This window comes from Telmatherina bonti (assembly GCF_933228915.1).
Source record: "Telmatherina bonti genome assembly, chromosome: 15".
NCBI lineage: Eukaryota > Metazoa > Chordata > Actinopteri > Atheriniformes > Telmatherinidae > Telmatherina > Telmatherina bonti.
Window position 1 is genome coordinate 39081105 of NC_136613.1, and position 122847 is coordinate 39203951.

General features: G+C 46.7%; 1 protein-coding gene across 1 annotated transcript; it reads right to left on the reverse strand.

Moving 5' to 3' along the window:
- Window positions 1–7016: 7016 nt before the first annotated feature.
- LOC306766931 (high affinity cGMP-specific 3',5'-cyclic phosphodiesterase 9A-like) lies at window positions 7017–121517 on the reverse strand (the record flags this gene model as incomplete). The annotated part of the gene is made up of 18 exons (XM_079254789.1): window positions 7017–7205; window positions 7694–7822; window positions 8007–8111; window positions 14339–14452; window positions 20136–20292; window positions 20582–20664; window positions 20965–21069; window positions 21170–21256; window positions 23907–23981; window positions 28152–28212; window positions 28541–28622; window positions 40116–40186; window positions 46893–46947; window positions 48070–48113; window positions 111612–111689; window positions 112830–112900; window positions 121226–121349; window positions 121423–121517. 18 exons carry the CDS (start codon window positions 121515–121517, stop codon window positions 7017–7019), a joined length of 1725 nt encoding a protein of 574 aa, XP_079110915.1.
- Window positions 121518–122847: the final 1330 nt, after the last annotated feature.

Consider the following 122847-nt stretch of genomic DNA (forward strand, 5'->3'; position numbering starts at 1 on the left):
AGACGGATCCTGGAGAGACGGACCCTGGAGAGAGGGATCCTGGAAAGACGGATCCTGGAGACGGACCCCGGAGACGGACCGTGGAGACGGACCTTGGAGAGACGGATCCTGGAGAGACGGATCCTGGAGAGACGGATCCTGGAGAGACGGATCCTGGAGACGGACCCCGGAGACGGACCCCGGAGACGGACCCCGGAGAGATGGACCCCGGAGAGACGGATCCTGGAGAGATGGATCCCGGAGAGACGGATCCTGGAGACGGACCCCGGAGACGGATCCTGGAGACGGACCCTGGAGAGACGGATCCTGGAGACGGACCCCGGAGACGGACCCCGGAGAGACGGACGCCGGAGAGACGGATCCCGGAGAGATGGATCCCGGAGAGACGGATCCTGGAGACGGACCCCGGAGACGGACCCCGGAGAGACGGACGCCGGAGAGACGGATCCCGGAGAGATGGATCCCGGAGAGACGGACCCTGGAGAGACGGACCCCGGAGAGACGGACCCCGGAAAGACGGACCCCGGAGAGACGGACCCTGGAGACGGACCCCGGAGACGGACCCTGGAGAGACGGACCCCGGAGACGGATCCTGGAGACGGACCCTGGAGAGACGGACCCCGGAGACGGACCCTGGAGACGGACCCTGGAGAGACGGATCCTGGAGACGGACAACGGAGACGGATCCTGGAGAGACGGACCCTGGAGAGACGGATCCTGGAGCGACGGATCCTGGAGACGGACCCTGGAGAGACGGATCCTGGAGAGACGGATCCTGGAGACGGACCCTGGAGAGACGGACCCTGGAGAGACGGATCCTGGAGACGGACCTTGGAGAGACGGATCCCGGAGACGGACCCTGGAGAGACGGATCCTGGAGAGACGGATCCTGGAGAGACGGATCCTGGAGACGGATCCTGGAGACGGACCTTGGAGAGACGGATCCCGGAGACGGACCCTGGAGAGACGGATCCTGGAGAGACGGACCCTGGAGAGACGGATCCTGGAGAGACCGATCCTGGAGACGGACCCTGGAGAGACGGACCCTGGAGAGACGGATCCTGGAGACGGACCTTGGAGAGACGGATCCCGGAGACGGACCCTGGAGAGACGGATCCTGGAGAGACGGATCCTGGAGACGGACCTTGGAGAGACAGATCCTGGAGACGGACCTTGGAGAGACGGATCCTGGAGAGACGGACCCTGGAGAGAGGGATCCTGGAAAGACGGATCCTGGAGACGGACCCCGGAGACGGACCGTGGAGACGGACCTTGGAGAGACGGATCCTGGAGAGACGGATCCTGGAGAGACGGATCCTGGAGACGGACCCCGGAGACGGACCCCGGAGAGATGGACCCCGGAGAGACGGACCCCGGAGAGACGGACGCCGGAGAGACGGATCCCGGAGAGATGGATCCCGGAGAGACGGACCCTGGAGAGACGGACCCCGGAGAGACGGACCCCGGAAAGACGGACCCCGGAGAGACGGACCCTGGAGACGGACCCCGGAGACGGACCCCGGAGACGGATCCTGGAGACGGACCCTGGAGAGACGGACCCCGGAGACGGACCCCGGAGACGGATCCTGGAGAGACGGACCCTGGAGAGACGGACCCTGGAGACGGATCCTGGAGACGGACCCTGGAGAGACGGATCCTGGAAACGGACAACGGAGACGGATCCTGGAGAGACGGACCCTGGAGAGACGGATCCTGGAGACGGACCCTGGAGAGACGGATCCTGGAGACGGACCCCGGAGACGGATCCTGGAGACGGACCCTGGAGAGACGGATCCTGGAGACGGACCCCGGAGACGGACCCCGGAGAGATGGACCCCGGAGAGACGGACCCCGGAGAGACGGACGCCGGAGAGACGGATCCCGGAGAGATGGATCCCGGAGAGACGGACCCCGGAGAGACGGACCCTGGAGAGACGGACCCCGGAGAGACGGACCCCGGAGAGACGGATCCCGGAGAGACGGACCCCGGAGAGACGGACCCTGGAGAGACGGACCCCGGAGAGACGGACCCCGGAAAGACGGACCCCGGAGAGACGGACCCCGGAGAGATGGACCCCGGAGAGACGGACCCCGGAGAGACGGACCCCGGAGAGACGGACCCTGGAGACGGACCCCGGAGACGGACCCTGGAGAGACGGACCCTGGAGACGGATCCTGGAGACGGACCTTGGAGAGACGGATCCCGGAGACGGACCCTGGAGAGACGGACCCCGGAGACGGACCCCGGAGACGGATCCTGGAGAGACGGACCCTGGAGAGACGGATCCTGGAGACGGACCCCGGAGACGGATCCTGGAGAGACGGACCCTGGAGAGACGGACCCTGGAGAGACGGATCCTGGAGACGGACCTTGGAGAGACGGATCCCGGAGACGGACCCTGGAGAGACGGATCCTGGAGAGACGGATCCTGGAGAGACAGATCCTGGAGACGGACCTTGGAGAGACGGATCCTGGAGAGACGGATCCTGGAGAGACCGATCCTGGAGAGACGGATCCTGGAGAGACGGATCCTGGAGAGACAGATCCTGGAGACGGACCTTGGAGAGACGGATCCTGGAGACGGACCCTGGAGAGACGGATCCTGGAGAGACGGATCCTGGAGAGACGGATCCTGGAGACGGACCCTGGAGAGACGGATCCTGGAGACGGACCTTGGAGAGACGGACCCTGGAGAGACGGATCCTGGAGAGACGGATCCTGGAGAGACGGATCCTGGAGAGACGGATCCCGGAGACGGACCTTGGAGAGACGGACCCTGGAGAGACGGATCCTGGAGAGACGGATCCTGGAGAGACGGATCCTGGAGACGGACCCTGGAGAGACGGATCCTGGAGAGACGGATCCTGGAGACGGACCCTGGAGAGACGGATCCTGGAGAGACGGATCCTGGAGACGGACCCTGGAGAGACGGATCCTGGAGACGGATCCTGGAGAGACGGATCCTGGAGACGGACCCTGGAGAGACGGACCCTGGAGAGACGGATCCTGGAGAGACGGATCCTGGAGAGACGGATCCCGGAGACGGACCCTGGAGAGACGGATCCTGGAGAGACGGATCCTGGAGAGACGGATCCTGGAGACGGACCTTGGAGAGACGGACCCTGGAGAGACGGATCCTGGAGAGACGGATCCTGGAGAGACGGATCCCGGAGACGGACCTTGGAGAGACGGATCCCGGAGACGGACCCTGGAGAGACGGATCCTGGAGAGACGGACCCTGGAGAGACGGACCCTGGAGAGACGGATCCTGGAGACGGACCCTGGAGAGACGGATCCTGGAGAGACGGATCCTGGAGACGGACCCTGGAGAGACGGATCCTGGAGAGACGGATCCTGGAGACGGACCCTGGAGAGACGGATCCTGGAGACGGATCCTGGAGAGACGGATCCTGGAGACGGACCCTGGAGAGACGGATCCTGGAGACGGATCCTGGAGAGACGGATCCTGGAGACGGACCCTGGAGAGACGGACCCTGGAGAGACGGATCCTGGAGAGACGGATCCTGGAGAGACGGACCCTGGAGAGACGGATCCCGGAGACGGACCCTGGAGAGACGGATCCTGGAGAGACGGATCCTGGAGAGACGGATCCCGGAGACGGACCCTGGAGAGACGGATCCTGGAGAGATGGATCCTGGAGAGACGGACCCTGGAGAGACGGACCCTGGAGAGACGGATCCTGGAGAGACGGATCCCGGAGAGACGGATCCTGGAGACGGACCCTGGAGAGACGGATCCCGGAGAGACGGATCCTGGAGACGGACCCTGGAGAGACGGATCCTGGAGAGACGGACCCTGGAGAGACGGATCCTGGAGAGACGGATCCTGGAGAGACGGATCCTGGAGACGGACCCTGGAGAGACGGATCCTGGAGAGACGGACCCTGGAGAGACGGATCCTGGAGAGACGGATCCTGGAGAGACGGATCCTGGAGACGGACCCCGGAGACGGACCGTGGAGACGGATCCTGGAGAGACGGACCCTGGAGAGACGGACCCTGGAGAGACGGATCCTGGAGACGGACCCCGGAGACGGATCCTGGAGAGACGGATCCTGGAGACGGACCCTGGAGAGACGGACCCCGGAGACGGATCCTGGAGAGACGGACCCTGGAGAGACGGATCCTGGAGACGGACCCTGGAGAGACGGATCCTGGAGACGGACCCCGGAGACGGATCCTGGAGAGACGGACCCTGGAGAGACGGACCCTGGAGAGACGGATCCTGGAGACGGACCTTGGAGAGACGGATCCCGGAGACGGACCCTGGAGAGACGGATCCTGGAGAGACGGATCCTGGAGAGACAGATCCTGGAGAGACCGATCCTGGAGAGACGGATCCTGGAGACGGACCCCGGAGACGGACCGTGGAGACGGACCTTGGAGAGACGGATCCTGGAGAGACGGATCCTGGAGACGGACCCCGGAGACGGACCCTGGAGACGGATCCTGGAGAGACGGACCCTGGAGAGACGGATCCTGGAGACGGACCCTGGAGACGGATCCTGGAGACGGACCCTGGAGAGACGGATCCTGGAGAGACGGATCCTGGAGAGACGGATCCTGGAGAGACGGACCCTGGAGAGACGGATCCTGGAGAGACGGACCCTGGAGAGACGGATCCTGGAGACGGACCCTGGAGAGACGGATCCTGGAGAGACGGATCCTGGAGACGGATCCTGGAGACGGATCCTGGAGAGACGGATCCTGGAGAGACGGATCCTGGAGACGGACCCTGGAGAGACGGATCCTGGAGACGGACCCTGGAGAGACGGACCCTGGAGAGACGGATCCTGGAGACGGATCCTGGAGACGGACCCTGGAGAGACGGACCCTGGAGAGACGGATCCTGGAGACGGATGAGACTCTGATGGAGGGTCTGAGCTGCAGAGGAACCTCCACCAGAGGAGGTGGATCTGTCGGGGTCTGGGTGAGAGGAGGAGGCGGGTCTGGCAGAACCAGATGTTCCATTAGAAGCTGCGTGTGTGTCGACACACACACTCCAGGTTTATCAGGCTGGAGGGATTCAGAGACTCTACGGTAACCATAGAGATTCCAGGTTTGGTCGAGGCCTACCTGAGACGTCCATCCAGCGGGGGGGTGGGAGGAGAAACTGCGTGGAGGAAGAAGGTCTGAGAAAACTTCGGATTCTTTTCTTTATTTTCCTCCGTAAATAAACTTTAGAAATTCTGTACAAACGTGAAAATAAAACTGTCCATGAGCGGAAAAAGCATTTTAGATCGTCCAGGCGGTCCCCCAGACGTCCTGGCGGTCCCCCAGACGTCCAGGCGGTCCTCCAGACGTCCTGGCGGTCCTCCAGACGTCCAGGCGGTCCTCCAGACGTCCAGGCGGTCCCCCAGACGTCCAGGCGGTCCCCCAGACGTCCAGGCGGTCCTCCAGACGTCCAGGCGGTCCCCCAGACGTCCAGGCGGTCCTCCAGACGTCCTGGCGGTCCCCCAGACGTCCTGGCGGTCCTCCAGACGTCCTGGCGGTCCTCCAGACGTCCAGGCGGTACTCCAGACGTCCAGGCGGTCCCCCAGACGTCCTGGCGGTCCCCCAGACGTCCTGGCGGTCCCCCAGACGTCCAGGCGGTCCTCCAGACGTCCTGGCGGTCCTCCAGACGTCCAGGCGGTCCTCCAGACGTCCAGGCGGTCCCCCAGACGTCCAGGCGGTCCTCCAGACGTCCAGGCGGTCCCCCAGACGTCCAGGCGGTCCTCCAGACGTCCAGGCGGTCCTCCAGACGTCCTGGCGGTCCCCCAGACGTCCTGGCGGTCCCCCAGACGTCCAGGCGGTCCTCCAGACGTCCAGGCGGTCCTCCAGACGTCCTGGCGGTCCCCCAGACGTCCTGGCGGTCCTCCAGACGTCCTGGCGGTCCCCCAGACGTCCTGGCGGTCCCCCAGACGTCCTGGCGGTCCTCCAGACGTCCTGGCGGTCCTCCAGACGTCCTGGCGGTCCCCCAGACGTCCAGGCGGTCCCCCAGACGTCCAGGCGGTCCTCCAGACGTCCTGGCGGTCCCCCAGACGTCCTGGCGGTCCCCCAGACGTCCAGGCGGTCCCCCAGACGTCCTGGCGGTCCTCCAGACGTCCTGGCGGTCCCCCAGACGTCCAGGCGGTCCTCCAGACGTCCAGGCGGTCCTCCAGACGTCCTGGCGGTCCTCCAGACGTCCAGGCGGTCCCCCAGACGTCCAGGCGGTCCCCCAGACGTCCAGGCGGTCCTCCAGACGTCCAGGCGGTCCCCCAGACGTCCTGGCGGTCCTCCAGACGTCCAGGCGGTCCCCCAGACGTCCTGGCGGTCCTCCAGACGTCCAGGCGGTCCTCCAGACGTCCTGGCGGTCCTCCAGACGTCCAGGCGGTCCTCCAGACGTCCAGGCGGTCCCCCAGACGTCCAGGCGGTCCCCCAGACGTCCTGGCGGTCCCCCAGACGTCCTGGCGGTCCCCCAGACGTCCAGGCGGTCCCCCAGACGTCCTGGCGGTCCCCCAGACGTCCAGGCGGTCCTCCAGACGTCCAGGCGGTCCCCCAGACGTCCAGGCGGTCCCCCAGACGTCCAGGCGGTCCTCCAGACGTCCAGGCGGTCCCCCAGACGTCCAGGCGGTCCCCCAGACGTCCAGGCGGTCCCCCAGACGTCCAGGCGGTCCCCCAGACGTCCAGGCGGTCCCCCAGACGTCCAGGCGGTCCCCCAGACGTCCTGGCGGTCCTCCAGACGTCCAGGCGGTCCCCCAGACGTCCAGGCGGTCCTCCAGACGTCCAGGCGGTCCCCCAGACGTCCAGGCGGTCCTCCAGACGTCCTGGCGGTCCTCCAGACGTCCTGGCGGTCCCCCAGACGTCCAGGCGGTCCTCCAGACGTCCTGGCGGTCCTCCAGACGTCCAGGCGGTCCTCCAGACGTCCAGGCGGTCCTCCAGACGTCCAGGCGGTCCCCCAGACGTCCAGGCGGTCCTCCAGACGTCCTGGCGGTCCCTCAGCAGCTCCAACACACAGATTCCAGCCATGAAGGACGGTTACTCCTCTACTTCTCCGCTGGGTTCTTCTTCTGCGCCTGCAGGGAGACGGTGAGTCCCGAAGAGATGCGACGCCTCCAGAGAAACGTGCAGAAATCTTTCTACCTGATCGTTCTGATCCACGTGTTCATACCGGTCTCTAGACTGTCTGAGTGGCTGCAGCATGGCCTCCTCCATCTCAGGGAACAGCTGCGCGCACACACACACACAAACACACACACACACACACACACACACACACACACACACACACACACAGAGCTAGCAAACAATTCAGCTAACCAGGATGGTCTACATCTGGTCCAGGTGGGATTTTTCTTTCCTGCATCATTTTTTATTCAACTGTTTATAAGAAAAAAAAAAACGGAATAAAAAATTAAAGTTGTTTGTTTTGTTCATTTGTTCTAAATAAACCAAATAAAATGATTTCACATAAAACTCCCCCCCCCCCCCCCCCCCCCCCCCCCAGCATTGGCAGTGTGAGCTGTCTGCCTGCAGGTGGCGCTGTTAACCAAGAACCCTGAACGTCCTCTTAAAGCCTCATTTTCATCTCATAGTTCATGTTTTTCACCCGTTTAAAACTTTTATTATTTTATGTTATTTTACTATCATAATAATAATAATATTGATCATGATAATAATAGTAATAATAGTGATATGCAGATTTGCATGCTCACCTTCATCACGGTCTGAAACATGGGGATGAGGATGACTGTGATGAAGCCGACCTGGGCTGTCTGCTTGGTGACCTTGTCTCTGTCCATGAATGGAGCCACAGGAAGTCCTTCTGCCTTCTCTCTGTCACTCTGAGGCACAAACACCATCAGGTCCAGGTTCAGACTCCAACAACAGGAACTAAAATTCTCCTGCTGGTTCTTCACTACAACACATCCAGCCTGAGAGCTTCATTCTTTGTTCTCAAACATTAGTTTCAGAGTAATGGAGACTAAAAACGGGACTGGCTGCTGAGTGAAAGCGCCGCTGACCCACCTGGGTGAAGTACTCCTCCAGCAGGCAGTCCACCCAGGGCTCGGCCACCTCCATGGGACGCACCTCATTGGAGATGTCACAGCATTTGATGAGCATCATCTTCAGCTGCACATAGACAGAGAACCTCCATGATCCCACTGAATCTGCACCACACCGAGACCTGCTGTAAGGGGACTGACCCACGGGATCAGGACCAAACCGTCTCCTGACTGCTCATCATGTTCCTGCTGTCTTTCATGGATCTGATGTGTTTACTGGAGATGTTCTGACAGAAAATGTTCAGACAGATGAGCTGCCGTGGCTCACAAGGAAACATCTGAAATTTATGTCAATATTTGGATCATTTCTGGTCATATATGCCAGAACCATGCCTAGCAGAGACATAAGTACCAAACGCAGGCCAGATTTGGCCCAAACATGTCTGCTGCACGATTCAGACTGCTGCAGCCCCCCTCCCCCTACCTGGAACCACTCATTTAACAGACTTTAGTGAGGACAGCAGGTAGATCGTAGCAGGAAGACGTGTGGAAACATGGAAATAGTGTGTGTGTGTGTGTGTGTGTGTGTGTGTGTGTGTGTGTGTTACAGACGTGAGAGAATGATGTGCAGATGAGAAAAGGCTTGGTCACTGCAGATCTATGTGTGTTATTTCTACAAACTTCTGGTTGCTCTTTATGCTGCTTTATCTGTTCATACATTTATTTTACATCATTTTAGCTTCAGAATCTGACAACTGAGGCTGAAAACGTCACGTCCGCACGGAAACGTCACGTCCGCACGGAGACGTCACGTCCGCACGGAAACGTCACGTCCGCACGGAGACGTCACGTCCGCACGGAGACGTCACGTCCGCACGGAAACGTCACGTCCGCACGGAGACGTCACATCTGCACGGAAACGTCACGTCCGCACGGAGACGTCACATCTGCACGGAAACGTCACGTCCGCACGGAGACGTCACGTCCGCACGGAGACGTCACGTCCGCACGGAGACGTCACGTCAGCACGGAAACGTCACGTCCGCACGGAGACGTCACGTCCGCACGGAGACGTCACGTCCGCACGGAAACGTCATGTCCGCATGCTTACTGGGAGGAAAAGAGTTCAGATTCTACAGGCTAGGTTAGGTAAAAGAAAAAAGCAGGAAAAAGTGGCCTGTGGACTTTTAGGGGTTAATGCAGTTAAAAAGTAAAACCAGTAATTCATTGAATCCCACAAAGTTAATCTGTAACTGAAACTTCACAAGAAATGTCCCTGCTTTAATTCTGATTTCATTCTGGTTATGTGATGCATGGTTGCTACTGGAATGAAATCTGAGCTGTCCAGATTGATGCTTCCTCACAGTTTTCTTTTTGAAAGTATTTATGCTCATTTGTTTATAAAGTTTTAATTCAGCTATTTAGATTTTCTTGAAAATTCACGTGAAGCATGACGTGAAGCATGACATGAAGCATGAAGCACGACGTGAAGCACGACGTGAAGCATGACATGAAGCATGAAGCATGACGTGAAGCATGACATGAAGCATGAAGCACGACGTGAAGCACGACGTGAAGCATGACATGAAGCATGACATGAAGCATGAAGCATGACGTGAAGCATGACATGAAGCATGAAGCATGACGTGAAGCATGACATGAAGCATGAAGCACGACGTGAAGCACGACGTGAAGCATGACATGAAGCATGACATGAAGCATGAAGCATGACGTGAAGCATGACATGAAGCATGAAGCACGACGTGAAGCACGACATGAAGCATGACATGAAGCATGACATGAAGCATGAAGCATGACGTGAAGCATGACATGAAGCATGACGTGAAGCATGAAGCACGACGTGAAGCACGACGTGAAGCATGACATGAAGCATGAAGCATGACGTGAAGCATGACATGAAGCATGACGTGAAGCATGAAGCACGACGTGAAGCACGACGTGAAGCATGACATGAAGCATGACATGAAGCATGAAGCATGACGTGAAGCATGACATGAAGCATGACGTGAAGCACGACGTGAAGCATGACATGAAGCATGAAGCATGACGTGAAGCATGACATGAAGCATGAAGCACGACGTGAAGCACGACGTGAAGCATGACATGAAGCATGACATGAAGCATGAAGCATGACGTGAAGCATGACATGAAGCATGACATGAAGCATGAAGCATGACGTGAAGCATGACATGAAGCATGACATGAAGCATGACATGAAGCATGAAGCATGACGTGAAGCATGACGTGAAGCATGACATGAAGCATGACGTGAAGCACGACGTGAAGCATGACATGAAGCATGAAGCATGACGTGAAGCATGACATGAAGCATGAAGCACGACGTGAAGCACGACGTGAAGCATGACATGAAGCATGACATGAAGCATGAAGCATGACGTGAAGCATGACATGAAGCATGACATGAAGCATGAAGCATGACGTGAAGCATGACATGAAGCACGACGTGAAGCATGACATGAAGCATGACATGAAGCATGAAGCATGACGTGAAGCATGACATGAAGCATGACATGAAGCATGAAGCATGACGTGAAGCATGACATGAAGCATGACGTGAAGCACGACGTGAAGCATGACATGAAGCATGAAGCATGACGTGAAGCATGACGTGAAGCATGACGTGAAGCACGACGTGAAGCATGACGTGAAGCATGAAGCACGACGTGAAGCATGACGTGAAGCATGACATGAAGCATGAAGCACGACGTGAAGCATGACGTGAAGCATGACATGAAGCATGAAGCATGACGTGAAGCATGAAGCATGACGTGAAGCATGACGTGAAGCATGATGTGAAGCATGACGTGAAGCATGACATGAAGCATGAAGCACGACGTGAAGCATGAAGCATGACATGAAGCATGAAGTGAAGCATGAAGCACGACGTGAAGCATGACGTGAAGCATGAAGCATGACGTGAAGCATGACGTGAAGCACGACGTGAAGCATGACGTGAAGCATGACATGAAGCATGACGTGAAGCATGAAGCACGACGTGAAGCATGACATGAAGCATGACGTGAAGCATGACATGAAGCATGACGTGAAGCATGAAGCACGACGTGAAGCATGACATGAAGCATGAAGCACGACGTGAAGCATGACATGAAGCATGACGTGAAGCATGAAGCACGACGTGAAGCATGACATGAAGCATGAAGCACGACGTGAAGCATGACATGAAGCATGACGTGAAGCATGAAGCACGACGTGAAGCATGACATGAAGCATGAAGCACGACGTGAAGCATGACATGAAGCATGACGTGAAGCATGACGTGAAGCATGAAGCACGACGTGAAGCATGACATGAAGCATGACGTGAAGCATGAAGCACGACGTGAAGCATGACGTGAAGCATGAAGCATGACGTGAAGCATGACATGAAGCATGACGTGAAGCACGACGTGAAGCATGAAGCATGACGTGAAGCATGACGTGAAGCACGACGTGAAGCACGACGTGAAGCGTGAAGCATGAAGCATGACATGAAGCATGACGTGAAGCATGACGTGAAGCATGAAGCATGACGTGAAGCATGAAGCACGACGTGAAGCATGACGTGAAGCATGACATGAAGCATGAAGCACGACGTGAAGCACGACGTGAAGCATGACATGAAGCATGACATGAAGCATGAAGCATGACGTGAAGCATGACATGAAGCATGAAGCACGACGTGAAGCACGACGTGAAGCATGACATGAAGCATGACATGAAGCATGAAGCATGACGTGAAGCATGACATGAAGCATGAAGCATGACGTGAAGCATGACATGAAGCATGAAGCACGACGTGAAGCACGACGTGAAGCATGACGTGAAGCATGACGTGAAGCATGACATGAAGCATGAAGCATGACGTGAAGCATGACATGAAGCATGAAGCACGACGTGAAGCACGACATGAAGCATGACATGAAGCATGACATGAAGCATGAAGCATGACGTGAAGCATGACATGAAGCATGACGTGAAGCATGAAGCACGACGTGAAGCACGACGTGAAGCATGACATGAAGCATGAAGCATGACGTGAAGCATGACATGAAGCATGACGTGAAGCATGAAGCACGACGTGAAGCACGACGTGAAGCATGACATGAAGCATGACATGAAGCATGAAGCATGACGTGAAGCATGACATGAAGCATGACGTGAAGCACGACGTGAAGCATGACATGAAGCATGAAGCATGACGTGAAGCATGACATGAAGCATGAAGCACGACGTGAAGCACGACGTGAAGCATGACATGAAGCATGACATGAAGCATGAAGCATGACGTGAAGCATGACATGAAGCATGACGTGAAGCACGACGTGAAGCATGACATGAAGCATGAAGCATGACGTGAAGCATGACGTGAAGCATGACGTGAAGCACGACGTGAAGCATGAAGCACGACGTGAAGCATGACGTGAAGCATGACATGAAGCATGAAGCACGACGTGAAGCATGACGTGAAGCATGACATGAAGCATGAAGCATGACGTGAAGCATGAAGCATGACGTGAAGCATGACGTGAAGCATGATGTGAAGCATGACGTGAAGCATGACATGAAGCATGAAGCACGACGTGAAGCATGAAACATGACATGAAGCATGAAGTGAAGCATGAAGCACGACGTGAAGCATGAAGCACGACGTGAAGCATGACGTGAAGCATGAAGCATGACGTGAAGCATGACGTGAAGCACGACGTGAAGCATGACGTGAAGCATGACATGAAGCATGACGTGAAGCATGAAGCACGACGTGAAGCATGACATGAAGCATGACGTGAAGCATGACATGAAGCATGACGTGAAGCATGAAGCACGACGTGAAGCATGACATGAAGCATGAAGCACGACGTGAAGCATGACATGAAGCATGACGTGAAGCATGAAGCACGACGTGAAGCATGACATGAAGCATGAAGCACGACGTGAAGCATGACATGAAGCATGACGTGAAGCATGAAGCACGACGTGAAGCATGACATGAAGCATGAAGCACGACGTGAAGCATGACATGAAGCATGACGTGAAGCATGACGTGAAGCATGAAGCACGACGTGAAGCATGACATGAAGCATGACGTGAAGCATGAAGCACGACGTGAAGCATGACGTGAAGCATGAAGCATGACGTGAAGCATGACATGAAGCATGACGTGAAGCACGACGTGAAGCATGAAGCATGACGTGAAGCATGACGTGAAGCACGACGTGAAGCACGACGTGAAGCGTGAAGCATGAAGCATGACATGAAGCATGACGTGAAGCATGACGTGAAGCATGAAGCATGACGTGAAGCATGAAGCACGACGTGAAGCATGACGTGAAGCATGACATGAAGCATGACATGAAGCATGACGTGAAGCATGAAGCACGACGTGAAGCATGACATGAAGCATGACGTGAAGCATGAAGCACGACGTGAAGCATGACGTGAAGCATGACATGAAGCATGAAGCACGACGTGAAGCATGACATGAAGCATGACGTGAAGCATGAAGCACGACGTGAAGCATGACGTGAAGCATGAAGCACGACGTGAAGCATGACATGAAGCATGACGTGAAGCATGAAGCACGACGTGAAGCATGACATGAAGCATGACGTGAAGCATGAAGCATGACTTGAAGCATGACGTGAAGCACGACGTGAAGCGTGAAGCATGAAGCATGACATGAAGCATGACGTGAAGCATGACGTGAAGCATGAAGCATGACGTGAAGCATGACGTGAAGCATGACGTGAAGCATGAAGCATGACGTGAAGCATGACGTGAAGCACGACGTGAAGCGTGAAGCATGAAGCATGACATGAAGCATGACGTGAAGCATGACGTGAAGCATGAAGCATGACGTGAAGCATGACGTGAAGCACGACGTGAAGCGTGAAGCATGAAGCATGACATGAAGCATGACGTGAAGCACGACGTGAAGCATGAAGCATGACGTGAAGCATGACGTGAAGCACGACGTGAAGCGTGAAGCATGAAGCATGACATGAAGCACGACGTGAAGCATGACGTGAAGCACGACGTGAAGCATGAAGCATGACGTGAAGCATGACGTGAAGCACGACGTGAAGCATGAAGCATGACGTGAAGCATGACGTGAAACACTAATGTGATGCATGATGTAAAGCATGAAGTGAAGCCATGGCTTTGTGAAGCATGATCTGTTTAGGGCTGATGATGAAGGACATCAGTTAATCGATCCAGTCAGCTGAGCATCCTTTTATTTAATGTTGTCTCTCTTCAAAGCTCAGACCATCTGAACCACTCTGAGTAATCAGCACATGAACCAGTTTCAGCTTACACAGGTCACATGTTCCTGGTCATTGAAGTCAAAGTCGTTTAGTTTTTCTGTGAAGGACTGGAGGATTTCTCCGTGTCGAGCCATGTCTGTTGCAAGGATCAGCGTGATGGTTCCCTGATGAGAAGCACAAAGACAAACACATCATCATGACAAACAACATGTGAGCAGATTCTGGGTTTTTAGGTTGGGTAGTTTGAGTCCAACTTGGTAAAGTTATTTTTTAGTGTTCTGAGAAAGGTTTCCCTTTAAAAACACTCCTATACTGGATAGGAGACAGACAGGTTCAGGAAATACTCTTTTCATGGCATCAGGACTTCTTTCTGTACTGGTCCTGTTGGACTGGAGTGGTACGTCTGACACTATGCAACAGATCTGAGGGTTAGACACCATGACAGGCTTTAGTGGTAGACGCAATGGTACACACAGTGGTACACACAGTGGTACACACAGTGGTAGACGCAGTGGTACACACAGTGGTACACACAATGGTACACACAGTGGTACACACAGTGGTACACACAATGGTACACACAATGGTACACACAGTGGTACACACAGTGGTACACACAGTGGTACACACAATGGTACACACAGTGGTACACACAGTGGTACACACAGTGGTACACACAATGGTACACACAGTGGTACACACAGTGGTAGACGCAGTGGTACACACAGTGGTACACACAGTGGTACACACAATGGTACACACAGTGGTACACACAGTGGTACACACAGTGGTACACACAGTGGTAGACACAGTGGTACACACAATGGTACACACAGGGGTAGACACAATGGTACACACAGTGGTACACACAGTGGTACACACAGTGGTACACGCAGTGGTACACGCAGTGGTACACACAGTGGTACACACAGTGGTACACACAGTGGTAGACGCAGTGGTACACACAGTGGTACACGCAATGGTAGACACAATGGTACACACAGTGGTACACACAGTGGTAGACACAGTGGTACACACAGTGGTACACACAGTGGTACACACAATGGTACACACAGTGGTACACACAGTGGTACACACAATGGTACACACAGTGGTACACACAGTGGTACACACAGTGGTACACACAATGGTACACACAGTGGTACACACAGTGGTACACACAGTGGTACACACAATGGTACACACAGTGGTACACACAGTGGTAGACGCAGTGGTACACACAGTGGTACACACAGTGGTACACACAATGGTACACACAGTGGTACACACAGTGGTACACACAGTGGTACACACAGTGGTAGACACAGTGGTACACACAATGGTACACACAGTGGTAGACACAATGGTACACACAGTGGTACACACAGTGGTAGACGCAGTGGTACACACAGTGGTACACGCAGTGGTACACGCAGTGGTACACACAGTGGTACACACAGTGGTACACACAGTGGTAGACGCAGTGGTACACACAGTGGTACACACAGTGGTACACACAATGGTAGACACAATGGTACACACAGTGGTACACACAGTGGTAGACACAGTGGTACACACAGTGGTACACACAGTGGTACACACAATGGTACACACAGTGGTACACACAGTGGTACACACAGTGGTAGACGCAGTGGTACACACAGTGGTACACACAGTGGTACACACAATGGTACACACAGTGGTACACACAATGGTACACACAGTGGTACACACAGTGGTAGACACAGTGGTACACACAATGGTACACACAGTGGTAGACACAATGGTACACACAGTGGTACACACAGTGGTACACGCAGTGGTACACGCAGTGGTACACACAGTGGTACACGCAGTGGTACACGCAGTGGTACACACAGTGGTACACACAGTGGTACACACAGTGGTACACACAATGGTACACACAGTGGTACACACAGTGGTACACACAGTGGTACACACAATGGTACACACAGTGGTAGACGCAGTGGTACACACAGTGGTACACACAGTGGTACACACAGTGGTACACACAGTGGTACACACAATGGTACACACAGTGGTACACACAGTGGTACACACAGTGGTAGACACAGTGGTACACACAGTGGTACACACAGTGGTACACACAATGGTACACACAGTGGTAGACGCAGGGGTAGACACAGTGGTACACACAGGGGTAGACACAGTGGTACACACAGGGGTAGACACAGTGGTACACACAGTGGTAGACACAGTGGTACACACAGGGGTACACACAGTGGTACACACAGGGGTAGACACAGTGGTACACACAGGGGTACACACAGTGGTACACACAGTGGTACACACAGGGGTAGACACAGTGGTACACACAGTGGTAGACACAGTGGTACACACAGTGGTACACACAATGGTACACACAGTGGTACACACAGGGGTAGACACAGTGGTACACACAGGGGTAGACACAGTGGTACACACAGGGGTAGACACAGTGGTACACACAGTGGTAGACACAGTGGTACACACAGGGGTACACACAGTGGTACACACAGGGGTAGACACAGTGGTACACACAGGGGTACACACAGTGGTAGACACAGTGGTACACACAGTGGTACACACAGGGGTAGACACAGTGGTACACACAGTGGTACACACAGGGGTAGACACAGTGGTACACACAGTGGTACACACAGGGGTAGACACAGGGGTAGACACAGGGGTAGACACAGTGGTAGACACAATGGTACACACAATGGTACACACAGTGGTACACACAGGGGTACACACAGGGGTACACACAGGGGTACACACAGGGGTACACACAATGGTACACACAATGGTACACACAGGGGTACACACAGTGGTACACACAGGGGTAGACACAGTGGTAGACACAATGGTACACACAATGGTACACACAGTGGTACACACAGTGGTACACACAGGGGTAGACACAGTGGTAGACACAATGGTACACACAATGGTACACACAGTGGTACACACAATGGTACACACAGTGGTACACACAGGGGTACACACAGGGGTACACACAATGGTACACACAATGGTACACACAGGGGTAGACACAGTGGTACACACAGGGGTACACACAATGGTACACACAGGGGTAGACACAATGGTACACACAGTGGTACACACAATGGTACACACAGGGGTACACACAATGGTACACACAGGGGTACACACAGGGGTACACACAATGGTACACACAGTGGTACACACAGGGGTACACACAGGGGTACACACAATGGTACACACAATGGTACACACAGGGGTACACACAGTGGTACACACAGGGGTAGACACAGTGGTAGACACAATGGTACACACAATGGTACACACAGTGGTACACACAGTGGTACACACAGGGGTAGACACAGTGGTAGACACAATGGTACACACAATGGTACACACAGTGGTACACACAATGGTACACACAGTGGTACACACAGGGGTACACACAGGGGTACACACAATGGTACACACAATGGTACACACAGGGGTAGACACAGTGGTACACACAGGGGTACACACAATGGTACACACAGGGGTAGACACAATGGTACACACAGTGGTACACACAATGGTACACACAGGGGTACACACAATGGTACACACAGGGGTACACACAGGGGTACACACAATGGTACACACAGGGGTACACACAATGGTACACACAGGGGTACACACAATGGTACACACAGGGGTACACACAGGGGTACACACAATGGTACACACAGGGGTACACACAATGGTACACACAGGGGTACACACAATGGTACACACAGGGGTACACACAGGGAAAAACTCCAAAATAAAACAGGGAATAGGAACTCAAGACTACACAAAAAGCCCACATCATGACCGTGCAGTTGTGGCAGGTTAGTCCAGTTTAACTGGAGACCTGTGGATTCAGCATCTCTTCCTCCAGTTTCCAGCCATCAACCCATCTTCATCATCATCGTCCTCTAGTCGTGCTGCCCGACAGACGGCGAGGGAAACCCAGGTGGTTGTTGCTTTAGAAGGAATCGCCGCTCTGCAGTGACCTGGTGACCCGTCCAGGTGTAGCGACCTCCCACAGCAGATGTGGGCTCCAGCCTCCACCACCAATCCAAGCTCAGATATTTACAGACAAGGAAAGAAGCGTTTCTGTCCTCTCTAGTTTTACTCCATTCAGCTCCCGTAGTTTTTCTCTTTTTAACCCTTTAACTTTCACACAAACAAGAGGGCCTGAGAAAAACATTTCTGTGTTTTTCTGTTTGTTTTGGACAAGAATAAACAGATTAAATGTTATTAGCAAACGGTTGATATGTTAAAAAGAGGACGTTCATATAACAACAGTGAAACAGTACTGCTATAACAAACACACCAAACCAGCTGGTAGAGATTCATCAAAGTCACTGCAAGTGTACCTCTTCCAAATAATAGACCAGAACCTTAAAGGGTTAACACAACGAAGTGCAGGCGAGGTTCTGCAAGGTTTTGGACTGACTGGCTTGAATGACTGAGGGAGGAAGCTGTTCGGGGGTTTTGGATCAGTGTGTAATAAAGCTGGAAAATTCAGAAACTCAAATATAAATTCACAGACAAACTCTAGAAAAAACGTCCAATTCTCATCTGGCATGAGAAGTGTAGTGCATGGCAGGCAAAGCCTTGTGCTTCAGCCTAAAGACTTTAGCTTTATGTGTGTTTCTAACCCAACGTTACCGCTTTAATAGGGACCAAACAGAAACTACACTGAAAGGGGCCTGAAAGCCACAGTATGTTTTCATGCAGTTAGACCAACTATGTATTTATAGCTGTATTTTAAAAATCTTTTATTAAAGTTCTTTATCATAATGTAGTGGCCTTGAACGCAGCATCCTGCACGGAGCCACTGGAGCTGACAAAAGCAGGCTGAAAAAGTGATGCCCTCCTGTTGGTCTGCTTCTGGAGCCGTGTCTGGAACATGAGGGAGGATCTGATGTGGTCTGCATCAAGCAGCTGCTTGCATCTCAGCCACAAGTCTAGAATAGCCTGGGAAGATCACCACACAACGCTGGTACCATAACGCCTCCCTCATCTTGCCTCCAGAGTACATTCTCTGTCCAGGAGCCCTGATTGGCACCTCATGATGGATCCGTACTTATGGACAACTTCCATTCTGCTGGGAAAGTCGAGTTCTAAGAGCTGTGTGACATATTTGTTAGGAAAGGACAGCAAGCCTCGGCCCTTGCTGCCCTCAGGGAGAAAACCCAGGTGGGATTCAGTGTTGCCAATGTGTGCAGAAGCTAGTTTATCCTCCATAGAAGCAGTTCTTCTTGTTTCTCAGAGGAAAGTTTGAGTAATGTTTCTGTTTTGGAATATCTTCCACTAATGAATGGACATCCATCGCTGGTTTGGTGGCGCGGAAGGCGTGGAGGCGTGGTGCACTGTTTGTTTGTCCTCATTGCTCTTGTAAAAGTTGCACCAGTTTACGACATATTTGCTGGTTGGATTCAAATATTAATCCAAGAGAAATGATATAAATGTCAGACTATTTGTCCAAAGAGCATCACCAGCTGGAGCTCTGGCTCAAGCCGCCATGCTGCTGCTTGTCCTCACATGACTCCAGAATAACAGTAACTTAAAATACAAACTGGAAAAGCAGTCGGAGAGCGCAAACCTCCGACATGCACAATGGTAAAGAATGCTTCAAAAAGTTCCCGGATCCAAACGGGGATCCGGATCACCACCAGAGTTCAACCAGTTCTTACTTTTCACCAACAAACAGACAAACAATCAGATAAACGCTGGTAAAAACAACCTTCTTGGCGGAGGTACTGACAGTACAACCCACACTCAGCCAGCTCTGACCTGTCGGATCTGTTTGAAGGTTTCGGGGGAGAAGCCGGAGAAGATGTTGCATTCAGGCTGAGAGAAGATCCTGAAGGCCACAGCACAATGGTGGTTCTCCAGAGGAGAGATGTCGTTGTATCGCACTGCCAGGTCCGTCCTGGCGTTGATCTGGTACCTGGTGGAAGAGGAAATACACAAAGCAGGAACAGATAGGTGAGGTATGAAGGGATGGAGGGATCAGGAAGAATAGGAAGAACAAAGCGAAAAGACGAAAAAAGAAGGCGCCCGGAGTGGATGAAGGAGAACCTTTAAGATCCTGCAGGAACACTGAACATGTCCCGCCTGCAACCCATCGGGTGCCAAAGAGCTAAAATCAAAGACAGGAATGGATGGAAAAATATGAAATGTTAGAGGAAGACAAAGTGTGGAGATGACGAGTTTCTGGGTTTTTCTGTTTGTCTCACGTGTTGTTGAAGCCGGGGTGATCGAGGTCGTGGCAAACCGCCGCCGTCATCAGAACCAAGATGTCCAGCTGAGTCAGTTTTTCCTGGAAACAAACGGAAATATTTTCATCTTGGTCTTTGTTCAGACCCCAACAAACTTTATTATCTGGACTTCACCAGGATTTTAACAGAAGTATGGCAGTATTTATACTGTTTCCCAGTTTCACCAGCAAACCTGTTGCTGTTTGCAATCACTTCCCTTTCTAATGGATCTCCCAGCCTGTTTTAGGTAAATTACCCAGCACCTTCCCACTTTCCCGTCCAAATCAACCTGGGATTCGGATTGGGTCCAGCAAACAATGTTTGGGCGTTTCAAGGTATGTCAGTCCAAACAGAGAGACTACCTGGAGGTTGCAGAGGTAGATCATACTGTACATCATCTGGGTCACACAGAAACAGTGGCGGAAGTTGTGGAAGGGATTATTCCTGTAGTTGTCACGAACACACAGCTTCACACAGAGAGAAAGCCATGTCACAACAAAAGACAAGCAATATTTGCTTATTCTAGTCTAAACAGCACATTGCATTGGCTTTAAAGAAATATCTCACCAGCCATCTCCTCAGGGTGATGGGGTTGATACTGAAGTCTTTCACCAAGCCCAGATCATGGTACATGTGCTCCAGGCAGCTCAGCATCTGGAAAACAACCAAACATGAACAGAACTTGTGGCTCATCCATTTTGTGGAATTGGAACTTTCTGGCGTCAACGAAAAGTCAGGCAAAGTGAACGTAATCAGCAGAGTTTTGGTCCAGAGCATCTGGAACATGCTTTGACTGTCTGATGGTCACTGCAGAAGACACAGGAAACACAAAGAGATCCCGTATCAGCAAAATGAAACTATATGTTCTGTCAGGATGGCCAAAGTGAGACGCTGTTCGTCGGCTGTGAGTTGGGAGAACTGTTATATAGCATCGGCGGTCTGGATAATGGCTCGGCATTTCCATGCTGCTCAGAGGATTTGCACTGTATTTCATACGAGTCGTCGGCCAAATTCAGAGACCATCCGTGCATCCGGGCTTCCGCCAGGACTGGTACTCCTGATTTTGGTCCCAGTATCTTCAGTAATGGCTTGTGGTCAGTTATCAATGGAAACTTACAACCAAACAAACACTCATGGAATTCCATTACACTAAAAACCAACCCCAAAGCTTTTTTTTTCCTATCTAAGAGTAATTTCACTCAGCCTTAGTTCACATCCAAGAAGCAAAAGCTATGGGCTTTCCAGTGGCATCTGGTGAAAGTACCGGCTCAAACTGGTCAAGCATCACATGCTAAAGCAGTGGTAGGTCTGGGTCATCATATGTCAGCACCCTGTTTGAGAGGAGTAACTTCTTAGCATCCTTTCTGACATAACAGTCCTGATGCCAGATAACAGGCCTCCTAACTCCACCACTCCCACTTGGCATCTTAGTGAAGTGAAACCCTCATCGGTGCCATCAGAGAGGACAGGCTGGGAAGGAACTTGCCATAGTAACTTAATAATGATAGTTGTATTCGGAACTGCTGCTCTCGCAGTGTCGTATCAGATGGCCGAAAAACGACACACTGGTCTCTGTTAACCTTTAGCTTTTGGCCTTGTAGTCTCTGTAATTGATTTTCCAGGTTTTTCATGTGCGTATCAGTATCTGGCCTGTAACAGGATGTCATCTAAGTCTGGGATCCCCAATCCTGGTCCCCGAGGACCGGTGTCCTGCAGGTTTTCCAAGTGTCCCTGCTGCACCACACCTGATTCAATGTCTATTTAGCAGACATGTGCAGAGCATGTCTGAGCATGAATCCGGTGTGTTCCAGCAGGAACACTTGGAAAACCTGCAGGACACCGGTCCTCGGTCTGATCAACCTTGGGAATGTTTACTGTGGCGATGTCTGCTCACTGTAGTCAACCAGCTTCCATTTGGTGAACGGAGAATTTCTGTCTAAACACCAGCCGACATCAGGAAACCACAACTTTTTCCTGCCTAAGCACACCACGCACAGACACATGAAGTCCGTGTGGCAGTTGTTTTGTCGGTAGGCAGCTACACGTGAGTGGCTGTTGTACTATTTAGCATTTAGCATTAGCTCTATGCTAGCAATCCAACATAATTCCTTGTTAAAAAATCCCACCAGCAGCATGTCTCATATGCAGCGCTGAAGTTTGTGAAAGTGACCAGAGTTTGCATTTGGACGACCGGGACGGTAAAGGACAACGAAGGAGGAGTTTCCTGCCTTAAAGGAAAAGCGCAACAAATCGCACAAACATTTGACAGTAACGGCATCATTCACGTTTCTCCTCTTTCTGCAGGTCTTCCTGGATAAAAGCTGCAGTGCATACGGGTCTGTCTTTCCTGTCCTCTCCACCACAGCCAGTCCAGGAGATGGCTGCCCTCCCTGAGCCGGGGTCTGCCGGAGGTTTTGTCTTCCTGATAAAAGGGAGGTTTTTCCTTCCCACTGTCGCCTCAGGATCCTCTCAATATGAGGGAATGGATCCAAGTCAAGATTCAAAGCAGTTGGTTTTTCTTAACTTGGCTATTGGCTTGAATTGATGTAAAGTATCCTGAGATGACTCCGTTGTGCAGCACAATACAAATAAAGCTGAATTGAATTGAATACTGGGGGCAGTGTTGGAAAAGGTGATGCTAGCCAGATGTTCTCTGGATGGACAGACCAGGACCAGGATGAGACTGAAAGCTGCTGCAGGAAGAAAACTTTACATTCTGACATTTTAAACCTGCTCAATGTGTTCAGACCAAAGGAAAACCAGTTCTCTAAAAGTTAACCAGGCTTCTTGTTATTTTACTTTCTTGTTATGGATCAGCAGAGGTCGCCATCTTAAGGATATCAATTGCTTACATCCTTTATTTTTTTTAATTATAAGCAATTTTAAACTTATTGAAGACAATTAATTTTTATTTTTGTATTATTTTAAGTTTCTGCCTTCATGTTTATATTGTCCGCATAAAATGAAATGTGGGAATGAAGATGAGGATGAAGATTATTCTTTGGTGTGCGTGTTAAATAAAAGTTCTCATAAATGAACATTTTACAGGTTTTTGTCATGTTTCAGGAACATCCACGTTTTCAGTCCTCACAGCCTGTCAATCAGAAGCCACTGAGGAATAAATGTGTCAGGTGTGTCAGTCCCAAAACCTGAATCCCCTCAAATGAAGCAGTTACATATTATTGATCACATAAACTAATAACAGTGTCTGTGTTGGAATATTTCTGCTCCTGAATGGAGTTTTAGTTTCCACATTGACCTGCATGAAGAGAAAAAGTCTGAATAATTTCAGAACAAAACTCACCTCGTTGGGTTCCCACTGCCAAGCATCAAACGTGGTCCTTCTGAGGGCGTCCATTGTGTCCTGAGACAGATGGTACTGCAACCAGATGAGGATGAGAAGAGATTTTGTCATCAAGGTTCTTTGCTTTTAATGTTTACTGTAAAACACTTTGTCTCGAACATGAAAGGTGCTGTACAAACAAAACTTCCATACTTTATATGTGCGCGGGGGGGTGTTAGAGTATGATCAGGTGTATGTTCTTTAACTTTAATGTCTTATACAGCACTGCTGATGTGTTTGAAGAGTTAAAAGAGTTTTCAAGAGTTAAAAAAGATAACCCCCCCCCCCCCCCCCCCCCCCCACCCCCACTCCCTCCCATCACCCAGCGTAGGCCGACTGTTCATCTCTCCAGCTCAGGTTTTCTACCAGAGTCCTGGGAGGCTCCACTTCAGTATCTTAGCTGTTCCTAGGACTGATGTCTTCTGGACGGAGATGTCTGATGTTCCACCAGGTATCTGTTGGAGCCACTTCTCCAGTGGGGGGGACACGGCCCCCCAGTGCTCCCATCACTATGGGTACTACTGTTGCTTTCACCCTCCAGACCTTCTCCAGGTCTTCCTTGAGGCCTTGGTACTTCTCCAGTTTCTCCTTTTTCCTGATATTTCCATCATTGGGGATGGATACATCGATCACTACGGCTTTCCTCTGCTGCTTCTCCATGATCACTATGTCCGCTTGGTAGGCCACCACCATTTTATCTGTCTGGATCTGGAAGTCCCAGAGGATCTTAGACCTCTCATTCTCCACCACCTTGGGGGGAGTTTCCCACTGGGACTAAGGGGTCTCCAGTCCATATTCTGCACAGATGTTCCTGTACACTATGCAGCTACTTGGTTATGGTGCTCCATGTATTCTTTGCCTGCCAGTATCTTGTACCCTGCTGGGAGGAGCTGGATTGTTTCAGGGGCTCCTTTGCATCGTCTGCACCTGGGATCCTGCCTGGTATGGTAGACCTGGGATCCTGCCTGGTCTGGTAGATCTGGGATCCTGCCTGGTCTGGTAGATCTGGGATCCTGCCTGGTCTGGTAGATCTGGGATCCTGCCTGGTATGATAGATCTGGGATCCTGCCTGGTCTGGTAGATCTGGGATCCTGCCTGGTCTGGTAGATCTGGGATCCTGCCTGGTCTGGTAGATCTGGGATCCTGCCTGGTATGGTAGATCTGGGATCCTGCCTGGTATGGTAGATCTGGGATCCTGCCTGGTCTGGTAGATCTGGGATCCTGCCTGGTCTGGTAGATCTGGGATCCTGCCTGGTATGGTAGATCTGGGATCCTGCCTGGTATGGTAGATCTGGGATCCTGCCTGGTCTGGTAGATCTGGGATCCTGCCTGGTATGGTAGATCTGGGATCCTGCCTGGTATGGTAGATCTGGGATCCTGCCTGGTCTGGTAGATCTGGGATCCTGCCTGGTCTGGTAGATCTGGGATCCTGCCTGGTATGGTAGATCTGGGATCCTGCCTGGTCTGGTAGATCTGGGATCCTGCCTGGTCTGGTAGATCTGGGATCCTGCCTGGTCTGGTAGACCTGGGATCCTGCCTGGTCTGGTAGATCTGGGATCCTGCCTGGTATGGTAGATCTGGGATCCTGCCTGGTCTGGTAGACCTGGGATCCTGCCTGGTTTGGTAGATCTGGGATCCTGCCTGGTCTGGTAGATCTGGGATCCTGCCTGGTCTGGTGGATCTGGGATCCTGCCTGGTCTGGTGGATCTGGGATCCTTCCTGGTGGGGTAGATCTGGGATCCTGCCTGGTCTGGTAGATCTGGGATCCTGCCTGGTCTGGTAGATCTGGGATCCTGCCTGGTCTGGTAGATCTGGGATCCTGCCTGGTTTGGTAGATCTGGGATCCTGCCTGGTCTGGTAGATCTGGGATCCTGCCTGGTCTGGTAGATCTGGGATCCTGCCTGGTCTGGTGGATCTGGGATCCTGCCTGGTCTGGTAGATCTGGGATCCTGCCTGGTCTGGTAGATCTGGGATCCTGCCTGGTCTGGTGGATCTGGGATCCTGCCTGGTATGGTGGATCTGGGATCCTGCCTGGTCTGGTGGATCTGGGATCCTGCCTGGTCTGGTGGATCTGGGATCCTTCCTGGTATGGTGGATCTGGGATCCTGCCTGGTCTGGTAGATCTGGGATCCTGCCTGGTCTGGTAGATCTGGGATCCTGCCTGGTGTGGTAGATCTGGGATCCTGCCTGGTCTGGTAGATCTGGGATCCTGCCTGGTTTGGTAGATCTGGGATCCTGCCTGGTCTGGTAGATCTGGGATCCTGCCTGGTATGGTAGACCTGGGATCCTGCCTGGCCTGGTAGATCTGGGATCCTGCCTGGCCTGGTAGATCTGGGATCCTGCCTGGTCTGGTAGACCCTCTCCAGCCATTGACAGGACTTGTTTATATCGGCCACTTCGGTGATCTGCCGGTGGTACATCCCATGCAGGGGCTTTTCCTCCCATGATGGTTCTTCCATCTCGTGTTCCTCCAGACTCCATTGTCTGAGACATTCATTAAGTGCTTCATCCTTCGGTGCCCTCTTCCTGATGTATCATGGAGCTTGGATGTTTCATCTTGGATAGTGGCCTTGATGCTCACCAGTCCCCAGCCCCCTTCTTTATGCTTAGTGTCTAGTCGCTGGACACTGGACTTGGGGTGGAACCCTCCATGCATGGTGAGCAGCTTCTGTGTTCTGACATCCGTGGTCTGAGCTTCCTCCTTTGGCCATCTTATTATCCCAGCAGGGTATTGGATCACTGGCAGGGCAGAGCTGTTAATTCCCCGGCTCTTGTTCTTGCCATTGAGTGGACTTCTCAGTACTTGCCTCAGTCGCTGCAGGTATGTAGCTGTGGCAGCTTTCCTTGTGGCTTCTTCATGGTTACCATTCGCCTATGGTATGCCCAGGTACTTGTAGCTTTCCTCCACATCTGTTTTCCTGCCCTCTGGGAGTGCAATGCCCTCCGTATGGATTACCTTCCCTCTCTTTGTTATCATCCGCCCACATTTCTCCAGTCCGAATGACATTCCGATGTCCCTGCTGTAGATCCTGGTGGTGTGGATCAGTGAGTCGATGTCCCGCTCACTCTTAGCGTACAGCTTGATGTCATCCATGTACAGGAGGCGGCTGATGGTGGCCCCATTCCTGGGTCGGTATCCATAGCCAGTCTTGTTGATTAGTTGGCTGAGGGGGTCCAGGCCTCTACAGAACAGCAGCGGGGACAGGACATCTCCTTGATACATGCCACATTTGATGGAGACATGTGCAACTGACTTGAAGTTGGCCTCCAGGGTGGTCTGCCACAGCCTCATTGAGTTTGCAACAAAGGTCGTCATGTTGCCGTCGATCTTGTACAGCTTCAGACATTCCAGGATATATATATATATATATATATATATATATATGGTCAGCGGTTTGAGTCCCGCTCCCCTACAATTCAGCGATGATCGATGATTCGCTGTGGTGACCCCATCAAAGGGACAAGCCGAAAGGGAAACATCTTCTTTGTATTTTAGAACAACATTAACTTCTGAAATAAAACACATATATTTTGTCACTTTGAGCATCCAGAGACAGCAGATTTGGGAGATTTGAAGTGATGTCCCCTTTTATTTATCATGCTATCCTGTTGACACAATAATTTACTGTTCTGCATTTACAAGATGCTCAATAAGATTGTTAAAATCAGTAGTAAAATCAAAGGTCAGGAGCAGCAGTCACTCAGTACCATCTATAACACCAGAGTCTTGAGAAAAGGCACCCAGATCTCCACTGACCCCTCGCACACCCTGCACTCTCACTACACCCTGTTACCTTCAGGGCGCAGGTACAGGTCTCTCCCTCTGAGAACAAAGAGGGCCACTTCCACCTTCCTTCCCACCTCTATCCATCTGTTAAATGCTTGATGGCTATTGCAGACTGTTATATTTATGACTGTGTATGGCATATTGGTGTCAATTGTTGTTTTTAACTTATTTATTAACTGACAGGTTGAGTTGTGTGTGTGGACATGTCTTTTTATTTTATTTGTCATGGTCGTGCTCTACCCGCAAATGAAGTTCCTAACGGATAAATAAAGTGAATTTGATTTGATTTGATTTGATTTACACCACCCCTCGCACCAGACGGAAGCAGACCATTGAATCCATGCAGGGAGCCTTCATTGCGAACCAGAAGTCTTTACCTAAAACTTTCATTCTCCACTAAACTTAGTAAGAAGGCTCACCTTGGGGTAGGAGGGCACATCTCTCCGAGGACTCAGGTTCTTATGGTCTTCCAGGAAAATCCTGAAAGTGAATAAAAATGGGTTTAAAACCAGTTTGAGCATCAGTGCTGTCACTGACGAGCCACTCTCCTGCAGCCAAACGTCTCTTTTAGTGAAGCTTCACCCTCTTTTCTTTCACTGTCATCATCTTACCATTTAATCTGTTTTGTGTTGTTGCATCAATCAAATTTCTCAGTTTCATCATCTGATATGTCGTTTATCTTCTACTGGGAAGAAAATATAACCTGTTGAAGTTTGTAAATCATTGAATTCTGGTTTAATCTACGTCTTACAAAGAGCTCCAACCTTCTTGGAGATGGGTTTATAAAACACCAGCAGGTTTTTCTCACCTGTTCTGGGATCCGATCTCCTCACGAAGCTTCTTGATGTCACTGCGACATTTCTCAATCTCCACCACTTTCATGCCCTCCACTACAGACAAACAGAGATCTTTACCAGTAACTGTTACATGTCTACCTCAGCTTTCTGTCTGGTTTGCCATTTCATCTGTTTCATCTTATCTCTGCAAACCTTTCAACAGGAAAGCATCAGTAACCTAAAGTTATCATTCAGCTGTCTTATGAGCTTTAAACATGGCTTCCAGCTGCTGGAACATGGTCAGTCTGATGACCGACTGCTGAACGGTGCCGAGTGTTTGTGAAGGTAGAGTTCTGTAAAGAGTTGCAGATTCAACTGATGAAGGTTCTACAGTTTAATTCTGACAAAACCTCCTCATGATAGTTCTCAATGTTCTCCTCATGCAGGCATGGAACACAACATCACGAGATCAGAACACAAGTCAAAGATACAAATTACACTGATTAAAGTTTCCCCCTGGACATTCAGTTGGCCTTCTGTCCTCGTCACAGCGTACACAGCAGAGGAATCCAGGTTTGGGAGAGACTTTAGGTACGTAGGAAGTAAATTTTATATGAAGCACTTTTAACAAATGAAAATAACACAAAGTGCTTTACAGCAGTCAAAAAATAAAAACACATCTTAAATTCAGTGACACACACACACACACACACACACACACACACACACACACACACACACGTATGTTTTTGGAGTTTATGTTTGCAACAGTACTGCTTGTATAATCCTCTGTAAGGTGAAGGAATTGTTTGATGATTTTGAGGAGATGGAAACTCTGATGGAAAATTCGGTGGTTTTGTAAACTAATCTGAACTTTAACCTCTGCTGAGGAGCTTGCTTTTATTGTCATCTGTCTGTCTGTTTGTCAGAAACTTTACATAAAAATCCTGAAGGGATGTTCATGATGTGTCTCTGAGAAGAGAAGAGAGGTCTTGATTTAACCTAAACTGATCCAGATCTGGATGCAGGAATGTTGAAAAGGATTCTTCCTCATTGGAAGATAGAACCATTTTCAGTATATCTGCTTAGAACTCCACAATAAATGGTGACAAAATCCAGGGGAAGTTCCCAACTGGTTTTTGAAGATATCAAAGATAGATGTGGATCCCGGAAACAGTCTGCATACTACCATCCAGAACAGGAACAACATTCTAGATACCACCATCCAGAAAAGGACCAACATGCTGGATACTACCATCCAGAACAGGAACACCATTCTAGATACCACCATCCAGAACAGGACCAACATGCTGGATACTACCATCCAGAACAGGAACAACATTCTAGATACCACCATCCAGAAAAGGACCAACATGCTGGATACTACCATCCAGAACAGGAACACCATTCTAGATACCACCATCCAGAACAGGACCAACATGCTGGATACTACCATCCAGAACAGGAACAACATTCTAGATACCACCATCCAGAAAAGGACCAACATGCTGGATACTACCATCCAGAACAGGAACACCATTCTAGATACCACCATCCAGAACAGGACCAACATGCTGGATACTACCATCCAGAACAGGAACAACATTCTAGATACCACCATCCAGAACAGGACCAACATGCTGGATACTACCATCCAGAACAGGAACACCATTCTAGATACCACCATCCAGAACAGGAACAACATTCTAGATACCACCATCCAGAACAGGACCAACATTCTGGATACTACCATCCAGAACAGGACCAACATGCTGGATACTACCATCCAGAACAGGAACACCATTCTAGATACCACCATCCAGAACAGGACCAACATGCTGGATACTACCATCCAGAACAGGAACAACATTCTAGATACCACCATCCAGAAAAGGACCAACATGCTGGATACTACCATCCAGAACAGGAACACCATTCTAGATACCACCATCCAGAACAGGACCAACATGCTGGATACTACCATCCAGAACAGGAACAACATTCTAGATACCACCATCCAGAACAGGACCAACATGCTGGATACTACCATCCAGAACAGGAACACCATTCTAGATACCACCATCCAGAACAGGAACAACATTCTAGATACCACCATCCAGAAAAGGACCAACATTCTGGATACTACCATCCAGAACAGGAACACCATTCTAGATACCACCATCCAGAACAGGACCAACATGCTGGATACTACCATCCAGAACAGGAACAACATTCTAGATACCACCATCCAGAACAGGACCAACATGCTGGATACTACCATCCAGAACAGGAACACCATTCTAGATACCACCATCCAGAACAGGACCAACATGCTGGATACTACCATCCAGAACAGGACCAACATGCTGGATACTACCATCCAGAACAGGAACAACATTCTGGATACTACCATCCAGAACAGAAACAACATTCTGGATACTACCATCAAGAACAGGACCAACATGCTGGATACTACCATCCAGAACAGGAACAACATTCTGGATACTACCATCCAGAAAGGGAACAACATTCTGGATACTACCATCCAGAACAGGAACAACATGCTGGATACTACCATCCAGAACAGGAACAACATTCTAGATACCACCATTAAGAACAGGAACAACATTCTAGATACCACCATCCAGAACAGGAACAACATGCTGGATACTACCATCCAGAACAGGAACAACATTCTAGATACCACCATTAAGAACAGGAACAACATTCTAGATACCACCATCCAGAACAGGAACAACATGCTGGATACTACCATCCAGAACAGGAACAACATTCTAGATACCACCATCCAGAACAGAAACAACATTCTGGATACTACCATCCAGAACAGGAAAAACATGCTGGATATTACCATCCAGAACAGGAACAACATTCTAGATACCACCATCCAGAACAGGAACAACATGCTGGATACTACCATCCAGAACAGGAACAACATTCTAGATACCACCATCCAGAACAGGAACAAAGTTCTGGATACTACCATCCAGAACAGAAACAACATGCTGGATACTACCATCCAGAACAGGAACAACGTTCTGGATACTACCATCCAGAACAGGAACAACATGCTGGATACTACCATCCAGAACAGGAACAACATGCTGGATACTACCATTAAGAACAGGAACAACATGCTGGATACTACCATCCAGAACAGGAACAACATGCTGGATACTACCATCCAGGACAGGAACAACATGCTGGATACTACCATCCAGAACAGGAACAACATGCTGGATACTACCATCCAGAACAGGAACAACATGCTGGATACTACCATCCAGAACAGGAACAACATGCTAGATACCACCATCCAGAACAGAAACAACATTCTGGATACTACCATCCAGAACAGGAAAAACATGCTGGATATTACCATCCAGAACAGGAACAACATTCTAGATACCACCATCCAGAACAGGAACAACATGCTGGATACTACCATCCAGAACAGGAACAACATTCTAGATACCACCATCCAGAACAGGAACAAAGTTCTGGATACTACCATCCAGAACAGAAACAACATTCTGGATACTACCATCCAGAACAGGAAAAACATGCTGGATATTACCATCCAGAACAGGAACAACATGCTGGATACTACCATCCAGAACAGGAACAACATGCTGGATACTACCATCCAGAACAGGAACAACACTCTGGAAACTACCATCCAGAACAGGAAAAACATGCTGGATATTACCATCCAGAACAGGAACAACATGCTGGATACTACCATCCAGAACAGGAACAACATTCTGGATACTACCGTCCAGAACAGGAACAACATGCTGGATACTACCATCCAGAACAGGAACAACATGCTGGATACTACCATCCAGAACAGGAACAACGTTCTGGATACTACCATCCAGAACAGGAACAACATGCTGGATACTACCATTAAGAACAGGAACAACATGCTGGATACTACCATCCAGAACAGGAACAACATGCTGGATACTACCATCCAGAACAGGAACAACATGCTGGATACTACCATCCAGAACAGGAACAACATGCTGGATACTACCATCCAGAACAGGAACAACATGCTGGATACTACCATCCAGGACAGAAACAACATGCTGGATACTACCATCCAGAACAGAAACAACATTCTGGATACTACCATCCAGAACAGGAACAACATGCTGGATACTACCATCCAGAACAGGAAAAACATGCTGGATATTACCATCCAGAACAGGAACAACATGCTGGATACTACCATCCAGAACAGGAACAACATGCTGGATACTACCATCCAGAACAGGAACAACACTCTGGATACTACCATCCAGAACAGGAACAACATGCTGGATATTACCATCCAGAACAGGAACAACATGCTGGATACTACCATCCAGAACAGGAACAACATTCTGGATACTACCGTCCAGAACAGGAACAACATGCTGGATACTACCATCCAGAACAGGAACAACATGCTGGATACTACCATCCAGAACAGGAACAACGTTCTGGATACTACCATCCAGAACAGGAACAACATGCTGGATACTACCATCCAGAACAGGAACAACATGCTGGATACTACCATCCAGAACAGGAACAACATGCTGGATACTACCATCCAGAACAGGAACAACATGCTGGATACTACCATCCAGAACAGGAACAACATGCTGGATACTACCATCCAGAACAGGAACAACATGCTGCATACTACCGTCCAGAACAGGAACAACATGCTGGATACTACCATCCAGAACAGGAACAACATGCTGGATACTACCATCCAGAACAGGAACAACGTTCTGGATACTACCATCCAGAACAGGAACAACATGCTGGATACTACCATTAAGAACAGGAACAACATGCTGGATACTACCATCCAGAACAGGAACAACATGCTGGATACTACCATCCAGAACAGGAACAACATGCTGGATACTACCATCCAGAACAGGAACAACATCTTGGATACTACCATCCAGAACAGGAACAACATGCTGGATACTACCATTAAGAACAGGAACAACATGCTGGATACTACCATCCAGAACAGGAACAACATGCTGGATACTACCATCCAGAACAGGAACAACGTTCTGGATACTACCATCCAGAACAGGAACAACATGCTGGATACTACCATCCAGTACAGGAACAACATGCTGGATACTACCATCCAGGACAGGAACAACATGCTGGATACTACCATCCAGAACAGAAACAACATTCTGGATACTACCATCCAGAACAGGAACAACGTGCTGGATACTACCATCCAGAACAGGAACAACATGCTGGATACTACCATCCAGAACAGGAACAACATGCTGGATACTACCATCCAGAACAGGAACAACATGCTGGATACTACCATCCAGAACAGGAACAACGTTCTGGATACTACCATCCAGAACAGGAACAACATGCTGGATACTACCATTAAGAACAGGAACAACATGCTGGATACTACCATCCAGAACAGGAACAACATGCTGGATACTACCATCCAGGACAGGAACAACATGCTGGATACTACCATCCAGAACAGAAACAACATTCTGGATACTACCATCCAGAACAGGAACAACGTGCTGGATACTACCATCCAGAACAGGAACAACATGCTGGATACTACCATCCAGAACAGGAACAACATGCTGGATACTACCATCCAGAACAGGAACAACATGCTGGATACTACCATCCAGGACAGGAACAACATGCTGGATACTACCATCCAGAACAGGAACAACATGCTGGATACTACCATCCAGAACAGGAACAACGTTCTGGATACTACCATCCAGAACAGGAACAACATGCTGGATACTACCATCCAGAACAGGAACAACATGCTGGATACCACCATCCAGAACAGGAACAACATGCTGGATACTACCATTAAGAACAGGAACAACATGCTGGATACTACCATCCAGAACAGGAACAACATGCTGGATACTACCATCCAGGACAGGAACAACATGCTGGATACTACCATCCAGAACAGGAACAACATGCTGGATACTACCATCCAGAACAGGAACAACATGCTGGATACTACCATCCAGAACAGGAACAACATGCTGGATACTACCATCCAGGACAGGAACAACATGCTGGATACTACCATCCAGAACAGGAACAACATGCTGGATACTACCATCCAGAACAGGAACAACATGCTGGATACTACCATCCAGAACAGGAACAACGTTCTGGATACTACCATCCAGAACAGGAACAACATGCTGGATACTACCATCCAGAACAGGAACAACATGCTGGATACTACCATCCAGAACAGGAACAACATGCTGGATACTACCATCCAGGACAGGAACAACATGCTGGATACTACCATCCAGAACAGGAACAACATGCTGGATACTACCATCCAGAACAGGAACAACATGCTGGATACTACCATCCAGAACAGGAACAACATGCTGGATACTACCATCCAGAACAGGAACAACGTTCTGGATACTACCATCCAGAACAGGAACAACATGCTGGATACTACCATCCAGAACAGGAACAACATGCTGGATACTACCATCCAGGACAGGAACAACATGCTGGATACTACCATCCAGAACAGGAACAACGTTCTGGATACTACCATCCAGAACAGGAACAACGTTCTGGATACTACCATCCAGAACAGGAACAACATGCTGGATACTACCATCCAGAACAGGAACAACATGCTGGATACTACCATCCAGAACAGGAACAACATGCTGGATACTACCATCCAGGACAGGAACAACATGCTGGATACTACCATCCAGGACAGGAACAACCTTCTGTACATTACAATCCAGAAATGGAACAACTTTTCATGACTGCAAGAATACAAACATGCAACAAACACCACAATGTAGCGAAGACACTGTGGATTCATCATCAGTGGATCTGGAATCTGATAAGTGATGCATATAAGATGGGTGCAGGACCAAAACATCGACTGGAAATCACTAGATGGGATGCTGGCTGGAGGTCTGACCTCTCAGTGGAACTTTCTAGTTGATTTGTATTTCGGGTTTTGACAAAATGGATGGAAATTCCAGGAAAACTTTAAATGCATGCTGATGATAATAGCTTTTTAGAGTCATGTATCTGTTCTGTATGTGAGCAGGAATTATCAGTTTGTTCTGATGACGTCCTGAATCAGGGAGGTTTGAAGGCTCTGAGAGGGAGCTGCAAGGTGTAAGCTGTCTTTCCACTATGGAAAGGGAATTGTTCCTGCAGCCTCTGCTCAGTCTGAACTCCATCATAAACATTGATGAAGTTTGGTCTTTGGGTCCTCGTGACCAGCAGCTGAACTCTGGCCTCTCTGTCTTTCATCATCCCACCTCTCTGTCTTCAAGCAGAACAAGTCCTCTGCAGCACTCCAGTTCCCACTGCATCAGGTGACCATGGCGACCACATGGATGAGAGGATGGAGTTGTGTGTGGGTCCCATGCTGTTACCATAGCTACCAGGTATCCAGGCAGTTAAATGTGAAGGGGTTGTGTATTAAATGCTCAGGGAGAGCAGAAGCTGCTCAACACCATCTCTTTAAAATGTAGAAATGGATCTGAGATGTTTGAATCTGTGATTGAGGAAAAAACTGATGAATATGTAGTGATTTCTGTCAGATCACTCAGGTAATTCAACCAAAGAAAGAAAAGAAAACAGAAATTAAACATCTAATACAACTTACCTAATGAGCAGTGATTACATGGAGCATGTTACTCACTACTGACGGCCATTCCATCCGGCCATCCATCCATCATCCACCCATCCATATATCCATCCATCCGCCCATCCATATATCCATCCATCCATATATCCATCCATCCATCTGCCCATCCATATATCCATCCATCCATCTGCCCATCCATATATCCATCCATCCATATATCCATCCATCCATCCACCCATCCATATATCCATCCATCCATATATCCATCCATCCATCTGCCCATCCATATATCCATCCATCCATCCACCCATCCATATATCCATCCATCCACCCATCCATATATCCATCCATCCACCCATGCATATATCATCCATCCATCCATCCACCCATCCATCCATATATCCATCCATCCACCCATGCATATATCATCCATCCATCCATCCACCCATCCATCCATATATCCATCCATCCATCCATCCACCCATCCATATATCCATCCATCCATCCGCCCATTCATATATCTATCCATCCATCCATCCATCCATCCATATATCCATCCATCCATCCATCCATCCACCCATCCATATATCCATCCATCCATCCACCCATCCATCCATATATCCATCCATCCATCCATCCATCCATCCATCCATCATCCATCCATCCATCCATCCATATATCCATCCATCCATATATCCATCCATATATCCATCCATCCATCCACCCATCCATCCATATATCCATCCATCCATCCACCCATCCATCCATATATCCATCCATCCATCCACCCATCCATCCATATATCCATCCACCCATCCATCCATATATCCATCCATATATCCATCCATCCATCCACCCATCCATATATCATCCATCCATCCATCCATCCATCCATCCATCCATCCACCCACCCATCCATCCATCCATATATCCATCCATATATCCATCCATCCATCCATATATCCATCCATCCGCCCATTCATATATCCATCCATATATCCATCCATCCATCCATCCATCCATCCGCCCATCCATATATCCATCCATCCATATATCCATCCATCCATTCATCCATCCATCCACCCATCCATATATCCATCCACCCATCCATCCGCCCATCCATATATCCATCCATCCATATATCCATCCACCCATTCATATATCCATCCATCCATCCATCCATCCATCCATCCATCCACCCATCCATATATCCATCCATCCATCCATCCGCCCATCCATATATCCATCCATCCATATATCCATCCATCCATTCATCCATCCATCCATCCATCCATATATCCATCCATATATCCATCCACCCATCCATATATCCATCCATCCATCCATCCACCCATCCATCCATGCATACAGAGATTCCTCCTGATTCTCGGAAACTTCTGATGATATTCTACTGTGAAGTTGGGGGATCTTCAAAGTGTGAGGAACATTATTCTGAAAGTTAAAATCCAGTCTGTCTCAGATTGGTGTAGTTCTGTTAATTTTTCTAACTGATAGACTCTGCCTCTCTGAAATGCTCTTTTTATACCCAGTTATGTTACTGACTTGTTCCCAGTTAAACCAGTAAATGTTACAGTTAAACCTGTAAGTGTTGCTGAATCAGTTTCATGTTTTCTTTCAGATGATAAAATGTCTCCGTTCCATCATGTGACATGATGTTTATCTTCTGGGAAGAAAATATGACCGAATGAGATTCTGTTTTGTTCACACTTTACACCATTCCAACCTTTTGTAGTTGGAGTTGTATAGAATCAAAGTTTTGGAGCCTGTGCTGACGGAACTTTCCATTTTACACTCAACCTTCTTGTTTAATTGCTGCTCTCTTAAAAGGCTTTATGAACCATCACTGATTAAATGTTCCTGCAGGTTGTTACAAAGTGAGCCTGTGCAGAACATTATGATCCTGATGATAAAAGGAAATAAACACTGACAGAGCAGCACAGCCAACCAGGCTATCTCATCTTTACTGATGATTTAATAGTTACCTTTTCACCTGGAAAATGTGACATAACTACAAGCCAAGATAGCAGCAGAGAATCAGGTTACTGAGTGTTCGCTGCAGGACCACAGTCAGGAGGTCACATCTCAGACTTTCCCTTACACAGTATATACCACACAAAGTGCAGATTAAAGGACCAAATGACCTCTGCAGGAGGTAACCAGTGCAGCTTCAGCTTATCTAGTCATGAAGTCATGAACTATAGCAGCAAGAGTTGAGACAACGTCACAGACGTGTTTGTAACATCATGCTACTATACATTAACCTGTTCCCTCTCTGCACAGCTTTAGTTAATGACTTCAGCAGGTCATGAACCTATAGTTCCTCTAGATTACTTTGCTCACTGTCAAAAACCTCGGCATGGTTCCTGCACAGCACTGCCCCTGCTGGTGCAACATGGGTCAGACCTGATCATCAACCTGACACAAGGGTGATCTTTAACTATTGCATATCCTCTGCCAAGTTCTTCCCCCAGGTCTCCAGACTCTGCTTCCACAGTGACCAGATTAAGTTTCCAATAATACTTGATATTATCCTCAGTTCAGATCAGCAGTTTCCCACCAAGGCCAAAAATGACCATGGATGGCCCCTCCTTTCCCTTCCAGAGCCTTCAAAGTCTTCCTCGAGGTCAATCAAAAAGTCCTTCTCCACAGTCTCATTGAATTCTACCCATAGCCAAGTATTAGCTTCTGCAATCTTTCTGCCTTTCATGACACAACCTCATGGCGACCAAGTCAGAAAAGTTCAGTGTTTCCCTCTCCGCCGGTATCCGCCACCAACAACTTCCTGGCCACATCCCAGTAGTCAGTCTGTGACAGCAGGAATTGCTAACTGAGGTCCCCGCCTCGGCCTGCCCCCCAGCTTACCCAGCACCTGACTTTAAACCCACCACCCCCTACAGGGGGTTTGGTTTTTAAGAACACGTTTTTAAGAACAGGCTCAAAACTCACCTTTTTAACTTAGCTTTTAATTAGGGATTTAAAAAAAAAAATTTTTTTTATCTGCTTTTATAATCTTTATTGTATTGTTTTTAATTGAAATATTTCTTGTTTTTATTATTACTACTATTTTATTTTATTTTATATTTCTTTTAATGTATTTGATCAATTTTAGGATATTTTCCGGTGTTTCCTCAGAGGGAGCCCTCTGCACTGGGTGTCATAATGGCCATGGCTGCAGGGGCGCCTTTCATGCTTTGGTCTGTAACGGTGCCCCTGATACTGTGGTCTGATCGACTCCTGGTGCAGACGGCTCCTGCGATGGTGTTCCTTACCAGGCTCATCTGTGCTCAGCAATAAATAACTATGTAGGTGCATGCATCATGTTTAAGAGTACTGTTGAAATTGATGTTGTGTGGGTGTGTGTATGAGTGTGTATGCGTCTGAATGTTAGGAGGGAGGGGCTGATGGATTTTCTTTGTTGTGTTTACTTTCTTTTTTTTTTTTTTTATCATGTAAAGCACTTTGTGTTGCATTTTATTGTAGGAAAAGTGCTTTATAAATAAAGTTTGATTTGATTTGATTTGATTCACTTGCAAAAGCCAAGGCTCAATCACCAGGTACTCCCCTCGCAGACCTGAATCCAGGAAGGTGCATCAATTCCTCTTGTCTGGCTAAAGAATGTAAACAATACTGGTGTCGATCCATCAAAGTTAACAAATGTGCCCCCCCCAAATCCAACCCCACATCATCCCACCCCCAGCACCAGATGTAAACTAAACCAGCTAGGAGGTGCTGTGGAGAACAGCTTCCTGGATTAATCAATGTTCGCATGTGGAAACCTTAATGAGGCTTGAACAGATATCATTAAAGTGACAGTGATGATGAAGTTTTAAAGCAAACTTCTCAGAGGTGAACATGTGACTTTTGAGGTTTGTAAACACACTTACACTCCACTCTTTTCTCCAACATGGTGAGCCGGTTGGTGATGTCAGCCTTCAGCTCGTTGATCTTGAACACTCTAAAAAGATCACACACACACAGGAAGTGTAAACATAACTCCGGTTATATTTTTATATTTCCTCCTGTACTTAAAGACATTATTGTTTCATTAAGCAGTGACCATCTTTTAACCCTTCAAACTCTACAAGACATCTTTTGCAAGAAGAGATGCAACCAGAAAGCAGAGCAGAACAAGGGCAGGACAGTGAGCATTGTGATACCAGTGAGCTCGAAGCTGTCACTGGTAATCAACCAAAACCTGACAAAACTAACCCATTTCCCACAGCCTACACCTTTAAGCCCCAGATCAGTCTAGAGCACGCCTGCCCATGTTTACTGGGAAAATGAGGGCTTACTTACCACTGGAAAGAAGAGCGAAGGATCTTCAACAGCTAGGAAACCCTTATGGTTTAGAAAATGTGAAAAAAGTCCATCTCCTCGGTAGTCTTGACGAAATGGTAAAAAAGAACCTTGTTTATTTTTTTGTTGTGGATCCGACAACTACTGGACAAAAAATATGGGAACAAACCAAAAATGAAGCTGCTGATCTCAAAAGAATTGCAAGAACTTCCTCCTGTCAAGGGAAACCATCCCAGAAAGACAATTGGACTGATGCAGTCCATGGAAAGGGCCCTACATGACCTCCAAGCCATAGGGGATAAGGATTCTGTAAAAAAAATTGAGTTGTGTGCAGACAATTTGTGACGGGGTCAAAAGCATGGTTTTTAAATGAAATAGTTTTATTGCATGTGTTTTTAACTGTTGCTGTCTGACTACTAACCCCCCATGGAGGCCTTACTAGCACAACCCTAATTGTTAAGTCAGAATACCTGAGTGATTGGCACAGACCATTTAAAAGATGAGCAACAGGTGTGCAGAGAGAAGCAGGAACAGGAAGGAAGGACATGGAGAAAGAGAAGCACCGCTGAGGGGCCAGTGACGACTGGTCCAACTGCGGCTTGGTGGTGGAAAAGCAGGAGCCTGAAGTGCAGCAGCCGGTCTGGACCCTAAGGTGCAATTACTCAGTCCTGGGCCTACAGATACCCCTGGCCCAGGACCAAGTGTGAGTAAACTGGCTTAGTTTAGGGTCCAGAGGCTGGCTGATGGGCCAGGCAAGAGGGTTCCCCTCTTAATATTGTGAACTGCTGTGTATGCTCCTCTCTGCAGTTCCAAGGCTGAGAGACTGGATCTGTCGCTGCAGGGAGGACCAACCCAAGCCGCAGTGGCCATTTTAGACATTTTTAGAGGACTGGGGTTGTAAAATTTTAACCTTTTGTCTTCTTACCAACTGGTTTTTATTAAGGCTTAATGTGGTTGACTCTGCTTCCCCTGATATTTTGTCTTAACGTGTGTGTGTGTTACACCCTGTTCCTCCCAGAACAGGAGTTTAATCGGCACCTGATTGCTGCCACCTGGAGACCGGGCCAGCTGATCAGGGATTAGCTGGTGAAGCCTTTTTCTCAGTGTTTGCCAGATGAACGCAGAGACTAGGCTGGAGAACAACAGAGTGACTGGGAGAGGCTGAGGCCAAGAGTGGAGGCTGGAAGGCCGGTTCCGACGGCAGGGACGGAGAAAGCCAAAGAGAAAAAGGATACAGCGGAATGGAGACAGCAGGTTGTGATGGGAGCAACGACAGCTAGAGGGCAACGGAGCTTCCAAGGACGGGGAAAGGCATGGGAGCGGTGACGTAAGCTACACCCCCTCCATCTAAGTACCTTCCATATATCCATCTAAGTATATCCAGCTAAGTACCCTCTCTCTCATTCGAGCCACTCGGAGGGTGATGACGACCACAGTCGCAACACCCTATCCCCATGCATGTTTTTAGTGTGTTTATATGTGCAATCGGACTTAGTTTGTTTTGGATTGCAGTGGATCTGACGCTGGGCAGGTGGTGCGGTGGTCGCAACAGCCCTAGAAGTGTCGGGACCTTTTCTCAGCGGGGAAGCCTTCCCCTCTTGTGGCCCAAAGAGCTTGGACTCTTATCCTTTTATAAATAAACTCTGTATATATTTTACCTGCAAGTGCCCCGTGTGTTGAATGGAAGATCGCTCTTCAGAAAGGCTAATAATAGGTATTTGGGGGTTACATCTTGCCCCCGTTACAAATTGGAAGTAAACTTCCTGAGTCTCTAAAGGAAAAGTGGTTAACAGTTACCCTGAAAGTAGGTTTTCACCATGCAACAACTTTGTCTATTGCAGTTCCTGAAAAGGTTGGAAGACATTCTTGAGGTTGGATCAACTACAGCCTAGTCCTGCTTTTAATACTGGGACAACAAATGACAAGAGGAAAGCTATCACCAGAACCACCTTAGGAAACACTTTAATCAGGTTCCCAACCATGCTCATCTCTCATATGCAGAGATGACGAGCATGTGAGCAAGCGGTTTTCCTGCAAGGTTTTCAAGAAGCTTAAGCAAGAAAGTTCAGTTAAAGAGCAGGAGCATGTTTCTAGTGCTTGCTTTTTCCATGGTGAGGGAAGCAACTGCAAAGGATGACTGTCAAAAGGAAAGGTCCACAGACCACAACTATGTCCAAAACCACAAATCAAAAAGGAGGGGAAAAAATGGAGGGCAGAGTAATGCAACTGTTGAAAGACTGGTACTTGGACAAACTATCAAGAGATCCTTGCCAAACTGTCTGCAGGGCTACAGGCAGAGTTCAAAGAAGCCTTAAGCAAGAGCTCAACAGTGTGTGTTAAGACTAATTGTAAACTAGAGTACCAACTCATAATGATGCTACTGGAGATAACAAATTTGGGTCATTTAGTTGGTACGCTGATTGGCCTTGCTTCAGATACCAATTATATCTCCAATGAAGCTGCTCAAAGGCAAAAACATTAAGCTGATCGTGAATGGAGGACAGCTGTCACCAAAAGAAACCCCGAGACTACAAGTAAAAACTCCCAAAGGTGCAGTTGTGGAACAAAGTCCTCTGTTATGGCTTGGAGAACATTGCAAAGGTAAATCTGGCAGTCACACTACACACTGCATAAATTCTTCCATGATGTAACACTCCAAGACTTGGTCTGCCCTGAGAAAAGGGATTTGTTGATCCTTCACAGGGAAGGTCACCTGGTCCCACAACCATTCAAGATGGTGGGAGACCTCATCCTCTGGGATAGTCCTGTGGGGAAAAACTGTTGGTGGAACTCTTCCAATCTCTTTGAAGATATAGATCTAGAGGTGCACAAGTCTGAAACTCACTCTGCATGGTCTGGGAACAGTTTCAAAAGTGTATAGAGAAATTCTTCTTGACTCAGCTGGATCTAATGAAGCTCTAGTAGTAGGACAGGAAACGACTCAACTACTAACAAAGAAGTCTTTGAATGATTCAAACAGGACAGCATCAACACAGCATTCAATCCTCAGTGTGGTGGCTGCAAGTGTAGCAGGCTTCTTCTTGGAGGCAAGGGAAGTGGAAGGCAGCATACAAAGGGCAGATCCATGAGATGCTTTCAAGAGGAGCTGCAGCTAAATCAACTGAAGAGGAAATTGACAAAAGGGACCAAAGTGGTACATTTGTCATCTTGTCACCCCAAATCCTCATTCAACCACCACCCCTGTGAGAATAGTCTAGAACAGCAGCCAAGCATAAATGGGGGTAAGTTTGAACCACTTACTGTACAAGGGCTCAGATGTTTTTGATCAAGTATGTGCAGTAATTCTGAGGTTCAGATCTGGGTTGAGTGCTGCCCTAGGTGATGTGAAAAAGATGTATAACTCTGGTTAAAAGACAGAGGTTAATCTCCATCAGCTCCTCTAGAGATACCACCCTGAGGCTGAAATTGAAGTCTTTTGCTGTTGTCAGGGTCAATATCAGTGGTAAACCGGCTGAATCTACTGCTCAAGTTGCCACGAGAGAGACAATCTGCCACAGTGTAGTTTGCTGCTTTGGTTGAGGAGACAAGAGGAGAGCTAGCAACCCCCCCCCCCCCCCCCCCCCCCCCGAAAAAGTGTTACCACATATCCTGCTACGTTGCCAAATCAGTAACATTCAGCTTTTTAGCAAGGAATGGTTATCCTAAATATTGCACAGAGTAATAGCATTCTTATGCAACAGTATATGGAGAATTTACAATAATGCCTCTGGAATGTGGGTTTTTATTTTTCATTATATATACGGAGCTACCGACGGAGCAGCTCTTTGGCGGAGTTCGGTGCAGCTAAAATGAACCAAAACTGGCAACTCTGACAGGGTCAATTAGGGCCGTTACGACAGCAAAGTTTCTGCAAGCAGCCTGCATCTCTTGTTTGTGGAGAGAACTGCCCTGTTGTGGATCATTATGACTTGTTTAGATGGCATTTGTGTTACCCAACCAAAGGTGGGATGAGGAAAGCAAGGCGCTGGGAGTTGACTATGACCCAGAGACAAATTTTGTGTGTTGACATCTATAAATTTCTCAAGAAAAAGAGAGAAATTTGGACATGATTTGCATGAAGATCAATTTAGAGAAAATACTCCAGACCCATTGATCGTCAGGTACTGCTAAGCCAGATTGCTGGACTCTTCGACCCCATTGGTCTTGCCACACCTGCAAAGCAGAACAGAGTGATGCTCATAAGAGAAGCCTACCAAAAAGCAAATATAGGCAATCTAACCAAAGACACTTGAGACGTCCCACTCTCATAGAAACTCTGGGATTCTTCAATAAGGCTCTTCAAAGAATATGTGAGACTTGGCCAGACCAGATTTGAAAGAAGTCTCACACCACCAGGAGCTACAGGCCCTCCACTGGGGTCATGTTTTCACATGGGAGTTGAAATATCCTATGGTGCTGTTCTAAATCTCGGGTGGAAGATGCAAATTGGAATTGTTGTGAGGTTGGTCAAATCAAAGACCAAAGATACTTTATTCATCCCAGAGAGGAAATTCAAGGTTCAAGTCAGCTCGTCCAAGGTTTGACATACAGACATGTAACATTAATGACAAAATAAGAATGTGACAAAATAAGAATACAGAACCAAACTTAAGCCTAGGCCACGCAGCCAGTTTTTCACCGGTGCCACCTTATAACAGATAACAGAGATACATTAGGATAATAGGGGGCTGGAAGGAAAAAATGTCATGTAACTCTGGGCCACACCACTCGATGATGCAGTCCGAAGAGACAGAAAAAAAAAAAACCTCATACACTTAAGCACAAACTCAAACAAGACACACAAAGTCCAGGGAGGTGGTGAGTCATGTGGGAGGAGACCGGGGCTGGATGAGGAGGGGGACAGAGCTTCTATGAACATCTCTTCTTCTATTCTCGGGGGGGTTGCACTGGGAAGCCAAATCCAGATATGATTGTTTGGGTTCCAGACGAGGAAAACAATTTGCCCTCAGCCTTGAGTCCATAGCTGGTCTCAGGCTGGCAGCTCCAGACAGCCAAATGGGGGGGTCAATTTCCACCGATTCTAGCAGACATCTTCTCCATGTTAACGATTCTGTGGACCAGCTCTGGGACCGAAGCAAGATGACCAGTCTGGGCTAAACTGGTATCCTGCTTATGGTCAAGTTCGGTCAACGCAAGGGTCTGTGCACTACTAGCCCGGCCCATACCGTTACAGAATTCTGGCAGCCTGCCAGTTGTTGCCAGAATCTCACGGGTCTTCAGGTAGATCAGAACTCCACCAGCGCCAATCAGCAGAATCCCAATCACCAAAGATATAAACATCCTCCACGTCCTCAGAGGACAGAACCGACAGACACATCGGTCTCCACCTGGCCCATGAGTCCTGAACATATCCAGCCGGAAGCGTCCTCTCAGGATGTGTCCAAGGTCTGAGTGAAGAACTCAAAAATGCCCACAACTATTTTCCTCCTCAGAGGTGTTCGGAGGTTGCTTTTTATTCCAGTTGAGGACCCACAGGTGGTAACATTAGTCCTTGCCATGAGCATCCAAGGACTATGTGACTGGCGTCCTTAAGGTGGCCTCCTTGGATTGTCAACCAGTTGGCTAAGTTGGAGGTGTTAAGACTTTCGGGTGACGTGATTAAACTAAATGAGTAAGTCTGTTTCAATATGTCAAGGTACACTTGCGTCAGTGCCGTGGGTTAACTTCACTTTGAAGAAAACTATTATTTTTCCCCAAACTCTTGCCAGGAGCACACAGCCTGTTGGTATATAGCAGTTGATAGTACAGTAAAAAAAAGAAAACTGTTTGCATTTATATGTTTGTATCACTGTTGTTAACCCGCTCTGTCAGCTTCGGATGCTAAAGTTTATTAGTCGGACATCATTTATATTTTTGGGGACGGTTAATATTGGGGTGTTGCTAGTGTCTGTTAGCACTGCTAGTTGCTGTGGGATACACTGAATTGAGAGTAGTCAGCAGGTGCCAGTGATGATTGCAGTGTGGTCATTAGTGTTTTGTTTCCTGTAGGTTATTGCAGTGTCACATTATGATCTGTTTGTGTTTTCTGCGTCTCGTCACTAAGACTCGAGGCTTACATGTTGTGTCTGGATTGTTCTTGAGACACTGATGACGGAAGAACAGATAGACCTTGGGGATCTGAGAGAGGTTTAAATGACACCATAAACTTCACATCTGTGTAATTTCAAGGTGTTTAATCCTCTTCACTACGGATTCCATAATTATCACATAAGATCAGCTGAAAAGTCCTCTTCTTGTTAATATTCCTTCAGATCATTGTGTTGCTGCGTTACAGTACAGTGATCTCTACGTTACAGTAGTTCGGGTAATTATTAGGTCATAGTGAAGATATGTCAGCTTCTTACCTTGAAATCTGCTCGGCTACTTGTGTCAGTACATTCTGGAAGAGTTCCTGTTTATCTGCAGAGAGAGGGACATGCAGCTGTAATATACGTCCATAAACACACCCACCTACACACACCAGCTTAAACAAGAGGAACATTTAAGGGACATTACAAACATACCGTCACGCATAAACACCGCTACAGACAGAGGTTGTGTTTGCCAATCACAGCCCAGCAGAGGAAAGCTCCATAAAACGTTTTCCTTTCCTGGTCATGACAAGTAATCAGCGACTGTTCCCGCTGATCCTCCTCACTGCTTGGAGAACTACAAATTTACTGAAACTGCTGTGAGCAAAGGTCATGGAGGTTGTGAAACGCACATCTTATCGGCTCCTTCCACAGCAGGAGAGAAAACAATCTGCACGCAGATTGGTGCATGAGGGACTACGTCAGCCTGGTTCATGTGCATGAATGTTTACTTTCATCTTCTTTACAACAACTGACCTCTATCTGTGATGGATCTGTTATAAAGTGTCACGCATGCGTTTTCCAGGAGGTCAATAAAGGCAGCAGGAACCAGAATGATGGCGGCTCTGGACTGGAGGGTGAACGACAGTTTCTGACATGGTTTGGTTTAAATGAAAGGTAAAGCTGTAGGAGGAAACCATGATGGAGTCAAGCAGAGGACCATCACGTGACGACTGAAAGCAGAAAAAGTCCAAGGTTCAACCCCCTGATGCTGCTGATCAATACATGAATAAATTGATCATCATCAGTGTGAGCTCTTCCCTGCAGCAGGTGTGTTAACATAGAGCCAGCTGCTGCGGTCCATCAGTCTGGGAGGGCTATCTGGTCCTTTTCAGACCTGCAGTCCATCATCCCACACAGACCTCCCCAGTAGTGGACGTCCCAGCAGGTCCAGTCCAGTCCAGATCTCCATGTCAGACTGGCTTAGGTTGGCAAAGCTGCATCTGAACAACACCAGACATCTGGAACAATGTCCTCTGGACAGACCAGACCACATGTTTGGATATGAAACGCCTGATAGCAGCTCTGACATCATAAACCAGTTATAAAGGACTCTGGTGGATGTGGTGCTCTCCACCAACATCCTGAAAATCCTGATTATAAGGTCTATAATCAGGATTAAATTTAAGGCCAGGAGGCCGTCTCAGTCTGGAATGGACCAGTTACCCACCAGCAATCTGTCCTCCAGTTACAGGGACCACTCGGTATGGAGACCTGGAACACAGATGACACACGATTAGGCCACACCCCCCTGGAGGAAACTGGTTGCAGCTGAAAAGGACATGGTGAGTCTTTCAGGGATCAACTCTGGACTTCTTTTATTCCACATTTTCTCTCTTCCGGCTGACTGGATCATCCAGAACAAACATATCAACAGGATCATGACACATCATCATCATCTAATCATTATGGTTATAACTGGTCGCTAACATGAACCCTCCGAATGGCTGGTCACCATGTCGGAACAAGAGACGCCTTTGTCTTCTGGACCGTCTCCATCAAAACGGGACGAATCCCTGGAAGTGCCTTCTGATTGGTCGACTTCCTGACAAGGTGTGACGGGAACGCTGCCAGTCTGGAGAACTGCTGCAGCTGGTAAAGTAACTGAACAGGGAGAAGACGTTTGATCCAGATTCTGATCCAGATCCAAGATCTGACCCACAATCTGATCCAGATCCAAGACCTGACCCACAATCTGATTCAGATCCAAAACCTGAACCACAACCTGATCCAGATCCAAGACCTGACCCACAATCTGATCCTGATCCAAAACCTGACCCACAATCTGATTCAGATCCAAAACCTGACCCACAATCTGATCCTGATCCAAAACCTGACCCACAATCTGATCCTGATCCAAAACCCTGACCAACAATCTGATTCAGATCGAAAACATGACCCACAATCTGATCCAGATCCAAGACATGACCCGCAATCTGATTCAGATCCAAAACCTGACCCATAATCTGATCCAGATCCAAGACCTGACCCACAATCTGATTCAGAACCAAAACCTGATCCATAATCTGATTTAGATCCAAAACCTGACCCCCATTCTGATCCAGATCCAAAACCTGACCCACAATCTGATTCAGATCCAAAACCTGAACCACAACCTGATCCAGATCCAAGACCTGACCCACAATCTGATCCTGATCCAAGACCTGACCCACAATCTGATCCAGATTCAAATCCGAAACCTGACCCACAATCTGATTCAGATCCAAAACCTGACCCACAATCTGATCCTGATCCAAAACCTGACCCACAATCTGATCCTGATCCAAAACCCTGACCAACAATCTGATTCAGATCGAAAACATGACCCACAATCTGATCCAGATCCAAGACATGACCCGCAATCTGATTCAGATCCAAAACCTGACCCATAATCTGATCCAGATCCAAGACCTGACCCACAATCTGATTCAGAACCAAAACCTGATCCATAATCTGATTTAGATCCAAAACCTGACCCCCATTCTGATCCAGATCCAAAACCTGACCCACAATCTGATTCAGATCCAAAACCTGAACCACAACCTGATCCAGATCCAAGACCTGACCCACAATCTGATCCTGATCCAAGACCTGACCCACAATCTGATCCAGATTCAAATCCGAAACCTGACCCACAATCTGATTCAGATCCAAAACCTGACCCACAATCTGATCCAGATCCAAAACCTAACCCACAATCTGATCCAGATCCAAAACCTGACCCACAATCTGATCCAGATCCAAAACCTAACCCACAATCTGATCCAGATCCAAGTCCTGACCCACAATCTGATCCAGATCCAAGACCTGACCCAAAATCTGATCCAGATCCAAAACCTGAGCCACAATCTGATCCAGATTCAGATCCAAAACCTGACACACAATCTGATCCAGATTCAGATCCAAAACCTGACCCACAATCTGATCCAGATTCAGATAAAAAACCTGACCCACAATCTGATCCAGATCCAAAACCTGACCCACAATCTGATCCTGATCCAAAACGTGACCCACAATCTGATCCTGATCCCAAACCTGGCCCACAATCTGATTCAGATCGAAAACCTGAGCCACAATCTGATCCAGACTCAGATCCAAAACCTGACCCAAATTCTGATCCTGACTCAGATCCAAAACCTGACCCACAGTCTGATCCAGACTCAAATCCAAAACCTGACCCACAATCTGATCCAGATTCAGATCCAAAACCTGACCCACAATCTGATCCAGACTCAGATCAGAAACCTGACCCAAATTCTGATCCAGACTCAAATCCAAAACCTGACCCACAATCTGATCCAGATTCAGATCCAAAACCTGACCCACAATCTGATCCAGATCCAAGACCTGACCCACAATCTGATCCAGATTCAGATCCAAAACCTGACCCACAATCTGATCCAGATTCAGATCAAAAACCTGACCCACAATCTGATCAAGATTCAGATCAAAAACCTGACCCACAGTCTGATCCAGACTCAAATCCAAAACCTGACCCACAATCTGATCCAGATTCAGATCCAAAACCTGACCCACAGTCTGATCCAGACTCAAATCCAAAACCTGACCCACAATCTGATCCAGATTCAGATCCAAAACCTGACCCACAATCTGATCCAGATTCAGATCAAAAACCTGACCCACAATCTGATCAAGATTCAGATCAAAAACCTGACCCACAGTCTGATCCAGACTCAAATCCAAAACCTGACCCACAATCTGATCCAGATTCAGATCCAAAACCTGAACCACAACCTGATCCAGATCCAAGACCTGACCCACAATCTGATCCTGATCCAAAACCTGACCCACAATCTGATTCAGATCCAAAACATGACCCACAATCTGATCCAGATCCAAAACCTGACCCACAATCTGATCCTGATCCAAAACGTGACCCACAATCTGATCCTGATCCAAAACCTGGCCCACAATCTTATTCAGATAGAAAACCTGACCCACAATCTGATTCCGATCCAAGACATGACCCCCAATCTGATCCAGACTCAGATGCAAAACCTGACCAAAATTCTGATCCTGACTCAGATCCAAAACCTGTCCAACAATCTGATCCTGATCGAAAACCTGAGCCACAATCTGATCCAGATTCAGATCCAAAAGCTGACACACAATCTGATCCAGGTTCAGATCCAAAACCTGACCCACAGTCTGATCCAGACTCAAATCCAAAACCTGACCCACAATCTGATCCAGATTCAGATCCAAAACCTGACACACAATCTGATCCAGATTCAGATCCAAAACTTGACCCACAATCTGATCCAGACTCAGATGCAAAACCTGACCCAAATTCTGATCCTGACTCAGATCCAAAACCTGACCCACAGTCTGATCCTGACTCAGATCCAAAACCTGACCCACAGTCTGATCCAGACTCAAATCCAAAACCTGACCCACAATCTGATCCAGATTCAGATCCAAAACCTGACCCACAATCTGATTCAGATCCAAAACCTGACCCACAATCTGATTCAGATCCAAAACCTGACCCACAATCTGATCCTGATCCAAAACGTGACCCACAATCTGATCCTGATCCAAAACCTGGCCCACAATCTGATTCAGATCCAAAACCTGACCCACAATCTGATTCCGATCCAAGACATGACCCCCAATCTGATCCAGACTCAGATGCAAAACCTGACCAAAATTCTGATCATGACTCAGATCCAAAACCTGTCCAACAATCTGATTCTGATCGAAAACCTGAGCCACAATCTGATCCAGATTCAGATCAAAAACCTGACCCACAATCTGATCAAGATTCAGATCAAAAACCTGACCCACAGTCTGATCCAGACTCAAATCCAAAACCTGACCCACAATCTGATCCAGATTCAGATCCAAAACCTGACCCACAATCTGTTCCAGATCCAAAACCTGACCCACAATCTTGTCCACACTCGGATCCAAAACCTGACCAAAAATCTGATCCAGCTACAAATCCAAAACCTAACCCACAATCTGATTCAGATCCAAAACCTGACCCACAATTTGATCCAGATCCAAAACCTGACCCACAGTCTGATCCAGATCCAACATCTGACACACAGTCTGATCCACATTCAGATCCAAAACCTGATCCACAATCTGATTCAGATCCAAGACCTGACCCACAATCTGATCCAGATCCAAAACCTGACCCACAATCTGATTCAGATCCAAAACCTGACCCACAATCTCATTCAGATCCAAATCCTGACCCCCAATCTGATCCAGATCCAAGACCTGACCCAAAATCTGATCCAGATCCAAGACCTGACCCACAATCTCATTCAGATCCAAATCCTGACCCACAATCTGATAGAGATCCAAGACCTGACCCACAATCTGATACAGATCCAAGACCTGACCCACAATCTGATCCAGATCCAAAACCAGACCCACAATCTGATCCAGATCCAATACCTGACCCACAATCTGATTCAGATGCAAAACCTGACCCACAATCTCATTCAGATCCAAATCCTGACCCACAATCTGATCCAGATCCAAGACCTGACCCCCAATCTGATCCATATCCAAGACCTGACCCACAATCTGATCCAGATTAAAAAAACCTGACCCACAATCTGATTCAGATCCAAAACCTGACCCACAATCTCATTCAGATCCAAATCCTGACCCCCAATCTGATCCAGATCCAAGACCTGACCCCCAATCTGATCCAGATCCAAGACCTGACCCGCAATCTGATTCAGATCCAAAACCTGACCCACAATCTCATTCAGATCCAAAACCTGACCCACAATCTGATAGAGATCCAAGACCTGACCCCCAATATCATACAGATCCAAGACCTGACCCACAATCTGATCCAGATTAAAAAACCTGACCCACAATCTCATTCAGATCCAAAACCTGACCCACAATCTGATTCAGATCCTAAACCTGACCCACAATCTGATCCAGATCCAAAACCTGACCCACAATCTTATCCAGACTCGGATCCAAAACCTGACCCACAATCTGATCAAGATCCAAAACCTGACCCACAATTTGATCCAGATTCAGATCCAAAACCTAACCCACAATCTGTTCCAGATCATAAACCTGACCCACAATTTGATCCAGATACAAAACCAAAACCTGACCCACAATCTGATCCAGATTCAGATCCAAAACCTGATCCACAATCTTATTCAGATCCAAGACCTGACCCACAATCTGATCCTGATCCAAAACCTGACCCACAATCTCATCCAGATCCAAGACCTGACCCACAATCTCATCCAGATCCAAAACCTAACGGACAATCTGATCCAGATCCAAGAACTGAACAACAATCTGATCCAGATCCAAAACCTGACCCACAATCTCATTCAGATCCAAAACCTGACCCACAATCTGATCCAGATCCAAAACCTGACCCACAATCTGATCCAGATCCAAGACATGACCCACAATCTGATTCAGATCCAAAACCTGACCCCCAATCTGATCCATATCCAAGACCTGACCCACAATCTGATTCAGATCCAAAACCTGACCAACAATCTCATTCAGATCCAAATCCTGACCCACAATCTGATACAGATCCAAGACCTGACCACCAATCTGATACAGATCCAAAACCTGACCCACAATCTGATCCAGATTCAAATCCAAAACCTGACCCAAAATCTGATCCAGATCCAAAACCTGACCCACAATCTGTTCCAGATCATAAACCTGACCCACAATCTTATCCAGACTCAGATCCAAAACCTGACCAAAAATCTGATCCAGATTCAGATCCAAAACCTGACCCACAATCTGTTCCAGATCCAAAACCTGACCCACAATCTTGTCCACACTCGGATCCAAAACCTGACCAAAAATCTGATCCAGCTACAAATCCAAAACCTAACCCACAATCTGATTCAGATCCAAAACCTGACCCACAATTTGATCCAGATCCAGAACCTGACCCACAGTCTGATCCAGATCCAACATCTGACACACAGTCTGATCCACATTCAGATCCAAAACCTGATCCACAATCTGATTCAGATCCAAGACCTGACCCACAATCTGATCCAGATCCAAAACCTGACCCACAATCTGATTCAGATCCAAAACCTGACCCACAATCTCATTCAGATCCAAATCCTGACCCCCAATCTGATCCAGATCCAAGACCTGACCCAAAATCTGATCCAGATCCAAGACCTGACCCACAATCTCATTCAGATCCAAATCCTGACCCACAATCTGATAGAGATCCAAGACCTGACCCACAATCTGATCCAGATTAAAAAACCTGACCCACAATCTCATTCAGATCCAAAACCTGACCCACAATCTGATTCAGATCCTAAACCTGACCCACAATCTGATCCAGATCCAAAACCTGACCCACAATCTTATCCAGACTCGGATCCAAAACCTGACCCACAATCTGATCAAGATCCAAAACCTGACCCACAATCTGATCCAGATTCAGATCCAAAACCTAACCCACAATCTGTTCCAGATCATAAACCTGACCCACAATCTGATCCAGATACAAAACCAAAACCTGACCCACAATCTGATCCAGATTCAGATCCAAAACCTGATCCACAATCTTATTCAGATCCAAGACCTGACCCACAATCTGATCCTGATCCAAAACCTGACCCACAATCTCATCCAGATCCAAGACCTGACCCACAATCTCATCCAGATCCAAAACCTGACGGACAATCTGATCCAGATCCAAGAACTGAACAACAATCTGATCCAGATCCAAAACCTGACCCACAATCTCATTCAGATCCAAAACCTGACCCACAATCTGATCCAGATCCGAAACCTGACCCACAATCTGATCCAGATCCAAGACATGACCCACAATCTGATTCAGATCCAAAACCTGACCCACAATCTGATCCAGATCCAAAACCTGACCCACAATCTCATTCAGATCCAAAACCTGACCCACAATCTCATTCAGATCCAAATCCTGACCCACAATCTGATCCAGATCCAAGACCTGACCCCAATCTGATCCATATCCAAGACCTGACCCACAATCTGATTCAGATCCAAAACCTGACCAACAATCTCATTCAGATCCAAATCCTGACCCACAATCTAATACAGATCCAAGACCTGACCCCCAGTCTGATACAGATCCAAAACCTGACCCACAATCTGATCCAGATTCAAATCCAAAACCTGACCCAAAATCTGATCCAGATCCAAAGCCTGACCCACAATTTGATCCGGATTCCGATCCAAAACCTGACCCACAATCTGTTCCAGATCATAAACCTGACCCACAATCTTATCCAGACTCAGATCCAAAACCTGACCAAAAATCTGATCCAGATACAAATCCCAAACCTGACCCACAATCTGATCCAGATTCAGATCCAAAACCTGACCCACAATCTGTTCCAGATCCAAAACCTGACCCACAATCTTCTCCACACTCGGATCCAAAACCTGACCATAAATCTGATCCAGCTACAAATCCAAAACCTAACCCACAATCTGATTCAGATCCAAAACCTGACCCACAATCTGATCCAGATCCAAAACCTGACCCACAGTCTGATCCAGATCCTACATCTGACACACAGTCTGATCCACATTCAGATCAAAAACCTGATCCACAATCTGATTCAGATCCAAGACCTGACCCACAATCTGATCCAGATCCAAAACCTGACCCACAATCTGATCCAGATCCAAAACCTGACCCACAATCTGATTCAGATCCAAATCCTGACCCACAATCTGATCCAGATCCAAATCCTGACCCACAATCTGATCCAGATCCAAGACCTGACCCCCAATCTGATCCAGATCCAAGACCTGACCCCCAATCTGATCCAGATCCAATACCTGACCCACAATCTGATTCAGATGCAAAACCTGACCCACAATCTCATTCAGATCCAAATCCTGACCCACAATCTGATAGAGATCCAAGACCTGACCCACAATCTGATACAGATCCAAGACCTGACCCACAATCTGATCCAGATCCAAAACCAGACCCACAATCTGATCCAGATCCAATACCTGACCCACAATCTGATTCAGATGCAAAACCTGACCCACAATCTCATTCAGATCCAAATCCTGACCCACAATCTGATCCAGATCCAAGACCTGACCCCCAATCTGATCCATATCCAAGACCTGACCCACAATCTGATCCAGATTAAAAAAACCTGACCCACAATCTGATTCAGATCCAAAACCTGACCCACAATCTCATTCAGATCCAAATCCTGACCCCCAATCTGATCCAGATCCAAGACCTGACCCCCAATCTGATCCAGATCCAAGACCTGACCCGCAATCTGATTCAGATCCAAAACCTGACCCACAATCTCATTCAGATCCAAAACCTGACCCACAATCTGATAGAGATCCAAGACCTGACCCCCAATATCATACAGATCCAAGACCTGACCCACAATCTGATCCAGATTAAAAAACCTGACCCACAATCTCATTCAGATCCAAAACCTGACCCACAATCTGATTCAGATCCTAAACCTGACCCACAATCTGATCCAGATCCAAAACCTGACCCACAATCTTATCCAGACTCGGATCCAAAACCTGACCCACAATCTGATCAAGATCCAAAACCTGACCCACAATTTGATCCAGATTCAGATCCAAAACCTAACCCACAATCTGTTCCAGATCATAAACCTGACCCACAATTTGATCCAGATACAAAACCAAAACCTGACCCACAATCTGATCCAGATTCAGATCCAAAACCTGATCCACAATCTTATTCAGATCCAAGACCTGACCCACAATCTGATCCTGATCCAAAACCTGACCCACAATCTCATCCAGATCCAAGACCTGACCCACAATCTCATCCAGATCCAAAACCTAACGGACAATCTGATCCAGATCCAAGAACTGAACAACAATCTGATCCAGATCCAAAACCTGACCCACAATCTCATTCAGATCCAAAACCTGACCCACAATCTGATCCAGATCCAAAACCTGACCCACAATCTGATCCAGATCCAAGACATGACCCACAATCTGATTCAGATCCAAAACCTGACCCCCAATCTGATCCATATCCAAGACCTGACCCACAATCTGATTCAGATCCAAAACCTGACCAACAATCTCATTCAGATCCAAATCCTGACCCACAATCTGATACAGATCCAAGACCTGACCACCAATCTGATACAGATCCAAAACCTGACCCACAATCTGATCCAGATTCAAATCCAAAACCTGACCCAAAATCTGATCCAGATCCAAAACCTGACCCACAATCTGTTCCAGATCATAAACCTGACCCACAATCTTATCCAGACTCAGATCCAAAACCTGACCAAAAATCTGATCCAGATACAAATCACAAACCTGACCCACAATCTGATCCAGATTCAGATCCAAAACCTGACCCACAATCTGTTCCAGATCCAAAACCTGACCCACAATCTTGTCCACACTCGGATCCAAAACCTGACCAAAAATCTGATCCAGCTACAAATCCAAAACCTAACCCACAATCTGATTCAGATCCAAAACCTGACCCACAATTTGATCCAGATCCAGAACCTGACCCACAGTCTGATCCAGATCCAACATCTGACACACAGTCTGATCCACATTCAGATCCAAAACCTGATCCACAATCTGATTCAGATCCAAGACCTGACCCACAATCTGATCCAGATCCAAAACCTGACCCACAATCTGATTCAGATCCAAAACCTGACCCACAATCTCATTCAGATCCAAATCCTGACCCCCAATCTGATCCAGATCCAAGACCTGACCCAAAATCTGATCCAGATCCAAGACCTGACCCACAATCTCATTCAGATCCAAATCCTGACCCACAATCTGATAGAGATCCAAGACCTGACCCACAATCTGATCCAGATTAAAAAACCTGACCCACAATCTCATTCAGATCCAAAACCTGACCCACAATCTGATTCAGATCCTAAACCTGACCCACAATCTGATCCAGATCCAAAACCTGACCCACAATCTTATCCAGACTCGGATCCAAAACCTGACCCACAATCTGATCAAGATCCAAAACCTGACCCACAATCTGATCCAGATTCAGATCCAAAACCTAACCCACAATCTGTTCCAGATCATAAACCTGACCCACAATCTGATCCAGATACAAAACCAAAACCTGACCCACAATCTGATCCAGATTCAGATCCAAAACCTGATCCACAATCTTATTCAGATCCAAGACCTGACCCACAATCTGATCCTGATCCAAAACCTGACCCACAATCTCATCCAGATCCAAGACCTGACCCACAATCTCATCCAGATCCAAAACCTGACGGACAATCTGATCCAGATCCAAGAACTGAACAACAATCTGATCCAGATCCAAAACCTGACCCACAATCTCATTCAGATCCAAAACCTGACCCACAATCTGATCCAGATCCGAAACCTGACCCACAATCTGATCCAGATCCAAGACATGACCCACAATCTGATTCAGATCCAAAACCTGACCCACAATCTGATCCAGATCCAAAACCTGACCCACAATCTCATTCAGATCCAAAACCTGACCCACAATCTCATTCAGATCCAAATCCTGACCCACAATCTGATCCAGATCCAAGACCTGACCCCAATCTGATCCATATCCAAGACCTGACCCACAATCTGATTCAGATCCAAAACCTGACCAACAATCTCATTCAGATCCAAATCCTGACCCACAATCTAATACAGATCCAAGACCTGACCCCCAGTCTGATACAGATCCAAAACCTGACCCACAATCTGATCCAGATTCAAATCCAAAACCTGACCCAAAATCTGATCCAGATCCAAAGCCTGACCCACAATTTGATCCGGATTCCGATCCAAAACCTGACCCACAATCTGTTCCAGATCATAAACCTGACCCACAATCTTATCCAGACTCAGATCCAAAACCTGACCAAAAATCTGATCCAGATACAAATCCCAAACCTGACCCACAATCTGATCCAGATTCAGATCCAAAACCTGACCCACAATCTGTTCCAGATCCAAAACCTGACCCACAATCTTCTCCACACTCGGATCCAAAACCTGACCATAAATCTGATCCAGCTACAAATCCAAAACCTAACCCACAATCTGATTCAGATCCAAAACCTGACCCACAATCTGATCCAGATCCAAAACCTGACCCACAGTCTGATCCAGATCCTACATCTGACACACAGTCTGATCCACATTCAGATCAAAAACCTGATCCACAATCTGATTCAGATCCAAGACCTGACCCACAATCTGATCCAGATCCAAAACCTGACCCACAATCTGATCCAGATCCAAAACCTGACCCACAATCTGATTCAGATCCAAATCCTGACCCACAATCTGATCCAGATCCAAATCCTGACCCACAATCTGATCCAGATCCAAGACCTGACCCCCAATCTGATCCAGATCCAAGACCTGACCCCCAATCTGATCCAGATCCAATACCTGACCCACAATCTGATTCAGATGCAAAACCTGACCCACAATCTCATTCAGATCCAAATCCTGACCCACAATCTGATAGAGATCCAAGACCTGACCCACAATCTGATACAGATCCAAGACCTGACCCACAATCTGATCCAGATCCAAAACCAGACCCACAATCTGATCCAGATCCAATACCTGACCCACAATCTGATTCAGATGCAAAACCTGACCCACAATCTCATTCAGATCCAAATCCTGACCCACAATCTGATCCAGATCCAAGACCTGACCCCCAATCTGATCCATATCCAAGACCTGACCCACAATCTGATCCAGATTAAAAAAACCTGACCCACAATCTGATTCAGATCCAAAACCTGACCCACAATCTCATTCAGATCCAAATCCTGACCCCCAATCTGATCCAGATCCAAGACCTGACCCCCAATCTGATCCAGATCCAAGACCTGACCCGCAATCTGATTCAGATCCAAAACCTGACCCACAATCTCATTCAGATCCAAAACCTGACCCACAATCTGTTCCAGATCATAAACCTGACCCACAATTTGATCCAGATACAAAACCAAAACCTGACCCACAATCTGATCCAGATTCAGATCCAAAACCTGATCCACAATCTTATTCAGATCCAAGACCTGACCCACAATCTGATCCTGATCCAAAACCTGACCCACAATCTCATCCAGATCCAAGACCTGACCCACAATCTCATCCAGATCCAAAACCTAACGGACAATCTGATCCAGATCCAAGAACTGAACAACAATCTGATCCAGATCCAAAACCTGACCCACAATCTCATTCAGATCCAAAACCTGACCCACAATCTGATCCAGATCCAAAACCTGACCCACAATCTGATCCAGATCCAAGACATGACCCACAATCTGATTCAGATCCAAAACCTGACCCCCAATCTGATCCATATCCAAGACCTGACCCACAATCTGATTCAGATCCAAAACCTGACCAACAATCTCATTCAGATCCAAATCCTGACCCACAATCTGATACAGATCCAAGACCTGACCACCAATCTGATACAGATCCAAAACCTGACCCACAATCTGATCCAGATTCAAATCCAAAACCTGACCCAAAATCTGATCCAGATCCAAAACCTGACCCACAATCTGTTCCAGATCATAAACCTGACCCACAATCTTATCCAGACTCAGATCCAAAACCTGACCAAAAATCTGATCCAGATTCAGATCCAAAACCTGACCCACAATCTGTTCCAGATCCAAAACCTGACCCACAATCTTGTCCACACTCGGATCCAAAACCTGACCAAAAATCTGATCCAGCTACAAATCCAAAACCTAACCCACAATCTGATTCAGATCCAAAACCTGACCCACAATTTGATCCAGATCCAGAACCTGACCCACAGTCTGATCCAGATCCAACATCTGACACACAGTCTGATCCACATTCAGATCCAAAACCTGATCCACAATCTGATTCAGATCCAAGACCTGACCCACAATCTGATCCAGATCCAAAACCTGACCCACAATCTGATTCAGATCCAAAACCTGACCCACAATCTCATTCAGATCCAAATCCTGACCCCCAATCTGATCCAGATCCAAGACCTGACCCAAAATCTGATCCAGATCCAAGACCTGACCCACAATCTCATTCAGATCCAAATCCTGACCCACAATCTGATAGAGATCCAAGACCTGACCCACAATCTGATCCAGATTAAAAAACCTGACCCACAATCTCATTCAGATCCAAAACCTGACCCACAATCTGATTCAGATCCTAAACCTGACCCACAATCTGATCCAGATCCAAAACCTGACCCACAATCTTATCCAGACTCGGATCCAAAACCTGACCCACAATCTGATCAAGATCCAAAACCTGACCCACAATCTGATCCAGATTCAGATCCAAAACCTAACCCACAATCTGTTCCAGATCATAAACCTGACCCACAATCTGATCCAGATACAAAACCAAAACCTGACCCACAATCTGATCCAGATTCAGATCCAAAACCTGATCCACAATCTTATTCAGATCCAAGACCTGACCCACAATCTGATCCTGATCCAAAACCTGACGGACAATCTGATCCAGATCCAAGAACTGAACAACAATCTGATCCAGATCCAAAACCTGACCCACAATCTCATTCAGATCCAAAACCTGACCCACAATCTGATCCAGATCCGAAACCTGACCCACAATCTGATCCAGATCCAAGACATGACCCACAATCTGATTCAGATCCAAAACCTGACCCACAATCTGATCCAGATCCAAAACCTGACCCACAATCTCATTCAGATCCAAAACCTGACCCACAATCTCATTCAGATCCAAATCCTGACCCACAATCTGATCCAGATCCAAGACCTGACCCCAATCTGATCCATATCCAAGACCTGACCCACAATCTGATTCAGATCCAAAACCTGACCAACAATCTCATTCAGATCCAAATCCTGACCCACAATCTAATACAGATCCAAGACCTGACCCCCAGTCTGATACAGATCCAAAACCTGACCCACAATCTGATCCAGATTCAAATCCAAAACCTGACCCAAAATCTGATCCAGATCCAAAGCCTGACCCACAATTTGATCCGGATTCCGATCCAAAACCTGACCCACAATCTGTTCCAGATCATAAACCTGACCCACAATCTTATCCAGACTCAGATCCAAAACCTGACCAAAAATCTGATCCAGATACAAATCCCAAACCTGACCCACAATCTGATCCAGATTCAGATCCAAAACCTGACCCACAATCTGTTCCAGATCCAAAACCTGACCCACAATCTTCTCCACACTCGGATCCAAAACCTGACCATAAATCTGATCCAGCTACAAATCCAAAACCTAACCCACAATCTGATTCAGATCCAAAACCTGACCCACAATCTGATCCAGATCCAAAACCTGACCCACAGTCTGATCCAGATCCTACATCTGACACACAGTCTGATCCACATTCAGATCAAAAACCTGATCCACAATCTGATTCAGATCCAAGACCTGACCCACAATCTGATCCAGATCCAAAACCTGACCCACAATCTGATCCAGATCCAAAACCTGACCCACAATCTGATTCAGATCCAAATCCTGACCCACAATCTGATCCAGATCCAAATCCTGACCCACAATCTGATCCAGATCCAAGACCTGACCCCCAATCTGATCCAGATCCAAGACCTGACCCCCAATCTGATCCAGATCCAATACCTGACCCACAATCTGATTCAGATGCAAAACCTGACCCACAATCTCATTCAGATCCAAATCCTGATCCACAATCTGATCCAGATCCAAGACCTGACCCCCAATCTGATCCATATCCAAGACCTGACCCACAATCTGATCCAGATTAAAAAAACCTGACCCCCAATCTGATCCAGATCCAAGACCTGACCCCCAATCTGATCCAGATCCAAGACCTGACCCGCAATCTGATTCAGATCCAAAACCTGACCCACAATCTCATTCAGATCCAAAACCTGACCCACAATCTGATAGAGATCCAAGACCTTACCCCCAATATCATACAGATCCAAGACCTGACCCACAATCTGATCCAGATTAAAAAACCTGACCCACAATCTCATTCAGATCCAAAACCTGACCCACAATCTGATTCAGATCCTAAACCTGACCCACAATCTGATCCAGATCCAAAACCTGACCCACAATTTGATCCAGATTCAGATCCAAAACCTAACCCACAATCTGTTCCAGATCATAAACCTGACCCACAATCTGATCCAGATACAAAACCAAAACCTGACCCACAATCTGATCCAGATTCAGATCCAAAACCTGATCCACAATCTTATTCAGATCCAAGACCTGACCCACAATCTGATCCTGATCCAAAACCTGACCCACAATCTCATCCAGATCCAAGACCTGACCCACAATCTCATCCAGATCCAAAACCTAACGGACAATCTGATCCAGATCCAAGAACTGAACAACAATCTGATCCAGATCCAAAACCTGACCCACAATCTCATTCAGATCCAAAACCTGACCCACAATCTGATCCAGATCCAAAACCTGACCCACAATCTGATCCAGATCCAAGACATGACCCACAATCTGATTCAGATCCAAAACCTGACCCACAATCTGATCCAGATCCAAAACCTAACCCACAATCTGATCCATATCCAAGACCTGACCCACAATCTGATTCAGATCCAAAACCTGACCAACAATCTCATTCAGATCCAAATCCTGACCCACAATCTGATGCAGATCCAAGACCTGACCCCCAATCTGATACAGATCCAAAACCTGACCCACAATCTGATCCAGATTCAAATCCAAAACCTGACCCAAAATCTGATCCAGATCCAAAACCTGACCCACAATCTGTTCCAGATCATAAACCTGACCAACAATCTTATCCAGACTCAGATCCAAAACCTGACCAAAAATCTGATCCAGATACAAATCCCAAACCTGACCCACAATCTGATCCAGATTCAGATCCAACACCTGACCCACAATCTGTTCCAGATCCAAAACCTGACCCACAATCTTGTCCACACTCGGATCCAAAACCTGACCAAAAATCTGATCCAGCTACAAATCCAAAACCTAACCCACAATCTGATTCAGATCCAAAACCTGACCCACAATTTGATCCAGATCCAAAACCTGACCCACAGTCTGATCCAGATCCAACATCTGACACACAGTCTGATCCACATTCAGATCCAAAACCTGATCCACAATCTGATTCAGATCCAAGACCTGACCCACAATCTGATCCAGATCCAAAACCTGACCCACAATCTGATTCAGATCCAAAACCTGACCCACAATCTCATTCAGATCCAAATCCTGACCCCCAATCTGATCCAGATCCAAGACCTGACCCAAAATCTGATCCAGATCCAAGACCTGACCCACAATCTCATTCAGATCCAAATCCTGACCCACAATCTGATAGAGATCCAAGACCTGACCCACAATCTGATACAGATCCAAGACCTGACCCACAATCTGATCCAGATCCAAAACCAGACCCACAATCTGATCCAGATCCAATACCTGACCCACAATCTGATTCAGATGCAAAACCTGACCCACAATCTCATTCAGATCCAAATCCTGACCCACAATCTGATCCAGATCCAAGACCTGACCCCCAATCTGATCCATATCCAAGACCTGACCCACAATCTGATCCAGATTAAAAAAAACCTGACCCCCAATCTGATTCAGATCCAAAACCTGACCCACAATCTCATTCAGATCCAAATCCTGACCCCCAATCTGATCCAGATCCAAGACCTGACCCCCAATCTGATCCAGATCCAAGACCTGACCCGCAATCTGATTCAGATCCAAAACCTGACCCACAATCTCATTCAGATCCAAAACCTGACCCACAATCTGATAGAGATCCAAGACCTGACCCCCAATATCATACAGATCCAAGACCTGACCCACAATCTGATCCAGATTAAAAAACCTGACCCACAATCTCATTCAGATCCAAGACCTGACCCACAATCTGATTCAGATCCTAAACCTGACCCACAATCTGATCCAGATCCTAAACCTGACCCACAATCTTATCCAGACTCGGATCCAAAACCTGACCCACAATCTGATCAAGATCCAAAACCTGACCCACAATTTGATCCAGATTCAGATCCAAAACCTAACCCACAATCTGTTCCAGATCATAAACCTGACCCACAATCTGATCCAGATTCAAATCCAAAACCTGACCCAAAATCTGATCCAGATCCAAAGCCTGACCCACAATTTGATCCGGATTCAGATCCAAAACCTGACCCACAATCTGTTCCAGATCATAAACCTGACCCACAATCTTATCCAGACTCAGATCCAAAACCTGACCAAAAATCTGATCCAGATACAAATCCCAAACCTGACCCACAATCTGATCCAGATTCAGATCCAAAACCTGACCCACAATCTGTTCCAGATCCAAAACCTGACCCACAATCTTGTCCACACTCGGATCCAAAACCTGACCAAAAATCTGATCCAGCTACAAATCCAAAACCTAACCCACAATCTGATTCAGATCCAAAACCTGACCCACAATTTGATCCAGATCCAGAACCTGACCCACAGTCTGATCCAGATCCAACATCTGACACACAATCTCATTCAGATCCAAATCCTGACCCCCAATCTGATCCAGATCCAAGACCTGACCCACAATCTGATCCAGATCCAAAACCTGACCCACAATCTGATTCAGATCCAAAACCTGACCCACAATCTCATTCAGATCCAAATCCTGACCCCCAATCTGATCCAGATCCAAGACCTGACCCACAATCTGATCCAGATCCAAAACCTGACCCACAATCTTATCCAGACTCGGATCCAAAACCTGACCCACAATCTGATCAAGATCCAAAACCTGACCCACAATCTGATCCAGATTCAGATCCAAAACCTAACCCACAATCTGTTCCAGATCATAAACCTGACCCACAATCTGATCCAGATACAAAACCAAAACCTGACCCACAATCTGATCCAGATTCAGATCCAAAACCTGATCCACAATCTTATTCAGATTCAGATCCAATACCTGACCCCCAATCTGATCCAGATCCAAGAACTGAACAACAATCTGATCCAGATCCAAAACCTGACCCACAATCTCATTCAGATCCAAAACCTGACCCACAATCTGATCCAGATCCAAAACCTGACCCACAATCTGATCCAGATCCAAGACATGACCCACAATCTGATTCAGATCCAAAACCTGACCCACAATCTGATCCAGATCCACAACCTGACCCACAATCTGATTCAGATCCAAAACCTGACCCACAATCTCATTCAGATCCAAATCCTGACCCACAATCTGATCCAGATCCAAGACCTGACCCCAATCTGATCCATATCCAAGACCTGACCCACAATCTCATTGAGATCCAAAACCTGACCAACAATCTCATTCAGATCCAAATCCTGACCCACAATCTAATACAGATCCAAGACCTGACCCCCAATCTGATACAGATCCAAAACCTGACCCACAATCTGATCCAGATTCAAATCCAAAACCTGACCCAAAATCTGATCCAGATCCAAAGCCTGACCCACAATTTGATCCGGATTCAGATCCAAAACCTGACCCACAATCTGTTCCAGATCATAAACCTGACCCACAATCTTATCCAGACTCAGATCCAAAACCTGACCAAAAATCTGATCCAGATACAAATCCCAAACCTGACCCACAATCTGATCCAGATTCAGATCCAAAACCTGACCCACAATCTGTTCCAGATCCAAAACCTGACCCACAATCTTGTCCACACTCGGATCCAAAACCTGACCATAAATCTGATCCAGCTACAAATCCAAAACCTAACCCACAATCTGATTCAGATCCAAAACCTGACCCACAATCTGATCCAGATCCAAAACCTGACCCACAGTCTGATCCAGATCCTACATCTGACACACAGTCTGATCCACATTCAGATCCAAAACCTGATCCACAATCTGATTCAGATCCAAGACCTGACCCACAATCTGATCCAGATCCAAAACCTGACCCACAATCTGATCCAGATCCAAAACCTGACCCACAATCTGATTCAGATCCAAATCCTGACCCACAATCTGATCCAGATCCAAATCCTGACCCACAATCTGATCCAGATCCAAGACCTGACCCCCAATCTGATCCAGATCCAAGACCTGACCCCCAATCTGATCCAGATCCAATACCTGACCCACAATCTGATTCAGATGCAAAACCTGACCCACAATCTCATTCAGATCGAAGACCTGACCCACAATCTGATCCAGATCCAAGACCTGACCCCCAATCTGATCCATATCCAAGACCTGACCCACAATCTGATCCAGATTAAAAAAACCTGACCCACAATCTGATTCAGATCCAAAACCTGACCCACAATCTCATTCAGATCCAAATCCTGACCCCCAATCTGATCCAGATCCAAGACCTGACCCCCAATCTGATCCAGATCCAAGACCTGACCCGCAATCTGATTCAGATCCAAAACCTGACCCACAATCTCATTCAGATCCAAAACCTGACCCACAATCTGATAGAGATCCAAGACCTGACCCCCAATATCATACAGATCCAAGACCTGACCCACAATCTGATCCAGATTAAAAAACCTGACCCACAATCTGATTCAGATCCAAAACCTGACCCACAATCTGATTCAGATCCTAAACCTGACCCACAATCTGTTCCAGATCCAAAACCTGACCCACAATCTTGTCCACACTCGGATCCAAAACCTGACCAAAAATCTGATCCAGCTACAAATCCAAAACCTAACCCACAATCTGATTCAGATCCAAAACCTGACCCACAATTTGATCCAGATCCAAAACCTGACCCACAGTCTGATCCAGATCCAACATCTGACACACAGTCTGATCCACATTCAGATCCAAAACCTGATCCACAATCTGATTCAGATCCAAGACCTGACCCACAATCTGATCCAGATCCAAAACCTGACCCACAATCTGATTCAGATCCAAAACCTGACCCACAATCTCATTCAGATCCAAATCCTGACCCCCAATCTGATCCAGATCCAAGACCTGACCCAAAATCTGATCCAGATCCAAGACCTGACCCACAATCTCATTCAGATCCAAATCCTGACCCACAATCTGATAGAGATCCAAGACCTGACCCACAATCTGATACAGATCCAAGACCTGACCCACAATCTGATCCAGATCCAAAACCAGACCCACAATCTGATCCAGATCCAATACCTGACCCACAATCTGATTCAGATGCAAAACCTGACCCACAATCTCATTCAGATCCAAATCCTGACCCACAATCTGATCCAGATCCAAGACCTGACCCCCAATCTGATCCATATCCAAGACCTGACCCACAATCTGATCCAGATTAAAAAAAACCTGACCCCCAATCTGATTCAGATCCAAAACCTGACCCACAATCTCATTCAGATCCAAATCCTGACCCCCAATCTGATCCAGATCCAAGACCTGACCCCCAATCTGATCCAGATCCAAGACCTGACCCGCAATCTGATTCAGATCCAAAACCTGACCCACAATCTCATTCAGATCCAAAACCTGACCCACAATCTGATAGAGATCCAAGACCTGACCCCCAATATCATACAGATCCAAGACCTGACCCACAATCTGATCCAGATTAAAAAACCTGACCCACAATCTCATTCAGATCCAAGACCTGACCCACAATCTGATTCAGATCCTAAACCTGACCCACAATCTGATCCAGATCCTAAACCTGACCCACAATCTTATCCAGACTCGGATCCAAAACCTGACCCACAATCTGATCAAGATCCAAAACCTGACCCACAATTTGATCCAGATTCAGATCCAAAACCTAACCCACAATCTGTTCCAGATCATAAACCTGACCCACAATCTGATCCAGATTCAAATCCAAAACCTGACCCAAAATCTGATCCAGATCCAAAGCCTGACCCACAATTTGATCCGGATTCAGATCCAAAACCTGACCCACAATCTGTTCCAGATCATAAACCTGACCCACAATCTTATCCAGACTCAGATCCAAAACCTGACCAAAAATCTGATCCAGATACAAATCCCAAACCTGACCCACAATCTGATCCAGATTCAGATCCAAAACCTGACCCACAATCTGTTCCAGATCCAAAACCTGACCCACAATCTTGTCCACACTCGGATCCAAAACCTGACCAAAAATCTGATCCAGCTACAAATCCAAAACCTAACCCACAATCTGATTCAGATCCAAAACCTGACCCACAATTTGATCCAGATCCAGAACCTGACCCACAGTCTGATCCAGATCCAACATCTGACACACAATCTCATTCAGATCCAAATCCTGACCCCCAATCTGATCCAGATCCAAGACCTGACCCACAATCTGATCCAGATCCAAAACCTGACCCACAATCTGATTCAGATCCAAAACCTGACCCACAATCTCATTCAGATCCAAATCCTGACCCCCAATCTGATCCAGATCCAAGACCTGACCCACAATCTGATCCAGATCCAAAACCTGACCCACAATCTTATCCAGACTCGGATCCAAAACCTGACCCACAATCTGATCAAGATCCAAAACCTGACCCACAATCTGATCCAGATTCAGATCCAAAACCTAACCCACAATCTGTTCCAGATCATAAACCTGACCCACAATCTGATCCAGATACAAAACCAAAACCTGACCCACAATCTGATCCAGATTCAGATCCAAAACCTGATCCACAATCTTATTCAGATTCAGATCCAATACCTGACCCCCAATCTGATCCAGATCCAAGAACTGAACAACAATCTGATCCAGATCCAAAACCTGACCCACAATCTCATTCAGATCCAAAACCTGACCCACAATCTGATCCAGATCCAAAACCTGACCCACAATCTGATCCAGATCCAAGACATGACCCACAATCTGATTCAGATCCAAAACCTGACCCACAATCTGATCCAGATCCACAACCTGACCCACAATCTGATTCAGATCCAAAACCTGACCCACAATCTCATTCAGATCCAAATCCTGACCCACAATCTGATCCAGATCCAAGACCTGACCCCAATCTGATCCATATCCAAGACCTGACCCACAATCTCATTGAGATCCAAAACCTGACCAACAATCTCATTCAGATCCAAATCCTGACCCACAATCTAATACAGATCCAAGACCTGACCCCCAATCTGATACAGATCCAAAACCTGACCCACAATCTGATCCAGATTCAAATCCAAAACCTGACCCAAAATCTGATCCAGATCCAAAGCCTGACCCACAATTTGATCCGGATTCAGATCCAAAACCTGACCCACAATCTGTTCCAGATCATAAACCTGACCCACAATCTTATCCAGACTCAGATCCAAAACCTGACCAAAAATCTGATCCAGATACAAATCCCAAACCTGACCCACAATCTGATCCAGATTCAGATCCAAAACCTGACCCACAATCTGTTCCAGATCCAAAACCTGACCCACAATCTTGTCCACACTCGGATCCAAAACCTGACCATAAATCTGATCCAGCTACAAATCCAAAACCTAACCCACAATCTGATTCAGATCCAAAACCTGACCCACAATCTGATCCAGATCCAAAACCTGACCCACAGTCTGATCCAGATCCTACATCTGACACACAGTCTGATCCACATTCAGATCCAAAACCTGATCCACAATCTGATTCAGATCCAAGACCTGACCCACAATCTGATCCAGATCCAAAACCTGACCCACAATCTGATCCAGATCCAAAACCTGACCCACAATCTGATTCAGATCCAAATCCTGACCCACAATCTGATCCAGATCCAAATCCTGACCCACAATCTGATCCAGATCCAAGACCTGACCCCCAATCTGATCCAGATCCAAGACCTGACCCCCAATCTGATCCAGATCCAATACCTGACCCACAATCTGATTCAGATGCAAAACCTGACCCACAATCTCATTCAGATCGAAGACCTGACCCACAATCTGATCCAGATCCAAGACCTGACCCCCAATCTGATCCATATCCAAGACCTGACCCACAATCTGATCCAGATTAAAAAAACCTGACCCACAATCTGATTCAGATCCAAAACCTGACCCACAATCTCATTCAGATCCAAATCCTGACCCCCAATCTGATCCAGATCCAAGACCTGACCCCCAATCTGATCCAGATCCAAGACCTGACCCGCAATCTGATTCAGATCCAAAACCTGACCCACAATCTCATTCAGATCCAAAACCTGACCCACAATCTGATAGAGATCCAAGACCTGACCCCCAATATCATACAGATCCAAGACCTGACCCACAATCTGATCCAGATTAAAAAACCTGACCCACAATCTGATTCAGATCCAAAACCTGACCCACAATCTGATTCAGATCCTAAACCTGACCCACAATCTGATCCAGATCCAAAACCTGACCCACAATCTTATCCAGACTCGGATCCAAAACCTGACCAAAAATCTGATCCAGATACAAATCCCAAACCTGACCCACAATCTGATCCAGATTCAGATCCAAAACCTGACCCACAATCTGTTCCAGATCCAAAACCTGACCCACAATCTTGTCCACACTCGGATCCAAAACCTGACCATAAATCTGATCCAGCTACAAATCCAAAACCTAACCCACAATCTGATTCAGATCCAAAACCTGACCCACAATCTGATCCAGATCCAAAACCTGACCCACAGTCTGATCCAGATCCTACATCTGACACACAGTCTGATCCACATTCAGATCCAAAACCTGATCCACAATCTGATTCAGATCCAAGACCTGACCCACAATCTGATCCAGATCCAAAACCTGACCCACAATCTGATCCAGATCCAAAACCTGACCCACAATCTGATTCAGATCCAAATCCTGACCCACAATCTGATCCAGATCCAAATCCTGACCCACAATCTGATCCAGATCCAAGACCTGACCCCCAATCTGATCCAGATCCAAGACCTGACCCCCAATCTGATCCAGATCCAATACCTGACCCACAATCTGATTCAGATGCAAAACCTGACCCACAATCTCATTCAGATCGAAGACCTGACCCACAATCTGATCCAGATCCAAGACCTGACCCCCAATCTGATCCATATCCAAGACCTGACCCACAATCTGATCCAGATTAAAAAAACCTGACCCACAATCTGATTCAGATCCAAAACCTGACCCACAATCTCATTCAGATCCAAATCCTGACCCCCAATCTGATCCAGATCCAAGACCTGACCCCCAATCTGATCCAGATCCAAGACCTGACCCGCAATCTGATTCAGATCCAAAACCTGACCCACAATCTCATTCAGATCCAAAACCTGACCCACAATCTGATAGAGATCCAAGACCTGACCCCCAATATCATACAGATCCAAGACCTGACCCACAATCTGATCCAGATTAAAAAACCTGACCCACAATCTGATTCAGATCCAAAACCTGACCCACAATCTGATTCAGATCCTAAACCTGACCCACAATCTGATCCAGATCCAAAACCTGACCCACAATCTTATCCAGACTCGGATCCAAAACCTGACCCACAATCTGATCAAGATCCAAAACCTGACCCACAATCTGATCCAGATTCAGATCCAAAACCTAACCCACAATCTGTTCCAGATCATAAACCTGACCCACAATCTGATCCAGATACAAAACCAAAACCTGACCCACAATCTGATCCAGATTCAGATCCAAAACCTGATCCACAATCTTATTCAGATCCAAGACCTGACCCACAATCTGATCCTGATCCAAAACCTGACCCACAATCTCATCCAGATCCAAGACCTGACCCACAATCTCATCCAGATCCAAAACCTGACGGACAATCTGATCCAGATCCAAGAACTGAACAACAATCTGATCCAGATCCAAAACCTGACCCACAATCTCATTCAGATCCAAAACCTGACCCACAATCTGATCCAGATCCAAAACCTGACCCACAATCTGATCCAGATCGAAGACATGACCCACAATCTGATTCAGATCCAAAACCTGACCCACAATCTGATTCAGATCCAAAACCTGACCCACAATCTCATTCAGATCCAAATCCTGACCCCCAATCTGATCCAGATCCAAGACCTGACCCAAAATCTGATCCAGATCCAAGACCTGACCCACAATCTCATTCAGATCCAAATCCTGACCCACAATCTGATAGAGATCCAAGACCTGACCCACAATCTGATACAGATCCAAGACCTGACCCACAATCTGATCCAGATTAAAAAACCTGACCCACAATCTCATTCAGATCCAAAACCTGACCCACAATCTGATTCAGATCCTAAACCTGACCCACAATCTGATCCAGATCCAAAACCTGACCCACAATCTTATCCAGACTCGGATCCAAAACCTGACCCACAATCTGATCAAGATCCAAAACCTGACCCACAATCTGATCCAGATTCAGATCCAAAACCTAACCCACAATCTGTTCCAGATCATAAACCTGACCCACAATCTGATCCAGATACAAAACCAAAACCTGACCCACAATCTGATCCAGATCCAAATCCTGACCCACAATCTGATCCAGATCCAAGACCTGACCCCAATCTGATCCATATCCAAGACCTGACCCACAATCTGATTCAGATCCAAAACCTGACCAACAATCTCATTCAGATCCAAATCCTGACCCACAATCTAATACAGATCCAAGACCTGACCCCCAATCTGATACAGATCCAAAACCTGACCCACAATCTGATCCAGATTCAAATCCAAAACCTGACCCAAAATCTGATCCTGATCCAAAGCCTGACCCACAATTTGATCCGGATTCAGATCCAAAACCTGACCCACAATCTGTTCCAGATCATAAACCTGACCCACAATCTTGTCCACACTCGGATCCAAAACCTGACCATAAATCTGATCCAGCTACAAATCCAAAACCTAACCCACAATCTGATTCAGATCCAAAACCTGACCCACAATCTGATCCAGATCCAAAACCTGACCCACAGTCTGATCCAGATCCTACATCTGACACACAGTCTGATCCACATTCAGATCCAAAACCTGATCCACAATCTGATTCAGATCCAAGACCTGACCCACAATCTGATCCAGAACCAAAACCTGACCCACAATCTGATCCAGATCCAAAACCTGACCCACAATCTGATTCAGATCCAAATCCTGACCCACAATCTGATCCAGATCCAAATCCTGACCCACAATCTGATCCAGATCCAAGACCTGACCCCCAATCTGATCCAGATCCAAAACCTGACCCACAATCTGGTTCAGATCCAAAACCTGACCCACAATCTGATTCAGATCCAAAACCTGACCCACAATCTGATTCAGATCCAAAACCTGACCCACAATCTGATCCAGATCCAAAACCTGACCCACAATCTGATCAAGATCCAAAACCTGACCCACAATCTGATCCAGATCCAAAACCTGACCCACAATCTTATCCAGACTCGGATCCAAAACCTGACCCACAATCTGATCAAGATCCAAAACCTGACCCACAATTTGATCCAGATTCAGATCCAAAACCTAATCCCCAATCTGATCCAGATCCAAAACCTGACCCACAGTCTGATCCAGATCCAACATCTGACACACAGTCTGATCCACATTCAGATCCAAAACCTGATCCACAATCTGATTCAGATCCAAGACCTGACCCACAATCTGATCCAGATCCAAAACCTGACCCACAATCTGATTCAGATCCAAAACCTGACCCACAATCTCATTCAGATCCAAATCCTGACCCCCAATCTGATCCAGATCCAAGACCTGACCCAAAATCTGATCCAGATCCAAGACCTGACCCACAATCTCATTCAGATCCAAATCCTGACCCACAATCTGATAGAGATCCAAGACCTGACCCACAATCTGATACAGATCCAAGACCTGACCCACAATCTGATCCAGATTAAAAAACCTGACCCACAATCTCATTCAGATCCAAAACCTGACCCACAATCTGATTCAGATCCTAAACCTGACCCACAATCTGATCCAGATCCAAAACCTGACCCACAATCTTATCCAGACTCGGATCCAAAACCTGACCCACAATCTGATCAAGATCCAAAACCTGACCCACAATCTGATCCAGATTCAGATCCAAAACCTAACCCACAATCTGTTCCAGATCATAAACCTGACCCACAATCTGATCCAGATACAAAACCAAAACCTGACCCACAATCTGATCCAGATTCAGATCCAAAACCTGATCCACAATCTTATTCAGATCCAAGACCTGACCCACAATCTGATCCTGATCCAAAACCTGACCCACAATCTCATCCAGATCCAAGACCTGACCCACAATCTCATCCAGATCCAAAACCTGACGGACAATCTGATCCAGATCCAAGAACTGAACAACAATCTGATCCAGATCCAAAACCTGACCCACAATCTCATTCAGATCCAAAACCTGACCCACAATCTGATCCAGATCCAAAACCTGACCCACAATCTGATCCAGATCGAACACATGACCCACAATCTGATTCAGATCCAAAACCTGACCCACAATCTGATTCAGATCCAAAACCTGACCCACAATCTCATTCAGATCCAAATCCTGACCCCCAATCTGATCCAGATCCAAGACCTGACCCAAAATCTGATCCAGATCCAAGACCTGACCCACAATCTCATTCAGATCCAAATCCTGACCCACAATCTGATAGAGATCCAAGACCTGACCCACAATCTGATACAGATCCAAGACCTGACCCACAATCTGATCCAGATTAAAAAACCTGACCCACAATCTCATTCAGATCCAAAACCTGACCCACAATCTGATTCAGATCCTAAACCTGACCCACAATCTGATCCAGATCCAAAACCTGACCCACAATCTTATCCAGACTCGGATCCAAAACCTGACCCACAATCTGATCAAGATCCAAAACCTGACCCACAATCTGATCCAGATTCAGATCCAAAACCTAACCCACAATCTGTTCCAGATCATAAACCTGACCCACAATCTGATCCAGATACAAAACCAAAACCTGACCCACAATCTGATCCAGATCCAAATCCTGACCCACAATCTGATCCAGATCCAAGACCTGACCCCAATCTGATCCATATCCAAGACCTGACCCACAATCTGATTCAGATCCAAAACCTGACCAACAATCTCATTCAGATCCAAATCCTGACCCACAATCTAATACAGATCCAAGACCTGACCCCCAATCTGATACAGATCCAAAACCTGACCCACAATCTGATCCAGATTCAAATCCAAAACCTGACCCAAAATCTGATCCTGATCCAAAGCCTGACCCACAATTTGATCCGGATTCAGATCCAAAACCTGACCCACAATCTGTTCCAGATCATAAACCTGACCCACAATCTTGTCCACACTCGGATCCAAAACCTGACCATAAATCTGATCCAGCTACAAATCCAAAACCTAACCCACAATCTGATTCAGATCCAAAACCTGACCCACAATCTGATCCAGATCCAAAACCTGACCCACAGTCTGATCCAGATCCTACATCTGACACACAGTCTGATCCACATTCAGATCCAAAACCTGATCCACAATCTGATTCAGATCCAAGACCTGACCCACAATCTGATCCAGATCCAAAACCTGACCCACAATCTGATCCAGATCCAAAACCTGACCCACAATCTGATTCAGATCCAAATCCTGACCCACAATCTGATCCAGATCCAAATCCTGACCCACAATCTGATCCAGATCCAAGACCTGACCCCCAATCTGATCCAGATCCAAAACCTGACCCACAATCTGGTTCAGATCCAAAACCTGACCCACAATCTGATTCAGATCCAAAACCTGACCCACAATCTGATTCAGATCCAAAACCTGACCCACAATCTGATCCAGATCCAAAACCTGACCCACAATCTGATCAAGATCCAAAACCTGACCCACAATCTGATCCAGATCCAAAACCTGACCCACAATCTTATCCAGACTCGGATCCAAAACCTGACCCACAATCTGATCAAGATCCAAAACCTGACCCACAATTTGATCCAGATTCAGATCCAAAACCTAATCCCCAATCTGATCCAGATCCAAGACCTGACCCACAATCTGATCCAGATTAAAAAGAACCTGACCCACAATCTCATTCAAGTCCAACACCTGACCCACAATCTGATTCAGATGCAAATCCTGACCCACAATCTGATCCAGATCCAAGACCTGACCCCCAATCTGATCCAGATCCAAGACCTGACCCACTATCTGATCCAGATCCAAAACCTGACCCACAATCTCATTCAGATCCAAAACCTGACCCACAATCTGATCCAGATCCAAAACCTGACCCACAATCTGATTCAGATCCAAAGCCTGACCCACAATCGCATTCAGACCCAAAACCTGACCCACAATCTGATCCAGATCCAAAACCTGACCCACAATCTTATCCAGACACGGATCCAAAACCTGACCCACAATCTGATCAAGATCCAAGACCTGACCCACAATTTGATCCAGATTCAGATCCAAAACCTAACCCACAATCTGATCCAGATCCAAAACCTGACCCACAATCTGTTCCAGATCATAAACCTGACCCACATTCTGATCCACTCTCGGATCCAAAACCTTACCAAAAATCTGATCCAGATACAAAACCAAAACCTGACCCACAATCTGATCCAGATTCAGATCCAAAACCTAACCCACAATCTGATTCAGATCCAAAACCTGACCCACAGTCTGATCCAGATCCAACATCTGACCCACAGTCTGATCCACATTCAGATCCAAGACCTGACCCACAATCTGATCCAGATCCAAAACCTGACCCACAATCTGATCTAGGTCCAAGACCTGACCCAAAATCTGATCCAGATCCAAAACCTGACGGACAATCTGATCCAGATCCAAGACCTAAACCACAATCTGATCCAGATCCAAAACCTGACCCACAATCTCATTCAGATCCAAAACAAGACCCACAATCTCATTCAGATCCAAGACATGACCCACAATCTGATTCAGATCCAAAACCTGACCCACAATCTGATTCAGATCCAAAGCCTGACCCACAATCTCATTCAGATCCAAAACCTGACCCACAATCTGATTCAGATCCAAAACCTGACCCACAATCTGATACAGATCCAAAACCTGACCCACAATCTGATCCAGATTCAAATCCAAAACCTGACCAAAAATCTGATCCAGATCATAAACCTGACCCACAATCTTATCCAGACTCAGATCCAAAACCTGACCAAAAATCTGATCCAGATACAAATCCCAAACCTGACCCACAATCTGATCAAGATTCAGATCCAAAACCTGACCCACAATCTGTTCCAGATCCAAAACCTGACCCACAATCTTGTCCACACTCGGATCCAAAACCTGACCAAAAATCTGATCCAGCTACAAATCCAAAACCTAACCCACAATCTGATTCAGATCCAAAACCTGACCCACAATTTGATCCAGATCCAAAACCTGACCCACAGTCTGATCCAGATCCAACATCTGACACACAGTCTGATCCACATTCAGATCCAAAACCTGATCCACAATCTGATTCAGATCCAAGACCTGACCCACAATCTGATCCAGATCCAAAACCTGACCCACAATCTCATTCAGATCCAAAACCTGACCCACAATCTCATTCAGATCCAAATCCTGACCCCCAATCTGATCCAGATCCAAGACCTGACCCAAAATCTGATCCAGATCCAAGACCTGACCCACAATCTCATTCAGATCCAAATCCTGACCCACAATCTGATAGAGATCCAAGACCTGACCCACAATCTGATACAGATCCAAGACCTGACCCACAATCTGATCCAGATCCAAAACCAGACCCACAATCTGATCCAGATCCAATACCTGACCCACAATCTGATTCAGATGCAAAACCTGACCCACATTCTCATTCAGATCCAAATCCTGACCCACAATCTGATCCAGATCCAAGACCTGACCCCCAATCTGATCCATATCCAAGACCTGACCCACAATCTGATCCAGATTAAAAAAACCTGACCCACAATCTGATTCAGATCCAAAACCTGACCCACAATCTCATTCAGATCCAAATCCTGACCCCCAATCTGATCCAGATCCAAGACCTGACCCCCAATCTGATCCAGATCCAAGACCTGACCCGCAATCTGATTCAGATCCAAAACCTGACCCACAATCTCATTCAGATCCAAAACCTGACCCACAATCTGATAGAGATCCAAGACCTGACCCCCAATATCATACAGATCCAAGACCTGACCCACAATCTGATCCAGATTAAAAAACCTGACCCACAATCTCATTCAGATCCAAAACCTGACCCACAATCTGATTCAGATCCTAAACCTGACCCACAATCTGATCCAGATCCAAAACCTGACCCACAATCTTATCCAGACTCGGATCCAAAACCTGACCCACAATCTGATCAAGATCCAAAACCTGACCCACAATTTGATCCAGATTCAGATCCAAAACCTAACCCACAATCTGTTCCAGATCATAAACCTGACCCACAATCTGATCCAGATACAAAACCAAAACCTGACCCACAATCTGATCCAGATTCAGATCCAAAACCTGATCCACAATCTTATTCAGATCCAAGACCTGACCCACAATCTGATCCTGATCCAAAACCTGACCCACAATCTCATCCAGATCCAAGACCTGACCCACAATCTCATCCAGATCCAAAACCTAACGGACAATCTGATCCAGATCCAAGAACTGAACAACAATCTGATCCAGATCCAAAACCTGACCCACAATCTCATTCAGATCCAAAACCTGACCCACAATCTGATCCAGATCCAAAACCTGACCCACAATCTGATCCAGATCCAAGACATGACCCACAATCTGATTCAGATCCAAAACCTGACCCACAATCTGATCCAGATCCAAAACCTAACCCACAATCTGATCCATATCCAAGACCTGACCCACAATCTGATTCAGATCCAAAACCTGACCAACAATCTCATTCAGATCCAAATCCTGACCCACAATCTGATACAGATCCAAGACCTGACCCCCAATCTGATACAGATCCAAAACCTGACCCACAATCTGATCCAGATTCAAATCCAAAACCTGACCCAAAATCTGATCCAGATCCAAAACCTGACCCACAATCTGTTCCAGATCATAAACCTGACCCACAATCTGATCAAGATCCAAAACCTGACCCACAATCTGATCTAGATTCAGATCCAAAACCTAACCCACAATCTGTTCCAGATCATAAACCTGACCCACAATCTGATCCAGATACAAAACCAAAACCTGACCCACAATCTGATCCAGATTCAGATCCAAAACCTGATCCACAATCTTATTCAGATCCAAGACCTGACCCACAATCTGATCCTGATCCAAAACCTGACCCACAATCTGATCCAGATCCAAGACCTGACCCACAATCTCATCCAGATCCAAAACCTGACGGACAATCTGATCCAGATCCAAGAACTGAACAACAATCTGATCCAGATCCAAAACCTGACCCACAATCTCATTCAGATCCAAAACCTGACCCACAATCTGATCCAGATCCAAAACCTGACCCACAATCTGATCCAGATTCAAGACATGACCCACAATCTGATTCAGATCCAAAACCTGACCCACAATCTGATCCAGATCCAAAACCTGACCCACAATCTCATTCAGATCCAAAACCTGACCCACAATCTCATTCAGATCCAAATCCTGACCCACAATCTGATCCAGATCCAAGACCTGACCCCAATCTGATCCATATCCAAGACCTGACCCACAATCTGATTCAGATCCAAAACCTGACCAACAATCTCATTCAGATCCAAATCCTGACCCACAATCTAATACAGATCCAAGACCTGACCCCCAATCTGATACAGATCCAAAACCTGACCCACAATCTGATCCAGATTCAAATCCAAAACCTGACCCAAAATCTGATCCAGATCCAAAGCCTGACCCACAATTTGATCCGGATTCAGATCCAAAACCTGACCCACAATCTGTTCCAGATCATAAACCTGACCCACAATCTTATCCAGACTCAGATCCAAAACCTGACCAAAAATCTGATCCAGATCCAAAACCTGACCCACAATCTGATCTAGGTCCAAGACCTGACCCAAAATCTGATCCAGATCCAAAACCTGACGGACAATCTGATCCAGATCAAAGACCTAAACCACAATCTGATCCAGATCCAAAACCTGACCCACAATCTCATTCAGATCCAAAACAAGACCCACAATCTCATTCAGATCCAAGACATGACCCACAATCTGATTCAGATCCAAAACCTGACCCACAATCTGATTCAGATCCAAAGCCTGACCCACAATCTCATTCAGATCCAAAACCTGACCCACAATCTGATTCAGATCCAAAACCTGACCCACAATCTGATACAGATCCAAAACCTGACCCACAATCTGATCCAGATTCAAATCCAAAACCTGACCAAAAATCTGATCCAGATCATAAACCTGACCCACAATCTTATCCAGACTCAGATCCAAAACCTGACCAAAAATCTGATCCAGATACAAATCCCAAACCTGACCCACAATCTGATCAAGATTCAGATCCAAAACCTGACCCACAATCTGTTCCAGATCCAAAACCTGACCCACAATCTTGTCCACACTCGGATCCAAAACCTGACCAAAAATTTGATCCAGCTACAAATCCAAAACCTAACCCACAATCTGATTCAGATCCAAAACCTGACCCACAATTTGATCCAGATCCAAAACCTAACCCACAGTCTGATCCAGATCCAACATCTGACACACAGCGTGATCCACATTCAGATCCAAAACCTGATCCACAATCTGATTCAGATCCAAGACCTGACCCACAATCTGATCCAGATCCAAAACCTGACCCACAATCTCATTCAGATCCAAAACCTGACCCACAATCTGATCCAGATCCAAAACCTGACCCACAATCTGATTCAGATCCAAAACCTGACCCACAATCTGATCCAGATCCAAAACCTGACCCACAATCTGATTCAGATCCAAAGCCTGATCCACAATCGCATTCAGATCCAAGACCTGACCCACAATCTGATCCAGATCCAAAACCTGACCCACAATCTCATTCAGATCCAAAACTTGACCCACAATCTGATCCAGATCCAAGACCTGACCCCCAATCTGATACAGATCCCAAACCTGACCCACAATCTGATCCAGATTCAAATCCAAAACCTGACCCAAAATCTGATCCAGATCCAAAGCCTGACCCACAATTTGATCCGGATTCAGATCCAAAACCTGACCCACAATCTGTTCCAGATCATAAACCTGACCCACAATCTTATCCAGACTCAGATCCAAAACCTGACCAAAAATCTGATCCAGATACAAATCCCAAACCTGACCCACAATCTGATCCAGATTCAGATCCAAAACCTGACCCACAATCTGTTCCAGATCCAAAACCTGACCCACAATCTTGTCCACACTCGGATCCAAAACCTGACCATAAATCTGATCCAGCTACAAATCCAAAACCTAACCCACAATCTGATTCAGAACCAAAACCTGACCCACAATCTGATCCAGATCCAAAACCTGACCCACAGTCTGATCCAGATCCTACATCTGACACACAGTCTGATCCACATTCAGATCCAAAACCTGATCCACAATCTGATTCAGATCCAAGACCTGACCCACAATCTGATCCAGATCCAAAACCTGACCCACAATCTGATCCAGATCCAAAACCTGACCCACAATCTGATTCAGATCCAAATCCTGACCCACAATCTGATCCAGATCCAAATCCTGACCCACAATCTGATCCAGATCCAAGACCTGACCCCCAATCTGATCCAGATCCAAAACCTGACCCACAATCTGGTTCAGATCCAAAACCTGACCCCCAATCTGATTCAGATCCAAAACCTGACCCACAATCTGATTCAGATCCAAAACCTGACCCACAATCTGATCCAGATCCAAAACCTGACCCACAATCTGATCCAGATCCAAAACCTGATCCACAATCTGATCCAGATCCAAAACCTGACCCACAATCTTATCCAGACTCGGATCCAAAACCTGACCCACAATCTGATCAAGATCCAAAACCTGACCCACAATTTGATCCAGATTCAGATCCAAAACCTAATCCCCAATCTGATCCAGATCCAAGACCTGACCCACAATCTGATCCAGATTAAAAAAAACCTGACCCACAATCTCATTCAAGTCCAAAACCTGACCCACAATCTGATTCAGATGCAAATCCTGACCCACAATCTGATCCAGATCCAAGACCTGACCCCCAATCTGATCCAGATCCAAGACCTGACCCACTATCTGATCCAGATCCAAAACCTGACCCACAATCTCATTCAGATCCAAAACCTGACCCACAATCTGATCAAGATCCAAAACCTGACCCACAATCTGATTCAGATCCAAAGCCTGACCCACAATCGCATTCAGACCCAAAACCTGACCCACAATCTGATCCAGATCCAAAACCTGACCCACAATCTTATCCAGACTCGGATCCAAAACCTGACCCACAATCTGATCAAGATCCAAGACCTGACCCACAATTTGATCCAGATTCAGATCCAAAACCTAACCCACAATCTGATCCAGATCCAAAACCTGACCCACAATCTGTTCCAGATCATAAACCTGACCCACAATCTGATCCACTCTCGGATCCAAAACCTTACCAAAAATCTGATCCAGATACAAAACCAAAACCTGACCCACAATCTGATCAGGATTCAGATCCAAAACCTGACCCACAATCTGATCCAGATCCAAAACCTGACCCACAGTCTGATCCAGATCCAACATCTGACCCACAGTCTGATCCACATTGAGATCCAAGACCTGACCCACAATCTGATCCAGATCCAAAACCTGACCCACAATCTGATCTAGGTCCAAGACCTGACCCAAAATCTGATCCAGATCCAAAACCTGACGGACAATCTGATCCAGATCCAAGACCTAAACCACAATCTGATCCAGATCCAAAACCTGACCCACAATCTCATTCAGATCCAAAACAAGACCCACAATCTCATTCAGATCCAAGACATGACCCACAATCTGATTCAGATCCAAAACCTGACCCACAATCTGATTCAGATCCAAAGCCTGACCCACAATCTCATTCAGATCCAAAACCTGACCCACAATCTGATTCAGATCCAAAGCCTGACCCACAATCTGATCCAGATTCAGATCCAAAACCTGACCCACAATCTGATCTTAAACTAAAACCTGAGCCACAATGTGATTCAGATCCAAAACCTGACCCATCATCTGATCTAGATTCAGATCCAAAACCTGACCCCCAATCTGATTCAGACACAGATTCAAAACCTGACCCACAATCTGATGCAGATTCAGATCCTAAACCTGACCCACAATCTGATCCAGATTCAAATCCAAAACCTTATCAATAATCTGATCCAGATCCAAAACCTGACCCACAATCTGATTCAGATTCAGATCCAAAACCTGACCCCGAATCTGATCCAGATCCAAGACCTGACCCCCAATCTGATCCAGATCCAAGTCCTGACCCCCAATCTGATCCAGATCCAAGACCTGACCCCCAATCTGATCCAGATCCAAGACCTGACCCCCAATCTGATCCAGATCCAAAACCTGACCCACAATCTTATCCAGATCCAAGACCTGACCCCAAGTCTGATCCAGATCGAAAACCTGACCCACAATCTGATTCAGATTCAGATCCAATACCTGACCCCCAATCTGATCCAGATCGAAGACCTGACCCCCAATCTGATCCAGATCCAAGACCTGACCCACAATCTGATCCAGATCCAAAACCTGACCCACAATCTGATCCAGATCCAAGACCTGACCCCCAATCTGATCCAGATCCAAGACCTGACCCACAATCTGATCCAGATCCAAAACCTGACCCACAGTCTGATCCAGATCCAAAACCCGACCCACAATCTGATCCAGATCCAAAACCTGACCCACAATCTGATCCAGATCCAAAACCTGACCCACAATCTGATTTTGATCTAAAACCTGAGCCACAATCTGATTCAGACACAGATCCAAAACCTGACCCACATTCTGATCCAGATGTAAAACCTGACCCACAATCTGATCCAGATCCAAGACCTGACCCCCAATCTGATCCAGATCCAAAACCTGACCCACAGTCTGATCCAGATCCGAAACCCGACCCACAATCTGATCCAGATCCAAAACCTGACCCACTATCTGATCCAGAGCATAAACCTGACCCACTATCTTATCCAGACTCGGATCCAAAACCTGACCCACAATCTGATCAAGATCCCAGACCTGACCCCCAATCTGATCCAGATCCCAGACCTGACCCCCAATCTTATCCAGTCCCAAGTCCTGACCCCCAATCTGATCCACATCCAAGACCTGACCCCCAATCTGATCCAGATCCAAAACCTGACCCCCAATCTGATCCAGATCCAAAACCTGACCCCCAATCTTATCCAGATCCAAGACCTGACCCCAAGTCTGATCCAGATGCAAAACCTGACCCACAATCTGATTCAGATTCAGATCCAATACCTGACCCCCAATCTGATCCATATCCCAGACCTGACCCCCAATCTGATCCAGATCCAAGACCTGACCCACAATCTGATCCAGATCCAAAACCTGACCCCCAATCTGATCCAGATCCAAGACCTGACCCCCAATCTGATCCAGATCCCAGACCTGACCCCCAATCTGATCCAGATCCAAGACCTGACCCCCAATCTGATCCAGATCCCAGACCTGACCCCCAATCTGATCCAGATCCAAGACCTGACCCATTATCTGATCCAGATTCAGATTCAAAACCTGACCCCCAATCTGATCCAGATCCAAGACCTGACCCCCAATCTGATCCAGATCCCAGACCTGACCCCTAATCTGATCCAGATCCAAGACCTGACCCCAAGTCTTATTCAGATCCAAGACCTGACCCCAATCTGATCCAGATCCAAGACCTGACCCCCAATTTGATTCAGATCAAAGAACCTGACCCACAATCTGATCCAGATCATAAACCTGACCCACAATCTTATCCAGACTCGGATCCAAAACCTGACAAAAAATCTGATCCAGATAGAAATCCAAAACCTGACCCACAGTCTGATCCAGATTCAGATCAAAAACCTGACCCACAATCTGATCCAGATTCAGATCCAAAACCTGACCCACAATCTGATCTTAAACTAAAACCTGAGCCACGATGTGATTCAGATCCAAAACCTGACCCATCATCTGATCTAGATTCAGATCCAAAACCTGACCCCCAATCTGATTCAGACACAGATTCAAAACCTGACCCACAATCTGATGCAGATTCAGATCCTAAACCTGACCCACAATCTGATCCAGATTCAAATCCAAAACCTTATCAATAATCTGATCCAGATCCAAAACCTGACCCACAATCTGATTCAGATTCAGATCCAAAACCTGACCCCGAATCTGATCCAGATCCAAGACCTGACCCCCAATCTGATCCAGATCCAAGTCCTGACCCCCAATCTGATCCAGATCCAAGACCTGACCCCCAATCTGATCCAGATCCAAGACCTGACCCCCAATCTGATCCAGATCCAAAACCTGACCCACAATCTTATCCAGATCCAAGACCTGACCCCAAGTCTGATCCAGATCGAAAACCTGACCCACACTCTGATCCAGACTCATATCCAAAACCTGACCCATAATCTGATCCAGATCCAAAACCTGACCCAGAATCTGATCCAGATCCAAAACCTGACCCCCAATTTGATCCTGATCGAAGATCTGACCCTCAATCTGATTCAGATCCAAAACCTGACCCACAAACTGATTCAGATCCAAGACCTGACACACAATCTGAACCAGATCCAAAACCTGACCCACGATCTGTTTCAGATCCAAGACCTGACCCCTAATCTGATTCAGATCCAAGACCTGACCCCCAATCTGATCCAGATCCAAGACCTCACACACAATCTGATCCAGATCCAAGACCTGACCCCCAATCTGATCCAGATCCCAGACCTGACCCCCAATCTGATCCAGATCCAAGACCTGACCCACAATCTGATCCAGATCCAAAACCTGACCCCCAATCTGATCCAGATCCAAGACCTGACCCCCAATCTGATCCAGATCCCAGACCTGACCCCCAATCTGATCCAGATCCAAGACCTGACCCCCAATCTGATCCAGATCCCAGACCTGACCCACAATCTGATCCAGATCCAAGACCTGACCCATTATCTGATCCAGATTCAGATTCAAAACCTGACCCCCAATCTGATCCAGATCCAAGACCTGACCCCCAATCTGATCCAGATCCCAGACCTGACCCCTAATCTGATCCAGATCCAAGACCTGACCCCAAGTCTTATTCAGATCCAAGACCTGACCCCAATCTGATCCAGATCCAAGACCTGACCCCCAATTTGATTCAGATCAAAGAACCTGACCCACAATCTGATCCAGATCATAAACCTGACCCACAATCTTATCCAGACTCGGATCCAAAACCTGACAAAAAATCTGATCCAGATAGAAATCCAAAACCTGACCCACAGTCTGATCCAGATTCAGATCCAAAACCTGACCCACAATCTGATCCAGATTCAGATCCAAAACCTGACCCACAATCTGATCTTAAACTAAAACCTGAGCCACAATGTGATTCAGATCCAAAACCTGACCCATCATCTGATCTAGATTCAGATCCAAAACCTGACCCCCAATCTGATTCAGACACAGATTCAAAACCTGACCCACAATCTGATGCAGATTCAGATCCTAAACCTGACCCACAATCTGATCCAGATTCAAATCCAAAACCTTATCAATAATCTGATCCAGATCCAAAACCTGACCCACAATCTGATTCAGATTCAGATCCAAAACCTGACCCCGAATCTGATCCAGATCCAAGACCTGACCCCCAATCTGATCCAGATCCAAGTCCTGACCCCCAATCTGATCCAGATCCAAGACCTGACCCCCAATCTGATCCAGATCCAAGACCTGACCCCCAATCTGATCCAGATCCAAAACCTGACCCACAATCTTATCCAGATCCAAGACCTGACCCCAAGTCTGATCCAGATCGAAAACCTGACCCACAATCTGATTCAGATTCAGATCCAATACCTGACCCCCAATCTGATCCAGATCGAAGACCTGACCCCCAATCTGATCCAGATCGAAGACCTGACCCACAATCTGATCCAGATCCAAAACCTGACCCACAATCTGATCCAGATCCAAGACCTGACCCCCAATCTGATCCAGATCCAAGACCTGACCCACAATCTGATCCAGATCCAAAACCTGACCCACAATCTGATCCAGATCCAAAACCTGACCCACAATCTGATTTTGATCTAAAACCTGAGCCACAATCTGATTCAGACACAGATCCAAAACCTGACCCACATTCTGATCCAGATGTAAAACCTGACCCACAATCTGATCCAGATCCAAGACCTGACCCCCAATCTGATCCAGATCCAAAACCTGACCCACAGTCTGATCCAGATCTAAAACCCGACCCACATTCTGATCCAGATCCAAAACCTGACCCACTATCTGATCCAGAGCATAAACCTGACCCACTATCTTATCCAGACTCGGATCCAAAACCTGACCCACAATCTGATCAAGATCCCAGACCTGACCCCCAATCTGATCCAGATCCCAGACCTGACCCCCAATCTTATCCAGTCCCAAGTCCTGACCCCCAATCTGATCCAGATCCAAGACCTGACCCCCAATCTGATCCAGATCCAAAACCTGACCCCCAATCTGATCCAGATCCAAAACCTGACCCCCAATCTTATCCAGATCCAAGACCTGACCCCAAGTCTGATCCAGATGCAAAACCTGACCCACAATCTGATTCAGATTCAGATCCAATACCTGACCCCCAATCTGATCCAGATCCAAGACCTGACCCCCAATCTGATCCAGATCCAAGACCTGACCCCCAATCTGATCCAGATCCAAGACCTGACCCACAATCTGATCCAGATCCAAAACCTGACCCACAATCTGATCCAGATCCAAGACCTGACCCCCAATCTGATTCAGATTCAAAACCTCACCCATAATTTGATTCAGATCCAAAACTTGACCCACAATCTGATCCAGATGTAAAACCTGACGCACAATGTGATTCAGATCCAAGACCTGACCCCCAATCTGATCCAGATCTAAAACCTGACCCACAACCTGATCCAGATCCAAAACCTGACCCACAATCTGATCCAGAGCATAAACCTGACCCACAATCTTATCCAGACTCGGATCCAAAACCTGACCCACAATCTGATCAAGATCCAAAACCTGACCCACAATTTGATCCAGATTCAGATCCAAAACCTGACCCACAATCTGATCCAGATCATAAACCTGACCCACAATCTTATCCAGACTCGGATCCAAAACCTGACCCACAATTTGATCCAGATACAAATCCAAAACCTGACCCACAATCTGATCCAGATTCAGATCCAAAACCTGACCCACAATCTGATTTTGATCTAAAACCTGAGCCACAATCTGATTCAGACACAGATTCAAAACCTGACCCACAATCTGATCCAGATTCAGATCCTAAACCTGACCCACAATCTGATCCAGATTCAGATCCTAAACCTGACCCACAATCTGATCCAGATTCAGATCCAAAACCTGACCCACACTCTGATCCAGATTCATATCCAAAACCTGACCCATAATCTGATCCAGATCCAAAACCTGACCCAGAATCTGATCCAGATCCAAAACCTGACCCCCAAATTGATCCTGATCGAAGATCTGACCCCCAATCTGATTCAGATCCAAAACCTGACCCACGAACTGATTCAGATCCAAGACCTGACACACAATCTGAACCAGATCCAAAAGCTGAACCACGATCTGTTTCAGATCCAAGACCTGACCCCTAATCTGATTCAGATCCAAGACCTGACCCCAATCTGATCCAGATCCAAGACCTGACCCACAATCTTAACCAGATCCAAGACCTGACCCCAAGTCTGATCCAGATCCAAAACCTGACCCACAATCTCATTCAGATTCAGATCCAATACCTGACCCCCAATCTGATCCAGATCCAAGACCTGACCCCCAATCTGATCCAGATCCAAGATCTGACCCCCAATCTGATCCAGATACAAGACCTGACCCCCAATCTGATCCAAATCCCAGACCTGACCCCCAATCTGATCCAGATCCAAGACCTGACCCACAATCTGATCCAGATCCAAAACCTGACCGAAAATCTGATCCAGATCCAAGACCTGACCCACAATCTGATCCAGATTCAGATCCAAAACCTGACCCACAATCTGATCCAGACTCATATCCAAAACCTGACCCATAATCTGATCCAGATCCAAAACCTGACCCACAATCTGATTCAGATCCAAAACCTGACCCACAAACTGATTCAGATCCAAGACCTGACACACAATCTGAACCACATCCAAAACCTGACCCACAATCTGATCCAGACTCATATCCAAAACCTGACCCATAATTTGATCCAGATCCAAAACCTGACCCACAATCTGATCCAGATCCAAAACCTGACCCACAAACTGATTCAGATCCAAGACCTGACCCCAATCTGATCCAGATCCAAGACCTGACCCACAACCTGATCCAGATGTAAAACCTGACCCACAATCTTATCCAGATCCAAGACCTGACCCCAAGTCTGATCCAGATCCAAAACCTGACCCACAATCTGATTCAGATTCAGATCCAAAACCTGACCCACAATCTGATCCAGATCCAAGACCTGACCCCCAATCTGATCCAGATCCAAGACCTGACCCACAATCTGATCCAGATCCAAGACCTGACCCACAATCTGATCCAGATCCAAAACCTGACCCACAATCTTATCCAGATCCAAGACCTGACCCCAAGTCTGATCCAGATCCAAAACCTGACCCACAATCTGATTCAGATTCAGATCCAATACCTGACCCCCAATCTGATCCAGATCCAAGACCTGACCCCCAATCTGATCCAGATCCAAGACCTGACCCCCAATCTGATTCAGATTCAAAATGTCACCCATAATTTGATTCAGATCCAAGACCTGACCCCCAATCTGATCCAGATCCAAAACCTGACCCACAATCTGATCCAGATCCAAAACCTGACCCACAATCTGATCCAGATCCAAAACTTGACCCACAATTTGATCCAGATCCAAAACCTAACCCACAATCTGATCCAGATCCAAAACCTGACCCACAATCTGATCCAGAGCATAAACCTGACCCACAATCTTATCCAGACTCGGATCCAAAACCTGACCCACAATCTGATCAAGATCCAAAACCTGACCCACAATTTGATCCAGATTCAGATCCAAAACCTGACCCACAATCTGATCCAGATCATAAACCTGACCCACAATCTTATCCAGACTCGCATCCAAAACCTGGCCCACAATCTGATCCAGATACAAATCCAAAACCTGACCCACAATCTGATCCAGATTCAGATCCAAAACCTGACCCACAATCTGATTTTGATCTAAAACCTGAGCCACAATCTGATTCAGACACAGATTCGAAACCTGACCCACAATCTGATCCAGATTCAGATCCTAAACCTGACCCACAATCTGATCCAGATACAAATCCAAAACCTGACCCACAATCTGATCCAGATTCAGATCCAAAACCTGACCCACAATCTGATTTTGATCTAAAACCTGAGCCACAATCTGATTCAGACACAGATTCAAAACCTGACCCACAATCTGATTCAGATCCAAAACCTGACCCACAAACTGATTCAGATCCAAGACCTGACCCCAATCTGATCCAGATCCAAGACCTGACCCACAACCTGATCCAGATGTAAAACCTGACCCACAATCTTATCCAGATCCAAGACCTGACCCCAAGTCTGATCCAGATCCAAAACCTGACCCACAATCTGATTCAGATTCAGATCCAAAACCTGACCCCCAATCTGATCCAGATCCAAGACCTGACCCCCAATCTGATCCAGATCCAAGACCTGACCCACAATCTGATCCAGATCCAAAACCTGACCCACAATCTTATCCAGATCCAAGACCTGACCCCAAGTCTGATCCAGATCCAAAACCTGACCCACAATCTGATTCAGATTCAGATCCAATACCTGACCCCCAATCTGATCCAGATCCAAGACCTGACCCCCAATCTGATCCAGATCCAAGACCTGACCCACAATCTGATTCAGATTCAAAACGTCACCCATAATTTGATTCAGATCCAAAACTTGACCCACAATCTGATTCAGATCCAAAACCTGACCCACAATCTGATCCAGATGTAAAACCTGACCCACAATCTGATTCAGATCCAAGACCTGACCCCCAATCTGATCCAGATCCAAAACCTGACCCACAATCTGATCCAGATCCAAAACCTGACCCACAATCTGATCCAGATCCAAAACCTGACCCACAATCTGATCCAGATTCAAATCCAAAACCTTATCAATAATCTGATCCATTTCCAAAACCTGACCCACAATCTGATCCAGATCCAAAACCTGGCCCACAATCTGATCCAGATCCAAAACCTGACCCACAATCTTATCCAGATCCAAGACCTGACCCCAAGTCTGATCCAGATCCAAAACCTGACCCACAATCTGATTCAGATTTAGATCCAATACCTGACCCCCAATCTGATCCAGATCCAAGACCTGACCCCCAATCTGATCCAGATCCAAGACCTGACCCCCAATCTGATTCAGATTCAAAATGTCACCCATAATTTGATTCAGATCCAAAACTTGACCCACAATCTGATTCAGATCCAAAACCTGACCCACAATCTGATCCAGATGTAAAACCTGACCCACAATCTGATTCAGATCCAAGACCTGACCCCCAATCTGATCCAGATCCAAAACCTGACCCACAATCTGATCCAGATCCAAAACCTGACCCACAATCTGATCCAGATCCAAAACTTGACCCACAATTTGATCCAGATCCAAAACCTAACCCACAATCTGATCCAGATCCAAAACCTGACCCACAATCTGATCCAGAGCATAAACCTGACCCACAATCTTATCCAGACTCGGATCCAAAACCTGACCCACAATCTGATCAAGATCCAAAACCTGACCCACAATTTGATCCAGATTCAGATCCAAAACCTGACCCACAATCTGATCCAGATCATAAACCTGACCCACAATCTTATCCAGACTCGGATGCAAAACCTGACCCACAATCTGATCCAGATACAAATCCAAAACCTGACCCACAATCTGATCCAGATTCAGATCCAAAACCTGACCCACAATCTGATTTTGATCTAAAACCTGAGCCACAATCTGATTCAGACACAGATTCGAAACCTGACCCACAATCTGATCCAGATTCAGATCCTAAACCTGACCCACAATCTGATCCAGATACAAATCCAAAACCTGACCCACAATCTGATCCAGATTCAGATCCAAAACCTGACCCACAATCTGATTTTGATCTAAAACCTGAGCCACAATCTGATTCAGACACAGATTCAAAACCTGACCCACAATCTGATTCAGATCCAAAACCTGACCCACAAACTGATTCAGATCCAAGACCTGACCCCAATCTGATCCAGATCCAAGACCTGACCCACAACCTGATCCAGATGTAAAACCTGACCCACAATCTTATCCAGATCCAAGACCTGACCCCAAGTCTGATCCAGATCCAAAACCTGACCCACAATCTGATTCAGATTCAGATCCAAAACCTGACCCCCAATCTGATCCAGATCCAAAACCTGACCCACAATCTGATTCAGATTCAGATCCAAAACCTGACCCACAATCTGATTTTGATCTAAAACCTGAGCCACAATCTGATTCAGACACAGATTCAAAACCTGACCCACAATCTGATCCAGATTCAGATCCTAAACCTGACCCACAATCTGATCCAGATTCAGATCCTAAACCTGACCCACAATCTGATCCAGATTCAGATCCAAAACCTGACCCACACTCTGATCCAGATTCATATCCAAAACCTGACCCATAATCTGATCCAGATCCAAAACCTGACCCAGAATCTGATCCAGATCCAAAACCTGACCCCCAAATTGATCCTGATCGAAGATCTGACCCCCAATCTGATTCAGATCCAAAACCTGACCCACGAACTGATTCAGATCCAAGACCTGACACACAATCTGAACCAGATCCAAAAGCTGAACCACGATCTGTTTCAGATCCAAGACCTGACCCCTAATCTGATTCAGATCCAAGACCTGACCCCAATCTGATCCAGATCCAAGACCTGACCCACAATCTTAACCAGATCCAAGACCTGACCCCAAGTCTGATCCAGATCCAAAACCTGACCCACAATCTCATTCAGATTCAGATCCAATACCTGACCCCCAATCTGATCCAGATCCAAGACCTGACCCCCAATCTGATCCAGATCCAAGATCTGACCCCCAATCTGATCCAGATACAAGACCTGACCCCCAATCTGATCCAAATCCCAGACCTGACCCCCAATCTGATCCAGATCCAAGACCTGACCCACAATCTGATCCAGATCCAAAACCTGACCGAAAATCTGATCCAGATCCAAGACCTGACCCACAATCTGATCCAGATTCAGATCCAAAACCTGACCCACAATCTGATCCAGACTCATATCCAAAACCTGCCCCATAATCTGATCCAGATCCAAAACCTGACCCACAATCTGATTCAGATCCAAAACCTGACCCACAAACTGATTCAGATCCAAGACCTGACACACAATCTGAACCACATCCAAAACCTGACCCACAATCTGATCCAGACTCATATCCAAAACCTGACCCATAATTTGATCCAGATCCAAAACCTGACCCACAATCTGATCCAGATCCAAAACCTGACCCACAAACTTATTCAGATCCAAGACCTGACCCCAATCTGATCCAGATCCAAGACCTGACCCACAACCTGATCCAGATGTAAAACCTGACCCACAATCTTATCCAGATCCAAGACCTGACCCCAAGTCTGATCCAGATCCAAAACCTGACCCACAATCTGATTCAGATTCAGATCCAAAACCTGACCCACAATCTGATCCAGATCCAAGACCTGACCCCCAATCTGATCCAGATCCAAGACCTGACCCACAATCTGATCCAGATCCAAGACCTGACCCACAATCTGATCCAGATCCAAAACCTGACCCACAATCTTATCCAGATCCAAGACCTGACCCCAAGTCTGATCCAGATCCAAAACCTGACCCACAATCTGATTCAGATTCAGATCCAATACCTGACCCCCAATCTGATCCAGATCCAAGACCTGACCCCCAATCTGATCCAGATCCAAGACCTGACCCCCAATCTGATTCAGATTCAAAATGTCACCCATAATTTGATTCAGATCCAAGACCTGACCCCCAATCTGATCCAGATCCAAAACCTGACCCACAATCTGATCCAGATCCAAAACCTGACCCACAATCTGATCCAGATCCAAAACTTGACCCACAATTTGATCCAGATCCAAAACCTAACCCACAATCTGATCCAGATCCAAAACCTGACCCACAATCTGATCCAGAGCATAAACCTGACCCACAATCTTATCCAGACTCGGATCCAAAACCTGACCCACAATCTGATCAAGATCCAAAACCTGACCCACAATTTGATCCAGATTCAGATCCAAAACCTGACCCACAATCTGATCCAGATCATAAACCTGACCCACAATCTTATCCAGACTCGCATCCAAAACCTGGCCCACAATCTGATCCAGATACAAATCCAAAACCTGACCCACAATCTGATCCAGATTCAGATCCAAAACCTGACCCACAATCTGATTTTGATCTAAAACCTGAGCCACAATCTGATTCAGACACAGATTCGAAACCTGACCCACAATCTGATCCAGATTCAGATCCTAAACCTGACCCACAATCTGATCCAGATACAAATCCAAAACCTGACCCACAATCTGATCCAGATTCAGATCCAAAACCTGACCCACAATCTGATTTTGATCTAAAACCTGAGCCACAATCTGATTCAGACACAGATTCAAAACCTGACCCACAATCTGATTCAGATCCAAAACCTGACCCACAAACTGATTCAGATCCAAGACCTGACCCCAATCTGATCCAGATCCAAGACCTGACCCACAACCTGATCCAGATGTAAAACCTGACCCACAATCTTATCCAGATCCAAGACCTGACCCCAAGTCTGATCCAGATCCAAAACCTGACCCACAATCTGATTCAGATTCAGATCCAAAACCTGACCCCCAATCTGATCCAGATCCAAGACCTGACCCCCAATCTGATCCAGATCCAAGACCTGACCCACAATCTGATCCAGATCCAAAACCTGACCCACAATCTTATCCAGATCCAAGACCTGACCCCAAGTCTGATCCAGATCCAAAACCTGACCCACAATCTGATTCAGATTCAGATCCAATACCTGACCCCCAATCTGATCCAGATCCAAGACCTGACCCCCAATCTGATCCAGATCCAAGACCTGACCCACAATCTGATTCAGATTCAAAACGTCACCCATAATTTGATTCAGATCCAAAACTTGACCCACAATCTGATTCAGATCCAAAACCTGACCCACAATCTGATCCAGATGTAAAACCTGACCCACAATCTGATTCAGATCCAAGACCTGACCCCCAATCTGATCCAGATCCAAAACCTGACCCACAATCTGATCCAGATCCAAAACCTGACCCACAATCTGATCCAGATCCAAAACCTGACCCACAATCTGATCCAGATTCAAATCCAAAACCTTATCAATAATCTGATCCATTTCCAAAACCTGACCCACAATCTGATCCAGATCCAAAACCTGGCCCACAATCTGATCCAGATCCAAAACCTGACCCACAATCTTATCCAGATCCAAGACCTGACCCCAAGTCTGATCCAGATCCAAAACCTGACCCACAATCTGATTCAGATTCAGATCCAATACCTGACCCCCAATCTGATCCAGATCCAAGACCTGACCCCCAATCTGATCCAGATCCAAGACCTGACCCCCAATCTGATTCAGATTCAAAATGTCACCCATAATTTGATTCAGATCCAAAACTTGACCCACAATCTGATTCAGATCCAAAACCTGACCCACAATCTGATCCAGATGTAAAACCTGACCCACAATCTGATTCAGATCCAAGACCTGACCCCCAATCTGATCCAGATCCAAAACCTGACCCACAATCTGATCCAGATCCAAAACCTGACCCACAATCTGATCCAGATCCAAAACTTGACCCACAATTTGATCCAGATCCAAAACCTAACCCACAATCTGATCCAGATCCAAAACCTGACCCACAATCTGATCCAGAGCATAAACCTGACCCACAATCTTATCCAGACTCGGATCCAAAACCTGACCCACAATCTGATCAAGATCCAAAACCTGACCCACAATTTGATCCAGATTCAGATCCAAAACCTGACCCACAATCTGATCCAGATCATAAACCTGACCCACAATCTTATCCAGACTCGGATGCAAAACCTGACCCACAATCTGATCCAGATACAAATCCAAAACCTGACCCACAATCTGATCCAGATTCAGATCCAAAACCTGACCCACAATCTGATTTTGATCTAAAACCTGAGCCACAATCTGATTCAGACACAGATTCGAAACCTGACCCACAATCTGATCCAGATTCAGATCCTAAACCTGACCCACAATCTGATCCAGATACAAATCCAAAACCTGACCCACAATCTGATCCAGATTCAGATCCAAAACCTGACCCACAATCTGATTTTGATCTAAAACCTGAGCCACAATCTGATTCAGACACAGATTCAAAACCTGACCCACAATCTGATTCAGATCCAAAACCTGACCCACAAACTGATTCAGATCCAAGACCTGACCCCAATCTGATCCAGATCCAAGACCTGACCCACAACCTGATCCAGATGTAAAACCTGACCCACAATCTTATCCAGATCCAAGACCTGACCCCAAGTCTGATCCAGATCCAAAACCTGACCCACAATCTGATTCAGATTCAGATCCAAAACCTGACCCCCAATCTGATCCAGATCCAAGACCTGACCCCCAATCTGATCCAGATCCAAGACCTGACCCACAATCTGATCCAGATCCAAAACCTGACCCACAATCTTATCCAGATCCAAGACCTGACCCCAAGTCTGATCCAGATCCAAAACCTGACCCACAATCTGATTCAGATTCAGATCCAATACCTGACCCCCAATCTGATCCAGATCCAAGACCTGACCCCCAATCTGATCCAGATCCAAGACCTGACCCACAATCTGATTCAGATTCAAAACGTCACCCATAATTTGATTCAGATCCAAAACTTGACCCACAATCTGATTCAGATCCAAAACCTGACCCACAATCTGATCCAGATGTAAAACCTGACCCACAATCTGATTCAGATCCAAGACCTGACCCCCAATCTGATCCAGATCCAAAACCTGACCCACAATCTGATCCAGATCCAAAACCTGACCCACAATCTGATCCAGATCCAAAACCTGACCCACAATCTGATCCAGATTCAAATCCAAAACCTTATCAATAATCTGATCCATTTCCAAAACCTGACCCACAATCTGATCCAGATCCAAAACCTGACCCACAATCTGATCCAGATCCAAAACCTGACCCACAATCTGATCCAGAGCATAAACCTGACCCACAATCTTATCCAGACTCGGATCCAAAACCTGACCCACAATCTGATCCAGATCCAAAACCTGACCCACAATTTGATCCAGATTCAGATCCAAAACCTGACCCACAATCTGATCCAGATCATAAACCTGACCCACAATCTTTTCCAGACTCGGATCCAAAACCTGACCCACAATCTTATCCAGATACAAATCCAAAACCTGACCCACAATCTGATCCAGATTCAGATCCAAAACCTGACCCACAATCTGATTTTGATCTAAAACCTGAGCCACAATCTGATTCAGACACAGATTCAAAACCTGACCCACAATCTGATCCAGATTCAGATCCTAAACCTGACCCACGATCTGATCCAGATTCAGATCCTAAACCTGACACACAATCTGATCCAGATTCAGATCCAAAACCTGACCCACACTCTGATCCAGACTCATATCCAAAACCTGACCCATAATCTGATCCAGATCCAAAACCTGACCCAGAATCTGATCCAGATCCAAAACCTGACCCCCAAATTGATCCTGATCGAAGATCTGACCCTCAATCTGATTCAGATCCAAAACCTGACCCACAAACTGATTAAGATCCAAGACCTGACACATAATCTGAACCAGATCCAAAACCTGACCCACGATCTGTTTCAGATCCAAGACCTGACCCCTAATCTGATTCAGATCCAAGACCTGACCCCAATTTGATCCAGATCCAAGACCTGACCCACAACCTGATCCAGATGTAAAACCTGACCCCCAATCTGATCCAGATCCAAGACCTCACACACAATCTGATCCAGATCCAAGACCTGACCCCCAATCTGATCCAGATCCCAGACCTGACCCACAATCTGATCCAGATCCAAGACCTGACCCCCAATCTGATCCAGATCCCAGACCTGACCCACAATCTGATCCAGATCCAAGACCTGACCCACAATCTGATCCAGATCCAAGACCTGACCCATTATCTGATCCAGATTCAGATTCAAAACCTGACCCCCAATCTGATCCAGATCCAAGACCTGACCCCCAATCTGATCCAGATCCAAGACCTGACGCCCAATCTGATCCAGATCCCAGACCTGACCCCTAATCTGATCCAGATCCAAGACCTGACCCCAAGTCTTATTCAGATCCAAGACCTGACCCCAATCTGATCCAGATCCAAGACCTGACCCCCAATCTGATTCAGATCAAAGAACCTGACCCACAATCTGATCCAGATCATAAACCTGACCCACAATCTTATCCAGACTCGGATCCAAAACCTGACAAAAAATCTGATCCAGACAGAAATCAAAAACCTGACCCACAGTCTGATCCAGATTCAGATCCAAAACCTGACCCACAATCTGATCCAGATTCAGATCCAAAACCTGACCCACAATCTGATCTTAAACTAAAACCTGAGCCACAATGTGATTCAGATCCAAAACCTGACCCATCATCTGATCCAGATTCAGATCCTAAACCTGACCCACAGTCTGATTCAGAAACAGATACAAAACCTGATCCACAATCTGATCCAGATTCAGATCCTAAACCTGACCCATCATCTGATCCAGATTCAGATCCACAACCTGACCCACAATCTGATCCAGACACAGATTCAAAACCTGACCCACAATCTGATGCAGATTCAGATCCAAAACCTGACCCATCATCTGATCTAGATTCAGATCCAAAACCTGACCCCCAATCTGATTCAGACACAGATTCAAAACCTGACCCACAATCTGATGCAGATTCAGATCCTAAACCTGACCCACAATCTGATCCAGATTCAAATCCAAAACCTTATCAATAATCTGATCCAGATCCAAAACCTGACCCACAATCTGATTCAGATTCAGATCCAAAACCTGACCCCGAATCTGATCCAGATCCAAGACCTGACCCCCAATCTGATCCAGATCCAAGTCCTGACCCCCAATCTGATCCAGATCCAAGACCTGACCCCCAATCTGATCCAGATCCAAGACCTGACCCCCAATCTGATCCAGATCCAAAACCTGACCCACAATCTTATCCAGATCCAAGACCTGACCCCAAGTCTGATCCAGAACGAAAACCTGACCCACAATCTGATTCAGATTCAGATCCAATACCTGACCCCCAATCTGATCCAGATCGAAGACCTGACCCCCAATCTGATCCAGATCCCAGACCTGACCCCCAATCTGATCCAGATCCAAAACCTGACCCACATTCTGATCCAGATGTAAAACCTGACCCACAATCTGATCCAGATCCAAGACCTGACCCCCAATCTGATCCAGATCCAAAACCTGACCCACAGTCTGATCCAGATCCCAAACCCGACCCACAATCTGATCCAGATCCAAAACCTGACCCACTATCTGATCCAGAGCATAAACCTGACCCACTATCTTATCCAGACTCGGATCCAAAACCTGACCCACAATCTGATCAAGATCCCAGACCTGACCCCCAATCTGATCCAGATCCCAGACCTGACCCCCAATCTTATCCAGTCCCAAGTCCTGACCCCCAATCTGATCCAGATCCAAGACCTGACCCCCAATCTGATCCAGATCCAAAACCTGACCCCCAATCTGATCCAGATCCAAAACCTGACCCCCAATCTTATCCAGATCCAAGACCTGACCCCAAGTCTGATCCAGATGCAAAACCTGACCCACAATCTGATTCAGATTCAGATCCAATACCTGACCCCCAATCTGATCCAGATCCAAGACCTGACCCCCAATCTGATCCAGATCCAAGACCTGACCCACAATCTGATCCAGATCCAAAACCTGACCCACAATCTGATCCAGATCCAAGACCTGACCCCCAATCTGATTCAGATTCAAAACCTCACCCATAATTTGATTCAGATCCAAAACTTGACCCACAATCTGATCCAGATGTAAAACCTGACGCACAATGTGATTCAGATCCAAGACCTGACCCCCAATCTGATCCAGATCTAAAACCTGACCCACAACCTGATCCAGATCCAAAACCTGACCCACAATCTGATCAAGATCCAAAACCTGACCCACAATTTGATCCAGATTCAGATCCAAAACCTGACCCACAATCTGATCCAGATCATAAACCTGACCCACAATCTTATCCAGACTCGGATCCAAAACCTGACCCACAATCTGATCCAGATACAAATCCAAAACCTGACCCACAATCTGATCCAGATTCAGATCCAAAACCTGACCCACAATCTGATTTTGATCTAAAACCTGAGCCACAATCTGATTCAGACACAGATTCAAAACCTGACCCACAATCTGATCCAGATTCAGATCCTAAACCTGACCCACAATCTGATCCAGATACAAATCCAAAACCTGACCCACAATCTGATCCAGATTCAGATCCAAAACCTGACCCACAATCTGATTTTGATCTAAAACCTGAGCCACAATCTGATTCAGACACAGATTCAAAACCTGACCCACATTCTGATCCAGACTCATATCCAAAACCTGACCCATAATCTGATCCAGATCCAAAACCTGACCCCAATCTGATGCAGATCCAAGACCTGACCCACAACCTGATCCAGATGTAAAACCTGACCCACAATCTTATCCAGATCCAAGACCTGACCCCAAGTCTGATCCAGATCCAAAACCTGACCCACAATCTGATTCAGATTCAGATCCAAAACCTGACCCCCAATCTGATCCAGATCCAAGACCTGACCCCCAATCTGATCCAGATCCAAGACCTGACCCCCAATCTGATCCAGATCCAAGACCTGACCCACAATCTGATCCAGATCCAAAACCTGACCCACAATCTGATCCAGATCCAAGACCTGACCCCAAGTCTGATCCAGATCCAAAACCTGACCCACAATCTGATTCAGATTCAGATCCAATACCTGACCCCCAATCTGATCCAGATCCAAGACCTGACCCCCAATCTGATCCAGATCCAAGACCTGACCCCCAATTTGATTCAGATCCAAAACTTGACCCACAATCTGATTCAGATCCAAAACCTGACCCACAATCTGATCCAGATGTAAAACCTGACCCACAATCTGATTCAGATCCAAGACCTGACCCCCAATCTGATCCAGATCCAAAACCTGACCCACAATCTGATCCAGATCCAAAACCTGACCCACAATCTGATCCAGATCCAAAACTTGACCCACAATCTGATCCAGATCCAAAACCTGACCCACAATCTGATCCAGATCCAAAACCTGACCCACAATCTGATCCAGAGCATAAACCTGACCCACAATCTTATCCAGACTCGGATCCAAAACCTGACCCACAATCTGATCAAGATCCAAAACCTGACCCACAATTTGATCCAGATTCAGATCCAAAACCTGACCCACAATCTGATCCAGATCATAAACCTGACCCACAATCTTATCCAGACTCGGATCCAAAACCTGACCCACAATCTGATCCAGATACAAATCCAAAACCTGACCCACAATCTGATCCAGATTCAGATCCAAAACCTGACCCACAATCTGATTTTGATCTAAAACCTGAGCCACAATCTGATTCAGACACAGATTCAAAACCTGACCCACAATCTGATCCAGATTCAGATCCTAAACCTGACCCACAATCTGATCCAGATACAAATCCAAAACCTGACCCACAATCTGATCCAGATTCAGATCCTAAACCTGACCCACAATCTGATTTTGATCTAAAACCTGAGCCAAAATCTGATTCAGACACAGATTCAAAACCTGACCCACACTCTGATCCAGACTCATATCCAAAACATGACCCATAATCTGATCCAGATCCAAAACCTGACCCAGAATCTGATCCAGATCCAAAACCTGACCCCCAAATTGATCCTGATCGAAGATCTGACCCTCAATCTTATTCAGATCCAAAACCTGACCCATGAACTGATTCAGATCCAAGACCTGACCCAAAACCTGATCCAGATGTAAAACCTGACCCCCAATCTTATCCAGATCCAAGACCTGATCCCAAGTCTGATCCAGATCCAAAACCTGACCCACAATCTGATCCAGATTCAGATCCTAAACCTGACCCACAATCTGATCCAGATTCAGATCCTAAACCTGACACACAATCTGATCCAGATTCAGATCCAAAACCTGACCCACACTCTGATCCAGACTCATATCCAAAACCTGACCCATAATCTGATCCAGATCCAAAACCTGACCCAGAATCTGATCCAGATCCAAAACCTGACCCCCAAATTGATCCTGATCGAAGATCTGACCCTCAATCTGATTCAGATCCAAAACCTGACCCATGAACTGATTCAGATCCAAGACCTGACACACAATCTGAACCAGATCCAAAACCTGACCCACGATCTGTTTCAGATGCAAGACCTGACCCACAACCTGATCCAGATGTAAAACCTGACCCACAATCTTATCCAGATCCAAAACCACACCCCAAGTCTGACCCAGATCCAAAACCTGACCCACAATCTGATCCAGATCCAAGACCTGACCCCCAATCTGATCCAGATCCAAGACCTGACCCCCAATCTGATCCAGATCCAAGACCTGACCCACAATCTGATCCAGATCCAAAACCTGACCCACAATCTGATCCAGATCCAAGACCTGACCCCAAGTCTGATCCAGATCCAAAACCTGACCCACAATCTGATTCAGATTCAGATCCAATACCTGACCCCCAATCTGATCCATATCCAAGACCTGACCCCCAATCTGATCCAGATCCAAGACCTGACCCCCAATCTGATTCAGATTCAAAACCTCACCCATAATTTGATTCAGATGCAAAACTTGACCCACAATCTGATTCAGATCCAAAACCTGACCCACAATCTGATCCAGATGTAAAACCTGACCCACAATCTGATTCAGATCCAAGACCTGACCCCCAATCTGATCCAGATCCAAAACCTGACCCACAATCTGATCCAGATCCAAAACCTGACCCACAATCTGATCCAGATCCAAAACCTGACCCACAATCTGATCCAGACTCGGATCCAAAACCTGACCCACAATCTGATCAAGATCCAAAACCTGACCCACAATTTGATCCAGATTCAGATCCAAAACCTGACCCACAATCTGATCCAGATCATAAACCTGACCCACAATCTTATCCAGACTCGGATCCAAAACCTGACCCACAATCTGATCCAGATACAAATCCAAAACCTGACCCATAATCTGATCCAGATTCAGATCCAAAACCTGACCCACAATCTGATTTTGATCTAAAACCTGACCCACAATCTGATTCAGATTCAGATCCAATACCTGACCCCCAATCTGATCCAGATGCAAGACCTGACCCCCAATCTGATCCAGATCCAAGACCTGACCCCCAATCTGATCCAGATCCAAGATCTGACCCCCAATCTGATCCAGATCCAAGACCTGACCCACAATCTGATCCAGATCCAAAACCTGACCCACAATCTGATCCAGATCCAAGACCTGACCCACAATCTGATCCAGATTCAGATCCAAAACCTGACCCACAATCTGATCCAGATTCATATGCATAACCTGACCCATAATCTGATCCAGATCTAAAACCTGACCCAGAATCTGATCCAGATCCAAAACCTGACCCCCAATTTGATCCTGATCGAAGATCTGACCCTCAATCTGATTCAGATCCAAAACCTGACCCACAAACTGATTCAGATCCAAGACCTGACACACAATCTGATCCAGATCCAAAACCTGACCCGCGATCTGTTTCAGATCCAAGACCTGACCCCAATCTGATCCAGATCCAAGACCTGACCCACAACCTGATCCAGATGTAAAACCTGACCCACAATCTTATCCAGATCCAAGACCTGACCCCAAGTCTGATCCAGATCCAAAACCTGACCCGCGATCTGTTTCAGATCCAAGACCTGACCCCAATCTGATCCAGATCCAAGACCTGACCCACAACCTGATCCAGATGTAAAACCTGACCCACAATCTTATCCAGATCCAAGACCTGACCCCAAGTCTGATCCAGATCATAAACCTGACCCACAATCTTATCCAGACTCGGATCCAAAACCTGACCCACAATCTGATCAAGATCCAAAACCTGACCCACAATTTGATCCAGATTCAGATCCAAAACCTGACCCACAATCTGATCCAGATCATAAACCTGACCCACAATCTTATCCAGACTCGGATCCAAAACCTGACCCACAATCTGATCCAGATACAAATCCAAAACCTGACCCACAATCTGATCCAGATTCAGATCCAAAACCTGACCCACAATCTGATTTTGATCTAAAACCTGACCCACAATCTGATTCAGATTCAGATCCAATACCTGACCCCCAATCTGATCCAGATGCAAGACCTGACCCCCAATCTGATCCAGATCCAAGACCTGACCCCCAATCTGATCCAGATCCAAGATCTGACCCCCAATCTGATCCAGATACAAGACCTGACCCCCAATCTGATCCAGATCCCAGACCTGACCCCCAATCTGATCCAGATCCAAGACCTGACCCACAATCTGATCCAGATCCAAAACCTGACCCACAATCTGATCCAGATCCAAGACCTGACCCACAATCTGATCCAGATCCAAAACCTGACCCACAATCTGATCCAGATCCAAGACCTGACCCACAATCTGATCCAGATTCAGATCCAAAACCTGACCCACAATCTGATCCAGATTCATATGCATAACCTGACCCATAATCTGATCCAGATCCAAAACCTGACCCAGAATCTGATCCAGATCCAAAACCTGACCCCCAATTTGATCCTGATCGAAGATCTGACCCTCAATCTGATTCAGATCCAAAACCTGACCCACAAACTGATTCAGATCCAAGACCTGACACACAATCTGATCCAGATCCAAAACCTGACCCGCGATCTGTTTCAGATCCAAGACCTGACCCCAATCTGATCCAGATCCAAGACCTGACCCACAACCTGATCCAGATGTAAAACCTGACCCACAATCTTATCCAGATCCAAGACCTGACCCCAAGTCTGATCCAGATCCAAAACCTGACCCGCGATCTGTTTCAGATCCAAGACCTGACCCCAATCTGATCCAGATCCAAGACCTGACCCACAACCTGATCCAGATGTAAAACCTGACCCACAATCTTATCCAGATCCAAGACCTGACCCCAAGTCTGATCCAGATCATAAACCTGACCCACAATCTTATCCAGACTCGGATCCAAAACCTGACCCACAATCTGATCAAGATCCAAAACCTGACCCACAATTTGATCCAGATTCAGATCCAAAACCTGACCCACAATCTGATCCAGATCATAAACCTGACCCACAATCTTATCCAGACTCGGATCCAAAACCTGACCCACAATCTGATCCAGATACAAATCCAAAACCTGACCCACAATCTGATCCAGATTCAGATCCAAAACCTGACCCACAATCTGATTTTGATCTAAAACCTGACCCACAATCTGATTCAGATTCAGATCCAATACCTGACCCCCAATCTGATCCAGATGCAAGACCTGACCCCCAATCTGATCCAGATCCAAGACCTGACCCCCAATCTGATCCAGATCCAAGATCTGACCCCCAATCTGATCCAGATACAAGACCTGACCCCCAATCTGATCCAGATCCCAGACCTGACCCCCAATCTGATCCAGATCCAAGACCTGACCCACAATCTGATCCAGATCCAAAACCTGACCCACAATCTGATCCAGATCCAAGACCTGACCCACAATCTGATCCAGATTCAGATCCAAAACCTGACCCACAATCTGATCCAGATTCATATGCATAACCTGACCCATAATCTGATCCAGATCCAAAACCTGACCCAGAATCTGATCCAGATCCAAAACCTGACCCCCAATTTGATCCTGATCAAAGATCTGACCCTCAATCTGATTCAGATCCAAAACCTGACCCACAAACTGATTCAGATCCAAGACCTGACACACAATCTGATCCAGATCCAAAACCTGACCCACGATCTGTTTCAGATCCAAGACCTGACCCACAATCTGATCCAGATCCAAGACCTGACCCACAACCTGATCCAGATGTAAAACCTGACCCACAATCTTATCCAGATCCAAGACCTGACCCCAAGTCTGATCCAGATCCAAAACCTGACCCACAATCTGATTCAGATTCAGATCCAAAACCTGACCCACAATCTGATCCAGATCCAAGACCTGACCCACGATCTGTTTCAGATCCAAGACCTGACCCCAATCTGATCCAGATCCAAGACCTGACCCACAACCTGATCCAGATGTAAAACCTGACCCACAATCTTATCCAGATCCAAGACCTGACCCCAAGTCTGATCCAGATCCAAAACCTGACCCACAATCTGATTCAGATTCAGATCCAAAACCTGACCCACAATCTGATCCAGATCCAAGACCTGACCCCCAATCTGATCCAGATCCAAGACCTGACCCCCAATCTGATCCAGATCCAAGACCTGACCCACAATCTGACCCAGATCCAATACCTGACCCCCAATCTGATCCAGATCCAAGACCTGACCCCCAATCTGATCCAGATCCAATACCTGACCCACAATCTGATCCAGATCCCAGACCTGACCCCCAGTCTGATCCAGATCCAAGACCTGACCCCCAATCTGATCCAGATCCAAGACCTGACCCACAATCTGATCCAGATCCAAAACCTGACCCACAATCTGATTCAGATTCAGATCCAAAACCTGACCCCCAATCTGATCCAGATCCAAGACCTGACCCCCAATCTGATCCAGATCGAAGACCTGACCCCCAATCTGATCCAGATCCAAGACCTGACCCCTAATCTGATCCAGATCCAAGACCTGACCCCAAGTCTTATTCAGATCCAAGACCTGACCCCAAGTCTTATTCAGATCCAAGACCTGACCCCAATCTGATCCAGATCCAAGACCTGACCCCCAATTTGATTCAGATCAAAGAACCTGACCCACAATCTTATCCAGACTCGGATCCAAAACCTGACCCACAATCTGATCAAGATCCAAAACCTGACCCACAATTTGATCCAGATTCAGATCCAAAACCTGACCCACAATCTGATCCAGATCATAAACCTGACCCACAATCTGATCCAGATTCAGATCCAAAACCTGACCCACAATCTGATTTTGATCTAAAACCTGACCCACAATCTGATTCAGATTCAGATCCAATACCTGACCCCCAATCTGATCCAGATGCAAGACCTGACCCCCAATCTGATCCAGATCCAAGACCTGACCCCCAATCTGATCCAGATCCAAGATCTGACCCCCAATCTGATCCAGATACAAGACCTGACCCCCAATCTGATCCAGATCCCAGACCTGACCCCCAATCTGATCCAGATCCAAGACCTGACCCACAATCTGATCCAGATCCAAAACCTGACCCACAATCTGATCCAGATCCAAGACCTGACCCACAATCTGATCCAGATTCAGATCCAAAACCTGACCCACAATCTGATCCAGATTCATATGCATAACCTGACCCATAATCTGATCCAGATCCAAAACCTGACCCAGAATCTGATCCAGATCCAAAACCTGACCCCCAATTTGATCCTGATCGAAGATCTGACCCTCAATCTGATTCAGATCCAAAACCTGAGCCACAAACTGATTCAGATCCAAGACCTGACACACAATCTGATCCAGATCCAAAACCTGACCCACGATCTGTTTCAGATCCAAGACCTGACCCCAATCTGATCCAGATCCAAGACCTGACCCACAACCTGATCCAGATGTAAAACCTGACCCACAATCTTATCCAGATCCAAGACCTGACCCCAAGTCTGATCCAGATCCAAAACCTGACCCACAATCTGATCCAGACTCGGATCCAAAACCTGACCCACAATCTGATCCAGATGTAAAACCTGACCCACAATCTTATCCAGATCCAAGACCTGACCCCAATCTGATCCAGATCCAAGACCTGACCCACAACCTGATCCAGATGTAAAACCTGACCCACAATCTGATCCAGATCCAAGACCTGACCCCCAATCTGATCCAGATCCAATACCTGACCCACAATCTGACCCAGATCCAATACCTGACCCCCAATCTGATCCAGATCCAAGACCTGACCCACAATCTTATCCAGATCCAAGACCTGACCCCCAATCTGATCCAGATCCAAGACCTGACCCACAATCTGACCCAGATCCAATACCTGACCCCCAATCTGATCCAGATCCAAGACCTGACCCCCAATCTGATCCAGATCCAATACCTGACCCCCAATCTGATCCAGATCCCAGACCTGACCCCCAATCTGATCCAGATCCAAGACCTGACCCCCAATCTGATCCAGATCCAAGACCTGACCCACAATCTGATCCAGATCCAAAACCTGACCCACAATCTGATTCAGATTCAGATCCAAAACCTGACCCCCAATCTGATCCAGATCCAAGACCTGACCCCCAATCTGATCCAGATCCAAGACCTGACCCCTAATCTGATCCAGATCCAAGACCTGACCCCAAGTCTTATTCAGATCCAAGACCTGACCCCAAGTCTTATTCAGATCCAAGACCTGACCCCAATCTGATCCAGATCCAAGACCTGACCCCCAATTTGATTCAGATCAAAGAACCTGACCCACAATCTTATCCAGACTCGGATCCAAAACCTGACCCACAATCTTATCCAGACTCGGATCCAAAACCTGACCCACAATCTTATCCAGACTCGGATCCAAAACCTGACCCACAATCTGATCCAGATTCAAATCCAAAACCTTATCAATAATCTGATCCAGATCCAAAACCTGATCCACAATCTGATCCAGATCCAAGACCTGACCCCCAATCTGATCCAGATCCAAGACCTGACCCACAATCTGATTCAGATCCAAAACCTGACCCATCATCTGATCCAGATTCAGATCATAAACCTGACCCACAATCTGATCCAGATTCAGATCCAAAACCTTATCAATAATCTGATCCAGATCCAAAACCTGATCCACAATCTGATTAAGATTCAGATCCAAAACCTGACCCCCAATCTGATCCAGATCCAAGACCTGACCCCCAATCTGATCCAGATCCAAGACCTGACCCACAATCTGATCCAGATCCAAGACCTGACCCACAATCTGATCCAGATCCAAAACCTGACCCAGAATCTGATCCAGATCCAAGACCTGACCCACAATCTGATCCAGATCCAAGACCTGACCCAGAATCTGATCCAGATCCAAAACCTGACCCAGAATCTGATCCAGATCCAAAACCTGACCCACAATCTGATCCAGATCCAAGACCTGACCCACAATCTGATCCAGATCCAAAACCTGACCCAGAATCTGATCCAGATCCAAGACCTGACCCACAATCTGATCCAGATCCAAGACCTGACCCACAATCTGATCCAGATCCAAAACCTGACCCACAATCTGATCCAGATCCAAAACCTGACCCACACGCTGTAGATCTCTCTAGATCGTGCTTCCTGATTGGTCCAGATCAGAGAGGTGTCTCTGAAGCAGGTCGACGACATCTTCAAGGTTACGATCAGCAGACTGTCATGTGACCTGAAAGGTGTCCACCTGTCTGCTGAGGTGAGACGACAACATGGTTTCCACAACAGGGAACTCTTTCCAGACTGAAAAGGTCTGAAGAACCCACCACAGTGGTTCTGTACGGGTTTCCATAAACCATTTGGACCTGCAGCCTTGTTCCGGTTCAGCGTGTCCGGCTGGTTCTTCGCCTGGCGTCAGGAGACAGACAGGCTGGAGGACTGCTACTGGGGTTCAGCAGGCATACAAAACACCAGGAATCCTCCGGAAAATAAAACCACATAGAACCTGGAAGTAGACTATTTCTAGAGTTCCCCTTGGAGTCCCAGGTGAGTGTTTGGAAGGGTGCCGAGCTCTCTCTGCCTTGCAGACCTCTCTGTGTTGTGTGGCATGGTGGGGTCGATGGACACCATGGCTCCAGATGAATCCAGCACCGACAGATCAGTATTTCTGCATGAAAACAAAAACATCCCGTTTTACAGCGAGGCAAGCCAAACATGTCGGAACAAATTACAGCCAGACATGTCACATCTGTCCAATCAGAGAAGAGCTGGTCTGTTTCTGCTGAAGGTACTGTGGTAGTGTCATGTAGATGACTATCACCAGTTCTCACAACGTCGTGAAGTACACGCCATCCGGTGGCGCAGGAAAGGCCTCAGGTTCAGGACCTTCATGGCTGTGCTGTAGCTGTAGTAGTTAGCAAGAGAATGGCAACAGCGCCCTGGACTTCTACACCGACCACTTTGCCATGTTCACATTAAGGAAACAAGACAAAACTCAGGAGTATAAATAACCTGAAAAGTGCCAAAACGCCTGTAAAAGTCCTGAATGTACAGCAGAGATAAAAACATGGGCATTGTCCCTCTTTAAATGTATTTTACTGTCAGGATCTTCAGCAGAGTTATGAATGAAGTAAAATGAAGCCTGCAGCATATATTTCAGTGTAGTAGTTTACTGGACACAACAGCAGCATCGTGGTGTAAAAACTCCACTGTAAAGCCTGACCTGAAAGCCGATGAAGGATCTGTTTTACTTATTTTCTGCACGAGTCGGCAGACATCGGTCGTGCTTCTGGGGATCCATGCCACCCTGCCTTTGCTTGGACATCTATGTGAGTTTCTTCTCCGGTGTGTTACATGATCCTGTTAAATCAGGCAGCCACACGACTACCAGCAAGGAAAAGAGCACAGAAGAACTGCGTGCATGACGTAGTCTGAATATGAAACATCCATCTTCATCTTCATTTTCAGAACTTGGTTCTGAATCTGGTTCTGGATCCGGTTAGATCAGGAGTCCGGTGCTGGAGATCTACGATCCTGCAGCCTTCCTTTGCCTGCACGCACCGCGGTCACCATGGCAACCATGATGAGCATGAAGAGATGAGCGTCTGGTTCCCAGGCCTCGGTGGGCCTGATGTCATGCAGATGAGAGAAGTCAGCCGTTTGTTTCAGGTGTGTTTGAGAAGACCAGGGCAGGTGAGGCTGGACCAGTGCTGGGTAAAGTTCAGGCTCAGTGACATGAAGTCCGAACACCACGATGCTCTGTGTGTCTGCAGCAGGATGAGTGTGTGAGTCCTCGTGTCCTGTTTACCTTGACACACCAGCAGCTGCACAGAAAAGCTCCTTAATGTCAGATGAGCTGCAGAATCGACTGAAAACCACCTGAGAAGGAAAAAGCACACTCAATCATGCATCATGTGATCCACAACAACCTCCAGTCGGCTTGGAAAGGTCTAGAACCGCTGGAGACGTAACCCAGATGTCTCATATGCAGCAAGGAAATGATGCCATCATGTCCATCCTCAAACAGCCAATCAACACTTTATTTTCTCATCAGCAGAGGAGATAACGATGTGTGGGGCCATCTGGGTCAGGTTACTTTATGGATACTCAGTTTGGTCTGAGAGATGTTTTTACTGTTCCACTTTGTTGCCCCATAAAGACTGATTTTCTATAAGAATGTGTATATTTGTATATTAATTGTTCAGTTAGCAGTAATGTGAATTTCTGGCCCTCTGATTCATGACACACATTCCTGGAGTGTTGCCCTGCAGCGTCCTGAGGCTGAGAAACCACTTCACAGCCGCAGGACACGCGTTTCCGCTCTGCCTGAATGCCCACGCGCCTCCCTACACACACCCACTACCACGCCTCATAGTGAACTCATTTTCTTCTTGTCGCAGATCTGCTGCCTACAAGCGGTCACCACGGCAACCATGATGAGCACGAAGATGTCATTCCAAATCCAGTTCAAAGTCATGTGAAAACATTTTCTGTCCTTATGCTGTATCTTAGTCTTCTTTGTTGCATTTCTATTCCATTAAAACAGGATGAGAATGAATGTTCAACGGCTTTTTTACCTGCTTCGTGTGATCATCTCACCATTTTGAGAACATTGTCGAAGAAAGAGAAACTTACAGAGCAGGAGATGAGACAAGGCAGCATCGGACTGACTTTTACTGTCTGGAGAGATCTCGGAGAAGAGGTGGGATGAAGACGATGCCGGATTGTACATCGTTAGGGGAAACGTCACAGAGAAAATCTACCAAGTAATGCTTCTTCAATACCTTGATTTGGACATTTTTCCTAATCGCTGATAACATGGGTTTGTTGGTATGTTGTGTGTCTGTTATAGACACGGTGAATGAATCCAGCAGGACATCAGACAGAACTTTTCTGTCAGTTTTCATCTTCAGTCACTGTCTGAGCTGTTTTTCATCAGACTGGACATGCTGAAGGACTGAGAGATCCTCGTTATACTCAGCTTCATTTCTGTTGTGGCCGTACGGATGGACGTCTTCCAGAAATCCATATGAACTCTGAAATGTTGTGGTGTTGAATGAATGCTGTGAGATTCCTGATAAGATTCTGCTTAGCTGATTATCAGGGTTGCTGTTGCTCTCAATGTCCATCAGAGACATCCATCACTTTCCAGATGATGCTGTTCGTAGTTTACAGAGCTGGAGTCAGTAAGCAGCATGCTGGCGTCGGTGATGTTTAGTAGAGGTGGCTGAAGCTGATGAGAAGCTCCATGACAGATACTTTCCAGGGTCAGACGACTTCTTCATGAGGCTCAAATAAACCACAAAAACATGACTGCTGAATCTCCACTTTCTCCTCTTGGAACAGTCATTTTCCCACAACTCCTGCCTGAGTGCATCAACCCTCCTCGAGGAGAGACTGAACACCCATTCCAGCGTGTAAACCTTTCTGCACATAACTTGCAGATCAGAAGTTTTTATGATTTGTCATAATGCTTTCATCTTGCTGCAAACATTGTTGTGATCCTTTCTCCTACGGGCCTATAAAGAAGCTCGAGAACTGTCACCGAACACAGCAGATGACACACAGATGACCTATATCGATAAGAAGACAACACGCAGTCATAAAGAGCAAGATGCAAAGGTCGGGTCAGGAAGAACAGCTGAGGATGATTCAGGCCAAGAAGCGACATCACTGCATCTGCAGAACCAGAGCTCACATCTCACATTTATCCACAAAGTCTTTTAGGTCATGGTAGAGAGAGTGGTATTCCAGTGGTATTCTCTACGCGGGTATTAACCGTGTCTTACATTACATTCTAGAATGCGCTGTCTGATGGCAGCAAACTGTAGTACCTTGCTATCTACATTTTTTTTAAAGTACAAACTCTTCTCACATAGATATTACCTCATATTAGGTCTTTTATTTTTCTGAGGATTTCATGCCAGTTCGGAGGGTGTGCTGCAAGGAAGATTTTTCAACATATTTTTGCTCTTTCAAGGCTTGTTATGATGAGTCTCCATGGCAACGAAAGACTTGTTTACAATCGGAATCAACTGATTAAACTCTCCCAAATCAGGATTATCAGCGAAACAACACATCAAATCCTGATGGAGTTGAAAAGAAAGAGAAGAGGATGCAGAGCGGGAGTCAGAGAGCGGAAAAAGCGATGGAGATTTAAACCATTTCTCCCGACCGTCGTCATGGGTAATGTGAGATCGCTAGCTAACAAAACGGACGAGCTGGAGATGCTAACATGGTCTCAGAAAGAATACAGAGAGTGCAGTATTATGTGCTTAACCGAGACATGGCTGCATGAACACATCCCTGACTGTAATGTGTCTGTACCGGGCTTTAAAACGGTCCGTGCAGACCGCAGTAGACAACACAGCGGAAAGCTAAAGGGTGGTGGAATTGCAGTGCTGGTTAACCAGCGTTGGTGTCATCCTGGACATGTTACTGTCAGTTGTTCTGCCCTGCCTCCTTTAGGAAGATCTGACCATAATCTGGTTCTTCTCACCTCCACCTACAAGCCCATCGTTCAGCAGCAACCAGTCATCACAAAGACTATCAAATCAGTCAGTTTGTTAAATGGTGCGGTGACAATCATCTCATATTAAATAGCAGCAAAACAAAAGAGATGATTGTTGACTTCAGGAGGAAGAAGAATAAACAAAGCACTGTTTCCATCCTGGGAGAGGAGGTGGAGATGGTGGAGGAATACAAGTATCTTGGAGTTCAGCTGGACAACAAACTGGACTGGAAATGCAACACTGACTACATCTACAAGAAAGGTCAGAGCAGACTGTACTTCTTAAGGAAGCTGAGATGGTTTAACGTCTGCACCAAGATGTTGCATATCTTCTAGAAGTCTGTTGTGGAGAGTGCAGTCAGCTTTGCAGCATCTGCTGGGGTAGTAGCATCAGAACCAGAGACTTGAAGAGAATCAACAAACTGATCCAGAAAGCTGCTTCTGTGCTTGGAGTAACTCTGGAGCCGCTGGAGCTGATTGTCCAAAGAAGAATGCAGCACAAGCTGATGAAGATGATGGAGGATTCTTCACACCCTCTCCACAACACAGTGATGAAAAAACAAAGTGTGTTCAGTGAGAGGCTTCTTCAGGTCCGATGTAAGACTGAAAGATACAGAAGATCATTCCTGCCAGCAGCCATCAGCCTCCAGAACAAGACCTCCTCTAGTTAATTAGATACTACAATATTGAATTTCCCTTTGAGGATTAATGAAGCCTTTTTCATTTAATTTCATTTGGTAACTTAGTTACCAAATCATGCAACTGCTTGTTTTACATTCATAATGGCCTGAATCATCTCTTAGAGACTGATTCTGCCTTTCACACCCTGTTTCAGCTGCAAAAACCTGGAAATCATCCATCCATCCATCCATCCATCCATCCATCATTTTATTGATCAGCTGTGTGAACTTCATAAGATGTAGAACTACCTTGATCCACAATGACAAAACATGTTTTAGTGGTTGACGTTCTTAACATTTCTGGGAATCCAGATGTTTTCATGATAGAGGATCAATATCACATCTGCATTTTTTTCTTCTTGCAAATAATTTTAATGTGAAAGTTTATATTTGAGTTTGTCTCAGATTTAGACCATGTCTTTGGTTTTATTCTCCTGCCGTTGGTGTTTCCCGTTTCTCCAGATGTGCGTATGGCAGGTCAGAGATGGCGTGGAGGTGGGACTTCCTCCTGCCAAGTTTTTTATAAATGCTAAAAGTTGACTAGAACTGGTGAATGCTGGGTTTAGTGTGGATGACAGCTTTATCGATGAAGCCTCTTCTGCCTCTCTTCATCTCTTCCTGCCTCATTTTTTACATCATAAACAGCTGACCTGCAGCTCAAACATTCATTTATATGCATCCAGTATAATAAACTACAGTGAAGCCTGCAGAGACAAATCTCTTCATTTTAGTCAACACGATCAAGTCGGACCTTCTGTAGGAGCTTTCTGTACGATGATCTTTTCATTTCCACGGCATCAAATATATTCATGGCCTCCATTTGAGACGCTCCATCTGATTTCAATAACAAACCCTCTCAGCATAATGAGCTGCGGCTTCTGTGTCCATCACACAGACTCTCATCCCACTATTATGTTATAAGTAGTCATCATATTTAAACCATCAGCAACCAGGACACGCTGACAAAGAGCTGATCAGCCTGCATGAGGAAATCAACATGCTTAAATGGCTGCATAGCATGAGCTCTAAACCTCACTGAGTACAAAGCAGAAGCTTTCTACTCCTCCTCGCAACCAAAGCAGCCAATCGCAACCAAAGCAGCCAATCGCAACCAAAGCAGCCAATCGCAACCAAACCAGCCAATCGCAACCAAAGCAGCAAGAGACGCAAACTGTGTCACCGTCAGGTACAGCTGCCTGGACTGAAGATGACAAGGATTTTAAATCACGGTGTCATCAGGAATAGGCAACAGTGGAGGAGTCTGGGAAGTAGTCCACTGATCCATGATGGTATGGGCAGAGCAAAGGGATGACAGCCAGTCATTTGCAGGCTCTGGGACACATTCCTATTCACATACAGGCCATGCAGGCCAGGATGCCCCCTTAAAATGGAAACTATAAAGACTGTACACCCCATTTACACAAAACAAATGCAGAGCACAAAAACAAACAGATCAGGTCCGAGACAAGGCATCGCCGATTAGATTGGCTGCCCCCTTTTTATGTAGGGCTTGGAGGTTATATCCTGTATGATGACAACACATTAGTTATAGTCGTACATGTGGGCTGGGAATGTTAGCAAGTTATGGTGAGGAACACCAGAGTGGGCACAGGCCTGAATCAAATGTATACATTAAAGTGATGCTACGCCAGCAGCAAAGATAAAGATTTTTCTTGATGGTGGAGTAATTAAGTTGGTTCCGGTTGAACTTGAGAGAAAAATAGCAAATGGGGTTGCGATAAAACCATGTTCTTTTATTTTGAAAGTGTTCCTTTATTTTGAAACTTCTTAGCTTTCTATTAGTCGTCAGAGTCATATAGGCAAGGTTACAGGTCACACCAGCCATCTTTAATTATGGGACATGAAAATGTGCTCCAGAGCGTCTGTCATTATCTTGTCCATCCACCAACATTAAAGGTGGAGTATGTAAGATTTTCAATATTTTCAAAATAAAGTAACTAATAAAATAACTACAATCATAATTAGATAGTTTTATGAACATGTAGGTTCCAGTCTGTTCATATCTGATGCATTATTAAATTACAAGTTTAATTAATGACAAATGACAAAAAGCACTTTTTTTTACTGGTAGGCAAACATTTAGGAAGGGTCTCTGTCATTAATTAAATTTGTAATTTAACAACACATCAAATATGGACAGACTGGAACTACATGTTTAAAAAAAACTATCTAATTATGATTGTAGTTATTTTTTAGTTAGTTTTTTTTTTTAAATATTGAAAATCTTACATACTCCACCTTTAAGCCCTGGCGAGTTATATATATGTGAGTTATATATTTGTACTGTTTATATTTATTAAATATATTTGTTTATATTTGTTGCTTATTTTACACCTTTTAGTTAATAGTAAATGCTCATTTTATGTATTATATTGTCTCTCTATTAAAACATATTCTTGTAATCATATTTCAGTTTCATAAGAAAGTCTGGCATTGTAAGGCAACTGATGAAGATAAAAAGGAAAGCCTCAATTTGCTTCCACATCTGAGTCATCCTTTCTCCCTTTCAACACCAAACTAAGTGTTTAACTATCTATTACTCAGTCCAAAGTCACGCACGTGCAGTGGACGGAATAGGAGTGATCAGGTTTGTCTCTACTCTGCAGAAGAACGGCTTTGACAGCTCTGGCATCGACATCGAGCTGAAAGAATCTAGTTTTTGCACTCCCAAACGCATGCTAACATGCTTGAGTCCACTTAAATTTTGTTTTTGGACTCTTAAAGGATGTCAAAGGGTGTACCGTAAAAAACAGCAGAAGTTGTGATAATAACCAGTCATCCCAATAAAGTGTTATAAAGCTTTCTGGGTATCTGGGACAGGAAGAGTGGTAATCGCAGCGATCTTTGCCTCAGTTGGAATCACTTTTCCTTGTCCTGGCTGCCTAGATAAGCCGCAGTCGCCTTACCAAAGTCACATTCTGCCAAGATTAGTGTAAGTGACACATTTACAAGACGAGCAAACACTTCATGAAGTACGACTCAATGTTCCTTGCAGGCAGCGGTGCACACAGGTCGTCCAGATAGCTGCTGCTATTCGGGACATCAGAAAACAGCTTATTTACCAAGCGCTGAAACGCAATGACCATGTTGCACATGCTAAAAGCCCTTATTGTTTGTTGCAAAAATCTATCCGGATGCACAGTGAGTGAACGGGACCTGCCAGTATCCTTTAAAAAAAATCCAGTTTATTGACAAAACAAGCTGCACTAATTCTAATGGCACCATCCCTAATCTGCGGCGAAGCATATGCAGCATTTACTCTGGTAATACATTATAAATCCGGGGGATCCATCACGTTTTCACTCAACAAAACATGATAAACTCCAGGGACTAGAACCAGATTTAGCAAAGCCATGTTGCAGCCTATAGTCAGTTTTGTTATTTGTGTTCTTTTGGTTGGTCTGTAGGGATATTGTTTGATAGGCTTTGCATGACTGACGTCAATGTCAGATCCAATATGTCAAATATAGCAGAGTGGACGACAGCTACATTAACATCTCTGAAATTTACAGTCACAGGGTTAATCTGGACTCAAACCAAGTGGAACAACCTGCATAGGAGCCAGTTGTTCAACTGTTATTCAACTTGTTGCTGTCACGGGGCGCTGTATTGCTACCTGGGCAGGTGACGTGTATGTAAGGGGAATACATCACTGGTTAATCAGATGTTTGGCCCCAAGGAGCAAAGGCTTTTGACCGCAAGGGCATGTGTTGATGCTGTTTTGTTTACAACTAAGACTATCTACCAAGGAATAAAGATGACTGAATCTGCTATGAAATAATCCCAATAGAAAATCAATTTTACATAGACAGTGCACGGCGAAGCGGTGCATCAACCTACTCCTGGGCCAAGCTTTGTAAAGACTTGGCTCCTTCAACCACCCACATCTGATGAATCCTGATGGGAGTTCACCAGAATAAGAGCAGAACCAGCAGTAGCTGTCGGAACGGATGGAGATGCATCAGTAACAGGATCTGAAGGATCACGTGACACATACAACTAAACATGTTGATATGACACGCACACGTCTTGCATTTGCTTCCTGGGATAGAAAGAATGTAATCAGTGTCCCTCAACGTGTCCTGGATCATGTATGGACCACTGAAGTGAGCGTTTAATGCTGATCTGGGTATTTAAAATGACGCCACTTCATCGTGTCAGACCTATAAAGCCTCAGCAAAAAGACAGGAGCTATGGAAACACGAAAAGAGGACACAAAGTCCAGCATGTGACTCTATGGAGATGTGTGGGACTCTGGTAATTATTAGGACCTGTAGGGGTCCCTGAAGCATATGACCAAAAATAAGAGTCACGGGGCTAAAACCCATTGAGTCTTGGGAAGTCTTCATCCCTCAACGTGTCCTGGATTATGTATGGACCACTTTGTCTTTTTTTCCAGACAATTTTTACGTAGCATCAACTTTACCATCTGGTTGAATCTCGCCTATAGTCCCTAACTTTCAGAATGGTAGGGGCTAGAAGTCACTTGCTGGATATGTAGCTCATGTAGTTTGAATTACTCAGGGTAGATTGAACATTGGGAAGAACTTAGTCGTAGCTCCAACTTCAGTGCGAGCAGCAAAGAGTTAACGGGATGGCTTCTGGGTACTGAGTTGAAGCACACGTTAGGGTGACTTGGTACATGGAAGTGGACCTACACAGTCTTAATAAGACACTCAAATGGTTCTCCCACAACAGGGCTCAGGTGATGCGGGGCATGGGGAATGGGTTTAGTTTCACTACGACAATAGTTAGTCAGATTTGAGACCCAGTCAGTAAACATGTTTCAGTACGAGTTGGTAGGATTTGGTCGCACTGAAATGACCGGACCAGTTGCTGTCATGTGCCAAAGTCGGTGTTGGAGAGTAAACGGTACAACTTCTGATTTGTCATACTTTTAAGCTGTCAGTTAGAGGAAGGGCTGCCAGTATGTCTAGCAGGGGGTTAAGAGATTCCAACCTTTGCTTGCAGCTGTAACTGGTGTATTCTCACGGCTTTCTCTGCTTCAATTTCCAGCTTTTTGATTTCAAGCTGCATGTTTCTCTGTTGGGTTTTCTCCAACTGCAAACACGCTGGCCGGACTCTTAATCGAGCCTCAGCTCGAGAGCCAACACAGCTGCTTTTAGAAAGGGGATCAAAGTGGGGAAGAGTGACAGGAGTCTTGTGCCGATCACCTCCCCTTTACCCACCTCAGGTTCACCAGAACCCAGTTGAGTGGGTTAGGGTTAACTTTGCCACACACTGCCTCAGTGAAGGGAGCCGTTTTCATCGGTGAAACAGCCATTGGTCCAGGAGCCACAGCATCAGACAAAACCAGAGCTTTCAGCTGGTGAGAGATCCTCCAAATGAAACTGAGCCATGCTTCACCTTCGCATACAGTACTTTTCATCCTTTACATCATTAGCATTTATCAGAAAGTGTTCAAAGCTAAAGTTCCTTATGTTTGAGGAGAGTGTGACGTGTTGCACAGCCTTTACTCCAATCCAGACACTCACACAGTATCTACTGGCCTTTGAGACAATTTAACACAACTTGATTGATTTAAAACCATGGTTTTCTCAAATAGCAAGTCCAAACCACAGAAAATGGCTCCAACGGTCAGAGATCCAGCCTGTATCATGAAACTCTTTAGTTTATTCCACAAAATGGTTAAAAAAGCTTAAAAGCTGAAAGAGAATCTGTTTTTTTTTCCAGGAAAATACTTTGTCATATGATTCCAAAAAAGCTTGACGGTGCCCCTGTTCTCTTGGTTTTAGACCACGCAGGGCTCGTCTCGGGTCAATCTTCTCTGGATGCTGTATCACGGACGTTTGAGGTTTATGTTTTAAAACCCTCTCTGTCCACAGAAAGGCAAAGACATCAGCACATTGTTTTCATATTCTGTTTTCTGAACCGTCCTAAAGAAGATCATGTCAGCAGACTGATGCAGACTGATGCAGACTGAGGCAGACTGATGCAGACTGAGGCAGACTGATGCAGACTGATGCAGACTGAGGCAGACTGATGCAGACTGATGCAGACTGATGCAGACTGATGCAGACTGAGGCAGACTGATGCAGACTGAGGCAGACTGAGGCAGACTGATGCAGACTGATGCAGACTGAGGCAGACTGATGCAGACTGAGGCAGACTGAGGCAGACTGATGCAGACTGATGCAGACTGATGCAGACTGATGCAGACTGAGGCAGACTGATGCAGACTGAGGCAGACTGATGCAGACTGAGGCAGACTGAGGCAGACTGATGCAGACTGATGCAGACTGATGCAGACTGATGCAGACTGAGGCAGACTGAGGCAGACTGATGCAGACTGATGCAGACTGATGCAGACTGAGGCAGACTGATGCAGACTGAGGCAGACTGATGCAGACTGATGCAGACTGATGCAGACTGATGCAGACTGAGGCAGACTGATGCAGACTGATGCAGACTGATGCAGACTGATGCAGACTGAGGCAGACTGAGGCAGACTGATGCAGACTGATGCAGACTGATGCAGACTGAGGCAGACTGAGGCAGACTGATGCAGACTGATGCAGACTGATGCAGACTGATGCAGACTGATGCAGACTGATGCAGACTGATGCAGACTGAGGCAGACTGATGCAGACTGA